Raw genomic sequence first — 142,846 nt, 5'->3', positions numbered from 1 at the left:
TGCTCTCTGTTTAGTTAAGCACATCTTCCTGAAAGAAATAGAAAGGTAATTCCTCAGCTATTTATAGAGCAATTTACAGCACGCGTCACCGCAAACAGCCCGCTTGCCCTTGCCGTGTCCTGCAGATGCCTGGGCTGTGTTTTCGCAGTCCACCTTGCTCAGCATGCGCAGGTGGCTCCTGCCAAGCAGTAGCCAGACACCCAAGCAGACACAGACAATTAGCAGTGTCCCTCGTCGGACGGCTGGACTTTCTGTGTGGTCCTGCTCTTCAAAGCACGGAGGCTCAAGCCCAAACCCATGCAGTGCGTAGGAAACCCTGGTAGGTGGCTTGTAGAGAAGACAAACCTCCCAGTCAGCCATCCCGCGAGGAGCTGGACCGCGCTTGAAAGCCGCTCTGTGCATTTTCTGCCTCAATTGGGAAAGGCTTGGGGAAGGGGTGCTGGCTCTCCCCGCCGTAACTCATCCTACCAGATGTGGGGTCAGGTATCCAAGTTGTCTCAGCCCCGTAACAAATGCTCCCTGTGGAGGACTGTGGAGGTGCCTGTGCCAGGCAAGCCGGCAGCTCCGGCAGATAAAGCCAAGGTTCAAAGCCATCCCTGTGATGAATCGATGGATGGCAGAGGCATTGGGGCTGGATGTGGGCTCTCACAGACCTGCCGGGGGGGGGGGGGGGGGGGCGGGGGGGGGTTTGAATCTGTCTTGCTGGGGCATCACTGAGAGCCTCATGGTCCTCTGTGGAGGCTGCTGGCCTCATCACCTCAGCACTACTGATGGGCAGTCATGGTGTGGATAAATCAGAGGCAGTCACGTTGGCCCCATTCCCCCAACGGGCGATGATGAGGTGAGAAAAGACTAGAGGAGGGGAAGGACAAACACAGTCAGGGTCGTTGGGATCCCTATTGTTGGGAAAGCTCTTTTGAGAAATCTGGGAGTTTCACTGCAATGTTTTAGGGATAACCACAGTTAAGAAAAGTAAATATTTCAAAGGAAGGTAGGAAAGGCAGATCCTAGACTGGAGTAGGCCAACAAACAGCTCTTCCTCCTGGGGATGGCCTGTGTCAGCCAAAGAGCCATCTGAAGAGCTGAGGGTTAATAATGGTGAAATAAACATCCTCACCTGGTGTGTCAGGGAAGAGGCAGTAATACACTGCTACACCTCCAGTTGCTAGTTATTCTGGGTGAGGAGATTCAAAGCCCTTCCTTGAATTAGCCACATCTGTTGGCATCCAGACCCCATCTTCTCTGAGCATCCAAAATCTGAATTCCTAAAAGGAAAGGCACTCAGAGGTAACATGGGGATTGAAGGCACAGTCTGGCCTGTCCTAGCTGGTTTTGTGAGGGGCTGACACAGTGCTCTCCAGTGATGGTGGCACCTAAAGCAACCCAATTTGTGGGCCACATGGTGCCAACACAGCTCTGACTGCATCTCTACCAATGACCCCATCCCCAGGGCAGCTCCCCGGCACCCGATGTCTGTTTTTTTTCTGTCTCTGCAAAGTGAAATGTGATTGCATGTTTGCGACTTCTGCACCCTCACTGGAGTCTCAACAGCTCCACTGGTGTCTGGGCTCCCGGGGGAATAAACAGTGAGGGGAGAAAGAGCCAAAACACCAGGGGAAACAAGAGAGGAGATGGGGAGCTGCCAAAAAAAGACTCCCTCCTGCTTGTTCAGACAAAGCTTGTCTCACAGCCAAAAGTGGCAGAAAAATGCTGCCCTATAAAAGCAGTCAGGGAGCAAGCAAAGCTAGAGATGCCCCTCACGGCCAGCTGGGCACCGGGGTTGGTGTGGCAGGGGCGCGGGGCTGGCTCTGCCAAATCAGGCGCCTGGGGAACCAGGGACCAGGTCCCTCCATGTGGCACCATGTTGTGAATGATGGAGGGGAGGAGCAGGGAGAGATACCCAGCCTTCCATCTTCTTGAAATGCCCCTCCTGACATTAAAGTGGAGAAGGAGCTTTAATAAACAGTCCTTTTTTAAAAGCTTCTGTCTCCATCTTTTCTGGATTAAACTGCACCGTCTGTCTCCAATCTAAATGTGAAGTCGAATCGGCTACAACCCGTCTGCAGAAGCCCCAAGTGGAGCCTGGGATACTGTCTGGGTTTGAAAATGCTCCATTTGAAAATCCCACAAGGTTCGAAGCTCTTAAAGCAGAGCCCACCAGAGTTGCCGATAGACATCCCTCTCCTTCCTGTGGGCTTTTGGCTCACTGCTGAGCTGGGACGCGGCAGAGCGTTTGACCATGGTCCAGTATTTTGGAGAAGACAGGGTGGCCAGCAGAGGAGGAGCGCAGCTGCAAGTCAGGAGACCCAGACAGAGCTACCAGCTCCACGACTCTGGACGTGTTGTGTCCTTTCTCCGTTTATTGCTGACAGCATGATAAAGTCTTTTGCAACATCAGTCATCTTAAAACAATAAAACCCATAAAACAGACCTAACATCTTGCTTCCAAACACATCAGCATTAGTGACTTCAGATCTCTATCGGCTGTAAGTGCGACTTTATTATGGTAAAGTAGGCTCTATCGGTCCAATACTCTTAGCGAAGGCTACTTTAATGAGCTGGAGTTTATTTTCCTGGACTACCACACACAGTCACCTCTGAAAAAAAAGAGAGAACTTGATGGGACTCAAGAGCACGCAGATAATTCTTTGCAACTTTAGAACTGATTTATATATCATGTGTATGTCTATGTGATGTATGTAACGCTCCAGGATGGTTTTAATTCCGAGAAATTGCTGAGAGGGTTGTGTTTAGGATGTCCAGAGGAAAGTTTTATGTGGGCAATTAAAGCACAGAGACAACCCATCCTGACCAGCACCGTAAGGCTGCTTTGCAAAGACTGAAGTATTACTCGGTCTTGGTGGCTGCTGTCCTTTTTGTACCTGGCGCTCCAGCATCCAAGCCCATAACAAAGTCATCTTCAACTCCAAGAGCCCAATTTTCCTGCCAGCTGTTATTAAACAATGACCTGAATATTTCCCATCACTTTTTTTTTTTCATTTCCATCTGCCTTTTTTTTTTTTCCTCCCTGCATGGGAATGTAAAATTCAATTTCTACAAGTACTCATGCCAATGACATCCTGGCGTCAACGCTTGCATGCTGCTGCCAGTAAAACCTGAGGGACTGAGTATCAGTGAAAAGTGGATACAAAGGGTGTGATCACAACTCAGGCAAATTCATGTAAAAATCTCTGTGAATATTCATGACATCTCCGTGGCATTCAGCCATCGCCAGCATTTTGGATTTCTCCTATCAGTATTGCAGCCAGCTGTGGGGAGGGAGAAAAGCTTTGCTCATCACACAGGGGTTATCAAGCCTTCTACTGCTAAATTAGGACCAACACAAATTTATTCCAAATGCTTTGCAACATTTTGCCCGTAAACATCCCAAACACATCCCTCAATCCAAGATGCGCCCGCCAGTCATCCTTGATGTGCTTCACCCTTGCGGTCTCAAAACACAGAGCAAACACCTGCCTCTCCAAATAATTTCAGATCCACTGATTCCTCTGCTAAAGACCAAATGGCAAGTGGGGCACTGCCTTCCTCACACAGATCTCACCGCTGCGAAACCAACTTGGGTTTGGAGAGCACCTGGCGCAGGGCAGAGAGCCTGAGCTTAGCCAGGACCTCTGGGTGCTGCTAAAATGCATGGCACTAATAACATTTTCTCTCATCAGCAAACGTTCTATCAAAATCTGGGGATATTTCTACTTTATTCATGGAAGCCTTGCTGACTCTGAAAGAGAAAGCCTGTTACAGAGGAGAAGAACAGCCACATTCCCTTCTGTCAGCTTCAGTCATCTGAAATGGCATGTCCAAAGAAACATTTGCATCAAGAAAGATAATATTTACTTTCTGCAGTGAACATGACAATTAAATATGTCTAAGCACACTGTAAAAATGAAATGGTATGTCCATTACACAACGGCTACGACACTGCCAGAGCACTTGGTTTGCTGGATCCACAAAGCTTTAGCAGGAAACCCTCTTAAAGTTCAGTCAGCTTGTGATACTGAAAGACGCCAGTCCATGTCCCTAAAATGTGTCACTTCTTTGTGAAAATTTGGCTTACACGATGTGAATAAACCAGCCACTGCTGCAAGAAAGTGCTGGTGTCTCTGGAAACAACCACCTCAATGTTCTGCTCTGTGGATGTGAGGACGATGTTTGGGGTTGGTCCCAAAGATGGTGCTTGGTTATAATTATCACATCTCTCATTTGGAGCTTGCTGGGGCTCAAACAGACCCAGAAAAGCTTTAGCATATTATTTCACAGAGACAAAAAGGCTGGCAGCAACACACTGAGCAGACTCAGTTTTGCTTGAGGACGAAGAGAAGAGAGGAGAACTTGAGCAGCCTCCGAAACACTCACTGGTCATCGGCTGGGTCAAAGCTGGGCACACTGAAAGAATCGATGACCCTTCCCAGGTAGTACAAGATGTCACCAGACATTTACATAGTCCTGACCTGGTCTTAGGGCAGCAGTGCCCAGCGAAGGATGTCAGTAGGAGCAGGGGTCTGAGCCCAAACACCTGTAGGCAGCTGGGAAGCACTGACACTTTTTTGGTCATAATCTGAGCTTTTTCCTGTCATCCATTGCTGACATTTTTATTAATTCCCTCCCACTTCACCAAGTGCTTTAGCTGACCTTAAATTCAGTCCAAAACCCACTGGAGCTTTTTTTCCAACCTCCTTTGTGTGACGTGATAAACTTGTGCTAGTAAAACCCAACGCAAATGGCTTCAGCCTGACCTGATGTAGCTCTTCTGGGATCAGTCTGCCTTGGCCAAAGAAAAGACAAATATTCACTGCACACACAAAACAAGACAAAGCTGCAAAAAGTTGTTCGACAGCTTTTTGTCATACAGAGGCACTTTCAGAGTTGTCAGGACATGAAAGAAAGCACTATTAAATAATATTTGACTTTAGTATTATGTCACATGAAGTAAACATCATCTGTTGCCCTGATGGCTTGCTTCGGGTTGGAAAACAACTGCCGCTGCCAAGGCACCCAGGCAACTTTCTAAAACAGGCTGTTGCCCAAGCGCTCAGAGCGGAGTTTTTCCAGCTCCGCGCCGCAGCCGAGCCCCTGGCAGAGCTAACCTCCCGGCTGCGGATGCACGGAGGGACACAGAGCTGAGCAGCCTCAAATCCCATCAGGCTCAGCTGGACGAACAAAGCTGCATCCCGCTCGGACCTTTTTTCGCAGCCAGAGATGTAGACATCCATGGGCAGCCTTTGACATGGGGCCCCAGTTTCCAGCTATGGGACAAGTCCAGCCAGTCACTTAGATGGAGACCACAGACCTACGGCCATGGGAAAGGTGGTACTGAGTATGGAGAGCCACAGGGAAAGGTAGAGGAGGTATGAGCAGATTTTTGGCTGTGGCAAAGGTCAGGTTTATTCCATGTTATTAGTAGAGGAGTGAAATCAGAAGAGGAACCACTGCAAAAATTCACCCTGGAAACAAAATTGCTTAAAGGGAGAAAAAAGATGCAGGAAGAAGAGTCAAAACCAGAAGGGAACATTTTGCTTGTGAGAGAGGTATAACCTGATGCATCAATGAGAATCCCAGCCCAGAAAAAAATCCAGAGGATTAAGAGCTGCTGTAAAGAGCAGTCTGGGGTATCAATGCACCAGAAAAGTGTTCTGTCTCCCTATAAGGACACCTTTGTCCAGGGGACATCGGGAGGTGCAGAGGGGCAGACATCAGCCCCCTCAGGCTGGCTCTTTCCTCTCGACAGCACAAAGAGGAGATGTGAGCATCAGGATGCAGTGATGCTACACAGAGAAGCCCTTGAGGAAATCAGCCCCTAGACAGTGTGGTGAACACCATGGTCACCCACAGAACACCTAAAACATTGCAAACAATGATCTCACGTTCAATTCAGGACATATGAAGAGCACCTGGGAAAATTCCAGCAAAATCCTGTTGAAGTTATTTCACCCCAGGGAGGTTTTGCACACATAGACTCACTCCTCCGTAGAGATGTTCCAGTCTTGGGACAGGCACAGTTCCCCCCAGAAATCCCTGCACCCCAGGAAACTCCCATTGCTCAGGGAAGCTGTCAAACAGTCTGAGCTGAGCCCAAGACAATGGGGTTGCTTTGGGAATTATTATGATTTTTATAGTGCTGAATTTGATAGATTTCCAAGACTTATTCTGTTTGTTTTTTTAAGGAAAATGTTTTATGGAACCCAAAAATATTTTGCTAACAAAAACTAAAAAGCCACTCACAGAAGGCTTTATGAGCCATTTCATAGACAAATGTCACTAAGCACAGTGTTTAAACTGGGATTAGAAACACGGACATGAAATACCAAGAGGAAACACAACCTCTAGTGTGGGAAGTCCCCAAGTCATCGATTGCCATGAATCAAACTGATCCTGAGGATCGTATCAGGGCATTCTTGCCTTTTCCTTAGACTTTTTCTCTCAAGATCTGCCTGGTCTCAAACACAAGACGGGGCTGAACTTTGGTCTGACCCATGGGGACGGTCCCAACCTACATGCAAACACCGGCCACATACAGGACTCCCCTCTGCGGTCGGATTGCAAACATCTCCTGGAGGTACTGGGGCTTTTGCCTTTGGATTCAGTACAAAGGCCTGGTGGAGGTTTACAAATAAATGCCTCAAAGATAAACGCATGAAGTTTTTGTGGGAAAAGATGTTCTTGCAGGAAGTGAAGGAAAAGCAAGTGTGAGCTAATCAGGGCAAAGGCAGAACAAACGAGTTCATGGCCAAAAACCTCCTAAATTCATTGCCATAAAAGATAAAAATTAAATGAGTAACGAGAGCACAGCTCTGTCACAGCAGGAGGAAAACTGGATAAAAATGTAGACATCTTTTCACCAAACAAATCTCTTCCACAGGCGGAAAAAGGGGAAAATATAAGAAATACAATTATCCATCAACTGCTTAGCCAATTTTCTCTTGGTGTCCTGCATAATAAATGCAATTTAACACGTTGGGAATACAAAAGGAGAATTGTGTATGGGACCTGACAAACACGTGATGGACATTAGTAATGGAAATTCAAGTCTTCCCAGCCAGGCAGACATGCTCCGGGAAGGAGCCACGCTGTTACTAACAGGGGAAGGGAAGAGAAGGAAAACAGAAAGATGAGCAGAGGAAGTGATCAGCAAAGTTGGAGGAACAACAATAAAAAAAGGAAATCTCTTAAATTAGGCCTGGTCACTCTCCTTGGTGCCTTTGCACTGGCCCAGAGGGGCCTGGAAAGTCTGAGTGTTTCTCCCAGGTGTACTTAAAGCAGGCCGGTCGGTATCAAACCACACTCCAGAGGGGCTGTCCCAGCTGGGCCCAGCTTCTGCCAGTACCCAGCCCACCCTTGCAGCGGACCCCATGCACAAACATCTTCACATCTGAGCTCTTGGATGATTTTCTGGGAAACGACGTTTTTAGGGGAGGTGGGGAGAAGCGAGCACTGCTAACCGCAGCAGAGACGGAGGAAACGGGCTGCTGGCCAAGCCAAGGCTGGGGCTGTACGTCATTGTCATCTCTGCTAATGCTTTCCTGGATAACAAGAGCATGGCTTGGTTGCAGTCGGGCTGCCCCAGTGGCCCCTAGCCCCATTGGCCAGTGGGAGACTCTTTGCAGTCTACAAGTAGGGAGAACCCACACAACTGAAGAAATCCTTCCCCATTCATTCATTTACACAGCCTCCTCTGCATGCTAAATTATTTCCCCAGGTTTATTTTACATAGCACTTTTCAATTGTTACAGTTGTCAGATGCTTTCCACAACAAGACACCAGTTTTTTCAGTTGCTGTTGCCAAAATTCAGTTATTGGGGCTTAAATTTTCCAAGTGAGCATCTGCTTCAGTCTGGATTTTTGGAGGGGGGGAAACGTATCTTGCAATATATCTCATGTTTCGTAGAATGAGCTCATGGAAAACAGGGTTGTTTTGTCTACATTTAGGGGAAAAAAAAAAAGAATCCTCACTGTTTCACAAACTCTAACATTTCTGTACAATAGAGTGAAACATTAAATTTTGCCAAAGGAGAGAGGAGTTTGCAAATTCAAAGCCGTAAGAAGGAGGGCATTGCTGCTGGGGAGGCTGAGTAGTGGCCATCGCTCCAAACAGACAACTGCCATCAGACAGACTCACTCCCAGGACAAACCCAGCATCCCACCGGGAGCCCAGAGCACATCCTCCTTGGAGCAATCACTAGATCCTTGGTGGATGGAGCAATTGCACATGTTCATATGTGCATCTGCGAAGCTCTCCCGTTGATGCTTGGCCTGAGCATGGGCTTTTTCGCAGGGCAAATGCAACATGGTCATGTCTGGAGAGCGCTGCAGAGGTATTTTCAAGCAGGCTAGCTCAAGATGCAGCTGTGATTACATCATTCATTAATTTGTTGTAGAGACGAGTATCCCATAGCTCAAGACCAAGAGAGATTTCTAGTGCTTTGACACTAGAGATTAAACAAAAATAAACACACAAGTATCAGTAAAAGTAACTGCAAAATACCAGAAATGGTAAGTGGTTAAGAACAGATAAAAATCAGGTGTGTTAGCCTATAATAAGGATTTAACTGGAGGGAGGAGAAGGGGATATAGAGACTGTGACAATTTGACAAGTCCTTCACAGTTTATGAATAAAGGATGTATTTAAAAGAATAAAGAGCATTTTTAGAGAGGGGAGGTGTGGGCAGGAGTATAGTTGTATGTAGTCCATTTAGCTAAGCGTGCTGCATTTTAGACTTGCCTGTCTTGAAACATGGCTCCAAGGTACCTCATGTATACCTCAGCATGTCTTGTTACACCCAACAGATCAGTTAATACCTCATGGTCCAACGCACTCCTTAAGAGACAGTGATGTTTCCACTAGACTCAGTAGCTGCCTCTGAGACACACATGTATCAGTAATGAAATCCTACTGCTTTCTAAATGTTTTGGGAAAAAGTACACAAAAAAGGCCCATAAACAGGGACGGTAGCATTAGATACATTCTTCTGAATCTTTATAGCCTGTGTGGGAAGCATTACATACGGGGTCTGCCATTCACTCCTATGCAAAACAAGGCCAAAACCCTCATTTGTTCCTTGGGACCCCAGCATCCAAGGTGTATTCTGCCCTGGCGACTGTGGCCCGCAGGATCTGCTGACTCCAGCCTCCCACTCTGCTCTGCCCTTCACCCACTTTTTTTGCCTTTTTAAGATCAGAATTTTCAGGTGCATTTGATAATGACCCAACTATTGTCTGTTTGTGCCAGTGTTGGGAGGGTACCACACTCTTGTGAATAACATCTCCATAAGCTAAGTATCAAACCAAGGATGCCACACCACTGTTTTAGTAACGGAGCCAAGAAAATCAAGAGTTCTTAAGTCAATGAGTAACTAAATAAAATAATTTTAAAATACCTATTAATCTTAAACCAAAATGAGTTTTTCAGGAAAACACTGACCTCTGCTCCCTGCCCTTTGAAAAACTCCAAATAAAGTCTTCAACATGTCAAAATAAAATAGCCTATTTCACTTTCGAGTTACTCAGAATTAAAATTTTAAAAACCTTTTCTGGTTTTGAAATTTCCTTTTAATGTTGGCCTAAAATACACTCAAATCTGAAGGATGATAAAATGAAGCATAACAATTTTTTATAAGTTTTAGTAGAAAAAGATTCAACATGTTCAGTCTCAGTTCACAAGAGCTCCAGACCTTCCAAAACCTTCTTTTAAAAATAAGTGATTCGTTCCCTTCAATGATTCACCTGCCCCTTTGCAGCACATGATACGTAACATGATGATAGCAAGACTCAGAGAAGATGCTTGGGCATATCAGTGTGGGCACTGTTCAGGTCTGTGTCTGCAGGACTACTTCTTGCTGAAGAACACTGGTGGCATGGGAGGATGGACAGCGGTGCCATGAGTGACTGCCAGCCTCGACACCCTGCAGCAACTTGCCCTAACCAAGAGAGCACTCACCTATAAGCTTAAAAAAACCTCCAGGATTATTCCAGAAACATAAATGCGCATTGACCTGAGGAGTTTCACTGAAGAAATTGGGCATATTTGCATGACTGAACTTCTGAAAATTTTTCCGTGAGTGTAAAAGAAGTATCTGATAGAAAAGACCTCTGTTGCCTGCAGTACAGTAGGGTTCACGTCCTGAAGAGCTTGGGAAGGATCAGGCAGGAGGGAGGACAGGGACGATTCCCTGAGCTGTTTTTAAAGGATATTTTTAAAATATGGCCAGCATGTGGAAAAAAGTTGGGAACAGCTTTCATAAAAAAGGTTTTGTTCTATCTGTTCGAGTGAAGATATTTATGGTGTCTGCTGTGTCATTCCAAATTTGTCATGGGCCATTAAATATCCACCTGGATATTGCATCATTTAACTACTGGAATGCGTAAGCATTTCTGCTGCTCATGAAAGAGCAACTATTAGCTGTATAGGGCATAAGTGCTCCGCTATACTTTAACAAATAAATCAGAAAGTGGAGCAGATAATACAACTGTGTTCAGTTGTGCTAGACTGACAGTTATGTGTATTTATTTTTTTTAACTGATCATGACAAGAATGTGAGTAGGGGCTGTATATATTATTTCTGGCCTTCCTTTGAGTTTGTTAATCTTCTCCGGGTGTCAGCAGCATTTTGGAGATCCCTTCTCAAACCAAACCCTGCACAAACACCGTCAGAAGGCAGTCGCTGCCCTGGCAGCCTCATGTAGAGGCAGGTGCCTGGTTTGGACAAAAAAAAAAAGCTGGTCTCGCTTCAAAAACATGCTCCAAGCTTTGTGCATCTGAAAGTGAAAAGCCATTGCTTGGTCAAGGCAACTTCAACCTGTCAAGATCTGGAACAGGATTCTGAAAACAGGTCTCAAATTCTGCTTTTGTGCATGAAACGCCCACACAGAAAAAAAAAAACAATCTTTTTGACAACCACAGAGCCTCAGAGATGTGTCCCTCCTTTAGTAGTGCTTTTTGGACTAGCCTCTCACATTGGCTAGTCCAGCTGCTTCACACATCTGTTCAAGAATCGTCCGCCTCTTCTAAGTGTGGCTGGTGATGCACATTTTCCTCCAAAGGGGACTTTCAGTGACAAGCAACATTACTACAAACACCAGCACAGAATTTGAAGTGGAAGATAAGACTCATGCTTACACAATGCACTGAAATGGATATTTCCTCAAGAGAAAACATCTGATGGTGTATCTCATGACTACAGCCCTCTTTGGTGGTCCTGGATCATCCAAGGTTAAAAAAAAGGTTTTAATGCCTCATACTGAACTGATGGAGACAAGGTGATACTGTAGGCGCACTGCAGTCGGATGTTGGCACATGATGTACCAGTCGAACAGGGGCCTGTTCTTTCCAGTCCTCAGTGCGAATGGTGGAAAGGAGCCTAACCCCTCTCCAAAATCAAAAAGTAGTTGTAGAGTGTTATTAGGAAAACAAAGTGGTTTCAGTGGGAGGGATTTAGGAGTTTAGGATTTAGGGGGGAACTGGGTTGCAGATTTAGGGGCTGGCTCTCCCGGGGAAGTCTGTGCACCCTGCTCAAGGGCCAGCAGCCCCACCACCTTTGGCCACAGCGCACGTCATCTCACAGAGTCCCCGGGGATGTGGATATTGGGAGTATGTCAGAAAGGTCAGAAAATCTGGCAGGTCTCAGCCCAGATGACATCAGTTTTGGAAGAACTTCGTAGGAATCAAAATCCTGCTGGGGAGAAAGCAGATGTCTGCAGATCAGCAACTGAAGGGGAAGAAGAAACTCTGTCTGCAGGACGGTTTTCTGGCTGCTCTGCAAGTTGCCCAGAGTGCCCAGACCCCATCAGACACCCATTTAGTGTCTCCTGCTTGTTACCAGAGAGCAGCTGCAGAGATGTAGGTTGGTTCCAGGTAGGATGTTCCACCATCCCAAAGTAGCAGGAAGTTTTCTTTTGTAATTCCAAGGGATCGGACTTTAAATCTGCCATGTTTCCTCTAATAAGCCACTCACCCCGGACACCCCCACCCTCCTTCTCCAATACCAGCAGCATGGACCGGTGAGCAGGTGGAGGAAGGAAACTAAGCAAGATCAAGAACAATTTTAGCAGCAATTTCAAAGCTGCTCTACCCATCCCAAGCCCAGAAGAGGCAGGTACTCACAGTTTACTGTAAACCACAAGAGAAGTGTGAAACAACTCTTACTGTACTGGGCCATATGGATAGAAAATCCCCCTCCAGGACAAACATATTTAAAATAAACCCATCCTCAGGACACACTCTAGGTTTAGGAGAAAGTAGGTCCTATAAAGTAAGCTCTGGGCACTGTTCTGTGGGGGGAGGGAAATTGTTTTTCTTGGCATTTCCCAATCCTTTTTGCCTTAACTGCAGAGAAGAGGAAAGCAAAACACACACGTGGTGCCCAGGATGGTGGCGGGGAGAGGAGAGGGAGAGTTTGCAGGCTGGGGTTGGTGTTAGGATGCCGTGGATCTCTGGAGAGGTTCCCCAGTGCCATCCAGCATCAAACTGGCAGCTCACTGCGCTCAACCACAGCAAGGGCACGGAGGTCATCCTTTAGAAACAGATACCGCAACGCACGGAAAAGGAAAGCCTTGGCAAAATGTGCAAGCAGCCTGTCAAGGCAAGGCAAAGAATGGGCAAACAAATCATGTCACCACATAGAAAAATGATATATCCAAAAATCCCATCGTAACAAAACTATTGTCTCACTACTGCTTTGCCCATGTAAAGTCTATTACCTGACCTCGTCCAACAACCACTAAAGCCCCCAGGGTGCTTAAAATTGGTTACTCCTTTAGTTTAAATACACATCACTCCACAGGGCTGGTCATCACAGAGAACGTAGCCCTGGCAGTGAGAGCCTCCATAGAGCAACCTGTCCCGAGAGCTAAACTTCAGCATAACCCAACAGGTAAAAGGCAGGCTGATATTTGCTTTGCTTCTTTCCCAGAGCAAGAGCTGACTAGTAACAGCTGAATACTTTAAGGCTGTCTTTTTTTATTACTTTATTCTCCCTTACACCCCCCAAAAAAAGGGAAAAAAAAAAAAAGAATGGCTAAAATTTATGGCTAGAAGAAACCGATTACTGTTGGCAAGTGAACTGAAGGGATCAATTGTTCCATACGGCAAAAGCCAAAGAACTCAGGGCTCTATTCACAAGAAAAGACTGATGTGCTAAAGGGCATGGAAATGCCACTTTTATTGTGTGGCGGAGAATTTTCACATTTGAATCCAAATTCCATAGGAAAGCGTGGTATGCAAGAGACTCAGCTACAAGGGCTGGCCAGACGGCGTGTGAGCAGAGAGCATGTGCGCGGGGAAAGCATAATACCCTGAGCACAAAGGTTCTGTGTTCGTGTCTTCCCGGCACAATGTCAGGCTTTCACACAGGCAAGGAATTATGTGCAAAATGCCTGGATGTCAGCACCAAGCGTGCTCTGAAACGGGCAAAGCCGGAGCAATGCTTTCCCTTTCCTCACACAAGCATGGACTGCTAGATCCGTTGCTAGTGGCGGTGCAAGAAAACTCATGAAAACTCATGAAAATCCCTGTTTTAAGGGTGGGAGAATAAACCCCTCATGTTTCTGTGCTTCAGGAGAAGAAGCCATGATTTCTGAGCAGAGCAGGCTAGGGCCAGGAGCCCACAGATGGGAGCAGGGATGTGGGGCAGGGTGAGTGCAGGCATCGGTTACGGCATGTCGGGAGAAGTCATTGGAGGTAGGACGTGAAGAAATACAAGACCCTTGGCTTCAGGACAGACACGCAAAATGTATTTGTACAGTGGGGCATGTTGATAGAGCAGTTAAGCACGATGGATCTGAAAAAGCCAATTCAAGCCGTATTTTTGGAAATACATCAAAGGCAGCTCCCGATGGGGAAGCGGAGAGTTCGAGGCACGGTGCTGCCCCGCCAGCACGCCTCGGCCATCTCCGCCCCACGTGTCACGCTTGCTGGGGTACTGTCCCCCAAGTCTCTTGGTGCTGGATGCCACACAGAAAGCAGGAACAGATGGCTCCTGCTCAACGCTGGGGACAGCTATTAATTACCAGACGATCCGGTGCTTTCCGATAGACAGCTGTACAACAGCAGAGAGCCAAATAGGAATTCTGCTTTGCAGCTTTTCAAGCAGAAAATGGGATCTGGGCCCAAATTTAATGAAACCTCCAATGACAACTAGGTACCTCACTCCCCAAAAGGAATCCCAAAGGAAATCTCAGCCCTTGTTCAATTAAGTGGAGGGAAAAAAAAAAAAGTTTTCAGAACAGCCAAATACAAATTCTTCTAAAGCAAACGCCAACATCGAGATTTTTGTTTTGGGATGCTCTGTCTGTGGGTATCTGAAATTCAGGACACACAAATGTTTGTGCCTTTAGAAGGAGGCTCGTGGCTAAATCTGGGCAAAGGTTTGTGAACTGGAGGAGGGGGAAAAGGCAATGGGAATGACTTCAGCCTGCGCTAGCGCAGACCCAAAGGCCAGCGTTAGCAGCACAACTCCCATCTGGGGCTGGCGCAGCGGGAGCGGGCGGTATCGATGGCTCTCTGGATGGCTGACAGCACAGATGTACTGCAGCTCAGCCTGTGCCTAATTTTAACAAGCTGCTTGCACGGTTACAAAAGGCAGATCTGTTGGCATTTTTACTTTCAACCACCTGGTCTTGACAAACATTTTCTGCAAATAACACATATGTCATGAGGCTGGACTTGGGAGACGTGCAAGGCAGGGAGGAGTTTAAATCCTGAGGATGGAGGCAGGGGCTGGAAGTGGTCACAGCTGGGATGTCCCACCAAACAACGCAGGTCAGCGTAACCAACAGCGGTCAATGGGCTGAAAGAAGGCAATGTTCGTAGGAAGAGGTGAAACTTTTATAAGACAAATGATGCAGTTGGACAGGTCTGTTGCTCATGATGGACACAGTGCCTTCTCCAGGCGTGGACTCGAGTAGGAAAACCTACAGCGCATTGACATAAGCCTGGCACCAATTCCTCTCCTTGCTGGGTCCATCACTATTAAATGCCAGAATGAGAGACACAGCTCAAGAGGGAAAAAGCCCAAAAGATGACACAGGTTTGACCCTTTGAGAAGAACATGTTGAACAGTTTTCGTAAATGGTTTCTACTTAAAATAGGTCCCTCTGTGTTAAAGCCAGCTACAGATACGTGGTGTTTTCAGGGATAATCCTAGATAGGTTCATACTCTCAAGTCGGATGACTTTGGGGTACTACTGGGCTCCCTCAGGCAAGGCTGCTCTTGTCCCATGAGAACCAGAGCATAAGCTGCTCTGAGGGACCTAAACATGAAGCAATGAACTCCACAGTTCCCCTGTTCTCATCCCACAGTAACATCCACCGCCAAAATTCAGGGAGGAAGGACTGGTTGTGAATTAGTGTTCAAAATGAACATAGCCAAATTCAAGCATCATGACTAAGCACAAAGATAACAAAGGAGCTACTAACGCAGTCTCCATCCCTTGACATCTTCACTGGCAGGCCATTTTGGAATAAGAGTTATTGGGCTCATTGCCAGGGTGACCGAGTAAATCCCATGATTCATGAAATGTAAACTTCCAGTTGTTGATCTTGTGCTACTCTCTGCCCTTAAAACTAACCCAGCTGTTCACAGAAGTTTCTTCTGGTTTCCTGGAGCCTGGCACAATGAGGGAGATGAAGTGCAGGAGAATACAAGACAATAATGTGAAACTGGTTGGCCCATATCTTGACTTGACTAATTCATAGGTCTGGTTTTGCAGATGGGGATGGTGAGGGAGCGCTGAAAAGCTGGTCTTTGATCAGAAGCGAGGAGGACACCAAGTGGTGCAGGAACTATCACAATGAAATCACCTTTGCTGCCTTTTAGGAGGATGAAGCTGGTTCTTCTCTCTGCATCTAGAATTAATTTACTTCAGGTTGGGCGAGGAGGAATGGTAAAGTGGGACAGCCCTGGAAATCTGCAGACCCATTCTCCTGTTAAAACGTGTCCTGGCTCGCAAAGCTGAACTGTTGTTCCAGCTCGTTTTTGGGCTACGCTAGAGCCATTTTCAAACTTCAGAATAAACGAAAAAGTAAAACAAGCAAACAACCATCCAAGAACTTATGTTCAGATCAACTGAAATGCTGGGTCTCTGCTCCCCAGAAAGTGTTTCATATTTTTACTGCAGTGTTACCAAAATGGGTCTCCACTGACCTATTACATAAAGCTCATACTCAAAACCAGACCATTACAGACTTTCTGCACACAGCATCACCCCCGAAAAAGGTCAGTCAGGAGTTTCGATAGTTGGTAAAACGCACACTTTCGGTTGCCTACACAACATACAGACTCTTCACAGCTTACTTTGAATTAGTCGTGGGACAGCAGAGAGGAATGAAAAGGATTTGAAAAGATGGAGATTTAGGAACAAATGATAATTTATGTCTTCCAGAAAATGCAAGTCAAACCTTGCCTGTTCTGGCCCTTCAGCACTCCTGATGGGAACAGGATATGTGTTTAGCATATCTCCAAGGTATTCTCATATGAACATGACAACTGGGTGCCTACTGTGAGGACAGCTATAACAAATCACCCACATTCTTTTCAAGCCAACACTGCAATTGTTCTTCTCGCCGGATCATCTGGCTTCAGTGTGGGCTCCCTTCAATTTCTAACACGGAAAGTATTTCCAATAGTTGACAGATGTCTTTCCTCGCTTTACACTCCTTTCTTACCCTCTTCAGCGTTAGCCTTACAGGAAATGCCGAGTTAATTGGAAAGATTAGGGAAGGTCTCCTACAGCTATCGGAGAAGAAAGTGGGAGCATACAGTGCAGTGAAGGGAGAATAATTCCTTTAACATTTTATTTTAGTATTAAACTTTAAATATTAACAGCCAGAGGAAGGAAGGGCTCTAAAATTATGTTGGATGTTTGTTATCACTCAGCACAAAGTACAGTGATCTCTCCCATAATGCTTTTAAACTAGTAGTTTAATTCCTTGCCCAAGTATAGAACACATTTTCCAAGAAGCAAACATTTGTAAACAGTTACTAGAAATATGATTTGATCGTGCAGTGCAATACTGCAGTGTATGGTCCAGCTCACTGCTTTATCCCACACACAGACCTCAGGGTTTTTGCCTATTAATTTCTCTCCTATGGAAGATGTAATATTCATTCTCAGCAGCAAAAAATACCAAAAGAAACACACAGAGGAATTTTTGGAGCACATAGATAATGAAAATTTCTATAGAAATTGTCTCTTATGAGCTCATTGGATTTGGAAGGAGGCAGGGTTTGATGCCAAGATTTCTAAAGGATGAGGAGTCTCCGAAAGGATGCAGGAGTGGGATCCAGGCTTTCACCTCCACCTTCTCTCCTTCATTTCATAGACAAAATGAACATCCTCACACCGGTACCAGTTTGATCTGGAGTCTGAACTGCTCTGATTTACAGGCTATAGTCAAGTGTGGGTTGGCAGTGGTTCCAAAGAGTTTTCTTCCTGAAAGGACACAAAACACACCCTGTCCTAATTATTTCCTAAATGTACGGGGGCCATCTAAGCTGTTTGGTCAGCAGGAGCCTACTGTCGTAACGGAGATATCTAGGCACCACTGAGCTAAATATATTGCTCCTTTGGTAGTGCTGCTCTTGCAGTAAGACAAGCACCGTCCTCCTCAAAAAGATATTTGTAATCAGAGGGAAAGGGGGCAAAATGGACACCTCTATCCTGCAGAGACCAGCTGCAAAAATCCCTGCATGAGGAAAGCGTACCAAAGGAAAAACCTCTGCATGAGCGATGCTGAACATACAGCACTTAGCTCCTTAGGTCCAGCGTGAGAGGACACAGAGACTGGACACAGCTGCAGCATGGATGTATGAACAGATAATAAATTAAAACCAAGAGTTTTGTGTTTAGACCTAGATGAGGAAGCATGGACAATTAGCAAAGGCATGGTAATTCAAGGAACAAGCCAGTGACAGTAACTGCAGGGCTCTACAGTGTCCTGGCAGGAAACCACTTCATTAAGGTGCAGGTCTCTGAGCTGTTACCACCATTACGACTGGTGGGGATAATTTGGGATAATTTTCGAGATCAGTATTATTTGTGTCATGCTAGTCAGCATTTATCCTGCAGGTCAAAACTCAGCACTCATTTAAAAGACATTTCAAAGCATTACCTGCTCAGGCATCTGGAAGTGCTTAGGTATGCGAACCTGTTTGCTATTTATGCTGCTTAACTGTTTCCATGTTAGAGTGTGGTGAGATAGCAAAGAAGACAGTAAAGTGCAAGACCCAGAGTCTTTCCCAAGGCAATGGGACATTAGAAGTCCACTGGGAGCTTTGTTTGCTCTTTAGTTTCTTCTTATCTCATGCCTCAAGAGTCCTGGGGAGCAAGTAACAGGGCAAGGGAAGGAAAATGAAGAGTAGCCATGACTTCAGATGAGGAGTTGCTCCGATGACATCAGGATCAAGACTGCCAAAGTCTGATGGAGAGCAGGAGCATCCAGAAGGGAATCTGCAAGGAACAAGACCTTAACAAAGGAATCCTCAGCTGAGGACACTGAACAGATGGGATCCAGTGAGGAAGGATCTTCTGCCAGGAGCCATAAAGCCTGAAGAAAGCCCGTGAGAATTGTGATGAAGGGCTGCAAGAATGCTTTGTGAGCACTACTGAACTGCCAAAAACAAGTCATAGGCCTGCAAGACATAGCAAAACTACCCCCGGCACATCCTGGGTAGCTCTGTTCAATGCAGTTTTGTGTAAATAGATCATACTTCCACATGCCACATGTGGTGGCTGGCAGAAGGAAAGAGGTAAATTACAGCAGAAGGCAGGCCGTGATGTGTAGAAGCTCACAAACAGCCACTCTCCAGAGGCAGGACTATCGCCTTACGCAAACAAAGCAATAGCAATCAAAGTTCAGGGCTTATAGAGGCAAAGCTGTACACGCTGGAAGGTGCTCACATTACTGCACAGGGCAGAGAGGGACCAACAGCAGTAAAGCAGAAGGGACAGGGAAGACCTCAGCTGAATGTATAGGCACAGTGAACGACACACTTCAGTGAAATCCCATCAGGGAGAGCGATACAGAGATAAGCAGGGATGTGCTCCTCTGCTGCAAGACACTGTATCCCTGGAGGATGCAGGGCAAGGAGGAGTTCAGAGAAGCTGAGCAAACACTGAGGCAAGAAAAAAGTTCTCTTCTGATGAGCCAGTACAAGTTACCCTAAAAGGAAACAAAAAGGAGGAGACAAAGGAATCCACTTTCCACTATTTGAAGAAAGCTGATGGAGGATTTCTCTTTTCCTTCTGTGACTCCAGAACTATCAGAGCAAGGCCAGTCCAATGGACACCAGAAGGTGGTTTCATACCACCTCGTCACTGGGACGTGGAGGCCACTACCATAAGACATCACTGAACTGAAGCCCTTACTAGCTTCAGGAGACAACTGCAAATAAGATGTGTCTGAATAACATGAATTATCGCTCAGGCCCCAGACTGGGCACACATGCTACATCTTGGAATTATTATCTAGAGAACTTTTAGAGATGCTGTGCACGGATCTGCCTGGTGCAAAGTTTTAGTGCCTTCCTCTAAAGCAGCTCCCCCTTGGGGAAAGTGTAATGTGCTAAAGAAAAAGTGTCAACTTCTTGTCCTGGCCCACAATTAACCCAGCAGCAGGATGGCAAGGCAAGGACAGGCAGCGCTCAGCGGCACAGTTTAACGTGGCCTCGGTGACACAATGTGCGGTTGTGCAGCAACGTGAGGACAGACACCTGCCAGATCCCAAAGCCAACAAATTCCTGAGCCAGCGGCAGGAAAACAAACAAATACAACAATGACTTGCCCCAACAGCAATTTGGGGCAGGAGTTCCAGCTTGTCTGAAGTATCAATAAATTGTTCTTTGGAAGAGCATGAGGTTTATCTTCTCTGAGAACACCCACACAAATATTCGGGGGCAAGTATTTCTCATTAACTTTAGAGTTCTTTTAAAACTTCACCCTGTCACCATCCCTAGACATGCAACCCATGGTGATGCTCCCCTGCCAGTCTGCACTGCCCTGCATCCCACAATGTCCCCATGGGATCTTCCAGCCAAGATGCCCATCATTCCCTATCTAGACCATTTTCCAGCCTGCAAATGTATGTAAAGTGCAGCCATAGCCCAGGAAATCTTGCAACTTCCAGCCTGACTTCCACATACCAACAGCAGGCTAAAAAAAACCCTTCCATTTTCACTCTTTAATGCACATAAATGTAATTCAAAATTCTAACGTGAAGTTCTCTGTTTTCCAGTTTTGCTCTCCTCAAGCACTCTACAGGATAGTTGTTCACCATTTTTCTTCACCAGGTCAGTTCTTTCGCTCTTGCTTTGCCAAGGCTTATACACAAATCTCAGTTTTCCTTTGAAACCCATCTTGTAATTACCATTGTTATCTAGTTCTTTCTCAAGAGAAAGGAATGTCCCTTGGTCTTTGAATCAGCTCAGATCTGTGACCTGACTTTAAATACATTCAGCTGAAAGCCATTAGCCATTATTCAACTGCCTGTGCTGTAAAATGGCTTAAATTACTCAACTTTAGTCCGTTATTTGAAAAAAAAAATCAATTAAACCTTTAGATTTAGAGAACTTACATTTATACATTAGAGGCATTTAACAGTATTTTTATTCTAAATTTTTCCACCAGCTTCAAGCAGAGACCTTATTCAGAGCACAGCTTTTCCACATGTGTCTCTCCATCCAAGATGATGCTGGGTCTGCAGCATGCATGGACCCAGCATCATCTCAAGGGGTGCGAAGCTTGCTCTTCAGCAACATGAAAAAGCTTGGCAAGCTTCACCCCCCCCAAGATGAGGTTTGGTCCAAGTGTGCCATGGGCCTGAGATGATGCTGGGTCCAACAGTGTGCTTGGGGCCATGGCTGGGCTGCCAGCTGCAGAGCACATAACCCCGGGTCTACGCTACGTGCAAAGAAAGAAGAAGGAAAAAAAAAAAGAAAGAGGGAGGAAAATAAAGAAGAAGAAAAAAAAAAGAAGGTGATAAAAAAAAAAAGAAGAAAGAGTCAAATGAACGGTTCAGTGGTGGCGCTGACAAGAACACCATTTCTGTGTACACCTTTCTTCCCTGCTGTCTTTTGGCAGTGAACAGGGCTCAATTTTCTCCCCTTCTGTTCTGAGTTTCACTCTTCTTCAGGGCTTGGGATGTTGAAATGCTCAGGTTCTGGCCATTAAAATAATCAGTTGTACACCGCACACCCATCTGGCACTGGTCACAAGAAAGGGTGGCTGTAAATTTAATGCAATCAATTTGATTTCAGGAATTCAGTTTTTAATATCCCTAAGAAACCCTGAGCTGCACTTCATCTCTATAATCCATAGGCACAGATATCAGAATTTGCCAAAAGAGGGAGCATTCCCTAAACACTCAGAATCAGACCGTCCCTCCCGGCGGAGCGTGCGTCGTTCTGCCGCCTCCATCCCACCCAAAGCCTGCAAGGTTTTAAAACAGGGGGAGCTGACAAAAGCCTACAGCCCGACACCATCATGACTTTATATTCCAGGTTGTTACTACTGCAGGGCACCAGGTCATCGCCCCACTCACAAGAAAATAAACGAAGTGCGGTCTGCCGGCTGAATTAGGTGTGAGGGGGCATGGACCCACCTGGGGACCATCACATGCGACCAGCACCCCGACAGAGACATCCAGGCACAAGTTCACCCTTAAGGGGCAGCTGGGGCTGGGTGCAACTGCTCAGCGAGCCAGGAGGCAACATGAGGTGGATCTGACTCCCTACATGAGGTTTTGGTCCACAAGCACCTTATTTTGAAGAGTGGCTCTGAGACCATGCTGCTTACATAGTAACTTTCCCCTGGATCCATCTTCAACGCAGTCTGAAGGCAGAAATAGTCAGTACCCCGATATGGGGCTGGTGTTAAATCTCTTTTGAAATGGAACAAGGAAACATCAGGTACAGTGCCACGAGTGATGACACTGCAGAGGAGCACTTGGCTCACAAGCATCCACCTTCAAACCTTGGGCCAAATTCAGATGTGGCTTCTAAGCGGCACTGATCAAAAGATGTGAAATGTTCGGAAAGGGGGAAGAAAACTTTGCAATGCGCAAATCTCCCAGCCCCTCCTGCCAGCTCCATCCAAGATATTTTCATAAAAGCATTTTCTGGGGCTGATAGTCAGTGCTGCAGAGGAGGCCAGCATGAACCCCTGCACCACAGTGGTAGTTTGGCAGCTTTATGACGTTTTACATCACTTTTGCAAAGAACACGATAGCTATAAAATTTGTAGTTTTCCTAAACCCCCAGAATCCATTTAATCAAAACAGTCCGGCGACCGCACCAGGGCATTATGCAAGTGCATGGCTGCTTCTCCTTTGGCTGCCGGAGGAGGAATTTGCTGACAAGTCAAGATTAAACTTTCAGTTCCTCCTGCTCTCCCCAGTCATCATGTGCCGTTAAGAAGAAATTTCAAGTTAATTAATTCAATCTCAGGAGAGGAAAATACATGCAGGATTTCTTTAACGTGGTGCAGCTATGGAAGGGAAGGGCTGAGCGTGTTTACTGCCGAGCGGAAAACAGCTCATGGTCTTTGAAACTCCCTTCTCATCTTCCACTGCACAGGGTGTTGCCATGGGGTAGCCTCGTTGGAAATCATTTCAGTTGAAATTAATTTTGCAGCCCCTAAATGGATTTGCGCTGTCGAAACCCTTGATTTCCAAGCTACTTTTTGTTATGCATTTTGTTTTCTTCCTAGGAACGGCCTGGATTCACGGCCCGTAATTTGGCACCAGCACCAGGAGCCGCACCTTGCCTCCTTCCAAGCCAGAATCTGGTAGGCGAGCAATACAGCCCTATAAAACACAATTAACCTTTTCATTAAACAACGGTCCTCGAAGTGAAAACCAGGCTGTATTGAAAGGAATGAGACTGCTTTATGTTAACGGCGTGTCTCGAACCTTAAAATAAAATATTTGTGCTTACATAAATAGTTGGAAAGGTAAAAGTGTCATAACACTGGGTGTTTGTTATTGGAGCCGGAGCTTGCCTCCTGCCTGCAACAAAATGTCATAACAAAGCCGGCGCTGGGCTCTCTGCGTTTACTCCTTGCTGCAGTGTTTAAAAGTCAAAGACAATCCCAAGCTATAAACAGATTGCGTGACAGCCCATGCAAAGGCTCCTGTCAACGCGGGGCTTATTTTAGCGTGATGCGGACCCAGCGTCGTCTCAGCGGTGCAAAGCTTGCACCTGAGATGGCGCTGGGTTCAAGCGTGCCACAGACCTGAGACAATGCTGGGTCCAGCCATGCCGTGGACCCAGCAGCTCTGCAAGCTTTGCATCACTTGAGACAATGCTGGGTCTGCAACACTTGGGACCTGGACCAGCATCATCCCAGGTCCACAGCATGCTTGGGACCATGGCCCAGCTTGAGACCTGGACCAGCACTGTCTGAGGTCCATGGTATGCTAGGGACCCGGACCAGCATTGTCTCAGGTCCCAGCATTGTCTCAGGTGGTGCAAAGCTTGCAGAGCTGCTGGGTCCACAGCATGCTTAGACCCAGCGTCATCTCAGGTGGCACAAAGCAAAGAGTAAGCTTTGCACCATCTGAGGCGATGCTGGGTCCATGGCATGCTTGGGACCATGGCTAAGCTGCCAGCTGCAGAGCACCTTGCTGCTCCCCAAAGCCTACCCTGAAACACCATCATCGACAGAAAGTTGACTGCAGACAAGCATACCCTAATATCTGCTTTTTGCAGAGAGCGTCTTCAGCCCCGGTGCAAGCTAAGCCAGGCTTTCCAACCCACCCGAGCCCAGGGGAAGCCGCAGGGAGACTTTTCTCACACTTGGCCAATGGCAGCAGCTTCCCAGCTGCTCACAGCACCCGAGGAGCCAGGGCTAAGAGCCCTGAGCGCTCGTTGCAGCTCCTCCCCGCCAGCGGGGCCCACCTGCTGCAGAGGGATGGTTTGGCAGCGTTTCAGCCTTGGAGTCTATCGATCCCATGGCTGGGAAAGGTTTTGGCTGCAGAGGGACTGACATAACTCAGGTGTGCTGCGGAGTGGGGCAGGGGGATCTGCGGGGTCTTTGTGGATGCTCAGTCCCCACACCTCTAAGGAAGAGGAACTGGGCAGTGATGGAGCCAAAGCCTGGATAAGAAATGAGGAGAGATTTCGCTTTCTGTGACCGAGGCAGGAAAACCCAGCGTGCATTCTGATATGGTGCGACTGGGCAGAGGGCAAGTAAATTAAAAGACATCCATATCCACAAAGTGCATTGGCATCCTTTTTCTTTAACAGTGCCTTAGGTATCCTACAACTTATGACCTGCTAGCAGCACTGGTAGGTACTGGTCGCTGTCTTGTGTAAGCTACATGCAAGTGGTCTTGGAAAGCAACTGGCATTTCCCATGAAACCCAAAGCTGGAACAGCAGAACCTGTCCTCAGGACTGGGCCTGACCAATACACTTCTGCAGCTGTGAGCAGCCAAGGATTAATGTCCAGCATAACGCAGCTTGGTTCCCCCAGAACAGCTGTAGAAATACTTAGCCTGAATTAAATAAGCATTACCATAGCAGCTAGGTGCTTATTTACAAATGAAGAGCTGGAGGCTGCAGCCAGACCTGCTCACCCCAGTCCCCACAGGCCCCCCCAGAGCCAGGGTAGAAGGCTTGTAGGTTTTGCATGGGGACAGGACCAGATGATGGATTGGAAGATCAGGATTCTAGGCGGTAGGTCTCTGGGGTCATTCAAGAGGTGGGGGATGATGACCAGGTCTCCAAAGGTTAGGGCATCTTTCCCTGAAGGGCTGAACCTGTGGCAGAAGCCACTCCTATGTCTGGTGGCCGAAGCTGTGAGTGGGGCTGATGTCTTTACATGAGCAGCCCCATGGAGAAGGAGATCTTCCCTGAGCTGAAGCATCTCTCCAGCAACCACCAGAGACCCTCTCTCCTGTCAAAGGAGGTCACCCTTGTACCTGCATCCAGGACTGTCCCCTCTCCAGCTTCATCTGACTCAGGGACCCCGCTCTGCCATGGCACACCCAGACCTACTGAACCTCACAGACACTTTCCCACATCCTTTCCCCACTGGTGCCCTTGGCATGTATTTTCAGAAGCAGGTGTCTATCCAGAGGCTTTTAAATCCACACAAAAACCTCTTAAATTGCCTGATTTCCAGAACTCCTGCCCACTCAGCAATCTGCTCAAGTCCCTGGAGAGGCATCAGTTGTGGGCGGCAAGGATCTGCAGTGGAGCGAGACCCCGTGGCTGCAATCCCTCCCTTCAGCAAAGTCCCTATTCGTTTATTTGCCCATCGAGGTCTGCAGCTGCCCCATGCAGACCCATTTGCCAGCCCCTCTGGCTCACATGGGGCTGGGGAGCAGCTGCAGGCTCATTTCTAGACAGGGTAAGGACGGGCAATGAGCAGAGCATGGTTGCAAGACATCGGGGGAACAGGCTGAGGTTTCTGTTGCCCTCTCCCACCCACTAGGAATTCAGGGTCACATCGTTCCCACCGGGAGAGGACTCCACAGCTGTCCTCCTGCGGGGCTTCCTTAGTCCCAAAAAAACAGCCTTGCTGCAGCAGCACTTCAAAGGGCTTCACTCTGCACCGCATGCCTGGTGAAGAGCAGGGGAGCTGGGAGCCAGCAATCCCAGGCTCCAGGTCTTTGTTAAATGTCCCAGAGGAACCGGAGGGAAACCCAGATGTTGATCGGTGAAGGACTTTCCTGTTTACTGAGCTTGGCTCCCACCTCCCCATCACATCACCTGGTGCCTTGAAGGTTTAGTCGGTGCAAGGCTTCTGGCACGGCATCCGAGGGGCTCTGGGGGAGCCCCGGGGCAAATACAGGCACAGGTGGGCAGCGCAGGTGGGGTCGGGGGGTGCCAGCAGCAACCAGCTCCAGCGGGCAGGGAGCCACCACCGCTATCACGCTAGAATCAAACCGTCTTCTGCAAAGCACCCTGGCTCCAGCGAGCTGGCACCCTCCTATGGAAAAATGTGCTTGGATGCTCTCCAGCCATCGCTGCTCCAGAGAGCAACTGATAACCCCGCTGCCAGCCAGATACCCCGGATCGTCCTTCTCCCTCCGCGCTGGGGAAGGGTGTTTCAGATTCCTTCCCCTCCTGGTCCAGCCTTTCAGTGCGTTCCATTTCTCAAAAGAAATTCCTGCACAGCCAGAAGATTTTACCACTTTGTTCTCAGAATATCATAATATTTTCTTTTTTAATTAAGTCGCGTTCCCCATCTGCCTTGCATACATGTTTTGGGTAGTCTAGTTTTGCCAAACATAAGGTCAACATCCATGCTACTAACTTTCTATAAAAGCCGACTAATGCTAGAACAGTGTTTTATCTAAAACCAATGTCTGTTCACAATTTTGACCGCACCCAGGCTAGGGCTATGTGACTTCACTGCCCCAGATTCCCATCAAGAGCCTTTTAACACGAGTACGCTCGTTTAGCACCATACATTGTCCTGCCTTCTTCAACAGCGAACGCGAACCTCACAGGAATGATTTCTAATATTTCCGTAACAATGATGAACTTGCGGAGAGGGGTTGCTGTATTTGATTTGGGCTGGAAGCAAACGAGCAGGGTTCTCCCACTCTCTAGTTGTAAAGCTCCAGAACTGACTGAAATCAAGGGAATTCATAGCAAAATGTTAAATTGCGGGCATTTTTAAGGGAGGCTGAAGGGGAGGCAGCCAGGAAAAGCAAATATCAACCTGCAGCACAAAAAAAAAAAAAACCCAAAAAAAAAGAAAGTCTATACAGTTGGTCTGAAAGACAAACCACGTAAATCTAGATACAGCAGGGCATTCAGTAGTGATAGGTGCACTAAAATAAAAAAACTCACAGTACTTCTACAGGCTTCTTGTCCAAAGTCTCCAGCCTTTTCCAAGGGAGGTTGTAGCCTCCAACTCTCTCATTTTACAGAACTGAAGCACAAAGATTAATAATTCATACCAGCTTCCATCTATATCCTGCAGTATGGGAAGGACAGAAATGAGCACGCACTCGCCAGCACATTACACAAGTCCAGAAGCTCTGTTTAATTCACAGGGGAAGGATTTTGGACAAGAGCTCACCCATTCGCATGCTGTTGGGAAGCACAGTGCTTTCCTTCCCCATCCCGAAGCTGAAGAAAAGACTGCACTCAGCTATAAATCTGGACTAAGATCTGCAAGGCCAAATCAAGATAAGCACAAAGCAGAATGCCTGCAAGTATAAACTCATCTTCTTCAAAGCATTTCAGGCCCCAGCTGCAAATTGGTTTATTCCGAGAACAAATTGTTGCTCAACTACTTGGAAGCAGTCTTCACAAAACTTCAGGCTAAGTATCTTTGATTGAAAAGAACGTAATATCAGTGATAAATAATATCATGTGAGAACACAGGAGGAGGCCTCAGCCTCCCCCAAAAGTGATCTACTTAAGTGCAAGACATGTTCTATCACTTGCTGCTCCATACCAGCCAATAAGTTGCCCAAGAGTCTTCCCACTGGTATTGTACAGAGTGTCCTTCTTCCTCTGTGCAACTCATAACAACCTTCCTCCACCAAGATAAACTCAGGCTAAAGAAGGACAAATAGTCTTTCTCTGTTAACAGAGGATTGGCTGGCCTAGGAATTTGGGGTGAGCTTCAAGGATGTCCAGAAAAAAAATAAATATCCTGTGAATATTAACTCCTGTCCTTGCCAAGGAGAGCACAGTCACATCTCAAGTACCTGACTCCCTTTGGGAATATTTTCCCTTCAATATTCTCAGTTTCTTAAGGTGAATAAACAAATGTCAAACCTGTTCCTAAAAAACAACCATCTCTTTCCTTCTCTTCCATTCCACATGGGGAAGGGTGCGTGAGAAGGAGGGACAGACAGAAAGAGGGAGGATCACGGAGGGTGAAGAAGGGCCAGAGGAAGACAGTGTGAGAAGGAAAAAAAAAATAAGTAGAAACACATGAGGTAAAACATCCCTCACTTCACCACTAGACAGCTCAGCGGGGTCACAGATGACATGAGGAACAAGTCTAGCAACCTCAACAAAATACCATCCAGGTTATGTTAAGACAAGAGATGTCCCCTGGAGCCTGTTGCAGTCTTGGGTTTGCCACCACATTGGGTTGGTCAGAGGTACCGCAGGCGCTCGCAGCAGGTCCATGCACCAGGGCTACGTGCACACAGCTTGACATCTGAGTCAACACAGCTGGGCTTGGTCCGGTGACTCCTGGGCAGCAGAAGATCATGCTCTGTGGGGATTCGCCTTTTGGCAGATGTGGAAGATAAGCAATTTGCAGGCAGGACTGCAGCTGAATGAACATCCCCAAAAGGCAAAGTCTTTCTTTGTATTTTGCTGGTTTAATCTTTTTAATTGAAGAAAATGCACATGAGGCCATCTCTTTAAGGATAGGGCTATGGGAGCTCTCTGGAGCAGCAGAGCATCTTCTCCCTGAAAATACTTCATTGTTCATCAGGGAAATGAGATGCACAACAGCTCTGCGTGGTCCACAGGCCCTCTCCCCTCGGTGTTTGGACGAGGCTGGGGGGCCACATCTAGGGAAGAGCATCCACTTGCACTGGATTACTCTTTTGCATGTTGACCTCATTCTGGCTCTCCTGCTCTGCGTTTGAAGTTCCTCTGCAGAATCAAGGTTAGCAAGGTCCATACCTGGGCTGAAAAATATATATCCCAGGGGCACTTCCTCAGCCGTGCTGGCTTTCATTAAGCAAGATTCTCCACTGTCCTTTTTTCACACCCATTAAACAGCACCAAAGGGAGCTGACAATACGTTTTCCTTTGCCCTTCTCTTTTGTGCTCCCCCTTGATGAATGGCTAAAGCAGATGCACAGTTGTCTTTGAAGGCTCTGGTGGATGAGCATGTTCAATCAATGATGGATTGGACCAAATGAATCACAGTGTGGGAGAAAGTGCAAGGCAATGATTTCTAAGTGGCCTTCACATCTTTACACTTCAGAACTTGCTTTAAAAGCCTGTTTTCTTCTTTTTATCTGGTTCCAGTTTCTGCAGTGCCTTTGCATATGTTGAGGGAGGTAGGGGGGAAGGAGGGGAACCTTTACATATAAACAGAAGATTCCACTTCTCCATCAGACAATAATGAAGCATTGTCATTTAGGGAGTTCAAATAGCTGAGAAACCACTTCAAGGCCATGCAAAACAACTGGGTAGCATCAGAAAGAACAGCAATTGGCAAACTGAGCAGCGGAGTTTAAAACTCCAGTATAGCAAGCTCGCAAAAAAACCCCACAGCTGGTTCGGTGGCCCAGCTCCCCTCGCTGGGACACAAGAGCTGCTTCAGAAAGCAGCTTTAATGAAACATTTTTAGGATACAGTGAACTGCCAGAGATTACCGGATATGTATCTGCTGCTGCTCGTTCCCAACTGAAACGCTGTGCGCTCAGCCAAGTCCCGCGTGCCCCTATCCACAGCGAGCGGGAGGTCTCCAGTACCCATTTACAGCATCAGTGGTTTCCAGCTTGGCTGCTCTTGGGCCCTCCCTGTGACAGATGACGTGGTTGGGCTCGTCAGACAGATGTGTTTTTCCTCACAGATACACAAGGGTGGATGTAGGAAATCAAAGCCACCCATTTTGTGGTGCTGCTGGAAGAGCGGTGCTGCCTTCCTGGGCACAGGAGAGAAGCAAAGTTTGTGTAAAATGAAATTGCCTTTTTTGGGCTGACAGTGCCTAGGAAGAACATGCACACAGACATACACTTTCAGGCTCAGACATCTGAAAATATCCCAGCGAAACTCATACCCCAGCCAGGCTGGGTATCGGCTTTTACGATTAAGCAACACACACGTTCACCTCCAGGTCTCTGCCACTCTGCTGCAAAGGTGCTTTGTGCCCAGATGACAATACCATGACGAGGACACTGATGGTTGATCTCTGCCTGGGCAGAGGTCTTCCCACACACGAGCCTCTGCTGGATCTGCTTTATCTTACAGCTTGGGACGATGCCGCGTATGGAAATAGAAGTGAAAGCTTGTTCAGAACACAGAATTTACAAAGCCTGGTTGCTCAACCAGAGCTTAGGCAGCTTGGTTTGACTTCCTTTATACTGCAAACTCCACTGCAGCTCCACGGAGAGGCTGCTGCAGTGGTGTCGGTGCTGGGCCATGAATGCTGGGATGAGCCTATCGGGAAGAGCTGTGCTTGGCACGGGCAAGAGAAGGTGTTCCCATGGCCTATCTCAGACACACAGTCTCAGCAGAAAGCAGAGAAGCAGCTCCCTGTGGCATATGAAGGGCTTATTCCTCAGGCATCCTCTTTCCAGCGCCACCACTCCTTGCTCAGTTGCATTTGCGCAGGAGCTGCCCATCCACCTACAGCACCAGCATCACCGTGCACCCTGCTGCCTGCCTCCTTGCCAGTGGTACCAGTGAGGGACAAAGCCTTCTCCTCCAGAGATAAGGGACTTGGATGCATAAACTCCTCTGAAAATCTCAGGCTTGCCCCGAGCAAGCCGCTGCCCTGACCCCTGCTCCCCAGCAAACAGCAACTGCTGGCACTGCAGGCGGGGACAGATCCAGCTGCAGCTTCCCAATAAATATCCAAAATCTCCATGGTCTGGCAAATGAGGCTATGGCAAATGCCTACTGCTCTCTATACAGGCAAGCAATATTTATGAAGTGCTACGAGGTTCGCAAGTATTATTTTATCCACGGACAATGGAAGTAGGCACAAGCTGAAACACGATTTGCTCGAGACTGTTTTCCAGGGTAACACCAAGTTTACAATGAAAACTGTGGAAGGGGTTGTATGAGCCTGTCTGCGGCCGGGGGACGGTCCTGCAGACTCCGCTGCGAAGGGAAATGTGTGAAACAGAGGTGCTTAGGACAAAGGGAACTCTGTTAAAGCAAGAAAAGCCTGAATAAACAGGGTTTTTTCACCAACACCACTTTCAACTTCATCCAGACAGAGCCTAAAGGAAAAAAAAGAACAAGCAGCTGGCGGTGTGCCGGCGATGGAAAGGCTGGTGGCTGCGGGGACGCGTTTACTGAGCATCACACTCGCAGGACTGATCCGATGGGGACTTGGGCCCCATGAGCCCAGTGCAGTCAGGTGCCCACGGAGGTTAAGTCGTCCTTGCTTTATGGACCCCTCAAACATTTCAAGAGAAATTAAAGCTCTCCAGTTGAAAAATCCTAGGAGCACACTTCCCCTGGTAGCACCACAGACACAGAGATCAGTGCCAGCACGAGCCAGGGATGCTACGCGCTGCACACTCTGGGTGAAGCCCTGTAAAACACAAAATCCCTGTCCCAAGGGAGCGTTTACAGCCACCCTCACCATGTTTGTCACCGGTTCTCGGTGCTTTCAGATGCACGTGCTGCAACCCAGCGGGATGCAGCCTCCGCTCGGCAACTCCCCGTGCATCTGCTGGGCTACGGGGCACCGCGCGCTTTGAAGTTTTGCTCCTCGAACAAGAGCGCTGGTTGGTATGTGAGCTCACATACTTATCAGGAGGTGAAGATGATTAATTGCCTCTCCCCCCTCTTCCCCTCCAAGGGGGTGCTCCTTGACGTTGTCTCACTGACAGTGATTTTTCAGGACCATATGGCACTTCCACATCCCATTAGTAACGCGCCTGCTGCACCCCGTCCGCTCCGCGCTGAGTTTCATCTTTCACTGGGTTGGGGAACATGGAATACCAAAGCTCCGGCCGAAAACTTCAAGGTCAGAAAGTTTAGGGAAATATGTTTTGTGAAAAACTCAACTTCTTTTCAGCCGCCAATGGTGCTGGTGTCACATGGCACCAGCATTGCTGTGGGGGGCCACAAACTTCACCCAGAGAAGGGTCTGATCTCCAAAAAGACCATCCATGGGTGCGATGCTGAGATGTCCTAGCAGAGACTCGGCTCTCCGTGGCCAAAGGGGCTGGGTTTTCTCTGTCATTACAATGTACTTTCATAAAAACAACTGAAACTCTGCTTTTGGCTCTCTTCCCTGTGCCCCCACATTATGGGGTTTCCTCTGGGGCACACAGGGATATTTTTTCTGTTTCTGGGACCAGCAGCAATCACAAGGAACGTGCCCTGAAGCCCACAGTCCCATGGAGCAGAGAAGCTGCAGGCTTCACGGCCAGACACGGCACGGTGAGGCAGCGTGGAGGCGCGCGATGCTGCAGACCTACAGCTCTATTAACAGATAGATTTAGATTAAAATGGCCTCAGGTTGTTCAGGTTGTTGCTTTTTGTTTGGTTTTTTGCTCCATGCAGTTCACCATTTCATGCCTCCGAGCCCCTCTAACACAGTATTCACACGTGCTTGGAAGGGGTGCTGAACATGGGACTGCTGTGCTGATTGTGGACACTACAGTGGGCACCCAGGAGAGCAAATCCACAGCAAAACCAGTTCCTGCTGCTCCTCGTCAGCGCCCAAGCGCACAACGAGGACGTCTCCCAGCTCGCTCACAGCAGAGCGAAGCACTTTTTGCAGCCGGACACCTGCCGAGCACTAACATGGGTACTCCGGTCCCGGCGGCCGGTGCGTGACAAAACCCAAATCCCCGGGAGAGCAGGCTGTGCTCCAGCGAGCGCCACAGCCCGGTGCGAGAAAACACGCACGCTCGCTAATCCGCGCCGTGCGGCCCCCCCTTGGCAGGCGGCGTGGAAAATGCCAGTGCTCGCAGATACGGTCTCCAAGGAGGACAGTTTCCAAAACCTAAAGCAAAGCAGGAGCGGCTGCCCCAGAGGCCGGGGCGGCTGGGGGCCAGCACCCACCTCCCAATCTGTGGGGAGCTGCCGGCGGCTGAGGGCTGTGACACCCGGGCCCAAACCCAGCAGGCAGTTGCCCTGCAAGCATTTTGCTCGCTTATCCCATTTCTGGTTGCTGTTTTTACAGGAGAAAGAGTCCAGCCAACTGAAAAATAAATAAATACAAAAGCCAAGCAGAGAGCAGCTTCCAAATGACATTATTTTACTCGGTCATTCAGTTCCCATCACAGAAGGGAGTTGGTTTTTTTCCCAGGAGGAAGCAGTTGTTCATCTCAGGCCCCTCCTCAGTACCCTCTGCCCAGGAGCTGGGCCCTGCCATGGCCAGAAAGAGCCATCAGCAGTGGCTGCCACCACCTCTGGGACCCAAGGCGGCTCAGAGCATCTCTGCAACCCCAGTAAGCCCCATGAGGACTGGAGACTGCTGTGCTGACGCTGCCCCAAGGACCCGAGCTGGGATCTGCACCGAGATCTCTGCCCCATGCTCGCTGGGAGAGCCCATGGCTTCCTGCTCTGGTGGACAAGGAGGTGCGGTCCTTCTCCTGCTGGGCACCTGTCAACGGGCAGAGACCCCTCTGCCATGATACTCCAGGTCCCTCTGTGGGAGAGGCTGGGAAAACCCTCCCTCAAAGACCTTCAGAGCCATGTAAGGGGAAAAAAAAAGAAAAAGAGAGAAAGAGGGTGAGGAGAAACCACATCCCCGCTGAACTGCAGAAGATCCCCGCTGCCGAGCCCCCGTGCCCACAGAACACATACCTTCCCCAGCCCCGCAAACATGCCAGCAGACCTTGCCGCTATCTAACGTATTCCATATGGAGCGTGCACCTCCGAAACATTACTTAAAATGGGAATAAATCCTTCACGAGACCTCTGCATGACAGATACCACTTGATTGAATTGCCAAGTGAGGAACTTTTATTTTAAGGAAAAATCTACAATTAACCTATTGTCACTCCGCAGCAGGGGGAAGCAATAAACTGTATATGTCTGCTTCCCAGCCAAGTCTGAAAGGTTTATCCACCAGCCCTTCTTAGCAAATCTCCTCCGCAAGTTCTTTTGATACTTTATGGATTTGTTAAACATTTATAACATTAAAGTGAGAATATTATACACACTGCCCTGGCATAAATCACAGGTCTGATCCTCTGTATACACTGGCAATGGAAAGGGGACCTGGAGGGAGTAACAGGGTTCTAGGCTGCAAGGTGAATAACTGGAGAGGTTTCCCTCATCCCTGCATCCAGCACCAAATGCACACAAAGGTTTTATGAGAAGCTGGTTCTCCCCCAGCCCCTCCAGTTTTTCAAGTTTTACACCTGGGGAAAGAAGAATGAACAATCGCTGTTAGACATCGGCGAGGTGAGTGCACGGGACATTTAAGAAGTGGAAAAACATCTGTTTAGTCCAGATAGAAACCAGATGGAGGTGGGGGGGAGGTGGAGGATGGAGAAACAGCCAAGAGGAAAAATAGAAACGCGGTCAGGAAGAAGGGTGCGGGAGAAGAGAGACGTTTCCAGGAGGCAAAAGCATCACCCCACGGAGACCTGCACCTCCTTCTCAGGGCAGTGGGTAAATGGCATGGACACCACTCTTGCTCACAGGATGAGAGGCTGGAGGCCACTTGAAGCAGCTGATTTTGGAAACTTGGATCCTGCCTGGTCGGCTGGGATACCACATGGGCACCAACACTGGGGATGGCACATCACAGGTCTCACTGGTGGGAAGAATGGCAGACGTGGACTCATTTGCAGCCACCAAAGAGCCACAGACCTCCCTGGGGGTCTCCACCTCCCCAGTTCTGCCCTCCAAAACACCTCAGTGGTGCCTGGACCAAAGACGCTTCCAATGAGGGATGCGCAAGATAAAATTCTACACTTGCAGTAGGAAGTAAAAAGGTCATTTGGCACTACTCTCCAATCCTCTTTACCCTCATGTTCACAACAGCAATCAGCTCATAACGCAGCTTACTGCAGGGCTTTCAGAGACACCAGTGTGGAGCTTCTATGGGTGTAATGGGGCAGTAAATGCAATTGATGCCTGGCAGAGAGGGTGCAGCAAACAAAATCTAAAAGAGTATGGCACAAGGGCAGGGCAAGGGCACACAGACATTTTGGGAGATGGCTGTAGTCCCTTCAGGCAGAGAACAGCAAGTAATATCAGCAAGAGGGCTGGAAATCCTCCGGAGCTGAACTCTCAGGATGCTGGCGAGAAGCATCATTGCAATGCCAGGGACACGTTATCTGCAGGTGCGTTTGTAATGCGGACAGCCAGGTTGGAAAGATCGCTAGAACAGGAGAGTGAAAGGCACTGAAAAAGTCACCCCCAGTCTAATAAGCTGTTTCCTCCTGGTTTTGTATCTGACTTTGCTCTCAGATTCCACTTTGGCTGGCAGACTGGATGCAAAACAAAAACCCAATATTTTTTTAAGCTGTAAAAGACCTCTCCAATAATATCAAATGCTAGAACTGATGAGCAGTTTCCTCACCATACAATATTTTCCCACATTAAAAAAAGTCATCAAAACAAACTTTTTTTTTGCAGGAAATGTTTAGTTTTGAGGCCATTTTGATCTATTTTTTTAAATCCAGCTAAAGTCTCCCATTTCAAGCAAGTGCCAAAACTGAAGGTCCTTTTTTTATGCTGCTGTTTCCATCAGTTTCCAAAGCTGCAAGTAGAAAAAGGATCAAAATAAACTCCCCCCTTATCCCCAAACAAAGCCCAAGAGTTTGAACTTGGTCACTATGCAATTTAAGAATTACATTGTTCAAAGGTCTCTGAAATATTCCCAGTTTAGGAAAACCCACTCTGTTTTAAAGAAATGCATTACAAATGGCCGCAAGCTACCTTTTAGCTTGATTAAATGCTTGGCATGAAAGGCGACCTCACGTGCTCAGAAATCATTTGCAAAGAGGTGAGAGTAAATGAGCCCTCTTCTGACCAGGTCCTGCAGAGAACAGGGTGAGGGTACAGGGCTGGAGCAGGGACAGGGAAGCAGAGGAGACTGAAGCGGCCGAAAATGAGAATGCAGGAAGAAGAATGTAAAGGTGCCCCAGAAGATGAGCAGACCATGCTCATGCAAAGCCCAATTCCAGCCTATTGCAGCTGCTGGTGCCCCTGCAGGCAGGGCACGCAGAGAGGTGGCATTTAGACCATGAGCTGGACAAATGAAATCTGAGTTCTCCAATTTTGCAGTCTCTAGCAGGAGCTTGCCCTGCCGTACGAAAGTGCGTCCTTGCTCTCGTGGAGTCCTTCATTGCAGACGCAATGCAGCTGTGCGTTTCTGCCTTCTTTACCACCGGCAGAGCACGGATGGTCTCTTCTCTTCCCTGCTGGCTATTTGCACAAAATCTATGGAAATCCAACTGTCCTGGAGCCCGGTACACATACAAAGCTGTTCTCCCGCCAGCTTCCTCTCCGGCCGGCTCCCAATTTGTCTGCAAACCACAAGTTTAATTGGAGTTGGCAAGTGTTTTGACTTCAAAAAAAAAAAAAAAAAAAAAGTCTGGAACACCTGGAAGACAATGCTCAGGTTTAAGAGGGGAGGAAACAGGACGATATCCAAACGCTATTGTCATGCTCTCGGCTGCTTGTGCTGAGCTGCCTGCGCAAGAAGGAATCAGTAGCTGCAGGGTCTGGTGCGTGTAGGTGATGCGCAGGCCACGCAGTGCTGCCTTCTTCCAGCCTCATACCAAAGCAAGCTTCTGAGGTAACTTTAAAACTAGTTAAAAAAGAAAAAAAAAGAAAAAAAAATAGATACACCCTATAATGTTTGTAGAAAATTAATTTCAAGAACTAGGAAGAGGTAGCGATGAGCCATTCCTAGCCAGAACCAGAGGCCACGAAGCAGACGAATGATCTAGCAGCTAAGGGCAGCAGATAGGAAAGACTGCGTTCTGCTGAAGGACGTCGTAGGGGGGACTCCCCCATGGGCTTTTTCAGTATCCTCACAAACTAGACAGTCGGTTTGGATCCAATCCATTGCAGTGCAAGTCTGCATGCTCCATCATCCCGCAAGACGCGGGTTCCAGCTGTCTAGACACCAGTTTTATGGCTCTCCCTGCTACGCTTTGCGATGCTTTAAGAGAAGAGGCGTGCAGAAGGGCCCATTGGCAGTCATGGTTGCAGCTGTGCCCTGGAAAGGCATGCCAAGGGTCTGCCCTCCTGGTTTTTGAAAACTTTCTCTGAAAGACTTCAGTGTCCGCAGCTTGTTTGGCCCATTGCGGGAAGAGAAGTAACGGAACCAGCTCCGTGCTGGTGTACCCATGAGTGTAGAGTTGAACATCTTCAACTTCATCTTCTATGAACTACTTCTTATGCAAAAAACATTGATGGCTAAGTCTTGCTGAGTCTTTTAAAGACTAGCTTAGGAGGAAAAAATTATTGCCAGTGGCTTTACCTTAACAGATGGTGGAGCAGATTTCCCCTCATTGGTATCTTCTTGGAATTCTAATCAGTGATGCTCTCCTAGTTACTGTGGCCCTTCTCACCAACAAGGGACAGCTGAAAACCCATTCCTCTCACACAGCTTTGGGGATGACAAATATTAACCCTTAGAAGATATCTAAATCAGGATAAAACTGCTATCATGCAGAAAAATTCTGCAGTGACACTGTGTTTCATCACCTTACGTAGACCTGAGAAGAACATAGCCCCTGTTTGTCAGCTTCCTCCACCAAGTTTCACCTTTTATTTTCAGATATTACATTGCTGAAAGCCCTACTTATTTTTTTCAGAAGGTCAGTTTATCTTTATTCAGCAAATATCTAGAGAAGGAGCACACAAAGTTTCAAAGTCTGATACCAGAGAGGTGAATTGGCCATTTCTGCAAGTCTTTCATTCAAGCCATTTATTAAACCTTTAACAACAGGCACTAACGTATGAGAAATGTTAACACAGAATGAATGTTAAAAAAAAGTAAATGGTTTGCAAGGTGCTCCAACTAGAGCCCCAGAGATCAGTCTGATTCATGTAACAGATTTCCTTCCCTTTCAGGGAACCAGTAACATTTGCATCCTTGCTGCTAAAAGATACAGAGGGCTACTGACATTTTCCTGGTAGAAAAGCAACACACGAGACAAGAAATCAAATAGCTGCCTTATTTTTACTTTTACCCCATACCTACACACATTGCATTGCATCCCATCCTTTTTTTTTTTTAATCCTTGTTGTGTACATACACTTTTTAAGCTGCTCGGCGTTACATTGAGCGACTTTCTTAAACCTGGGCAAATTCTTCTGAGCCAGACTTTGGAAAAAAACCCATCTGGAAAATCTGAGTGATGATTAAGATTGTGACACTGGCATGATTGCCATGTGAAAGGATAGACAGTTTTGTTCATTAAAAAAAAAAAGAAATATCTCAAGAACTTATGCAAGCAAGAGCAAGTATAACAAAAGCATGCACTGAGCTGTCTCCTATTAACAGCACAGATCAAATGAGCCAATGCAACTGCTTCTGCTTTGCCTAAATAAATGCCTGGATCAGTCATCAAAGTAGGATTGTTTTCCACAATACACTTCCTTGAGCAACCCAGATAGCCTTTGTGTTGGCCCCAGTAATGATGTAATGGGAAAAACTTACAGGCATTCTGTCAAAGCCATGCAGATTGCTCAAAATACGATTTCCCAAGGCTCCAGCCTCGCAGGTGCGGACTCAGCAGCCATCAAGACTTGCCATGATTAATGACTTTTTCCAACATGTTGCCTTACATTAATACAGCGAGGTAACTTTTATTAAATTAGGGATGATCTATTAGAGGATTCTAATCACCTGCAGGCTGCCATATGTAAGGAAGCTGTTGAGACCCATGCAATCTGGGTACCTCAGAGACAAGCCAGTCTGAACTTTGTGTTACCTATATGCATGGTGATCCCGATAGACCTCCTGTCTATATTGCCTTCTGCCTGTTTGCCTTCCGCCCAGCTGCTAAAGGAAGACATTTAGGAGAACTACTGCTCCAGTCTCAAAGCCATCAGCAAAAGAGCCAAGGGAAACCATCAGTCCTTACAGAAAGCATCTAAAAACGCCCTGGGCATCGGAACCAGCAACCCCTCCTGAGCGCATCCAAAACCAGGCAGCAGAGAAGGTATCTGAAGTCTCAAGGAAACACCTCGCACAGAGGCACCAGTTCAAACAGTGCAGTAGCTCACATAGAGTCAGCCAGCCATTACTAGTCACAACTGGAGGTGAACAAAACAAAACAGCACTTGATAAAATATCATTTTATAAGAGAAGCAATTCTCATTCACTTACCTCTCACGTTGCATCTGGAGACCACCACAGATCTCCCAAGTGTCACGAGGCTCCACCACGCATTCGAAAGCATCCAGCACGCCCCAGAGGCATTCCCTTCTGCCTGAAACAAGGACAAGTCCTAGGACCAGGAACAAGGAGTCATCTGAAGCACAGCCCTGGTATTTCTAGCAAAACAGCCAGCAAGGACAGCATGTGAAAAAACAGCATCCACTGCCTGCCATTTCACCCTGAAGGATCCCTTCAAGGACAAAAGCTTGAGGCAGTGTGAGTGGTGCCTAGGAGGTGCGATTGGCAGTTGATAACTTGCAGCTGATTTTCTGCCTGCAGGTGTAGCCCATCTGGAAAAGCCAGGGAGCCCCAGCATACAGATACCCCAGTAAATCCCATAAATGCTGGGGAGAGTAGGCTGTACTCTAGAGAGTAGAGACTGCAGGCAGCCCTGGTTCACAGGGAAGGGTTGTGTAGCCATGGTCTTGTGTATCCTTGGATAGTGCTGATGGAACAGAAGGGAAAGAGCTCACCAAAAACCTCTTTAAGAGAGTGCAGCAAGCAGGAGGTAAAAGTGTTTTTTTTTTTTCCTTTTTCTCCTCATCTGGGCTTTCTGTTGGATGCTGCCTGTTCTCTAAGCTGTCCTCAGCAACAACCCACTCTGTGTCCCAGAGTAGATAATCTTGTGTGTTGCCCTAGCAAGGTGAAGAGGCAAAGGTAGCTGGTTGAGATGGGCTTACCTTCAAGGTGCCTGGTTATAGATCTTCCAAAATGGAGCAGATGATGCTATAGCCCAGAATAACCAGAACAAAGAGGCTCTGGCCAATTGGGATGGAAGGGGAGTAATTTAGCCCTCTTGAAGAAAAATACAGAAGCTGAAGAGCAAAAAGAAATCCTAACTGAATTTAGCTTGCCCTGGAGCAGCACAGTTGTGAGGCTGAAAGCTCTATGTACTTTCCTTTAATCCAAGGGACAAATTACGTCATACTGGGCAGGGGTTATGGTTAGTTTTGGGTTTAGTGTTTTGTTTGGTTTTTTTTTTAAGTTAGGTAGCAGGGAGCATGAGGCATCTTGGGCCTCTTCACACAGTGCTGCCTCCAGATCACAAGCTGGTAACGGATGCAACCTCATTACTTCTGCATGAGCTCTTGCATTGCTGCGTGCCTTACTGCTGAGTTGATGGAAACCTCATCTCAGACACAAAAGGAATATAATCCTCCTGGGATACAACAGAAATGCTCATGCATCCCTGTGACTTCCCATGGTTGCTCACATCTTGTGGGAAGATGAAAGGCGGTGTGTGAGAAATGGGTGTCATGGGAGACACAGAGCTTATACAAATCCTAAGCATCCACCACTGCATCTGTGGACAAAGTTGCCCAAGTACTGCAATGCCAGTGTGATGATGCTACAGACTCATCCATGTGCCATGGCAAACTTGGAGAGAAGTTTGAGACAGTTCCCATCTACTTGTTTCCCCCCCTGTTTCTAATTAGTTATGGCATTGGCATAAAACAGGGTCTGTGTCTATTAAGTCTTCATCTGCTCCTCCTTATTCCCACATGAAGTCATAATCCTTCATGTCATCCCAACTGTGCACTATGGAAGTGATTTAGGATGTCTCGGAACGGAGGATAATGACCTCAGGTATTGAATAAATAGAATAACTGTGGAGGAAAACAACCCTTGTCACACACTGCTGGTAAGAAGCACATGTGCTAGCAGAGGGAGACAGGGAGAGAAGCAGAGGAGAGGCTGATGTATCCACAGAAGAATCTGAAGAACAATCATGAGATTTTACGCATGGCAGATGTCTAAGATATTTTGAGAGATTCTTCTCAGAGCCTCTAAGCCACAGCAGGGCCCTGCCACATATTTTGTTCTTAGCATAATGACACTGTGCCATTTGTATTGCACTATTGATGCACTCCTGGGTGGTACCAGCAGGACAAGAAGTGTGGTTAATAGTTGGCTTCAAGGGCCAAACAGAAATATCAGCCTGCAGTTCAGTCCCTAGCCAAGAACGAGGCATTCAAGAGCAAGGAAACATTTATTTTCTAAACAAGGGATCAAAGTATGATGAAGCAGCAGGCAAATCCTAATATCTTCCAGCCAGATGAAGCAATAAGAGGCAGTTTGGTACTATTAGCCCATGATAATCACAGAGGCAGTAACAGGGTACCCATAAAAGTTGTCACAAGGTATCTTGCCCCATTTCCAGTATGGATAAAGATCAAGTACAACAGCTGGAGAAAACTAGCTCTGACCTGCAAAGCCATGCTTGCTTGCCAGATCCTTCTGAAGTCTGGCTGCCATGGTCATTCTGCAGTCATCTTCCTTTAATCGTTACATGGGATCTGGACCTTTGAGAACAGCCGTAACTTGTGCAACTTTCAGCTAAACTTGCCTTGAAAATACTGCCAGGCAGAGGCCACCCTTGCTGATGGTGCCCTTCATCTGTAGTGTAAAGTCTTGACAGGGAGCTGTTAAATAAATACTCAGCTCGACAGCTTTGTGAGAGGGCACCCTGCGCTCACTCCCGTTGGGTCTTTCCTTATCGCCCTCCTGAGCCCACAGACAGGTGTGGGTTGTTTTAGGGGTGTGTGAGTTACCTGTCCGTGCTGTGAAAGTCACTGGAAGCCAACAGCCATCAGGAAGGAAGTACAAGCTTTACTCTGGCAATGCTTTGGAGATTTTTATGAAGCAAGCTGGTAGCTCCTTTTCCCGCTTACGCTGAGGGAACAGTTTGCAGTAAAATAAAGCATTTACTATTTTTCAGGTGCACCTATAAAGTCTCTTGCCCTTTCTAGAGGAGGCTTGTCCAGAGTGAAGAAGCAGTCTCGATTTAAAGCATCCCTATCTGAAAGAGAAGTCAAACTATTGCTTCTCTGATATTTCTAAATCTTTTCCTATTTTTGTCTGAGCAGGGGCAGGTGGCTCCTATTTTAGCTGTAGCTGGATTCCAGCTTCTCTGCTCTTCTTGCATAATTTCATCTAACATTCCTCTGGGGTTGCAAGAACTTCATGCTTCCATCTCAGCCTAGAGGTGAAAGCAACGAGAAGTTACACCATATAATTACGGTTATTATGCCAGTTAATCGAGCTCTTCGTAGCATCAATGCTATTTGCTCCAGTCACTGTCAGGAGCAGCTGTGTCTCCAGCTCTGTTCTTGCTGTCAGAGGCTTGGCACAGATGTGAGTCCAAGCCCAGATCTGAAGAGCAAACCCTGATACCTGCCAGCTTGTGCACAGGGCCAGATCTCTCCCTGGGCTTGGGGAAACTTCTGGATTTTGGATTTCAAGCACAATTAAGGGAGAGTAATGTCGTGCTGGGGTGCGTGATCCAAGCAGACAGTGTTCAGACTTCAGGTCTACCAGCTTTCTTCCTGCTCTTGGAGTCAGTCCATGGCCTTGGCTACAAAAACATGCTTTTAAGCAACTGAGGGTAAGCTCCATGTTCAAGTACCGTAAGTTTATATCCAAATGTTCTCTCTTATCGTGCATTTTGCCCATCCAAATGGCAGGCAATATTCTATGCTAACAGTCTGTTCTCTCTTCCCCTCCTGCCTTGACAGCAAATTGCTGTCACGCTTTTCTGGTAGCCTGCTTAAAAAAAAAAAAGAGATAAATACACATACATTTATTAGAAAAATATTTTTTATAAGGCCTTCAGGAGGGGGAAAAAAAAAAGGATCAGAGGTGGCAGCGTTGTGACAGAACATGGATTTATTTAATTGGATCTAGCTATTTGCACCATCTTTTGCTAACTGCCTGTGCCAGTCCCAGGCTGGGAAAGCAATTTAACTCATTGCCTGTGAAAAATGAAATGACAGCAGCTACTTGAGTGAACTTTCACATTAACGAAGCGTGATCTGGTCTTGATCAAAGACTTTATGTTCCTAGAGGACCAGAGTTCAAGCATGGGTCTCTAATTTTAAGAGTAGAAGAGGCTTATGTGTCATTGCAAAGCAAATTCTTCGGTGTTTGAGTCCAAGCTAAACTGTCATGTCAGCACTGCTAGTGACTCTGTACAGAAGCTAGGCTTGATCATCTCTTCCTTTAATTCTCACTGTCATATGCTGCCTCCTGCTAAGCTGAATCGGCTTCACCCATTATAGCAGTGAGCGGTGATGTTATCGTTAGTCATTGCTGCTAGGCACTCATGGATCACGTCATACGCCTCGCAGGTTGTTCCAACAAAATGAGCTCTGAGGAGAAGGGTTGGGATCTAAGAGAGACAGAGACCAGCTTTGGGTGGCAAGACGCCACAAAATTGTCCTTGCAGATCTGGTGTAACCAGATCAACTAATAACCCTCTGGAATGCTGATGCTTTGGTTGATCTGGTCATACCAGAGAAACCATCTCTTGCAACCTGGATGCCAGGAGTCAGACTATGTAGCTTGCCACGAGCAGCTGATACCAAAGGCCACTGTTAGCTCTGTATAAATGTGACTGTTGCTGTGCTGAGTAATCACTAAGATCTCGTATGCTTTCCCCACAACACACATCCTGTAACCTTTTTAAGTATTTGTCACCATAATAATGTTGATTGACACATCAGTGCACCAGGGTGACACTATAAGGGATTGTAGCCATGGGTATTGGATGTTTTACAAACCTCAGCACCGTCAGTGTTGAGTAGAAAGCCATCATGAGCATTATTAGAAGAAGATAGATGTTGTTATAGAAAGATTTGTGGCCCTGCGGATAGAAGCACCAAGCTGGAGTGAAGGAAAATTGTCAAATGCAAGGATGGGCAATGTGAGCTAAGGTCCATCCTTTTCTATTTCACTGCCTCCAATATTCACCCTGCCCTAGGAGAAGTCAAACATGTCCCTCGTGAAGCCTGACAGCATTGCTGTTGTCATCCATCCAGTGTGTCACATCTGCTGGGGTATTCTGCAGCCTCACCAGCGCTCTTGTCCAACACTGGGTCTTGCTCTGAAAGCCAAGGCATTCACGAAAAGTGACTGTAGAAGGCTAAAAGTTATTTAGAAGGTCTAGCTTGCAAATCAAATCAGAGATACACTTTTGCAGGAACCAGGAGACAGAAGATAAGTTTGTGTTAAAGATGAAGGGTGCCCTGTGTTCAGGGCTGGTGTGAGATCCTGGCTGCGCCCCAGGTGCGCGGGGTCGCCTCAGGTGAGTCATCTGGGGCTCCGGTTCCCCAGCTGTGAAGCAGGGATAATACTTCTGTTCTCACCTCAGTTTGTCTTCTCTGTTTAGATTTCAAGCTCCTCAGGGCTGTGTCTTGCTACATGTATGTACAGTTCCTAGCTTAATAGAGTCATGATCCAAACTGAAGCCTCCAGGCGCTCCTGAATGTTATATCATTACTAATTTCACAAGAGGTTGCAATCAAATTCCTTTATCGGGCAGAAAAAAAAAAATCCTAGAAAAGAATAAAGCAAGCTATTAAAACCTAAAGAACACTTTTGCTGAAGTGGAAATAATGGTACTTTGTCCCAAAATGTATAAAATATGTATTGCAATTAAATTCTCTATTGGCAAATTGCTGTACAATTAAAAAACACAGAAGCTTGAGTGAGGCAATTAGAATAATAGCAGAGTGTTAATTATAGCTTGATGGATTCTGCATGCTGTCAGCAATTACCTTCCAAGTGTGCACTTCTGAACCGACTCCAAATCCACAAAAAGACACCGGCAGAGTTAGAAATATCTTCCTTGTTGGCATGCCTTTGCTGTTTTAAAATTTGTTTTCATAAATACTTTTGTAAGCTATTTAATTAGATTTAATGAGGTTCGAGGAAGAAACATCCTCCATGCTGCACACAGACTGCTCTCGAGCGAAGGCACGGGCTGGGGTAGGAGGGAGAGCGCGGCTGCGAGAATAATCTTTTCCTACCAACTGCCCTCCCTGGTTTGTTTTCAGTGCACGGTGATCTTGTGCAAACGTGAGGTGATTCAGATGAATGGGTGAGATTAAATCAGCGGGGCTTGAGGTCAGGGGTTGCAAGGGTAATTTGAAAATATTAAAATTAATTTTTAAAATTAAGTAAAAAGTTTGGGTGTTGAATTTGAAACCACTGAAAAAGAACCAAACATTTTTTTCATGATGCCTTCCCCATCAGGCAAGAGAAATCTGCTCCATGAAAGTGCCTTTAACTTTGGGTTTCTCACCTTGAAGAACTAAAGACATAATTTTAGATCGGCTATATATTTGTATAAGACTGCACCACCTTCTGTAATACATCTACCCTTCCTGCCTCAGGTTCCCTCCCCAGGGGCAGGAGCTCTTGCTTTTAGTTTGCAAACAGCTTTCAAATAATGTAGGGGACTAAATAAGCCATTCTTCTCTTTTCTCCAGTTCTTGAAGGCTGAAATAAGAACCTAAGCCACAATAATGTGAATTTCTCCCCCTTGGTGTAACAAAAGCCTAAACCCTAAGTTTTACTTAGTGAAAGCCTCTGTCTATAAATAATGGCTATTGATTCTTCACAGAAAGATTGAGGGCTGGCCCACACAGTATCCGCAGTGTCCGTGCTGAAAGGTGTCATTGGAGACCCAGCGCAGCTGGGGGAGAGCAGCCGTCCCGGCCGCGCCGCCGAGGGTGCCGACACCGGTGAGCATCACCCAGGCTCAGGGCGTTTGGTCCCCGGGAAGGTGTGATTCTGTGGGACGGGATGCCTGTAAGTCCTGGTCACCCCAGTGCTGAGCGGGGAGACGCTTTTGCAGAGGTTGTGTTCTCCATGTATCACTAATCTCTGCAATCTGATATGGCCAAAGCTGTCCCAGAGGCCAAACAGTTGCTGCGCAGGTGGACTGTCAAGAGTAAATAGGGAAGAGAAGGGAAATGCTACACCAGCAATACCTAACGCTGCTTCTTGCGGTGCATGGTCGAGCTTTCAGGTGGGGATGCTGAAATCATAAACCCTTCATCCTGGAGCAAGATCTTGCCCCCATCAATAAACCTAGTTTCTCCATTTCATACCAGGTCATCTCCCAAAGCTAAACCTTCCTCCCTGAGGATTTCCAGGCTCTTCACCAGTGCACGTTGCACACACCTTCCCAGAAACCAAAGTAGCCAGGAGACACAGGGGCTGTGGTTCGGTCCTTCCGCATTGCTCTTGGGTCCAGCTGCTGTCTGTGGCAGGCAGCTGCCTATGTAACCTAGAAGATCCCTGTGCATTATGTCAGTGAAATTAATTGCTCCATTGCGGAGTCTGTAAGAAATCTAGAAGAAAAGGAGAATAGGCAGGAGAAGAGAAAATCCTCATTCAGAGCATTAGCTTCCAAAAACACGTCTCCTCTCACACCTTCCCTCACATAATCAAAGTAGCATTTCATAATTGTGATCACCAATGCTGCGGTTGAAGAGAAAGCCCTCGCGAGGTCTTGGCTCAGTTTTAGGATCACAGGCAGGAATACTGAAGCCCAGCCTTAAAAAGCCCCAACTCTTCATAGCTCTCAAAGGCTGGCCTGTCATCTCCATTCCTCTTCTCTCAGTTGATGATGCTTTGATGCGGTGCTTCTCTGTGTTGCAGGTTTGCAGGCGTGGGTATGGAGAGCAGACGTGACCTCCTGCTCCCTGTGAGACACGAGGGGATGCCAAACCTCCGCATCCTGCGTGGGGAAGAGACACTGCAGGCTTCTGCAGTTCCCTTCTCCCCAGGTCGCTCATGGTGCAAGGCTGGGCTGATGTCTGGGGTTAAACCCCACTCCCACCCACCCTGGGTGCACTGAGCCCACCAAGGGCTTCCTCCCCCTGAACTCTGTGCCAGCCACATCCAAACCTGCCCAAAGCCAGTTGGATGCTCTCCACTAGGCTCAGGAGCAGTCTCTGAATTCACTCTTCGGAGCGTGTCCATGCTCCAAGATTAATTTTGTCTGTAATGATCCTGCTGCAGCTGTCCAAAGAGTGGGGCTTCCACTCATTTGGGACTATATGCTCCCTTACACCTGGTGTGTGATGGGCTTTCAAAAACAGGGGTAAATTTGTGAAGCAGAGCAGCCACTTAGGTTTGACGAATCATTAATCGAATCCTGTGCCTGGCTCATGGCAGGACACGTGTGTCCCTCAGGAGTGTGGCCCCTCGGACACTTTATGTTGTCCAGGGAAGAGCACACCGGGCCGTGGGGGAGCCTCCAGGCCCTGGTATTGCAGCAGACTGTCCGCATCTACGCGAGGAAAAATTTTAAATCGCTTCCTCCGCGGCGGAGCGGGGAGCGCGGCCCCTTTAAGAGGGGCAGCGCGGGGGGGGGCGGCGGGGGCCCGCGTTCACACCTCAGGTGGGAAAGGGGGGCGGGCCCCGACGCCCCTGATTGACGGGCAGCCCGCAGCAATGGGGGGCCGCGGCTCTGCGCCGAGGGGGGGGCCTCCCGGCCAATGGCGTGGCGCGCGGGCCCGCCGGTGGACTCCCGCCAGCCAATGGGCGGGCGCGCGGTGGGCGGCGCGGCTACATGTTGCGGTGTAGCCAACGTGGGTCCGCGGCGAGCGGCGCTCGGGCTGGGCGGGGAGCGACGGGGCAGCTGCGGGAGCGGCGCGGCGGCGGCTCTCAGCCCCGAGGGAGCGCACCGAGGAGGGGAAGGCTTCAACGGCCGTCGGGTCGGAGCCGTGCGGCGTGAAGGAGGAGGCGCTTCCCGCAGACTCGACCCGCTCGGCAGCGCCTGCCCGCCCGTCGGCGGGTGGATGCCGGTGCCGTGACCGCCCCGCGGGGCAGCGCCGCGCCGCCGGCGGCGGAGGCGATGCTGCGGGCGGCGGAGCGGCGCTGAGCGCTCGGAGGAGCCCGCGGTGTTACAGCTGTGCTCCGCGCCGGGGCCGCTCCTGCCGCCTCCTCCCGCTTCGGAACTTCTCCGGTGCCGGATACAAAATGGCGGTGCCGTCACGGGCGGGCGGCGGGGCGGCGGCGCTGCTGTTGCTGCTGCTGCTGGGCTCGGCCGCCGCCGACTGCCCCGCCGGCTGTGCCTGCGGCGGGGAGCTGCTGAGCTGCGGCGGGCTGGGGCTGCCCGCCCTGCCCCAGGACCTGCCCCCCTGGCCGCGGCATGTGTGAGTACCGGGCTGGGGAGGGGGCGTGGGGCAGGAAGGGGCTTAAAAAACCTCAAGAACACCAGGTTATTTTTCACTTTTTTTTTTTTTTTTTTTTTTTTTTTAAAGTGAAGTGGTCTCTGCCGCCTCGTAGGCGCGGAGCTGCGCGGTGTGAAACTTCTCCGGTGATCCGGTGTCTCCCCTGGCTCCCACCCGAGGCGGCGGGCGCGATGCTGGTCCCGGGCGAGAGGAGCTCGGGGCTCCCTGCCCGGCCGGTCCCTCGCTGGGCCAGCCCTCCCCTTCCTCCGTACCGGTGTCTCGGAGCAAGGGGAGCCGGGAGCGGGTTTGGTATCAAGCGATGGGACCCGGCTGGAGGTAGCGGCCAGCCGGGCTCCCCGATCCTTATTAGGACACATCCATCCCACGCCCGGCCTGCTGCTCCATACCGGGGCGCGCCCCAGCCCAGCATCGCACCCTGCACCCAGGTGCCCAAATATGGACCCCAGTGCCGGGCCCGTGCTCTCCCTTCGGACCTTTCCAGCTGCCAGCTGGTGAGGTGTGAAAGCCGGCGAGGCAGCGAGCGTTGGGCTGAAACGGAGTCGCGGGCTCTTGCGGTGCTGTTGGAGTGTTTCAAGAAAAAAACAAACAAACAAAAAAAAACCCAAAAACCAAAACAGGTGACTTCCAGTAAAAGCTGCGTGGCTGGCTGCCGTTGCCTTGGTTCTTGTCCATCTATCGGAGTTACTAACCTGCAGTGTATCGTATGTCCTGGATGGCAGCTGAGCTTATAGCCCAGCACCTGGTGGTTAGAACGGCACTGTGACTTTCCTTTTTTTTTTTTTTTTTTTTTTTCTTTTTCTCCTCCTGCAAGGGTGTTTTAAAATGTTCAGGTGTATGCCCAAGCGCGGGACAGCGTGATTGCCATTTCCCGTAAAGTGCAGCGGCTCTGCTCCGGTTGTGTAACTGCCGAGCGCTGCTGCTGCTCCAACCTGATAAGGTCTGAAATACGACATCAGGCAGCGGAGATTTGGGGAGAAAGTGTGCTGGGCTTTGACAGCTCAATTAATTTGACAGTCCCATTGCAGGAATGTGTGTGTGTCGTAAACTTGTGAAAATAAGTGTCCTCGACAGTCAGCTAACCTTGGGGGAAAAAAAGGATCCAGAAAGGGAGAGGCAAAAGTGCCTCAGTGCTTCTGTTGCTGGGCCTTTTTGCTGTTTGAACAGACTTAATAGATTATTGAATCTATAAAACCCCTGGTTGTAATACATTCTCCTCAGCTCTGCCAGGAGAGAGAACGGCCACTGAAGTTTTGTTGGATGTCGTCCAGCTCTTCATTAAGAAGAATTATTAGAGGTTTGTCAGGTTCTCCTGGTATTATTCACTTTTGGCTGCAGAAATGCCATGTTTTACATGAAATTGTCTGATGTCGTACCGAGAGGAACGCGTGGCTTCTGCATTAAAACCCTGACTCATCCCATTCACCTGTTGCTGTGTGCTCTGAAGGATCCTTCCTTCAGCCTTGGGCATCTTTCAGAGCAAGTTTTTAGTATTCTCAGCATAATTCCAAAATCCCCGTGTGCCTCTTAAAATAGGACAGCGTATCTTTGCTCACGCAGAGAAATGCATTAATAGCCCAGTCTAAACAAATTTATTGTTGTGTTTTTTTGGGGGGAGCGCTAATACCCAGGAGTGTCTTTTTTTTTTTTTATGTGGAACGGATTTTTGAGTGTCTTGAGTTCAGTTTAAATTTTATTGGTGAAGTAATAGCATGTGTATAAATCTACTGCTGGAGATCTTTTAACCACTTAGACAGAATACGGTTTGTCATTTTGTAAATTCTAAACTAACCAAAGAATTGGCTAAAGTGGAAATTTGTGGTGGTTTTCATATCAGACAATGCAGAATTAAAGAGTTTTTTCCTTCTCTGTAACTAATATAAAAAGCAGATGTCCTTTTGTTTTTAAAGTAATAGTGTTTCTCATCACTAAAAATCACTTAAATCGCTAATTTCAGTTTAGGGACACAAAGCTGAAGCAAACTTTTTCATGCTTGGTAGGATCATAAATGGTAACTTCTAGTGCGGGAAATGGTGAACTAATTTTTTAGTTGTTTAATGTTTTCTATAAAAGCACCACCAGGTGCTGGAGAAAAGTTATCTCTGTGCAACTCTCTCTGCTTTTTTTTTTTTTTTTTTTTTTTTAAAGAAGCAGAAAGCGAACGTGAAGGCTTGCAGCAGCCCTGGGCTGATGCAGGAGCACGGTGTGAGGGTGCGAGTGCCCCGGCGTGAGACGGTCGGTGTCGGAGCTGTGCATCCCTCGTCTCCCATCACTTCTGGACAGGCTGTGTCTCTCACCGAGGTGTCTGCTTCCCCGGGGTGATAAGCTTGGGCATGTTCAATCGCTAATAGGAGACGAGATAAATCCTGTTCTCGGTGACTCTTACTGGCTGTGCTTTAACTTCGTTAAAGTACTATTGAAAAACCCCTCCTTAGCAGTTTGTCTTTTATTCCTGATGTGTGCCACAAGGCTGAAGCAGTGCTTGGAGTCTGTTTTCAAAGCTTTTGTTTGTAGGGTTGGAAATGTGGCTCTGCACACTGGGGAGGGTTCTGGAACAGACTTAATTGCACTGCGTATTTTGTCAACAGGACTATCAGTACTGAGGAAAAGCGCTGGGATCTTTTGAAACTATTGTTGTTTCTCTGTTGGCAGTACAGCTTGGAGTTGTAATTTTTTCTCCCTAGCTTTCAGAAGGCATAACTGATATGCAGAAGGGCTGGTGCACTGCAGTCACAGTTAATGCAGCGTGGCACAGATGGCTTTTTTTTTTTTTTTTTTTTCTCCCCTCTCTCTCTTAAAAGCAACAGGCAGCTCAGTACTGCATGCCACTTATGTAAGTGCTGAGCAGCGCTGCGTAGGGCATGTTGCAACACTCTGGTGTGACCCGTACCGTCCCCGCAGGAGCTCTGCAAAGCCCCTGGTCCGCGGGGGATGCCGGGAGAATCCCACTCTGCGCTACAGTGTCTGTGCAGCGCTCCTTTGCAGCTGCTGGAGATGCTTCAAACTTTAGACTTAAACACCAAAAGACATGTTTTTATGTTAGCGTAATATGTGGAATAAATTTTAAGGCGAAGCGTGAGTACAGGATGCTTCATGCCCAGAGAAGCCAGGTCAGGGCTCCAGCAGTGCTGATGACATGGCACATCCCCTGCACCGTCAGCTTCTGTCTCTCCATGCATCTTAATTTTTGAGGAGTGGTAGAAGAGATGTTTCTCCTAGGTGTCACGTATGAGAGAGGTGGTTTTTTTCCTTCCTTTTTAGTGATAGAGCAGTAGTATTTCGGATACACCGTTAAATGGTGAGAAGGCTTTGGGGCTACGGAAGAGCAGGTGGATAGCTAATTCATTGCTGGTACGGTCTGGAGGAACGAAAGTTTTTATTTTAAAGGGGTATGTTGTGTGTTTGTGACCCAGATGACTAGGGGAAGTTTTTGGGATACTGGGCATCCCTGCACAGACCCTCTGCCCCCTGGTTTGGTGTGTGCCTGGCACGTCTGGAAACAAGGCAGGGTCCTTGACAGTGCCTGGGAGAGCTGGACGAGGAGCTGCTCTTGGTTTCCCAGGGAGGCTCTGGGGTTTGGCTCTATGCGTGCGTTGCCCTGAGGCACCAGCTGTGTGGATGTAGGCTGTTTGTGTGCTGCTGCTGCTCTCTGGAGAGAGCTGGGCAAAGCATCTGGAGGCTTTTGAAAATCCTGTGCGTGCCTGTCGATGGTTTTAGGGCCTGGAAGTGCGTTTGAGCTAGGAGTCAGGAGCAGGCTCTTGCTGTGCTCAAGTGTGTACGCACAAAGAGATTTTGTTGAAGGCAACAAAACGGAATGTTTGTGCTCAAAATTAGCTGTTAACGTAAATTTCGTGCTAAACTGGGCTTTTAATGTGTTAGGTCTTGTTACTCTGCTCTCAGGGGAGCTTCTTTGCTTAGTTGGTAGAGCACAGCAGGGCTCTACAGAAAACTTGCTGTGCCACTGCCTGCGTGCATGGTGCTCCTTGGAGATGGGTGCTGGTGGCTCTCGTGCTCCTCTGCAGATGTTGGAAGAGAAGGCGGTGGGGGGGGACTCTCCTGCTGACGGTGCCAGGAGTGGGGAGTGCTGGCAGTTCCTCCTCTACATGTCCTACTTCCAGCCCTGCTGAAATAATGGAACAAAGATTAAGTAATCGTCACCCTGGGCGTGCAGCTGCGGAGCCCTTGCCGTGCGCTGGCTGCCCAGGCGGCCGCTGGGCTCGGGAGGTCGGCTTGGGAGAGGGGGATGCAGATTGATGCAGGTGGCCAATTCCCCCTCCTTCCTCTTGGAGAAAGGCAGTGGAAACCCAAAGAAATTCTGCAAAGCCAGCAGCTCCCTCCTAGGTGGTGGTCCAGGGGAAAGTTTCCTGCTCAAGTGGGACAGTGCTGGGAGCTGGTGATGCTTGTAAAATAAATCCTGCTGAGCTTGCAATGACACACAGGGGTTTGGTGCTTCCTGGAGCATTGTCCTCTGCGGTGGCCTCGCTGGAGGAAGATCTCCAGCCCTGAAGCTGTGAGGTGGCTCTGCACCCTGCAGCCTTGCAGTTGCTGCTCTGGAGCTTGGGACCGGTGGGGTAACAGCAAAGCCTCTCTTCGCAAAGCAATGCCTCTCCAGGCCTGCTGCTTATGCACAAATAAATACATGCACTTGCAAATAAATCCACCCTTCCTGTGTGAACATGTGTCAGTGGATTCGCTGACCACCCTCAGCATGCCGCGATGTTTATTGGCACTTACTGGAGAACAGCAGTTAACAGCAAGCCCTTTGCAACTGCTGTCTGATCTTCTCATCTTAATCCCTGACTGAGCCTCAGCTGGGGCAGAAATTATCTCAATCAGACTAGGATTAGAAGTACATGCAAGATTCATAATGAAGCCTGAATGGGATTAAATATCCACACCAAGAAGCCTTTCTGCCTCCTGCAGAAGCCCCTGGCTTCAAGTGAAAGGCTCTAGGACCCCCTCGGCCTCCTCTGCATATTCCTCTCTCCTTTTGAGAAACTTCATGGCATTTAATCACTTTGAGGTTTTTCCTCTCTACAGTGACTGCAATTTGAAACGCAGGGGTCCCATACAAAAGGAGCAAGTGCTCAATGGGCTGTGTTAATATTCAGTGTCATTTACAATGGGTGCCGTTTGAAAAGGGGAGAATGGATGGGCTGGGAGCTGGGGGAGGAGGAGCTGCGGAGGGAAAATTCCCAGGGCAGGGGAACGAGCATCTCAGTAGGCAGCCGAAAAAACGAACACGCCATCAATTGTTCTCTAGGAAAATCAACCTTTATTATGTGTTAGATATAGCTTAATTTTTTTTTTCTTTGCCTGTGTAAACTGCTCCTCAGTTCTGTGGATGTAGCGTTTGGGGGTGGCTGAGCCTTGTGGGAGTTCCTGCTTGGAGTTTAAAGGATGAAGGAGAAAATGTGAGGTTGCTTGCCTTCTCCCTTCACTTGCTGGCATCAAGAGGCTAGAGGTGGTAAACCGATATGTTTGGGAGGCCAGGCACTTCAACAAAGCTCTTCAGGTACTTCAGTGCTTCCTTGAGCATGGGTGAGATTTCACTTTCCTGCTTAACTTTAAGCTGGTGCTGGAGTCTTGTCTCAGATGGGGATTTAAGCAGATGCAGAGCACTTTGCTGAGACAGGGCTTTAGTCTGTGTGAGCCCCACCTGAGTTAAAGTCTTGAAGTTTGAGTGGCTGTGAAATGGGCTGATGGCTTTCATTCTTCAGTAGCCAGCTCTGCTGAGAACTTGTGTCTTGTCCCTGACTCAGCCGCCCCCAGAAACTCTCAGCGAGGGCTGCAGGGCTTTTAATTGATCTCGTTTACTGCCCTGTGAGACACCTTGGATTGAGTTAGCTCAGCTCATCAGCTTTTAACGTAATCATTTTGTGCTGCTAACCTAATCGCCTTGTTTCGCAATGTGGAGCTGGATGGGGTCATGTGGATGAATGGAGTGGAGATAATTTAGGCTAATGCTGCTGGGAAGAGCCATCTGCAGTAAAACCAGGCTCCAGGTTCATCAGCTCTGCAGGACCAGGGCTGGGCAAGAATTAGCACCTCATTCAGGGCGAGGGGAGTGGTTTAACATGGAGCATGGCTTTGGTCTGGGTTGTGGTTTCATGCAAGCCTGGGAGGTTGGTGCACCTACCAGCAGCTCTTCTCTGAGGTCCCTTGCTGGTTTTTAGTGGCACGTGAAGGAAGGAGCAGAGCTGCAGGGCGAAACAAAGGGTGAATAAACCATCTTTCTTATTTCCTGGTATGTCCAGTTATTAAATGATGTGCTAAGAAATGTTTTGCTTTTTTTTTTTTTTCCTATCATGCCCAGGGACCCGAGTCAAAGACTGGGATGCCATTGTGCTAGCACAGAACAGGGAATACGTATTATTATTATTGTGGCTGAGTCATCCATTAATAGTTAACCAAGTCCTGCACTGCAGCCCGAGTTCTTCAGCCCCAACCTTTTCCAGCTTCAGAGCAGGACCACAACATATGTAATATGTTATGCTCTCTCATTATACTTTCAGCACGCTGTTTCTCAAGCCGCAACCATATAATTTTTGAGAAGTCTAGAAGCAGGCCCTGCTATTTTGGGGGCACTTCTCAAGACCTGATGATGTGTCACATCCAATTCCAGGAGCATGGTTCACTTCTGTGTGGTTGCATTTTTAGATTTGAGTAAGAATTGGAAGACGGGTCTCAAACTGTAGCCATCTGCCTGGTTTTTGTTAATGTTAACCGCGCTGGCCATGCAGGTAGGATGGTTGGTTGTTTGCAGTTATCACAGCACTTGCATAGTTTGCTGCAATGGCTTTGCATGGATTTTGTCAGGAAAAGTACTGGAGACCTTTGCAGTTGAACAGCCTTACGCAGAGCTACGGATGTATAAAATGCATACCCCAGTGTCAAGCACAAGTTGCATTTAAAAATGCATTAGCTGGCTAAAGCTTTATTCTGGAGCTCAAGTTTTGTGTGCAAGAGAACTTGTCCTAAGTCACTAACTTTTATTTGTGAATTTTCTTTTGGTGTCTTTGTCCCAGGAGGTCCAAAAATCTCATTGATTTTGGAAATCTGCAGAGGTGTTGTCTTAAATATATTTATTGTAGAAGCTACTCCCCTGTACAGGGTGTGTATCACAAATGTTTCCTGTTTGTGGAAGGCACCTGTTTTTTAGATGAATCCTTTCAGATTAGAAAATGCATCCATTGAGTTCAGTGGAAATTTGGCTGTGAAATCTTGAAATAAGATGCTTTTTAGACCACCTCCTCCAGTTGGCAGGTTTTTGCTCACTGCTGAAAGACAGGACAAGCCCTCAGATGCACGGAGGAAATGAGAGATGCAAAGTCGGGGCTGTGCCGCTTCCCCACACGTAGGGACATGGGTCCCTCCTCACCACTGATGTGTCTCCCCCTGTTTGCCCAAAGCCTGTGCTTTTGGGGTGGGCACCTGGCAGGATGGGACCCGGTTGTCTTTCAGTGCTGTGGATACTCTGCCCTGGAGAGTTCACCATCAACACCAGCTGCTAACGAGCGTCTCTCCAAGTACTGCCCTGCAAGTTCAGAACACATTTTGCTTAGTTGGTGTAGACTGGGCTGTTTTATAACTGCACTTAAAGTCTGTTTTAGCCTGCTGTGTGCCAATATAAACAGAGGTTTTCTGTGTTATCTATCATCTAGAAAATACGTTTAAAAAGTGATGGCTGGCCAGTGGGCTGGTGCTCGCAGCGTGTGCGGCAGTGCTTGGCTGGTGCTGTTTGATTGCTGGCCTGCGTGCCTACTGGGATTGAAGGTGTTGAACTGGAGGTGCCCAGGACTTGGTGGAAGATATTCAGGTGGAGATGGCAGGCTTGCTGAGCATTGTCTTCTGGTTGCATTTAAGGATGCGATGCTGGAGGTGTCCTGGGTGTGTAGGTGTCCCGTTGGTGGGCCTTGCTGTGGGTGATGCCCCCGCAGGGGTGGGGTGGTGAGGGACCTCATGGATGGGGAGCTCCTGGTCTGTGTGTTGTATCGTGGGTAATAAAATGGCTATCGTAGGAAACCACTTGGCTGGAGGCCCTGTGAAAAATCGCCCCATAAATGTGTTCCAGTTGTCCAAACACTGGTGCCTCTCCTTCCTCTGCTGAGTGTGGGGGGAGGCTGGAGCTCCTCTCCTCCACCGCTGCCGGGGGCACAGCCCTGAGTAGCCTTTGCTCGCTTTGCTGCGGCTCGATCCCAGCAGTGCTTGGCTGGCTGCAGTCCACCCAGGCTCAAGAGCTGTGAAAAAGCACCAGTAGCTTTCCTTTAGGACAGACCTAAAGCATACCCTCCAGTGGTCTGGGCAGCGTGGGCTGTTCCTGCAGCAGCCTGGTCTGGGTGCAGGTAACTTGGCTCTTCCCCAGCACGGTGTCGTTGCTTTGAGTTGGAGCTGGAAGGTGTGTGGAGCCACGGGGTTGCCTCTTTTCTCACCAGCCTTCGCAGCCCAAAGGGGATGTGGGGACAGAGTATGGCAGGGATGCGTGTGTGGCCGGTGCCAGCAGTGACCCCTCTGTTGTTTGCAAAGGGTGAGGTGGTACCATGATCTGAGCGGCACCTGGAAGCTCCCCACCCTCTTCCCCTTCTCTTGTGCCCACTTACTCCATCCCTCCCGCACCTGTCTGGCGATGGCACGGGCAGTGCAGAAGTGCCAAGTGCTGCTGACACGAGGCGGATGGCCCGTGCTTGTTGCTCCAACATCTGTGGTCTGGCCTTGCTGGTGAGCCAGGAGAGCATTCCGTGCTCTGTTTGTCCATTAAACTCACCATAAACTTTTGTCTCCTTTTGAACCCGGGGGGCAGAGTCAGAGCCACGCTTGTATTTCATTTGTTTTGGCAAAATGGAGAGACTTGTCCTGTTCTAGGAGATTTAAACAAACCATATGATGTTTTATTTTGAAAGGTGTCATAATGCTTTCCACTTTTCCTTTGCTAAGCATATTTTTGTCCTGTTCCTATCAATGTTAGTCTATAAACAACTCTATTCCTCCCTTTTCTTCCTTAAACAAGTCAGAATTCTTGGCTTTCAAACACCTTTGGATTATTTTTGAAGTAAGGCACGTACGCTGCAGCAAACCAGTAAATAAGATGACGTGTATTTCCAAACCTCTCTGATTTGGAAGCATTTGTGAGAGTCGTGCTGTCTTTATAATTTCACAGGGTTTTACACCCCTTGCTTATCCTCCTTTCCACTTAACCTTTGTTACTGGGATGATCACCATCCAAAAGCTGCTGAGATTGATGAACTTAAGGGGTTCAGATGACTCTTTGTTCGTAAGAGCCCAGGAATGAACTTTTCCTGTTACAGTAGGTTAGCAGATAGTTTAAGTTAATAACATGGTGCCCACGCAGGCTCCACCTCTGCTGTGTGACTGGGAGAGGAGTTTTCTGGTTTGGGAGGAGGTCTGCAGAGCTGAGGCTTCACCCGTGGTTTCTGAGGACTTTTCATCTCGAGTGGTGTCACTTGGTTTGTTGCCTGTTGAACCAGGAGCCGGCAGCCTGCTTCTCCGGTCTGCAGGGATGCATGTGGGACTCGCTTCAGCTCCTGCAGTTTTAGTAAATCCGTCTGTTTATCTCTGTGGGGCCGAGTCCAGCTCCCCAGCAAAGTTGCTTGGCTTTTAACGACTTGGTGAGCTGAACGCCTTCCAGGAGCTCTGGTTTCATTCTTGCTGACCTTAGCAGCAGAGATGTGTACTGGCCTTTGAGTTAATCTCCTTGGACAGAAAGTCGTACAGATCTGACAGGATGCGTTTGGCTTATATTATCTGTTTAAAACAGCGGTTGGCTTTGTTTCTCCCTGGTTTAATAATCTCTGTGAGGCAGGTACTGCCCCTTACCCAGGTGTGCTGAGAAAGGAGACTGTGCGATGGTGTGTGCGTCTGTTCTCTCCACCAGAACTTGTAGTACCATTGGCCAACTTCAACTCCATTTGAGGAGAAAACTCACATTTTAAATTCCTGCCTCTCTCATAGGCAGCAGGCTGGGGAGAGTGGCCGTGCCAGTATCCCCGCTGAGGGAAGGGAAGCAGTGTGAGATTATCCTGTATGAGACATCAAAGACTCCCTGTAGGGGAGAGCGGTGCCATTAAACCATCTCTGCAGGAAAAGTGGATAATGGAGACCCAGCTGTGAGACACAGCCCCACCAAGCAGTGTGTTTGTCTGTGTTAGGAGGTTGTTGAAGGAGGGGTTCAGAGGCTCACTGGAATGTTGGTGGTATTAGCTAATGCCTGGAGGAGCAGAGGGTTTGGTGCTGGGTAACCCCACGCATTGTTCTCGTGAGCAGGGGATACCGTCGAGGCAGCACCTGAATCCTGGCCTCTTTGGGGACCAGTGTGGTCATTTCTCTCTGTATAAAGCCATGCCACCTGTATGGTGAGGGAGTATCTTGGCCAAAACAGCAAGCCCTTGTGACCATCATGACCACAGCTGAGTTGTTTTTGGCAACTTGCTGCTCCCTTCTTGGAGCAGAGCTTCCAGGAAGAAGATGCCTTCGTGGCCTGATGGGTGTTGAGCAGTCGGCTGCAGGTGGGAAGTGGTGACCCTTTGGAGTCTGCACATCTCCCTGCTCCCCGGCAGCACCGTGGCAGGGCAGGGACAGCTGCCTGGGGCTCCTGCCTGCTCCGGTTGCTCCTGGGATCTGAGCTTTATAGCAAGTGTGGGGAGAGGGCGGAGCTGGGCAGCATCCTCTGGAGATGCCAAGCAGCAGCCCGAGCTGTTCACTATAGCGTTTCTCCCTGCTGGTTCCTAGCACTTGTGTCTGAAGTGCTACCACTTGGTGGTCAGCTTAACAAGAGCTGGCCTTTCAGCTGGCAGGGACAGTGGGACTGTGCTGCATCCCTCTGCGTCTCCCAGGCTCACTCCAGCTCCCAGGCTTTCCTTTTATTCGGACTGCGCAAGCTTTTTTTCCAACACCTTCCCTGCATGCCCCTCTGTCCAGCCCGTCCTCAGGTGATGGTCCCTTTCAGCAGCCGGCGGTGCGTGCAGGCTCTGGTTGCTGCTGTTTACTTTGTTTGCTTCACCCTCCAGCTGTGAGTACTTGAGCCAGCTCGAAGGCGAGGTTTTCAGGCACCCTGTGTGCAAGTCGTAATGCCAGCGTGAGGCTTGCTGGGGAACAAGCTGTGTGTGATTAAGCCATGTAGGCCTCTCATAATTTTTTTTTTTTTTCAAGTCAAAACAACACAAATCCACCTTTTTTTTTTTTTTTTTTTTTTTTTTTTAGGGGGGAGGAGGAGGTGGCAGCTGAACATTTTTTGGGCTGTGTGCTAATTAATGTTGCTTTGTTTGTGAGAGATGTGGCCAAAGGAGGAGGAATTCGGTGCAGACTTACGGACCTGCACATTTGGAAGCAAAACAGAGAAGTTTCCCTGTCCAACAATTTCCAATTGCTTCCTCTATGGTTTCCTGAGCATTTCTGACCACCAGTTATAAAATCGTCTGCCTCGCCGTTGCAGGATGCATCATCCCTCAAATCTCCTTGCCCACCGTCTCCCCAGTCTGCTCCGTCCCCTCCCTTTGGGCTCCCCGTGCTGTTTGCAGCTGGCAGCAGGAAAATTTCCAACCCCCTGGGAAGCAGATTTCCTGATGCTGCTGTGTGATAGACAATAACAGCAACAGCCCTCGTGGGACTGGGGTGGGATTGGGAGTGGGTTGAAAATGTGCCTTGAAATGTTTTGGGGAGGTTATGGTCTGTTGCAGCTGAAATAACTTTTGATGGTTTTACTGCTTCTTCGGTTTCAAGTGCAGAGTCCCTCGGCTTGTTTGGATGGTTTTGGAGCCACCTGGGCATGCCTATCCCAGAGGAGCTGAGCTGGTCCTTCTCCTGGAACTCCTATGGTGTGGGAAGGAGTCCCAGGATTCCCATTTAGGTCTGAGTCCGCGGAGAGCAAAGGCAGAGGATGAGCTGGGGAGGAGCCCTCTGGGACTTCTCCCTCCACTGTGCCTTTCGTTGCTGCCTCCTTTCCTGTTCTCTGTGGCCACCTCCATTGAGGGCTTTCAAGCCAAGGTCAATCAACAGTATTTCTGTGTGTGTGTGTGTAGTACTTGCTTTTGGGGCAGTATGTGTCTCTTTGAGCTGTGCCCTGCCTGCTGCAGTGTTTGCTTTCCACCCTTGATTCAGCATCACAGTGCTGGGCCAAATGCAGGGTCCTCCAGCCTGGCAATCAGGAGTCGAAAGCATCTGTACAGCTCTTGTCTCATCATGTCTGTTGGGATTCGTCAGGGAGCAGGGCAGAAATAAATGCCACACTGATGCAGCACTGAAGAAGGAGCTGGGCCTTGTTTCTGCTGGCCTGGGCAAGACTCCTTGGCCTGAAAATGGTTCTGTAGTTGAAGCAGTGAAGATCCATCTGACCGAATATAAGCCTATAAATTTTAGACTTTACAGTCTAGAGGTCTAGTTTTCTCACTTCTTGGAATGCAGGGGGTATTTCCAGAGGACAACTCAATTATTGTCCCACGAGCTGTGTGAGCAGAAGACCAAGTGCACGCTTACCCTTTGGTGCTTGTGCACGGGGAGACATTGGGAAGTGGGTGGATCCTGTCTGGGGAGAAGAGACTCTCTGCCCAGAGCTCTTTCACAGCACGATCGTCTTCGTAAAGGCCAGGAAAACTCGATCTAAAAGTCTGTTTTATTTATTCATTCCTAACTCCAGCCCTGCTTTGAGGAGAGCAGATGGAGGCCACCAGCCTTGCTAGGCATGCGGACTGTCCTGGCACGACCGCGTTCCTGTACTGGAAAAGTGTATGTGGGGTGATACTTGAAATGCAGCAGAAAACCCACGCTTCCTTCAGTTTTGAGTCTTGCATTTTTTGTCCTGGGCAGACTTTAAAGTTTTCTGCAGTATTCAAGGGAACAGTTTGGTTTCCCTTTGCCCACATGTCAGCATTCCTGAACAAAGCAGCCTCAAGATTTGTGGAGCAGATTCTTGAAATTCTGCAAATGTTTTGAGCCAGAAGATGTTTCCAGAAACTGCCTGACCTAACAAAAAGAGTTTGGTAGGACTTGGGCAAGGCTTGGGGAAAACGAATAAGGCATTTTTATCCGTCTTCAAATGAACATCATTCCGATCAAAACCACCATCCCCGGTCTTGGGAGCTGTTGTGCTTTGCTACCTTCTTGCTGTTAAACCACAGCTGCACTTATTTGAACAAATCAGATAAAGAAGATATGCATTTTAAAAATGAGGTTTGTTTGCCCTGCTCTTCCGCTGATTGCCCAGTGAACTTAGCAATGTCATTTAAGGCTAGATCTGAAAAGGAGTTTAGCCACCTAAACACGGGCTTGGGTGAAAGGGAAATGTGGATGTAAAGCAGCTGCTGGACCTGCAGGCACTGCAAACCAGTGCTCAAACCCTGCTGAAGTCTCCTTGGGGATGTTCTCCTGAGCTCGTCCAGAGGTGGCTCAGTCTTGTGCTCACCAGCACTCCATATCCAACACCCCGCAGCACCCGTGTGCCGCTTTCCTGGTCTGTGGTAGATGCTCCAAATGAACATTCACAGTGAGTTTTTGTGGAAGAGCTGAGTGGGAGCTGCTGCTTTAGCCCAGAAGTATGAAAGTGGAAGGGCTGCCCTTTCCCTCAGGCTGGGTAGCCAGCAATTGCATTTTTGAATGGTAACAACAAGTTTTGCTCGTTGTCTTGCTGTTCTTATTCAACTGTGCTGTTGCTGGGATTGGGGTTTTGGTGTAGATGTCTCTTCCCATGAGCATTTCATTACAGGAGCATGAGTGACCAGGAAGGGGATGTGGAGTGTCACACCACCTGAGGCAGCTGTGGGGAGGTGTTGGGAGGCAGGGAGGCTCCTGTGTCTGGGACCATTGACCCGTGTATCTCAGCCTTGTCTCTGAAGGTGAAAGTGCAGACCCGTTGCTACTTCGAGCCAAATATGGGGTTTAGTTTGGGTTTTTTGTTTTTGGTAGCACGTTTCTGGTGTGCTGGCGGTTGTGATATTAACATTTTTCTCTTTAGAGAAGAGGTTTGACTTGGACTGAAATTGCTGATTGATTCCCTTTTTGCCCTCCCTCCTCTTCCTGTTGAAGTCAAGAACCACTTCAAAGGCTCAGATGTGTTGGTGCCAGACGCCACACAGTTATTGTTAGAAGAATCTGAAATATAATTGAAAACAAACCTCTGTTCAGTCAGGCATATCTGGCTGTAGGCTTTCACTCACAACAGAGATGGGTGCTCAGCCTCTTCTGCTAGGTTTGGTGTCTATGCACTTGTCATGGCAGATGGATTGTCTGTGAAATCTCATACAAACTGGTAAATGTTTGCAAAACCTGGAAAGTCTATATCTTAAGGAGCTTGTCCCTACCTAGGAAACAACACTGATGCTCAAAGGTTACCAGCATATTTGTGGAATTTCTTGCAGTAATAAAATGCATCAAATTGGTCTTGGCAGGCTGATTTCAATAGAGATGCTCCAAGTCTAGGTTGCTCTGCTTGGCAGAGTTGTCCTTCCTTTTAAGACTTGTCTTTTCTGTGGGATATAGGTTATTGTTTGATGTAATAATGAAAACATTTGTAAAAGCATGGATAAGATAGATGCCAGCACTCATTTTAGTTTTGCTTGGTGTGAAAGCAGAGGTTGATGTGGAAGGTTTGTAGTACATCTTGATTAGTTCTCTTGGTGAAGTCCGTGAGGCTGGAGGCTTCTGAAGGAGCCCAGCGAGACTTCAGGTGCTTCAGTAGCAACCCTCACCTGATGCTGAGTGTGACGTACTTGCAAAGGTAATCTCATGGGGTGTGAAAACACGGTATATGGTTGCAAGATGCACAGTGCAATTTGGGTTCCTGTTTCTCATAGTTATTTCCTATATATAATTTAGAAGAGTGCACCCAGGTCTCTCTTGAATCAGAATTTGAACTGCTCCTGTGCACGTTAATTAACCCAGGGTATCGCCCTGGGACTCGGATGCCCCCCCATGCTCTGTGTCGTGCACCTGCTTCGTGTGACCACGTGGACATCCATTTGTCCCTGTGTGCTGCAGGTACCTGGGTTGGTCCCTCCTTCGTGCTGGGGCCACGATCTAAGAGATGTTAAAACCATTGGTACATCTGAGAGCAGGGAAGCGCTGCAGGGAGATGGCTTCCTTCTGGAGGTTACTCTTGTACCCTAACTTGGAGAAACGGGTCCCTCTGAAATTTAGTAGGTCCTTCAGCTGCATGAGGGTTGCTGAATTTGGTGTTTATTTTCCTTTTAATTTGCCTCCCCTACCAAAAGCACTAGCCTCGTTGCATATGGCTGCCTGTCTGGTTTTTATTATCTCTGCTACACTGTGGTTAGTGCTCACACATGATATTTCTTTGGTTTCGGTACAGACTGAGCGGGTTGTCCGCCACTGCATCCAAAAAATGTGAACTATTTATAAATGAAAAATACTCTCCAGTTTTAAAGTGCCGTGTTGTCCCCTCTCCCTCCAGCATGTGCACATTTGGCTGATCTCCTGTAATCCCACTGATGTAAATCCAGATATCTACCAGTTATGGGACTGGGGGCCGCCTGGAGAAATTTTGATGGGACCTTGTGCTCATGGGGGAGAGAACATGAAGCAATAGTGATAAGAAAAGTAATGGAGAAATGTTATTTGGCTGTGTTGCATTCAGTGCAGATACAGGCTCAAACTCAGATAAACCTTCCTTCAGAGTTCAGGGATTCTTGATTTTTGGTTTCCAGTTGGGCTCATCTCCATTGTAAGCAACTCTTGAAAAATTGGGACAGAAACTTACTGATGTGGCTTAAAATGACCCAAAACAACTAAAGTGCTTTTTTTTAGTACTCCTTACAATTAAACTGTTTGTTCTATCTTTTAAGCTTGTACTTGGGCTGTTAGTTCAATATAAAATTATGTTTAGTCTCTCAGGAAAGAAAAATAAGACAGGATTTAATAATATGTTAAGGGAGGCTGGGGTAAGTTTTCTGAGCCTGTTTGGAAAGCAGGACAGGAGGTGATGCTGGGTGGGCCAGGATGGGACAGGCTGGACGAGAGGCTGAAATGGTCAAGCCCAGGGGCAGGAAAAGAGAAGGCTGTGAAATAAATAGTGTTTAATTGAGGAGCTTGTTAGCCAACAGCTGATGGCTTGTTTTTGTAGAGAGCAACGGGGGACTTAAGCTGAGTTCATTTCCTGGTTGGGATGAGTGGTGCGCAGTGATGGAGCATTGACGGAGCTGGTAGGAGCGAGGGGTGTGGGGGGCAGAGAAAGTGGTCCTGAAAGAGGAGAAATTGTTTTGATCTGTGGTGACAGTAAATGAGGCAGGGCTGTCCTGCTTGCTGCTCAAATCTGGAAGATGAGAGGATGGCTGGAAAAAACAGGTGGGTTTTTTTTCGTGAGACTGTACACAGCATCCAAGCTGTGGATCCAGTGGTGGAAACTTTCTCATCGCCAGTGCGTTCAAGCCGCCTTTGCCATAGAGCTGTGATTAGTCCAACTGTAAGTTGTGCAGGAATTTAGTCATGTAACTGGTGCGTAAAGGAGTAAAGCATAATGAGAGCAAATTCAGTATAGCTTCCAAGTCTTCTCTGGACGCTGTTTATGTTGATGGTGATAACCCCTTGTTCTGTAATACCCAGTTGGTAGGAATATAGGGTTTGCGGGTTTTTTTTTTGTTTGTTTTGAGTATTTAGAAGCACCTAAACACATTTACACTTCTGTCCCCCCTACAAGACAGCACTTGCTGGAAAAGGCTGTTCCAGCCTAGCTGGGATTGTGGAACCGAGCCTTTAATGTACTGATTGCGTATTAATGGACAGCCAAGCAGGCGGGATGGTGCCAAAAAGCAGCAAGTGAGAAAGCCAACGATATCAGCGTGAACTTTGCACTCTGGAAAGTGTGAAGTGATGTTGGTGAAAGGAGTTTATTGCACGAGTGGAACACTGCGGTCCTCTTTTGATGCCCAAATTTCTGTGCTAGTAAACTGAAGAAGAATAATTGGCCAGTGAAGCTCCATGGGTTCCCATTAACCCGTTCTGGCCCCCTTGAAATGCTCCCCACCCCGAGGCATCTCCTGTGCTCTCTCCGGAGCATTCGGTGTGCTGTGGCTGGCGTACGAAGCTGTAATACCTCTCGGAGCATGTGGAGTTATTGTCCACATCTGGTTTGTATCAGCTTCAGTGGGTTTTATTGCAAGCTGTAGTGCTCTGTCCGGACCCTTCTCCTTGCCTAGTTCTGTCCTGTAGCATTGGGCAGGCGAAATCCAAGCCTGGAAAATCCTACAAAATGAACTAGTGTGTGAATTAATGAATATAATGGTTACTGATAGCAGTGTACTTTTTCTGGTATTTGGCAGAAATTGGATTTCTTGGCTCTTGGCTGTTCATTAGCTGGATTTCTTAATCCCAAGCTCATTACCAAGTCCCTGGGATGTGTTTTTTAAGGGCTCCCGGCCAACCTCCCGCAGAGGCTTCACTGCGGAGCCCGAGACCTGCCGTGGGTGAGTGCCAGTGGTGGCACGTCCCCCGGGGCGCTCGGGGACAGACTGGCAGTCGTGTGCGGTGGCTTGTCAATCGCCTCGATTGTGTCTTTCTGCTCCACAGCTCTGTCCAGGAATGCGCAGTATTCGGCACGGGGGCTTGTGTCCGCTGCACAGCCGGGGACTTTTCCGTTGGGAACATTGCGAGTATTTAAGATGATCTCGCAAATATTTTCAATTTTTTCTTTTTTTTTTTTTAATTGGCCCTGGGCCAATTTTTGCTTGTCTCTGATGCATAAAGTGGGTTTGAAAAAATGTTGTTGTTTCTCCCTCTCCCCCCATTTAAACATTTCAGGAATGTCAAGTCTTGTCAGCCTTGGCTTTGCTGGAAAAAAATCCCGTGAGGAGCTTGGGGATGTGTTTTTAATGTGATCTCAAAACCCTGAGGGAGGGACGGGGAGGTAGGGAAGGAGCAGGTTGTTAACAAAAGCTTCCTTTATCCCAAATGTTAACGAGGCATTGCCATTAAATAGCAGCAACCACACAAATTCAGCCAACCTGACTTGGTTCTCCGATGTTCAGCCTCTCTGTTTATCTCATGCTCGCACTTTGCTGGTTCTCTGCTATGGCCCTTGCAGTGTTTTCCAAGGCAGATAAACCCCAAATTTGTAACATAAACCTGTTTGGAAATACAGACAGAGTAAGAGAAGACTTTTAATCAATTTTTTTTTTTTCCGCTGCAGTTACTTGTAATCACCAGTAATCTGCATGGACATGGGCTGATGAAGTCTGGTTTCCTGAGGATTTCTGTCTCTAGGGCTGGCTAATGTTTTAATTGACTTCTGCAGAGCGTTTGGGTATTGCCCTCTTTCCCCACCCCTGGCTGTTCAGATTTAGGGAGTGCGTCGGGCTGCCTGTTTACCGTAGCGGTGGGCCCAAGCCAGGGCAAGGGCTGTGCGTTGGCCCCGGCCGCTCTCCCGCTGCCACCGGTTCTGCATCCTGGCTGGAGCTCGCTCGCCCTTCCCACCCCTCTCGTCTCATCTCAGTTTTAGACTATTTGGAATGAGGGCACACATACATGGCCCTTGTTTGTAGCCTTTCTCCCAAGGAAGACAAGTTTTCCCCCTCTGTTGCTCATTTTTTTTACGTGATAAACAGAGTTTTGGTGGCTTTGGTGCATTTGTCCTTTCTTAGTAGAGCAGTGGGAGAAATGCTCGGGGTTTCACAGAGCCCCTCTCCTGTTTTGCAGGCTGTTTTTCAGGGAAAGCTGCAGTGGACACCTGTCCTTCAGCTTTCCTGTTGCAATGGGGTCAATGTACCCTGTCCCCACTGCCAGCCACCCTCATGGATGAATTTGGGGGGCTGTTGGAGGCGATGAGCGTGCCGAGCTCTCTAAGTTGGCAGTTACACCTTGACTCCATGCTGGCTGGACTTTGGAGCCGAGCTCTGGATGAGGAGAGGGGGGAGGAAACCCCAAAGAAGGAGAAGGAGGAAATGTTTGTTTAATTCCTGACGTAGTGGTAAGGTTCAGAGCGAGCAGATTGTGAAACAGTGTGGAGCGGGGAATCGCGTTGCCTGCGGTTTGCAGATAACGTGTGCAGAGCAGGCAGCCGATACGGGGCTGGGGGCAGGGCGGCGGGGTTTGTTTGTTTGTGCAGCTTGTTTTTAATTTAAATAACCTTTATAATTCCCCTCCCTCTCAATAGTAAGTGATTCCTTATTTGTAAAGGCCTCCCCTTATTATTTGGCCTGAAATACAGGCTGTGCTCCAGCTTTTATGATCGGGATTAATTTTTTTAATGGGGGCAGGCAGGGGGAGCGGGCAGCGCGAGCCCCCCGGGTTCGCGTTTCCTCTGCTGTCGTGGGGCTTTGCCTTCTCTCCACGCATCCCCTGGCCCTGGGGCCAGCTGCCTGCTGCCCTTGCAGTTCTGCTGCTATAAATTAAGCAGCAATGTGTTCCCAGCTGGAGCCGGGCTGGGTAATTGCTCTGGGCAGGTTTACGGTGGGGAGGTGCGAAGCGCCTGCTGTTTGTCTGCCCCCCGTGGAAGCGGGTCTGGAATCCGACTGGGAAGCGAGCGGTCAGGAGGGCAGCGTGGGAGAAGGGACATTTTCTCACTAAGGGGAGCTGGTTAGGGAGAAACCAGTGGCGCTATCCATCCTTGGAAGGATGCAGGTTATGAGGTGTGGGGCTCTGGTGCCCTTGTCCGTGCCGAGAGCGCTCAGTGGGTGCTTGGGGAAGCGCACTGGGATGTCAGAGTACATCTCTGGAGTTTCAGGAGGAATTTTCCTTATTAAGGAGAGGGGGAAAAAAAAGGTGACAAAGGAGCCATGGAGCCATTGGCAGACTTCTCATAAATATCACAGGGATTTCACAGCAAGATGTGGAGACTGAAGCTGGGCATACCAGAAACCTTATGGAATAAGTTGGGTTTGATCAACACTTAATCATTGGTTGCTTGCCTCAGTCTTGCTGACCCTCTCCTCTGTCTCAGAGGAGGCAGAGGCGTTCAGGAGTTGGCCTTATGCTCCTGCTGCTGACTGCATCTGTCTGTCAGGTGGCACATGATGGGGCAGTGAATGGAATGCTTTCTGCCCTGCTCCATGGAGATGTGTGGAACATGGCAGGAGGCTTGCTTTTGCAGGCAGCCTTGCAGAGCTTTTCCTAAGTGTCTCATTCAGGTGCTGTTTAACAGGCAAGGGTGCCTTGGGGTAAGGCTTCATTTCATGATACGGTCCCATCTGTTGCTGTTGTGTGTGTCAGGTGCAGGCAACCACCTCCTTACCTGTTGCTCACTTGGCCAGATTCACCTGTCAGAGCCCTGTGAGGTGGATGTAGGGCAGCAGCAGGTGAATGGCAGAGGATTAGATTCACTGAGAATAATGCCTTTAATTTTAATTGCCAACAAGAGTATTTTGGGTGTATGGTTTCCTAAAACCTCTCGCTAATGCTTCCAGTCCAAATAGCCTCCCTGCTCCTGGCTGTCCAGTCTTATGGGGTTTCCTGGAGGCCTTTTCTCCTTGGATTTAGAGGAGCTCTGTCTCTGCACACACAGCCGGGCACTTTTCTTTGTCCAAGTCCTTCCCAGCCCTGAGTTGCCCTACTCTTGCGTTACATCGTGGGCCAGCGTCCGATTTTGAGCATGGGAGAGATGTGCTTTCGGTTCTTTGTGCTGAAAGCCAGCTTGCTTTTTCCTTATGAGAACTAAGCAGAAAACTTCAGAAATAGATAAAGTTTCCAATTAATTTCATAAATATATTAGTAAACAGGAGCAGAACTCTTTCAGCAGCAGCAGCGGCGATGCTTTAAGAAAGCTTGCTTACAAGCAGTTTATTTATCTAAATATAGGTGGATAACTCAAGCCTGGAGGTGTATGATAGTTAATGTGTAACCATTAAATAGACTTATTTGGCCCCTTTTTATGTGTTCACATAGCAATTAAAGCCTATAAACCTGTGGAGAGTGTTTTTATGTGGAGTAAAATGAGAACCTTTATCCTGGAGAAGGTGTTCATGGAAAAGGCACAGTTTATGTAATTTATTCATGTGACTTGACATAAGCGTGGGGCTGCAGGAAAAAAAAAAAAAACCAACAGCTACTAGAGTTGATTCCTGAGGCTGATTGCAGTATTTCTGTGTACTGGCTTCCCTCCCAGTGGCCTATTTGATATCTTGAAATCAGTGTCATTTCCATGTGGGGCGTTTTTCTGCGAGCCTCCTGAACCGAGGGTTATGCCCTTGCTCTTAAAGGGATTATTTTTTTGGCTCTTGCCCCTGTATGTGTTGTGGGTTGTGTTTTTTTTTTTTTTTTTCCTTGGAGCAACTTTGGTTGTGTCAAATTTGCTGAAGAAAACATGAAATGTTTTCCCACTGGCTAATCTGATGAAGCAGTAAACATGTCTTGGAGCTCCTGGGAAGCTCTGTCCTGTTAAAGCACTTCTTTTAGCAGTTACTTAGGAACCCAAGCTTTGTGGGAATGTGGAAAAGCTTTGGTTTCGTTTTCTTGCCTTTTTCTTCCCCAGAAAGTGTATCTCATGGAAAATGAGGACTCAGTGGGATGTTGGGGATTCAGTAGATGCAGAACCTACATTTGCTTTTTTCAACTAGAAGAAATGAAGGCTCATTTCAGGTCTTTGCAGCAGTGCTTTCCCCACACTGGGGCACGTGGATGGCAGGGTGGAAAGGATGGAGAGCATCCTGGCTTAGTTTGTGTAATTGTGACACCAGATTTCTTGGCAGACGTGCCGTTCCTGAGATGCCCTGGGAGTAAAAGAGCCTTCAGTGGTGCCTGCTGTTGTGTGAAGCAGACCCACCTGGGTTGGTGGAGGTGGTGAGTAAAGGGGGGGAGGCTCAGTGTTAGGGGCGGAGCTGAGAAATGTGATGCTAAGGGGGGTTTTACCCAGAAATACTGTGGTGTGTTGCATTTTGAGATCTCTAACAAATGGATGGATGATGGGACAGATGGCAGGGACACCTCAGTATGTCCGCACTGCCAGTCTGGCACAGGCCTGACTGCAGGGGATGCACATAACCTGCTCTGCTCTTTGTACCACAGAACAGCTGTTATTTCTTCACATCTTTAAAATGCAAAATAAAAACCAACCGCGAGCCACAGAGAGGGTAAACTGTAAAATTCTCTTTTCCATCAGCAGTTGGCTGCCTGGGCTTTGCGCCATGGCCAAGGTGTTTTGCTGAGCATGTGTGAGATAACCTGCCTTCTCTGCTGCAGTTCTAGGGAATACACCAGAGGATTGTTAACATCACCAGATACCTCTGCAGTATGGCTTTGTGGCGTAGTCTGGACAAAAGGCTAAATCAGTCAGTCACTTCTGCGGTGTTATTTCCTATACAACACTCTGGAGAAAGTTCAGTATCACTTAGTTAACTTCTGCAGAGCCATTTCCTGTAGGTTTTGTTAGAGAAAAGCTAGATTATGTGTTTCCAGTTGCAGCAGAGTTATTTTCCCCTATAAAATGCACTACAATTTATTTTTACAGAATTTTCTTTGGTTTGCAGAAGACTTTGGGGGGAGCCTGTGTGTTTGAAAGATTTGGAAAGTTTTGGTTTTTTTATTTCATACCTCACTTGCTGTGACAAATTGAGGAAAATGTGTGTTTTTTATGTGGCGTTGCTGCAGTCGGGCCAGGCTGGGAATACAGTCTCCATTAGCGTGTGCTCCCACGCTGCTGCGAGTCAGCGACCTGTCTAGCCTGGAGTCCAGCTTCTAACAGTGCCCCGTTTTAAGAAAGACTGAAAAAAACTATGTAGCTGGCAGGCAGGTTGTGACCTGCCCAGAGCATCTGCCCTTGATGGCTTCAGAAATGTGGTAGTGAGCTGCATGGATGTTGCTTTTCTGTGGTTTTTCAACCACATGATGTGCTCGTATCCTCCAGTCTCCTCAGACTTGTCTGCTTTCATCATCTCTCCCATGACCCTGCTTGTGGAGAGCCTTGGGGTTCTCCATCATGGTTCATCTCAAGATTTCTTCATGTTTTGGATGTGGAGTGCTGCACTTCTTTTCCATTGCTGTCCATGCTTACAGCAGTACGTTCTGTGAGCCCTAAGAATTACCTCTTTCCAGTTCCCATGAAATGGTGACATTTCTTCTCCTTACTCTCTTCAGAGAGATTACCTTTCCTACTCGCCAAAGGACATGGTTTGAATTCTCCACACACCTGTGGCCCTTCCCATACAATAACAAACTTGCGGAACACCTTCTGCGTTCATGTTTCTCAAATAATTGCTTTTTGGAGTGCAAGGCGTTGGTGCGAAGCCAATGTGCCTTTTCCCACATGAGAGGTGCAGAGCAAGTAGTGAGTGCTGAGCTCCCTGGCACGGTGCCTGGGCTCGCGAGGACCACTCGGAAGAGCGAAAGGGTGTTTCTGTTCTTGGCCTAACTCTAGTGTTAGCTTTTCTATTTTCAGTGCAGCCAGGCAGCCACCCACATGGAGTTCTGTTACGGGACTTTTTTATTTTTTCAGAGGCCATCAGGCTGTTTTGAGATGGCATCTACTTTGAGTTATGCCTGAGTGGGATGGGTTTGAGGCAAGAGGGAAGGATCTGGCCATGTTCTAGCGTCTTCCTGCAGAATTTGTTGGATGCAGCCTTGGTTTAGATGGCGTTCCCTGTGCCTGAAGCTGGGTCTGGAGCCTTTGCTGGCATATGCATAACTTCTGGAGGGCACAAACTAAGGTAGTTAGAACAAAAATCTGATCTTAAATGTCAGATGGAGCAGTATGATTCCAGTAATAACAGTTAAAATGAAATGAGCTTAACCAAATGCCTTCTGAATCCAGCAGTTTTGCAAGAGCTGAGGTCCTTAATTGCCTTCTGGAGCAGAAGAATAGGGAAATGTTCCCCTTCCCATCCCTCTAACCCTCTAAAACATGGAAAGGATAAAAATCTATAGAATATAAAGTTCATTCCTTTGATAACAAAGATTTACAAGATTACAACCTTAATGTCTGCCCTCCCTTTGAATTAGCTGTGATGCTTTTAGCTGAGAAATTGCACAAATCCGAGCGAGTTCACTGAATAATAAATCAAGACATCCATCCAGCGAAGTACACCATAGCCCTTTGAAGTAGATGAAGAAATACCTTCCTGATCTGAAGGCGACACGTGTACTCAGCTTTGGCGCCTGACTGATGCTAATGTGGAGTTTGGGCTCAGCTCAGGTGCCCCAGCCAGGAGTATGGGGAGCAGGAGAAAGCGGGGTCGTTAACTGGGTGCGTCACCTTTGCTTTGCCCACAGCCCCGTTTGCCCAGGACTACTGAAAGGTTAAGAGACCCGAAGATCAAAAAGCTGCAGCCATTGGGAATAGGGGCTGTCTTTTAGTCCTGGGAAGTTCTGAGATACTGAACTTGAGGAAGAGCAAGCTTATTTGAAGAACTTTCTAAAATTCTATTTGCTAGAACTTTTCCTCTTTCTGAGTCTTTCTGCAGTCTGAGTTGCACTAATAAAGAAATCTGGCTTTGTAAGTGGAAGGAGTTGAAAAATAGCACCAATAAAAACTGTAAAGCTCTCAAACATTTTTTTTTTTTTTTTTTAAATAGTGCTTCTGTAAAAAAATGTGGCATTATATGCTGGGGCAGAGTGTAATAAAGATTTTTACTGGTGCTCTTCACAGCTCGGTCATAAGCTGTACAGCTGTCCCAGACTCTCCTGATAAAGCCTTTCTGCCCCTTCCTTCACACCGTTGCCTCTGTGATGAGCTTCCTAAGCCTCTTGCTAGCGAAGGTGGTAACGCAGCTGTCTGCCATCAAGTGCTACAGTTTGTGATAAGGTGAGAAGCCATCTCTGCTGTTTCCAGAGAAAGAAGCCGTCTCTGCTCTGCAGAGAAAGAAGCTTATCGAGGAAAATAGCTTTGCTTAGGACCTAAAATACGGAGTAAATTAACTTGAAAGTCTCTTCAAGCTTTTCATTGTCGAGTGAAAGGTAGTTTCATGGTAGATTTATTTGCTTTGTTTTGCAGCAAATGCATTATATATAGCTTGGCTGTTGTTTCCCTTGATCTAGGTGGAAATGGCTTCTTTTAAATGCAGCCTTTTCATCTTGAAGGTCAATTAAAACAGGTTGGAGGTCAGATAAAAGGGACAGAACATTTGCTTCTTGGTGTATCTATTTCTGTAATGTTATCAGCGCATGTGGTTTTATTTCTAGCATTTTGTTCCAGGGCTTCCTCTAAGACTGAACAAATTGAGTCAGTTGGATGCCGTACAGCTTCCAATTTGGGGTTAGAAATCCATTAAATTGCTCGGTGCTTTATTGGCAATGCAGAAGTGCTTGGAATGAAGTGCATTATGATTGGACATTGATTACTCGAGAGGAGAAAGGGTGGGTGCCTGTGTAAACCACACACCTCCAAGCCAGGATGGCCAGCTTAAGTTTTTTTTTTTAGCTTAAAATGTGCATGTTTTGCCCTTAATGCTGTTCGTTGTTATAAGGAAGGACTATTTTTGAACTGAAAATAGAGAGCTGTCTGCCGTGTGTCTTTCACACCTCCGGGGGATTAGGGCTGGCCCCGCATCGCGCGGCACTGCCAGCCGCTGGCGGCCCCGTAGGTACGTAGGCCTTCAGCTGATGCTTGCAGGCTGCACACATCATTCCTTTCCACGTGCAAGATCTTTTGGATTTAGTCAGCCTCTCCGTTTCAGCCCACAGCGTTGAAAAGTGCAGGGAATGCCCTTGCCTGGGTGGGTTTGAAACTGAATAAGCTTACGGTGGGCACAGCAAGGAGTTCAGTGTTGTAATTCTATTTGAACTGCTGCTGGGATCCGAAAGGGATTTGTTTCCGTTGCAGAAAGCTGCAGAGTGGTCTGGGTGTTTTGTGAGACCGGAGTTATTGCTACCATGTGGGAGGAGGGGAGCAGAGCAGGAGGGGTGACCACTGCCTCTGTCCTGGCAGGTACACATGAGTTGGCTGCCTCTTTGGTTTTGCACCATTCTGCTGGGAGGTGATGCAGGCCCTCTCTGCGGTGTTAAAAATCAGCATCAAGTGCAGGACAGGCAAGAGTAAGCTGGTGAGCCCCCATCCTTGAGCTGCAGGAAAAATCTGCGCGCTGTTTTTTGAAGACTTTTTCCCCACCCAACTCTTTGCTTGACTAGTTTTAACCAGTGCACAAATATTTTTTGTGCCACTTCCAAGCGAGCGTGTTTTTTGGGGAGAGATCGGTCCTTCCTGATTAACTATTAATAAGAACCACCACAGGAGAATGAAGCGCTGAGCAAACTCCATGGGAGCGGGTTGCCTGCCCTCTCCACACCATTAATGATTGACTGGGCTCAGCTCCGGTGCGACTGGGTGGTGCTGTGCCCCGTGCTGCCACTGGACCGGGCACGGTGGAGCCCTGCTTGCCACGGGCTCCGTAAGGAGCGATGCCGGATACGTGCTGGAACTTCAGGATCGGAGTTCGGTGCTCTCCCATCTTGGCGCGCAGTGTGTGCAAACACGGTGCTGCTGGTTAGTGGCACTGAGAGCTGTGCCTGGGGATGTATTTACTGAATTTATATTTCTGATAAACTGTGGCGTTGGAGTGGTGGAAAAATGTCTTCTTGGCTAGTTAAGCACTCCGAGCTTACCAGAAATGCTTGTGGACATGATTGAAACCACTTGCATCCCCAAAGAGAGCAGAGCCCGTTATAGTTCTGTGTTTTAGGAGGAAAATATATCTTAAAATACGAGTTATTGGATATTATTGAATGATTGTTGACCTTAGATGGTTTGTTTTTGGTTTTTTTTTTTTTTTTTCAATCATAGAAATCCCAATTACCTCTTTCCCATCTGCTCTCTACTTGTAACCCGCAGCTGGATTTTGCGAAGTCATGTGGTGCAAGGGGTGGGCTGCCAGCAGCTGAGCGTGTTGCCGTGGGTCTTTCCAAGCCTCTGAAAAAGCCAAAGGTTTAACGTGGTTTATCTGCTGTGAGTACTTGTGAAACATTGCACAACCTTCAGATGAAAATATTTGCTTTGCAGAAGTAGCAGTTTTTGCAACTGTAAATAGCACTTAATGCAGATTTATCAATGTAGCTCTTGTTATCAGCTGATGGGGCTTAGCAGTCGTTCTAAGGTAGACACGTATAGTAAATTATAGAGTTGTTAATCCCCAATAAATTGGTTTAGTATGTTGAATACACAGTGGGGAACCTTAATTGAAAATGTTAGTAAAGAAGTCATGGCCTTTATTGATTTACTGAAGAGAAGCAGTGGTGATGGAGGCAGGAGCAGTTTGTTTCATGAGTGTTTTCATGAGCTACCCCTCCAGCCCTGGCTGCGGCCGTTTCAGGCAGCGTGCTTTGCCTCATAGAAAGAAATTTGCCATCAAATTAGGAAAAGGTGAGTTGGCCCTTAGTGAAGCAAACAACTCGCAGGGTTTTGGTTTTAGGATATGTCTTTCTCATGACAGTAGGTTGTACTTTTAATTAAAACAGTAATCCCAGAACAAACCCTGTGGGTGTCTGGGCAGATGAAGGGTGGAGTTTTATTTGTGGGTTAAAAGAAACTTCCACATCCTGCTTTTCCTTCCAGCTTCTTATTTGTCACAAGTGGCAAACCCGGATTGCCTCATGTTAAATTTGATACAGTTACTGTTATTTAAATGTCCCTGCCCCCTTTGAAATGCGTTTTTGCTTTGAGGCAATCCTTACAGCTGATGGCTCAGTGTGTTTTGGAGAGGATTGGTCTCCTTCAGGCAGCGCAGCTTAATAGAAGCAGCAAATAAAGTGAAAAATTGCTGCAATTAAATACCGCCTGCTCTAAGCCTTGCAGCATCCCCTGTTCCCTGCGTACTGGGCTGCCTTTGACTGGGCTGTCTTGTGAGCAGCACAACAACATGCAATCCGAATGGCAGGGTTTGTAGCCTCAGTAACTGCGGGCTAGTTTTGTTTTGTTTGCAGAAGCAGAGAAAGTGCTGTTGAATACCTTGTCATTCATGCTTACTTTGTCCTGCCATCTTCTGTTGGTTCAGGTCCCTGCTGGCTGCCAGGAAAGGGAAAGGCTGTGCGTGTCTCCAGCCGTGAGCACTGCTGGGACCAGTGGGGCTCTGCAGAGACAGGGGCTCACGGTTCTCCCTCTGCCATTGAGGCCATTGGGTGACTTTCAAATTACTTCTTGAAATCTCACTCTACTTTTTTTTTTTTTTTTTTTTTGAAGTATGGAGCAGTTGAAATACTGAGAAAATTCTTGAGTGGACCAGGATCAAGCCCTGGTAAAATGAGTATCCTCATGTTCCTTCTGGTGCTGCAGAGGCCTAGCAAGAGGTCTGTAAGCACCTGAGTTGCCCAAGTGTTTTGCACATACATTGTGATGTGCTCGTGTATGTGTGTGGTTAGGTAGATTAAGTTGAAGCTAATCTTCTTTCTTTAAAAACAAACAAACAAAAAAGCTAAACAAACAAGACACAAAACACAACAAACATTTGGGGTGTTTGGAGAAGTTAGCCCTCCAAGCAAAATAATAATTAAAACAAAAAAAAAAGGCAGAAAAGAACTCAACTTGAGTTTTGCTAAGGTTATTAAAATAGGAGGAAATGGGATCCTAGGTTTTGTCAAAACACATTTGTGCAAACTGAACAGGGCCTAAACCAACCTGACACTGCCCTTTTTCAAGAGACAAATAAGCCTGTAAGAGTTCCTTATTGTAGATGTAGAAGCCCTAGCAGCAACGTGGCGTTACCCAGCGCTCCTGCAAAGGGTTTCTCTGCCTTTTCTCAGCCACCGAGAGCGCGGTCGCTCTCCCATGCTGCCTGCTAGAGCCAGGGAGCCGGCAGCGATTGTGTTCTCCACGTTGGCACGCTCACGCGAGCAGACCGGCTCTGGTGGTCGCTTACCAGGCTTGTATGCGTGGGCGTCTTTGTGTGCCAGATGTGTGATCTCTGCGTGCTGGGGAGCAGAAACGGTTGTAAGCGCAGAGTGGCGGAGCAGGAGGAAGGGCCAGGGCTGAAAACCTGTTCCTGAAAGTTACTTGAAGATGAGAAGATAGCTGCCTAATTCCTTGAGCCATATCAACCACATGCTAAATTAAATTGTAGTCCGGCACAATGCCGCTCAGTGATGCGGTTTTAATTAGTGTTCTTTGCATTAATGACTGCATGCATCTGCTGGAATCGGTGTGGTATTGATTCTTTGGTGATCATGCTACAGGAATTTCCTTTAGACAGTATTGTTGGTCGTGACCGAGAGTGATTCATGGTACAGTTCTCTTGGTGTCTGGATGACCTCTCAAAGTTTGTCTTCACTGTCAAATTAGCTCATATTATGGCTTGCGGGTTGCCCTTAAGTTGACTCCCTTCTGCACATAAAGCCCCTTATATGAGCAGGCTATTAACCCAAGCTAATATGATGCTGCTGCTAATTTGAGCTGGGGCATAAGTAAAGCCTGAGTGAGCACACTCACTTAACCGTGAACAGGACCTCTTGGTGGTGGGGCACAGCTTCATCCACGTGGGTGCTGCTTGTCCTTCCTGTGTCCCGCAGAATCCTCCTCTTCTCTGCAAAGCACACACTTGCAGCAGCAAGCGAGGACCCTAAGCATCTTTCTGATGCTCTGTCTTTTTATTGCTCTTGCCTCCTTTTAGGAGGTAACTCTTGCCGATGCTTAGTGTGGCATGTTCCTGTGCCCCAGCAGTGTCCCTTCTGGGTGCTTTGCACAGGCAGGCAGAGCTCCTCAGGGTACGCTGTGAAAAAAATCCTGAGGGGCTTGGCTTGTTGTGGCCATGGGTGCCCCAGAAATGTGAGCATCCCAGAGCCTGCGCAGCCCAGTCCGTCCAGCTGTTGGAGTGTCGCTCAGAAGTGTGGGAGCTCATGCTTGAGGCTGGCTGAACCGCGAGATGTAGCATGGGTGCAGGGTCCTTCAGCCAAGATGTATTTCTGTTCTGTTGAGTTTGGGAGCAGTGGAGTAGAGGTGAGCACGATGAGGGAGCCCAGGGGTGCAAGAATCTGTGGTTTTCCTATGATATTAGCAGGCAGATTCAAAGGGAACCCAGGAATGGTGGTGGTGGGTTGCGCTAGTCATCCCCAAGTCCAGGCTTCGGCTTCTGGCAGTGCATCAGCCACTTCAAAGGAACCTGCAAGAAATTCTCCAGAAGGATAAGGACTGCATGTCTATATGTGAAAGCTCCTTCTGATTCTCATCACTGTGGTGGCTCATGCAACTGCATTTAGTGGCCATTTGTTTTCGGGGGAGCTGAAAAAAATCCCATTTAAGGGAAGGAGTTGCTGTGCAGGGCAGCTGTGGGTAGCTGGCACTAGTAGCTGCTTGGCTGCCCTTCCCTTAAGGGAGTGGATTTGGGGCTTGTCTTGTGCGCAAGAAAAAAAGGACTAAAGCTGTTTCTGTCCATACAGCCCATACATTCACCTGAATCCTTGCAGTCTTTGATTGCTTTGTGCTTCAGCGTTACGCCCCGTGTGTCACTGCTTATGAGGACTCTGTCTCTCTGGGAGCTCAAAAGCTTGTTTAAAAGAAATTCAAGTGTGCTTTCTTCCCTGCACAGCTGTGTGCTTTTAGCATGGGCAATGTGTTCCCTCTCTTGTTCCCCCGGCCCCATCCCCAAGCTAATTCAGCTGGGGCCATGCTTTTCATACCCAATCAAGTGTGCATGGGGCCTCCATTCCAGCACTGTAAAGCCATCTACAAACATGTGGGAAGAGGATGGTGCCTATTCAGTAAGCTGTGGACTAGGCAGCTATCTTTCGACAGATTAGCCAGAGGAATTTCTATTGCAGGGCTCGATTGTTCTGAGCCCTCAGCTCCCTTTTGTGCAGGAGCAATGAAAAGTTGTGTTATGACAATGGTTGACAAAGTGTTCAATGAAAGCCGCGGTTGGCAGTGGCAGAATTTTGAGCTATCCTCCTCTTCTCCAGTGCCTGTCAGCAAAAGGTGGAGAAACGCTTTTGACATAATCTTCCACACTGACAGATAAATGGTTTTGACGTAAGGGTTGGAAACCACCTCGCTGAACAGAATTCAGCCATCATCACGGTGAACAGAGACCAGGAGTCACGTATGTCTCTGTTCCTTTGTCTGGCGAGCCAGCCAGACACCTCTGTGTTCAAAAGAGAGGTGGCTTTTCTCTGCGCTGGCCAAGTTCCCAGAGCAGAGCCAAAACTTCTACATGGATGCCTGGTCTACCCCTCACCTTGCCCAAGGAGGCAGGATTGGCATCTCATGGTTCAAAGAGCTGACAGATCCCTCCTCGCTGGCAAGCAGGACTCTTTATGTGACAGCTTTATTACTTTCGGGAGGTGGTTTCAAGGCAGGCTACATACCTGGTGGTTTCACAAGGCTTTCCTTTCAGTCGCTGCGATGTTCAGTGATCCACAGTGCCACTTTCACAATGCTAACTAAAGCCAAACACTGCTTGCTTATTTAGAAACTGGAATGGATGAATAGACAGAACAGGGTCCTTCTCACGTTGATTTAACATGTTCTCAGTTCCTGATCATGGGCATCTTAGTGACAGGAGGGAAAAACCCCTACATTGTTGGATTAAACAATACAAGGAAGACTTGAAGTATGTAATGGATAAATAACATGCAGGCACTTCTCATGCCATTAAGTCAAAGTTGTTTTTTTTTTTTAAAAAAAAACCAAACAAACATAAACCTCAGACCAGCTTCTGTTCAAAAGGGAAAAAACAATCTGAATGTTAGGGGCCACTCAAGTTGGTGGCTCTGCTGTCTTCTCTGCCATCTGTAGAAGCTTCTGACCTTTGTTGGATGCTTCCCTGAACTTACAGCCCAGGCTACTCTTGTCTGGGATTTATGTAGGTCTGTTGAATTCTATTTTCACAGTTGCCTTGAAGGAATCAAAATACCCTCCCATGAGTAATTCAACAGAAACATGTACTCATGCAGAGAAGCAGGCAGGACGCTGGGCAGTCTGCTTTCTGAGTGGGTGTGCCCACACTAAGGCTCAGCTAACCCCAGATGTGGATGCAGGTGCCGCATTTTGTGCTATGGCAGAGCAGAAATGTGACTGTTTCCGGTGCCGGGACAGCTGTGCCCCCAAGTTTGGCATCTCCAACCAGCCTGCGTCACTGGTCTGCTTGGAGAGGCCAAGCTGATGGGGACGTTGCAGCCCCAGCAGCACTTCGTGCGCTGCCGTACATTTGGGACCCATGCTTTGTGGCGGGGGAGCATCATATGCACCCATGACCTCAAGTTTTGAGTTCCCTTCTTTATTTGCATTACTGGAGCCCAACCAAGATTGAGGCCTCATTTCATCAGCATTGGGTAAACCGAGACAATACCTACCTCAATTTTATTTACAGTCTAAATAGACAAGGGAGACAAAGGGTGGCTGTGGAAACAAAAGCTATGGAGAGGTGATGTGACATGACCCGGTCACCCAGCAGGAGATTAAGAGATCCAGGAATAGATGGAGGCTTCCTGACTCCCGGTCCCAATGATCTATCTATTGGAGCACGTTAATTCTTTCTTCCATTTGCATGCTGTGACTAGCATCACAAACACTGTCTGAGTTCTGGGAAACCCATCCTGTGATTGCTAATGCTTCAGGCTAGAAATTCCTGGGCATTTTTAATATAAGTTAAAATAGAGCTAGTCTCAGAAATGGAGTAAACTGTTTATTTTGGTGTATCTATTTAATTTCAGTTCTCCTGCTTATTTTGCACTGACCCTGTATTTCTAACTTTCATTTCCCCACTGACTTCTGAGCAGTGTATTGTGCATTTGGTGAGGATAGATGGCTGTCGGAGTGGGTGGCGTGGGCGGGACTGAAGACTTTGACGTACAAGAAGGTGGGCTTCACCTGTATTTCTCCTGTAACCATTGGAAAGTCTTTCTGTTGCTGGAGTAGGCAAAATATGATTGTGCTATCTGAAGTGCCAGCTACTTGTGCAATGACTTTGATGTTCAGACTTCTCAGATGACAGCAACAGTGACCAGAAAGTTGCTTTGGATGATGTTAAACCATGGCCATGAAATCCTTTAATTTACAAAGACCTTTGTTTTTTCACTTGTGAACTTCAGGAGTTCACATCAGCGTTGCTGGGTGTTTGAGCGTTGGCTAAGCCAACAAGTGTAGGAACGATCAGTTTGGTGCCTGTGATTCTCAGTGTTCATAAAACAGCCTCTTAGCCTGTTGCAGAGGAATGTTTTGAGGATAAATACGTTACTTTAAGAAATGCAAAGATTTGCAGCGATGGAAGGCATAGAAATATATTAAATCGGGTGGATTCATGCACGGTCGTGACCGCGGTTGTATTTCCCCCTCACAGTTTGTCACTAGTGTTTCTGTGTCAGCTTTATCTTTATTGTGTTGAGCCTGTAAGACATTACCTGTTGTATTTTCTCATTTTGCCTGTACATCAGGCAGGGACAAGCTCCAACTTGATTTTGCTGTGTGGTTTAAAAAAAAAAAAGTAGTAATGTAATCTGTGGGCAAATTGCACTTTAATTCGTAATTGTGCTATGAATATGGACTTGGCTTTCAAACGCACTCTGAGTTTAAACTGCAGTTTGACTTTTATTTAGATGAATGCCTTTGAGTTCATAGTGAAATGGATATCTGCTGTAGGCTGGTATTGATTTAAAGGTCTCTTGAGTGTTTTAAGACAGTAGGGGCTTACAGAACAGCGTATTTTAAAACTAGATGCTTGGTTAGGTTTTACACTCCTGTGTAGCTTCAGGTCTAGGTTCTGTTAAGAGCCAGCTTAAGCTGTTGATTTGTAGAGCCTTCTTTCACAGCGGGTATTGGCAAAAGAATTGAACATTTCAGGCAAGATGCAAGGAGCCATCTTCAGAGCCTCTGAAGCGAAGGGGATCGGCGTGTGCGTGAGAATTATCGGATAGTTCCCATGTGCAGGGGAACGCTTTGAGGGCTTCCCATAAATGCATTATATGAGAGCAAGTGATCAATAATTGCTTTTTTAGCTCGAAAGAGGCTTTTATCGCTTCCTGCTAATCATGCAAAGTTGGTGAGCTTTGTAGTCTTTCAAGTCTTAGTGTTAGTGTTGCTGTGGGTCTAGATTTCTTTTTGGATTGCCTCAAAGTGCAGTGGCTTAGCAGTTCAAACAGGAGGTCTCTGTGCTCTTCTGTCAGCTGCCCATTTTTTTATGCCCTTCAGCTCCTGGGTCACATAGCGTGGGTAAAAGTTCAGTAGGTGCCTTGGTGACTTAGGACCTGTTTACCTGTTTGGGCTCTAGACCTGCTTGGGTTCTGTGGGCACAGCTTTAAAACAAAGAAAATATACAAAACAGGGAAGATTGGCCAATTTTCTAGTCAGACTGGCTTGGTGGTTTGAATAAGCAGCTGAATGTTTGCGGGCTTATCTAAAATCAGGCCAGGGATCTTTTGGGTCGTGTTCAGAGGTGCAGTAAGAGGGTGTAACCTCCCTGCAGAGGAGGCAGGAGGGTTGAATTTTACCCAGGATAATATCCCAGAGCTGGGTGTGGAGCAGCAATAGGTACCCCTCACAGTTTCCTTACAACTTCTTGCGGCTGCTTTTCTTGCTACCACACATCAATTTGCCTCCTCCCTCTTTAGATTACACACTCACAGGAACATGCCAACACTGCGTACATCATGTTAATTAGGCCATTTGTTAATTTCCACATCATTAGTCACTTGGTCTTAATTTATCTGTGCTCTCCTGATAAGTCCCTCGCTGCAGGTTTGACCTGTGCGGTGTGCTGATGGTGCGTACCTTGGAGGGGAGACTTGGCTGTCGCGCTGTGGGATGCTACAGCAGCGCATGGCAGAACTCTTGTTTGTGCCTGTCAGTCAGTGCTTGTTCTTCACATTATTTGTCTGTTTGCTGAGCCTAGCAATCCTCGCAGTGCCTTCCTTCCAGAAGCACATTAAGCAGCTACTCTGGCTGTATTTCCAAACAGGGATGTCCTGTGAGGCAGGTCCGCTCTCCTGGCAGGCTGTTTTCAAATAAGACACAGCACAATTTATTTGCCATCCTCTCCACTGGTGAAGTGCTATAAAACGATCTAGATTTGGGGTGTCAGGTAGCTGGAAAGCATTGGTTGGGACTGTTGAAGAGCAAAGTGTGTACTGCTGTGTGACCAGCTGAAAGCTGTGATCACAGTGATTTAAAAAAAAGTTTAAAATAAAAAAAAAACAGACCCCAACATTTAGTCATATACTAATAATATCATCTTGTTAGAAAAGATAGAATGTATTTTGTGTTTACACATAGCAGGTGTATGTACCTATGTATGTCTTTGTACGTAATACACAGTGGTATATAAAAAAATACACTGAATGTAGCTATAAAATATTTAGCAGAAGGTTTGTTGATGGTTTCAGTTCAGGCTTTAATTTGTCAGGAAATATCCTATTCATCTGTGATTAGTTTTGTGGTTCTGAATAACCAATAGAAGAATAATAAATGTAATTGTGTAGAGACAAATTAAGACCACACTAATGCAAAAGCAGGAAAAGCTTAGGGAGAGCTAGATAACCATTTGATCACAGAACTGAAGTAACTCACTCATGTATTCAGCAGAAGAGTGCTGCTCTGCCATGATTAAGTGCTCTTGTTAAAAACAAATGCACCCTTCCAGTGCAGTCCAGAATAATGAAGATGACTGTGTTTTGCTGAGCGCAGTAACTGCAGTGTGCTGATCCCGCTGTCTTTTATTTTAACAGAAACCTGAGCTACAACAAGTTGACGGAGATTGATCCTTCAGCCTTTGCAGAGCTGTCGAACCTGCAGGAAGTGTAAGTATTCTTTCAAAGGTATTAATTGTGTTTTGCCTGAGCGGGTTGTGGGCCAGGAGGAAATTGTATATAGTTTCCTAAGACAGTACTTTCCTTTAGCTAGTTTAAATGAGCGGATCTGACTTAGTGTGGAGAGGTTTTTTTTTCCTCCATATTGTACCTGTGCTGTTTATTTTAAACTAATCAATTAGCAGAACACAACATCCCAATTACAAGAGCGTAGCTGTTATTGGAAATCATTGGAGTTTGCCTCCCTCAGTCTTGTGCAGTGCTCTGAATGAACAGTTCAGCTAACACACCTGAGCATACACACAAAGCTCCTTGCTGAAAGGATAACCCTGAAGCAAGGCAGAACAGCCTGCATCGTGACACCTGATGCCAACCTAACCCAAATCTCCCAGGAAACAAAGGTGTAGTGTAGTGGATAACAAAGCACTTAACTGTCTCCTCTCTTAGACATTTGTGCTCCTTTTGGAACCAGCACAATTTCTGTTTGAAGTCTGCTAGGAGAGCCTAAAACAGCAGAACTGTCTTCTGCTTTGATGGGGGAAGAGAAGGAGCTGGTGAAGGTCTGAGGGGCTGTGCCAGACCTCCCTTGCCAGTAGAAAAAAACCTTATTTGGGGAATTGCAGGATTTCCTAGCTCCTGGCCTGTGTAAACGCTCAGCAGTTACACTTGCAGAGGAGCTGTGCTTGTCAGCTCTTCACAGTGATTGCTGGAGCTCTGATTTTGGGTTTTGAAAAACGAAAGTGACTAAAATTGCAAGCGGTGGGTTGAGGTAATGAGCTCGCGTTTGAATGTTGAATCGCTGGCATACTTGAGGTTTGGGCTCTGTTTGAAGAGCTACTGATGCCTCATGGGAAACTGAAAAAACATTTCCTTTCAGAAACAATACTGAGCTCTGTGTATATCTTGCATTTTCTCTTGTCCTCTGTCTGTTTTCATTAAGTCTTGGCTCTGGGGCTTGTGGAGGGGCCAGATCCTGCGATTCTTAAATAGGGGAAAGGGTTCCCATCAGTGAGAGTTCTGCCTGACTAACGCCTGCAGGATTGGACCGTGGGGATTAATGTAGCATCTCTCTCCTTACCTGATTGCCCCTGGCTCCCCCTGCTTACGCTACCAGTAGGGACTTGCTAGGGATCATGATTAAGTGAGGAGCATGCATCAGGAGTGACTGCAGTGCTCTGCAATCAGCTCATCGTGATCATCCTAGAGAGCAGTCAGGGAGGGGAGAGAAAGTGATGCAGGTGAGCAAAATGCTGCCTGCAGGATCTGTTTTCACAACTCTTCTTTAAACTGTGGCAAGCCTTAAATTGCTTTGTGCTTAGAGAAGAGAATTGCAGCCCTGATCCCCTGAGACTCTAGAGTTATCCTAACATGATTGTGGCTTAGCAATAGCTTTTATTTGTGGAAGTGCCTGAAGGCATGTAACTGCAGGGAGCGTGGGGCTGGGAAATGTGTGCGGCTTCTGATTCCTTAGGTAAGGAGCTCCCTTGTGCAAACCGCTGCACGCGTCAGGAGCAGGACAAGCCCTGCACTGAACAGTCAGCTGCTAAAAAAAGATACCAGGGTTTAGGGGAGGTAAGTAATGCAGCCCACGAAGTAATAGTGCAGATAAGAGCTGCTTGCTGTGTCAGAAAGGCAGGGTTAGGGAAACAGGAGGGAGCTGAACAGTGAGTAGGAGGGCAAGGGAGCAGTCAGAAATGGGAGACTGGAAGGGAGGCAGAGGTCTGGAGCAGAGCCTTGGAAGGCAGACTCTGGAAAGTGTGAGGGAGAAGCTCTATTAAAAGCCCTATCTACCAATCTCGGTTGCTTTTGAATAACAGCTAAACCACAGACCACTCAAATAAACTGCATTTCACAAAGAGAACCACATCTATACTGCCAGAGCATCTCCTTTCTGAGGGGTTTTGTTTTTTTTGTTTTTTTTTTTAAGCACTTTAAAAACTTTCATGAAATAAGCATCATGCTGTGGCACGTCTTGAGAGCAAGTCAGTGTTTTGCTGTGCGTGCTATGCTGGGCAAACCAAGTCACCCCCAGGGAAAGAGATTGGCCCAAATAATAGATACATTGATAAGTCCTGAAACCTCCCGTGATGCTTCAAACACAGTGCCTGTGGTTCCTGAGCATTACAGATGAGGTGCAAAGCTCTGTGTGTGTCTCTGTCAATAATTAGTGCGCTATGTTTTGAAAACCTTGTTTTTCCTTGATTTTAAGAAAATGTCTGGAAACTGAAAGATTTAAACTTTATAGCTTATCTTGGATGCTCTGTTTTGTTTTACTGAGATTGTAATAAAGTAATAGCTGTATTTACCTTACACTTTTCCCTGGGTGTAGGCAGTTGTTTGGAAGTTTGGGGTTTATTTTTTGTTGTTTGAGAAGCTTTTTTTTTTTTCCTTAAAAGTTTTAAGTGTTTGTGGGATGAAATTTAGTGGCTCAGTGATACAAAACCCTATGATCCCACATGCTCTGAAATAAGTAGCTTTGTGCTGATGGAGGCTTAGGTGGTACGGGCTGGAGTGGGATCTTACTTTCCTTCAGGACACCTATGCTTTCTCTCATCTGCTTTGATGGCTCCCCCTAATTACACTCCTCTGAAGTCCATCTATTTTCGTATCTTGATTGAAAGAGCAGGGCAGAGGGTGCTGCTGTGTGGGTTAGGCCCTGTGGTCCTTTCTGGGCTTTTCTCAGGTCATATGGATCATGGGATCCATGAAAGTGATGGTTGCGCAGTTCTCAGATTTTCCAAGCTCATTTGTAACAAAGAAGTAGTAAGTGTGCCAAAATCCGCCTCCAAACAACTCACCTTTTATTTTCTAAAGTGCCTTTCACTGAAAGCTCTGGAGAGCTGTGCTATTTTTGAGCAGGCTCCATTTCAGCTTGACACCAGCCTGGCAACCGAACCGTAAATATTTTATATGGGTGACCCCCTTCCTCCTCTGCCTCGGCATCCAGAGGCTGCAGGTTTGTGTTATCAAAGGTGAGGGCTGGGGAAGAGAAGGGAGACTGAAAGTTTAAATTTGTTGAGCCTGGCTTTTGGGTTTGTTTTTTTTTTACTTTTTTTTTTTGCTATTTTTTTGTTTCTTTACATGGGGGAGGGGGAAGATGAGAGGGAAATCCCAAACAAATACTGAGCTCAGCTATCTCCTCTGCATTGGCAACTGGTGCCTGCGAGCCAAGAGAGAAAATGAAGTGGGAGAACCACTTCTGCCTGACTGCTGACCTGACAGGAGGCTGATATATGAAAATCACACTTATGTCAGAGGAGGTTTGACCAGTTATGAGATGCGGATCCGTGTCAGAGCTGTTTAACCAGAGCTGACCCAGGCCAGCAAAGGGTGGGCCTAATTCTCCTTCTCCTGTGCCTTTCAAAAAGATGCTCAGTGGATGTTGATGAAAACATGGCACAAATATAAGCATTTTAATGCTCCTTTCCAGCTTGCTTTGTGCCCTTGAAAGCTCTAGACCTTGCTATAATATGAGCAGCAATGAGCTTTTGGTTGCAAAGTGGAGCTCCTTGCTGAATTGCAATGCATCTGGCTTTTTCCCTTTCATTTTAAGGTACGGGTATAATGTCAGAGGCAGAGCTGAGGCTGAGGAAAGCTTTTATCCCAGCAGTGCCTGGAACTCCTCGTGAAATCAAATATCTTGCCTACTCTCAGAGGAGTCAGAAGGAAGTTCTGGGATGGATGTACCGCTGCCCTCTCCCACCTGCCAAAAATAGCTTTAAAGGAAATAAAAATTAAAAAATAAAAAACCCGAACAAATCCAAGCCACTATAATTTAGGATTGCCCCAACCTGTGCCCAGGGCTTAGCACACCTTAGCTGTGCCACGCTCCCCTGCCTGCTACGGGATGCTCTGCTTCTTGCACCCCAATTTTGATCTTTTCGAGGTCCCGTTGCAGAGCCGCTGCAGCAGGGGAACAGATTAAAGGCAGGCAGCAGAGAGACCCAGCGAGGCTCTGCCGCAAGCAATGGCTGATCGGGGGCGGCTGGGGGGTCCTGGGGAGCCGCCGTGTGCTGCCCGGCCGGGGCTTGGCTTTAATTGCTTCAGCATGCGGTGGTGGGGGGTGGGCGAGCGGGCAAAATGGCTAAGAAATTAGGTAATTTTCAAGCAGCCAGACAAGCGACTGTTACAGTAATTAATTGACTAATTCACCATACAAACAAGGGCTCTTTAAACCAAGGAAGAGCTGGTCACATGGCGAGGATCTGTTTTCAGTCAGAAAAACACTTCAAACATTAGGCAATTCAGGGGGACACTTTTGAACTGGTGATTCCAGGAGCGGGCCCTGTCTGCAATTGCCATTAGCCCTGGGGGTCCACACAGTGCTCCCCAGCTGGCTGACTGCAGCAGGTCACCTGTTTTTGGTGGTATTATTGTGCCCAGTCTCGGGTTTTTTGTGTGTGTGTGTGTGTTGCTGGCTTTGTGGGGCTGCCCTTGGCCTGGTGTGGAGAGGAGGCCTGAGGCCGCCATGGCACCCTGCCGGGCCCTCGGGGCCTGGCTGAGTGGGGGCTGCTGCTTGGGGATGGAGTTAAATTCGTTGTCTTAAGGCAGCAGGACCCAGTTACCTCATGGCTGTGGGTGCAGACAGTCTCCTATCTCAGGCTTGGCTCCCTGACCACTGTGGAAACTCAAGCTGATGGAGGGCTGTCGCACAGTGTGTTCCTCAGTGGCACTTTACTGAAGGTAGTGGGTGGTAGGGGAAAAAAAGCCTTGCTTTTATAGAGGAAAAAACTATGGGACCAGTTATGGTGGCTTTTACTTATTAAAGGGTTGGGAGGATAAACTGAGACTGTCAGACACAGACAAACCCTTTGAGATGTAGGCCTCTGCCAGAATGTCGGTGTTTCCAAAGAGCTGAGGAAATGGATGAGGAAGCGCTGCGACTGGCCTCTGCTCTCGCATGCTTGGCCGTAGGCTGCTTGCTTCAACAATTAATTTCTGTTTGTTGCAGGCAACTGAACAACAACGAGCTGACTGCCATTCCCTCCCTGGGACCTGCTGCTTCCAGTGTCCGCTCCCTCCACCTGTAAGTCATTGCTCCCTCTTTCAGCTTTTTGATTTTGGGCTGTTTGTGGGGTAGGTGTAGCTGCTACTGACTGAGAGTTTTGTGTCACACCCACTTCTGCTGACTCTTCAGATTTCACAATTAGTCTTGTTGGCACCCTAATTAAGAAACATCTTCTGAAGTGTCATTTGCACAAGGTTGGGCTCAATTGATGTTATGCTTATGGTCAGTGTTAACTTAGGTTAGTAAACTCCACAGGTTAGTTGCATATTGAGTAAAATTATTTTTTCTCATCTGCCTTTGAGTTTCAATGATTATGTCCTACTTGTGCTATTAAAGGAGTACATAATTTTACCTTTTCTTTATTGTTCTCCTTTTTTTTTTTTGTTTTCTTCCCTGGCCTTGTTCTGATCATTTCTTCTTTTCTCTTAAAGCCAGACTATTCACATCTTAATCTTCCAGAGAACTCATTCCAGACCTGTTTTTATGGTCTCTTTCAACTTTTTTTTTTTTTCTTATTTCTTTTGAGAGAGTGATTTGTGATTGTAAGGCTAGATCTGCAGAAGCTTTGAAGTTCCTAACTTGGGTAGTTTAGATGCCTGCAGAAGTGTTAGACACCTGAGAGCCCTTGTCTCTGACACAGAGGGTCCCAGGTCTTGGATGCTGCTGAAGGGAAGAAAGACATTATAATATCAGACTTCTTAGTACCTTAAGAGTGTGGATTTCCAAAATCATTTTTGCATGTGTCTGCTTGTAATGCACACCAAGAAGGAATTTTGCTGAGGTATGCGTGATACCTCCCAAGTTCCTGGGAAGGGGAAGTGGTTATAGCTAATACGGACTCCTGCAAAGTGCTTGAGCAGTTCAAGCAATGGCTTCCAGCATGCATGGCCTTGCAGCGTACACCCGCAGGCAGGTGTCTGTATTTACCATGGATTCACTTTTCCTTGTAGTGGAAAATGCTCGTGTCCATACTACCAGGTGACTGGCCTCTCATGCTCGAAAAACTCTGACTTATTCTGAGACAAGCTTAATTGGTTGACTGGAAGTATATTCCTGTTACTTAAATCAAGGACAGGATTGAGTGAAATGAACTGGCAGCATTCCTGCTATTCCATTAGGCAGTGTTAAAATATGTAAAGCAGAACAACCCCCTCACTGTCTTAATTCAGTTTAAGGGTCTTTGTTTCAAATTGATGTCCATATCTCACTCCTAGTGTGAAGTGAATTTAGGTTTTGTTTGAGATACAGTGCCTTTGATCTGATTCTTGGGTATACCGTGTTCCTGCAGAGCTTACAAAGAGCCGAAGTGCTGCTCTGCTATCATCAGCGCTGGATCTAGCAAGTGTCTCTGTTGACTGCCTAAGTAACCACTTCACCTCCTGGGTGGAGGGGTGGCTTGTGTCTCAGCAGTTATCAGACCTGTCAAATGTGTCACATGCAGCTGGTGTGAAACCATCTTGTTTGATTTCTGCCTCCTGCCGCAGCCTCTCTCTGCTTGCGTGACCACATGTGAAGTCTGGATGCGTGATCAGGGGGCTGCTGGCTGCAGAGCAGGGCGGTAACTCGCTCCGAGCAGCGTCCCTTGTTGAAGGCACGATCCTCTGACATGAGAGGCCATCTGCCTGCCACTTGAACTGAGCTTGCCAAGCTGCGGCAGGACCCGCTAATATGCACTGGGATTCAAAAAAACTCCAGAAATCTGATTTATGGGTGGAAAGCTTGCATACCGTTTACCATCCAGGATATAGTTTTAGGCCCCCCAAATCGGCTTTTCTTTCTCACAAAGTCTGTAAATGATCTGAGTTTCACAAGCCCCTGTTGTTATTTTTGCTATTAATTTAGCCATTGGCAAAGGACCAAATTGCTAGAGCTTTGGTTGTGGGTTTTTTTTTTTTTTTTTTAATTCCTGAAATGAAATAAGCAGTTTGGAAAGGAGAAATAATGACTGGTGGAAGGCAGTAGATTTACAGCTCCTCTGAAATTTCAGAGTAGTGCAGAAGGAAAGGGAAGGTACAAAGCCAAATGATAAAAGGACGGTATTCTAAACAGACCTGCTTAGTATCACCTTCCAGAAATCTGTATTGCTTTCCTCAGCTGCTACACATAAATAACTCTGATAGTGGGATTTGTAATGCTGCTGTCATACTTCTGCAAGAAGGATCTCTTTGTTTAGTTTGTTTCGGAGAATGCCACTTTCTTCCCCCCTTGCATTTCCTTTTAATTTTTTGTTAGAGGTAAAAATAATCTGAAATATGTTTTGAAGTACCTGCTTTAATCGATGTTGCTGACTGACTCACGTTGGAATGATTTGCTGAGGAAGTGAAGCTTTCTCCATCCTTGGGAGTCTTTAAATCAATTGGATGGCTTCCTAAAAGATGGTCCTTTAGTTCAACTCTAGGTTAATGGGCTTGATACGCCAATTGTTGGGTAAAGTTCTCTGGCTTTGTGTGATGTCAGGAATCAGATTATATGGTCATACTGGTTTCTTCTGGCCTTCAAATTTGTGAAGTAATAACTGGGGAGGCTGCCAAACCAAACCCAGAGTGAAGACTCATAATGAAGACTGTGTACTGAGAAACTGGTTTATGTTTAAGTATATAGTGTTACAGTGTGTTCTTACTGCTAAAGAAAAATAAATACATTTCCTTTTTTTTTTCTTCAGTGTTTAGAAATGTGTGAAGTGTGTTTACCTCACAAACCTCTGAAGTAGGTTTTGTATATTGCATGTGGTTAAGTATTTCCAAAGGGCTGTGAATGTATTATAAAAGCAAGGATTATGTATTTGTCACTCGGAACAGCAATTTTGAATTAGTTTCTTCATTTCCAGCTCTTCCTAAACTGGGGAAGAGACGACTTCTCCTTTTGGTGCTGGGAGAAAGAAATCTGCCATACTGCCAAACTCAAATTTTCCATAAAGGTTTTTTTAATGAGCTTCATCACTTTGCACTCCCTGTTTTGGGTTTCCCATACCTGTCTCCACTCAAAACTTGCTTGACCCCACATGTGTGGACTGTGGGCCACTTATGTATTTATGTAAGCATGTGGGAATTTGTTGGAGAGAGAATTCTCAAGGCTTTCTGCAAATCTTTGGGTGTTTCAGACTGCAGTTGGATGCAGACATAACATGTATCAAACATGCTATGGCCTAATGTACTACCATGAAGTTTAGTTCAGTTTAATTATTTCTTGAAGAGTCAATTTGTTTGCCATGCATGTTGAAAATACTGCCGAAGTTGTTCATCTCAAAAAGAGCAAACATAAGGGACTTGATAAGGCTTTTAATAGAAAGGGAAAAATAATCTATGTACAGTTTACCAAATAAAGACAGATATTAAAGGCAAACATCTGTTAGTGCAAACAAAAGCCAGGAAATTCAGCTGGGAGGGGGAGAGACTGAATCTGGATTCATTCTGAAATTACATCGGAGTAGCTGAGAGGAGAATCTCGCCTAAAATTCCCACAGCACTTGTAATTTAGCTACAGTTCCTAGACTTGGACATTTGGGAGTTGATGGCAGGATGTTTTCACTGACATGCTCTTGGCTGAGGATTTCCCTTCCCGATGTTCTGCTGTAGCTCAAGTGTGTTAACTCTGTACGCTCTTGAGAAGACTGTTACCTGATCTGGTGGGGAAGGGGAAGATGGAAGAAACCATTTATTTGCAGCAGAACTGAGTCTGTTCATATCCAACTTCCTCACTAACTTGCATGGAGAGTCTCTTAGCCTTGCTAGCATGCCCAGCAAGAGGAGAACCTGAGTTGCAAGAAGCTCTGCATTGGTCTGTTACTACAGGTTTCCCACAAACCTCAGCCCTTACTCTGGGGACTGTCTGCCACTGCTTCATCTACCTGCCTGTGGGTAAAATGCATCCTGGAGGGCTTTTGGGATGTCTGCATGGGATGATGGATGTTGATCCTTGTGCTCTGCCCTGGCTCCAAGGTGGCCAGCCTGATTCAGTCAGCATCCACCGTCGCAGGCACGCCAGCACAGGCTGTTACGCAGCTGTGGAGCTCAGTGGAGAGCCTGCTAACCAGACCTCTGAAGCAAGCCTGGTAAACAGGCACACTCTGCCACATCCTTAGCTGGCTAGGAATTAAGGAAGTTAACAGATTAAACACTTAAAATAACTTTCGTTTCTTTCACTCTAAGTCTTTTAAGCCCCCAATCAGTTAGGAACAAAGGGGAAAGTGACCCACGGCAGTCAGCTGTATGTTAGCAGCAGTCAAAGCTGCTTGAGATGCTTTTGCCCCATGATCTTGCCCTGAATAAGTGCAGATAACAAGGAAGTCAGAATAGAGATCTTTGGAGCAAAGGAGTGTGAAATAGGATTAGCTGATTCACAGAGGATGCAATGACATTCTGCAGTGTATTTACTGGGGAAAGCGAAATCAATAGGACTACTCTGCTGCCAAACTGAGCATAAAAGTCTCTTGAAGAAAATCAATCTGCTTTACAGGCTCATTAATGTAAAGATCAATTCGCATTAAATTGTAATTAAACAGAGAAGGCTAACAGGAGAAGAGTAAGTGATCTACTGTGCCACAGGCAAAAATATATCATTTAAAATTTGAAAACTAAATACATGGAGAATTGGAAACTGGGAGTGGCAGAGAACATGCTAGGTGTGCTTGAAAGGACTGGTGAGCTCCGGTGCCGATTGGGGCAGCATGGTCCTCGTGAAAAGGAGGGTACTCTGCTGTTCCATCTGGATGTCAGGGGTGAGACAGGCCAAAGAGTGCAGCCAGTAATTTCTGCGTCAGGAGTAATGTTTGCATTTGAATTGCATGGTTTCTTGGAGAGCTCTTCCTCTAAGTGTTGGGGACTTCAGTATAGGTCTAGTTAAATTAGTCACATTGTTAGTACTGTGACCCTTGTTTCTTGTCTGACTTTGGCTTTAATTTTCACTGTATCTCATTAGACCTTTGTACTGGATTAGAGTTGTCTGGCCTTGGAGATCCCTAACGCGGCAGAATTGACATCGTACTATTGATCCTCCTCCTGGAGCCGTAGCCTCGTGCTTTCTTAGTGAAGGCTTGGGAAAGCAACTGTTATTTTAGTGCTGTTTGCACTGCTTCACTAGTGTTGTCAAATGGGGTTTGCAGAGCCCTTTCTACAGACCCGTGTGGTCCATTAGATTCTTTGAGCTGCTGTTTTGCTTTCGCCCAAGACAAACATGTCTTGCTATGTTAGCTGAAACAATGCTAGCAGTCACTGTGCTCTATTGATCCAAGTGTGATCTAGCAAATACACCTTCGTTTTAGCAAGCTTTTCCCAGGAGCTGAGGTGGTGATGTTGAGGTGTGTGATTCCAGTTCGTTTCTGCTTTTCACGTCAAGATGGTGAAGACTTGGCTGGGTATCAGGAGAACTGCAGCTTCAGTTCCTGCCCGTGGCAGCCTTTCTGGGTAACTGCTGTTAGAGGAAAGAGCTCAAAACTGCTGCATCTGCGCAGTTAAAAAGCACAACTCAAGCCTGAGCTGGTCTCTACATGAGGTGTGAGCTCACTTCATGTTCCTGACTAGGCCAGAGTATAAACCTCTGTGTAGGCGGTGTTGATAGTTGGGAAGTTTGGGCTTAAATGAAGAATTGAGGTTTGAGCTAACACGATAGTACAGATGGAGACTTGGAGGCCATTTGTGGCCTGGGATCCTGCTGTGCTAATTACTGTACAAACAAAACAACTGCCTTGACCCCCAAGAGACTTAATCTGCAAGTCATCTTTGCTGGAGTTAAAAAAGGATGATCTAACAATTAGAAATAAGGAGAATATTCTAATTCCATCTGGGTCACAGCAAGTGGTTTTGTACTCATAAGCACAAAATCCAGATGACTCAGATGCAGCCGTCTGCGGGGTCCAGTTGAAGTCAGCAGACTGCTTGTGTGCAGAGTGTGTGTTGGGCAGCTCAGAAAACTGCGCTGCCTGCCGTGCTGCGTAACTGCTCACACGAAGAAAACTTTCTCTGGTAAGTAAAGCAAAGTGGTATATGCAGGGGTAGATCCATCAGTGGGAGCGGATTCACCCTCAGCCTCTGCTCGCATCAGTTCTTACGTGGTGTAATGTGTACAGGGACCAGTTCTCCAGTGTTTACTCAGGCAATTCCCCTCAGGCTGGAGAGAGAGTTGCTTTCTGAGGATTTGGTCTATGCTACAGGCAACACTACTCAGTTTCTATTTTTGCATGTGAATATTGATGTGGAAAGGTGAATAGAAAGAATGCTGGCAGGCAGGCTGCTCAGTATGCAAGCAACGTACAGGCATAAGAGATTCTGAAACCCACCTCTCCCGTTTGTTTTGCTCAGAGTTCATAGTAAGGCTCTGGTGTATAAAGTCTGCTAGTTTTTGAGGCCAAAGACTGCAAGAGCCTTTCCCAGTGGAGGAAATTCTCATTAATCATGTGCTCCCAAGCACCAGAAGAGACGCTGTTTTGACTTCTCTTTTGGGCTGTTGGAACTGTTCTAATCGTTTGCATGTCCTCTTTGCACTTTCAGATATAATGTGAGTGCGTGGACATGGCAAAGGATCTGAGACTATTCCAGGGAAATTAATAATCTTTTCTTCTAGAAAAGCAACAGCAGTAAAGCACATAGTCCTCAAACTCAACAAAAGAGCATCAGAAAGCAATCTGGGCTGGTATAGAGCAGTGTAAAAATTGGCCAGAGGAAAAAAGATAGTGAAAGTTGGTGGCAGCTTGTGGAATACCAGTTACCCTTTGAGGCTCCTGTATTATGTATTTAGTAGTGAGGATAACTATTTTGTGTGGCCATGGCAGCTGCTTCTGCAAGTAGAGAATTGCTTCTCAGCTAGGTCTGCTCCAACATCTGTGTGCTGCTTAGCAGGGGATGCTAGGTTAGTATTTGTTCTGAAGGACATAAGGGGTCTTGGAGCACAAGATGAGGAGTTGGAATACTGAAGAAGTATCTTTGTGTGTCCCATATGTTCGTTACACCCCAAGATCAAGTAAATTGCTGCTTGGATAGACCTGCATTCTCCAGCCTGAGGTGCAGGTATTGCCCCAGGGCAGATGTAAGTCATGAATGTAAAGCATCTTCTGGTGCGTTTGGTGAGGGCAAGTGTCTGTCCTGTACAATGCACAAGATGGTTTCCAAGTTCTGTCCCTCTGCAGATAAAGCCTAGATTAGTTGTTCGAGGTCACTTGTGACCATGATCTTTTGTTAAGGTCAGTATGAAAAATAGCCTCATATTTGAGCCTTAGAATAGCCTAAACTTGCTACTATTAATATCTGTGGCAGATTGACTGTCTCATTTAATGGCATATGGTAAATAAAGCACATGTCTACAAAAGCAATTCCTTTGTTAGTCTTCACAGGCTGAGCAGATCTCTAACACGAATAACTTGCTGAGTTGAAAGTTTTTTTTAGCATATTGGAGTTTCCTGCCTAAAAACTGCTAGTAATGGCAATTTAGTTTGCTCAGGGGTGAGTAAAAGCAGAGTTACAGCTGCAATAAAAGCAAGTTAAATTATTTCTGGGTAGAATTCTCAACTCATTTTTCTCTCTGAAAGTTTGGCTGATTCAATTTTGTAACAGAATTGTACAAAATCAACCACCAGTACATGTTACTATTTCTGTGCTTTCTTCCTTGCTGAAGTTGCCCAGTTAGTCCTCATTATCAGTCAGCAGTTTATCCTGGTGGTTAGACGGGTGGTGCTTACTCAGAGCATCAAGTAGATGCTTAGTGAGAAGTAAGAACAGGGATGAGGGTAGAATTGTGATTCTTTGTTTGTTTTTGTTTTGTTTTTAAAGTATGGTGTCATAAAGCACTTTCAGAATCTCTCAATTTTGTTTACCTTCAGGCGTCCTGGAAGGCTTTGAGAACAGGCAGTATCTTATAGTTCCTCTACATATAACAAGGTTAAAACTATTTCAGCAGAGGTGTTAAAAAATGAATCCTGCCCATATGGTTCAAAGTCCAGTGAGTAAAACATCAGTTTTGCCATTTACCTTCTGCTCTGTATAATGCTTAGCACTTCCATCATTGCTTCTGCTGACACTGTTAGGACTGGTGTGTAATTCAGGGTAAAGAAACACCAGCGTAAACAGTGTTCACTAAAATGTGATCCTACCATGCTTAGGTAGTAAAAGATTAGGAAAAAAAAATCTCTAGAAAGCTAATTGTTAACTGAATAAAAGCTGGCTATGTGCTGGATTTTCTGTTATTTTTAATGCATGTTACATTCCCTAATTAATTGCAGAGACAAACTATAGAGATTGTGTCAAAAGTTACGATCTTACTCTTGCAAAAAAAGCCCTGCTGAAGGTATGTGGGCTGGAAAATCTGATTGCTGGTTAAGGTAGATGAGAAAGTGATCAGTCATATGTTTAGATGAAGTGATCACTTAAGAGGCCACTCTCCCTTCCAAGTGTGCGTAACTCTTGCTTGTTAACAGGAATTCCATGTGAATATTGATTGGGAATAAGTGGTTGGGTGAGTACACGTTCTGCCTGTCAAACAATTTAATGTTCAATTGCACATCAGGGAAAATAGCAAAGGCAACTGGACAATGAAACAGGAGTGCAGGGTGTACGAGTGAAAAGGCAACTGTTTTACTGGTCAGATCAGAACAGAGAAAAAAGTTGGGGAGAGGGGAAGAATTAAGAGTTGATAGAGAAGAAAAAACAGTGCACCATTTATAGATTCTTAGACTTAAAATATCTTCCTCTGTGCGATCCATATACTGCAGATCACACACTGCATGAAAGAAGTTGCAGGATGGAGAGGTGGTTAGCATAAACCAGGGAAAGGGATTGGACCTTTTGTAATTTTTCAAGTGCCCTGGAAAACAAGCACCTTTTGCTGGTCTTACTGAAGATGGTTTTTGGTTTTGGCTTTTTTTTTTTCCCCCCATACCAGATTATGTTATTGAGGCAGCTGTCTTTTTCAAAATAACAGGAACTAAAGTAGTAAATGGTCTTACTAAAGAAGCTTGAAGAGCTTATTGGATAAGTGGTGGTAAATGTTTACCACTAATTTTATAAGATCTGCTCTAGGAAAGCTGGAACAGGTAGTGTTTTATACCAGCCTGGCTTAGCACAATAGCAGTTCTACTTCAGAGCTCAAATTTTCTGTCCCCTGGATGTTTTGACACCTTATTCTGCAGCGTCCTGAAGCCATCCTTCCCACTTGACGTGCTTTATGAATAGCAGGGTGCCTAGACTTGTTAAGAGGAGCTGTTTTCTTTGCTAACTTGACCATTGCTTTTGCACATAAGAGCTATTCCTTCTTGCAGGCTGAACAGTCTGAGCTGAGCAGGGCTCCCCGTGAAGCCTGCCCAGAGGCTATCCCTGTTCTGCGACCTTGCTGACAAGACAGATAAGCCCTTTCAACAGAGCACAAGTGTGTGTCATGTTGGAACAGACTAACCAGCCAGCCTATCTACATCTCTGAAGTGTTAACAGGAGTTTGACTGGCTAGTCAAAAATGTGTTTCTCCACCTGCTGCCTTCTTCAAGAGGAAGGTCTTTTAGCAACTTCTGCTGCACATTCCATGAGACTTAGAGAGTTTGATCTGGACAGCAGACATATTCAAATGTGTTATTCTTTATTTACCTGCCTTAGATTCAGGGTCATGGAGATCTTATGTAGTTAAATCTGCCTTTTTTCATTGTGCTCCTGTCAAAGGTGGGAAAAACCTCTGTGTCACATCATGGCTACCAAGGCACAAACAGCACATGCTATCAAGAAATCTGCTTGTAATTACAATTTGGATTAATGTCCCAGCATCACAGGCAGAGTCATTACATTTGGTTTGCACTTAAATTGCTTCTCTGCTTGTGTATTTTCCCCTCCTCACTCCTGTGGAGAGACAAAAGCAAAACAAAGCCACCCACAAAACACATGCACTCACTAGGCTGTGGTGGATCTTCTTTACTTTGATCATTTATTACACAAAGAGAAACTAAAATCAGCATCAGGATTTAAGGATAGAAGTGCCTACATGCCCTGTGAGCGATCCTGGACCCTACTGGCTTTCAAATGAAAATGCTGCCCTTGTTGATTAGATGCACAAAAGCTGCCTGCGATGAAAATGAAAAGAGGCTGCTGTCTCTGCTTGTGAGCGGGACAGGGTAGCTGCTTCTGCCTCTATTCTGGGCTAGTTAAATTGGCATCTGGGCTGGGTCTGATTCTTAGCATCTGTTCCTCCTGGTCACAAACCTAACTCATCTTTAGTGATAAGGATGGGGGGGCTAGGCAGCAGCCCTGACATTGAGTGGCTCCTTGTGCTGGGTACTGTGCAAGTGGGGCTGTAGAGAGCAGGAACTCATCAGAGCAGCAAACCAGTGGGGGTGAAGCTGGGCTCTTTCTTGGCTTCAAGGACTGGCTTATGCATTTAATTTGTGATAGAAAATTCAATTTGGCTGGCGTGTGTCAGCAGCAGAAGAAAGCCCTCAAGGTAAAAATGGAAAAAGAAAAGCCAATGGTGGAGCAAGAGAGTAGCAGACCAAAGGCATAAGGTGTAGAACAAAGAAACGCTGACCTGACTGTCATCTGCCAACAACTGAATGACCCCTTTGAAACGCTGGTGCAGCCTTTCCTTCAAAGAGGCTCTGCTGAGCCGCACGACCCCATTCTGACAGCCAGTACAGAGCCATTCTTACACAGCAACTGCCATTTCCTTATATGATTCTCTTCCTTCTATTCCCGTTGGACAATTCTCTTCTTAGCAGAATTCAGCACTCAGCAGGGCCTCTCCTCTCCTTTGCAGCCTTTCTCAGTGCTTGCTCCAGACTGAGGCCAAAGGAATGTGAGAAGACGGAGGGTGACGAGCAGTGGTTTGGCCTGAGAGCTGGAGGAGGAGGAGGTGAAAGACTAGCACAGCTATGAGTGTTCACAAATGGGCTGTTTCGAACCAGCATTGATTATGCTTAGTAACTTAGAGGTGCTCTCTCTCCCGTGTGCCAGAGGACTGCCCAAACTGCATGACAAGTTGGGCAGCCTCTGCTGAAGGTCCCTGGCCCCAGCCCTAGCAGGTGCTGTGTCATCCTGTTGAGGGATGCACACAATGACTCTGAAGATAATTGCCGAGATGTTTTGAGGTAGAGCTGCATGCAGGGAGGCAGGGTTGTGCTCTGGTATTGAGTTCATACAGGTTCAGGAAAGCTGCTTACAGAGAGGTTATGACAGACAATGAAAGATGCTTTGCACAGCCTTTTTAATGGATCTGTGCCCTTTGTGAATACATCATTTAAAAAGCCTCTGTGGAGTACAATCTTCATTAAACACCCAGTGTAACCAGAAGAGAGCAGAAACTCTGGTCCTCTTGGAACCACCCTCTTGCTGATGAGGGGGATCATGCTTATAACAGAGGCTGTCTTGTCTTCAGGAATCTTAATTTGCTTTGATGTCATAACAGGTTGCGCAGTCTTCTGAAGAGATAAGACAGCCTCTGTTTTAAAGATTAGTAACTTCTAATCCTGTCTGTCCCACGCATTTTACTCTGCTAATGGGATTGAATGCCGAAGGCTTGGGAAGTGGCATATTGCAAAAAAAAAAGTAAATATCCAAAATCATATGGTGGAAAGTCAAAAAAGTCTAATGAGTGTAAATGCAGATCAAAGTGAGGGGGAGAGTTTTTAAAAATTACATCACTTACCTCAGTGGATCTAACACACAGCATAAGGTCCTCTAACAAGTCAAAGTTTACACAAACGTTGCTAGTGCAGAAATATCCTAACAGCATACATATCTCACTGGATGTGGTGATTTTGGTTACATTAGAAGAAAGGCTTTCGTTCATGCATTTCATATTGAACCCAACGAAAGCCTTCAATGAATGTTCATCAAATCCAGGCCCTTGGCTATGTTCAGCTGCTCTGAAAGCCAGCTTCTAAAGAGTGTGCTTGATCTCTTCCTCTTATCCATGTGGCTACCTCATGAAAGAGCTACGAGAGCATGGCTGTCAGGAGCATAACATCTGTCCATGTTCAGATATGCAGGGACTGCACCAGGATCAATGGTGGCAGCTCATCAATGTGAGAGGCAGAGCTTGGTCCTGTGAGTGGCCACAGAGTAGCCGGGGAAAACATAGCCCTTGAGTCACACTGGTCTCACATGAATAGTCCTGTTGACTGCAGTGGAACTATTTGCATGAGTAATAGTTTGCTTGTGGGAATAAAGAGTTCATAACCCAGCTCTTTGCAGTGTCACTGACTTGACTTGCAGGTGGCTGCTGCTCCCAGGTCCAAAGGGATGAATGAGCAAATCCTATCTCCCAGACTGCTTTCTGACTCCAAATATCCATGACCTGGGACAGAAATGCAGTCACTTCACCAGGAAAGGTTGCATTTCTTTTTCTCCCCTAACAAAAAAAAAAAAAAAAAAAAAAGGGAAAACACTTTAACACTTTTTCCTGAACCCTCTGTCTGTCCCAGCCTGTGTGTAACTGTGGATAGTTTGCTTCATGCTTGTCCAAACTAACCCACAAACACAAGGCAAGAATATAACCTGGTGAATGAAAGCCCCCTGAAATACATCAGTTTTGAAGCTGATGTACAGCAGATGGGGAAATGTCTTTAGACTTTCTGCTATAGTTTGCTACAGTTGGACTAGCTCTGTCAACCTGTTCTTGCTTTACACGTAACATATGACAGTTCTAGATGAAAACAGTGTAAAATGGTCACAGGTTCTGTTGTTTGCCTCTTAGAAAGGCTGAAGGGATACTAGGAAGATGCTCACATACAGACTCAGGCAGAGCATGTAAACCTTTAAGGAAAAGGTAGGATACCTTACACTATGGAGTTTTTTGGTGGAGTTTTGGGGGGTTTTTTTGTTGGCTTTTTTTTTTCTCTTCATGTGGGGTTGTTTTTTGTGGTGTTTCTTTTTTTAATTTTTTTTTTTTTTTTTTGTGGCTAACCCTCAAATGCAGTGGCTGCTTTGCCTGCCACTGCTCTGCTCTTGTGCGCGCAGCCAGCACCTGAACAAACAGAGCTGTATCTGTGGCAGCCTGGGAATCTGCCAGGATTCCTCAGGGAAAGAGTGATTCAGAGCATCTGAGAAAAGTGGGGGCTGCTTCCATGCATCCTTGCTTCCTGCCTGGACAATAACCCATGCAGCATTACTCTGAAAGGACAATGGGGCTGTGCCCATAAGCAAATACAGTGCATGTTGCGTTGGATAAAAATGTGCCTTCTTGTAATTTTACGAAATCTTGAGCCTCATGGATTATCCTGGCAAGGCTGACATGACAGCACCAAGTGTCAGACAGCTAGTGGGGCTTTCCAGAGCAGCTGGGAAGTATGGGGCCTTACGCATTTTGGGCAGTTCAGTCTTTCAGGAAAGGTCTCATGCATAGGATTGGTGTGCCACAGACTTCCAGGATGCCACCTGCATGTTCACTTCATCTTCTGCTCCACTACTCTGAAGTAGATCTTTAACAGGTTCTGGTACAGCACAGGAATCTTTCTGGAATAAAAGTCTTTAGAAGCAAAAATATTTTTGAATAACATGTTAGAATCATGCAAGAAGTTGGGCATTCATAAATGGTATGAATTTTGAGTCAAAGCTGATGTCCATGTTGCAATGACATTCTCCTCTTTCCTTCTTTCCATACATTAATAAGAAGTACTTGGGACAGATCTTCAGTTACTGATTGTAATAAAGTGACCAGAACAAACAGAAACCTTTTTGCTGTAAACACAAACACATCTTCCACATTATCAGTTCCCCTTCATCCCTGTTGTGGAAATCGCTCAAGTGTTGCATTCCACTCTGAAACGATAATTTATTTACTTATTTGTGTGTGTGTAGGGAGTGATGGGCTAAAATCAGATGGCAGATCATCTAAGGTGAGAGTGTAGGAACCCATGTCTTGAATCTTTTCTGGTGTTTCTGGGAGGATCAATATTAAATCTCCATCTTCTCTGAATGGAGGAGGTGGTGGAGGAGGAGGGCAGGTAACCAGGCACAGGTTAGTCACAGTGCATGTGATCCATCTCCTGTTATGGTGCCTTTGATCTTGTGCTTTTTGCATGGCCTGTCTCTGACACCAAACCTCACCTGTCCTTCAGTAGCAAACCCCATAACTCCTTCTGGCTCTAGCATTTGGTTTCTTCAGTACTTTTCCCAGTATGGAAATATCAACCAAACCCTGAACTTTTTAATCTCTCTAGTCCTATGATCTCCCTCGTATGCTAATTTTAAAAATGTGCTCGCATATTAATAGAACCCTACCCGAGGTGCGGAGCCTCTCTTTTGAAGTTTGATTTTATTTTTGATGCCTATAACAGGTGTTGGTTTAATAGGTTTGCTGTATTACAGCTTGCTTTTTTTTTTTTTTTTCTCGTGAGCCTAACCAGCTTTGTAAGCTGACACGACATGAAGGCCAAGCATGTGACTCTCCCTGCCTTTAGCTTCACTTCACACCAAACATTTGCGCTGCAGACTCCCAGCAGCCAAGGCAGCCTTTATTCAAGCTTTTTGTCTAAACCAGGAGGTTTTCTGCTGATTGTACTTAAATCAGTCCAACCAAAGCCCTTCGTACGTTCCCATCTGAGGGTCCGCTTGCTTTGATTTTCCACTGTCAGGTTTCTAACGGGCAGCTGCTGAGGGGAAGCAAATGTGGCTTGGACAACAAAGGAACGTGTTTGCGCTGCTCTCTGCATTGATTTCACACAAGTATTTCAAAGCCACGGTCTAAATTAAACTGATTAGTGTTCTCCAAAGGACAGGCTTGCTGCAAAAGGGAAGGTGAATTCTTCTCCTATTAGGTCTAGTGGAAAATGTTTCACAGTCTGTTTATCAAATAAATATTCACAAAGACGCTTCAAATGAGGAAACCCACCGGGATTAAAGTGTAACTTTACCTCTAAAATACAAGCTGAGATTCCTGGAAATGCTGCAAGCTTTTGACTTCTCGCCACCTGTTGTTTTCCTGCCACCCCCTTCGGCTCCCTCCCGACTCAGAGCAAACCCAAACATGCTTCGGCTTCTCTGGAACATTTTCCTTGTTTTTCTGTCTTGCAGCAGCCCAGAGGAGCGTAGAGAGTGTGTTTGCTTCCAGACATGGTCCTCACAGGCTTGGTTTAGCACATAGCTGGTTGAGGTGAATCCAAATGTCCTGTAATCCTGAGGGGTCTATTCAAGAGCGGTGCAAAGTGCAAGGGCTGAGAGGCTGCGGTACCTCGGGGTGTTGACCTGGGGTGCAGGCAAGTTACACAGTGGTGGCTGGAGGGTGGCTTCCCTCAGCTCTCCTCTCTTCTTTTGTAGCCGGTGCTGCCTGAGGGTGAAGCAGTTCCTGAACAGATGCCATACATATACAGCTCACAGTCAGAAAGTAACCCATTTCTGACTTTGAGTTACCTTAGTTTGGCACTAAGATGTTACAGTTCAAGATCTGCGTTAGCTGCAAATGGAGTGTCTCCGGGAATGAGGTTGGGTATGCGCTGGGAAGTTCAGCTGTTTTAGCCAGATCCTCCTGTATTCATGAGCAAACCCAAATGGACTTGGATGGGCTCCTATGGTGTCTATTTCAGTTAAGCTGCTTTCACCGCAAATTCTTAGTCCTCAGTGAAGGCGGTCCTGCGTCGTCCTAGTCTGGTAGTACGTTCCCATACGCATTGGTAAACCAGAGGTAGAGAGGGGTTAAGAAACTTGCCCAAGGCAGATGAGTCAGTGCCAGAGCTGGGAATAGAAACTAAGAGACTTGGCTTCTGCTCCAGGCTCAAATTGCTCAATCTCACGTTGAAGCCCTGTCATGGTACGCTCTTGAGGTAAGGCTGGCTGAAGTGAGACAGGGAAAGCTATTTCCAGGCTGTGATACCTAAGGAGTGGGGAGAGGAAAAGACACCTGGAGGCAAATCGGTTGTGGAAGCACTGATAATTTGTACTTTAAAGCCTGGATTCTGCAATTGGTACTAAAATCTGATCTGTCACCTTTGAAGCCAAGGAAGTGTAAACTAAGGAGCTAGTTGGGAAAAATCCAGCCCTTTTCCAGCCTCCGCTGAAGAGGAGAGGCAAAGTCATAACGTCACTGGTCTCTTTTCCTGTAAAACACCCTTGCGATGAGATCGGGAACAAAGGCAGATGAGCTGAAAGGGTCCAAGTAATAACAGGAAGGGTTAAATCATATTTCAGCTCTTACTGAAAGAATGAAAAATAAAATGTAATCAAGCTAGTAAAAGGTTTGGACATTGTTGTATAGGAAAAGTCAGCCGGGCTGGTTTTGTTTGAAGTGCAGTGCTTTGAGAGGATGCAGTGCTTTGCAGCAAACTGTCTGACGTTCCCCAGCTGGGACTGGCCGGGGATGGTGTTTGGAGCTGAGAGCTGCATTTGGAGTCAGCCCATATTTGAGGGAGACAGAGAGAGGGAGAGAAAGGAGCCTGTTTTTTTCCTGTGTGAAATAATGCACCCATCTAATCTGCCAGCTGTAGCACATGAAAAGCAAGAGGCAAACGGACAGAAGTCACCTGGAAACTGTGAACAGGACTCAAACGAAATTGTGCTTTCCTGTCCTTTTCTTTCCCTCTTAAAGTCTCTGCTCTGAGGCAAGCTGGGAGATCTGGCAGGCGGGCAGACTGGATATGCATCGAACAACTAAAGCACAAAAATATTAATACTCAAAAAAAAAACCAACCCAAAAACCAACCGTTGGCTTCTGAAAAGCAGTTCATGTCCAAACTCACTCTGTGCTCTCCCTCCCTTGCAGACTTAGCTACCCTGCGCAGGAATTGTCAGGCAATTTATAGAGTCTTCATGTTCATTTGTACAAGCCTTCATTTCCTGTTAATTTACAGCCAGATTCATCTCAGCCGACACAGCCGAGATGAAATCAGAGTTGAACTCGCAGCTCTTGCTACAGAAAACATACTTGGGGTTTGCTTTCACTTAGGTCTGTGTTGAGATACTTCCCTGAACCAGGGTCACACACACATTTAATGGACTCTCTTATTTTGAGGAGGAAGAAAGTTTGAATTTTTTTAACTTTCTGATTCTCATAATCAAGTCCTTGCAAAAAAAAAAAAACAAAACCCTAGTCCTTGAGGGAAAGAAATCCACCTCATCCACGTGTTCAGTTTGTGGAGGTCACAAAATTCTGGGTATAGTGATTTTTCCTGTATTTTAGTCACACTATTAGCATAAATTAAGTGGTGCTCTGTTCCACTGTGTGCCATGGATGTGAAAATTCAGTCTTTAATCCCAGCTGCAAATGAATATTGGTCGCTTAGTAGCCATATCATTGCCTTTTATACAGTTTGTGGTTGCAGAGACCTGTGTACCTGGAACCCATGGAACATGGTTACAGGAACATAGGTTAATGACTTTCCTTAGATTTTTCTGATGCTTTTTTGCACCACATTAGCAGTACATTGCTATAGCAGGGTGTAAAATTTATCTTTCATGATTTGTGAGCCTGCACTGAGTTAATTAAGTAGCATTTAAACTCTTTAGTCAAAGCAGCGTTTCTGTGAATGTTTCCTCAGCGTAAGGGAGGATCATGTGCTGGCTGTTTAAAGGGTGAGTCCAGAAAGCAAATTGTTCTGGGGATGCAGTTTTTACTCTCTTCCTGTATTACAGCCAGCAAGTGTGGTGGTGAAACAATCTGGTTTTAATAAACTGGAGGGTAAGGTAGCAGATCACAGTGTGGGGAGCAGGTCCCTTGCCACGTGCTATTGGTATTTTCTTTTGAGGGGAGAGGTTTTCTTTGAAAGGGGCTTGTGTGAACCCTTCGAGAGCCGAAAATGGAGGTGAGGCTGGAAAAGACGGGCTCTCAGACACCCATCGGCTTCTGTGCCTGGAAGGCTGTGGTCAGCTCACCCGTTATCCTTTTGCTTCAGAGAGCAGATGGGAGAGCTGGGACGTCTGGGTTTGCATTCGAGTGCTTTCACTGGCTGCTGTCTCCTCTTCTGGTTACTCCATGTGGGTAGCTGGCCGGATTAAGGCACAGTACTTGTCTGAACCCTCTCTACTATCTCTTATTATTCAGCAAGTTCTCAAGTGTCTGCTGAGCGTCTCTGAAGTGCCTCACTGGCAGCTTTGCCGGTAATATCAGTGACTGGTCTAAATTCACATCAGGCATGTGCTCTACTTCTTGTGACTAATGCACAATGTATTTTTTAAATTGGTTACCGTTCTTTCTACTGATTCAGGCCAGAAAGGAGTCAGAGGAAAGGACTCGGGGGATTTTCAGTTAGACTTTGTTGAGTACAGATGAGGTCTAGAGGTATTTAACTGTTTGATGGCTGCAGAAACCCTGAGTACAGCTTGTAGTACGTTCTCTAAAGAAAAGCATTATATTGCATTGTTCAGGCTGGCACTGGTAAGGCAGCAAACGCAGGTGGTCTTTACAGGCTGTGGTTCTGCAATCGGTGCTTGGCAGAGCGCTGGCACTGCAAAGTTGTCCTAGTTGCACAGTGGGACAAAGGTAGCAAAAGATGAGGAAACATTTGCAACAACATTTGCAAGCCCTCTTACAGTATTTCTCTGCATTACACATCATTGTAACATAGTCTAAAGCTGAGAGTTTTCAGAAGAATCCTTCCAAATTAAGGAAACAATGTTTTGTAGCTTTTGCTGAGATCTATTTACTTCTCTGTTTCCTACTCTGAAAATCCCATCTGTATAAAACATTGGCAGATTGCTTAAACCATTGATCAGCACTCCTTCCCTGCAAGATTAAAATCCAGCCCTGCAGCCCTTGCATGTTACAAATCCCTTCTGGAAGTGTAGGCTTGTAGAAGACCGAGCCCAAATTACTGGAAGAAAAACGGATGAATGGAGTCAAGAGTTCTGCAGAAGGGAAAAGTTTTGTACCATAGCAGAAAAAGTGTCTGGAAGTTGGCAGATATCTGTGAGCTAGTCTCTCGAGCCATTGGAACAGCATGGGGATTAGGGAAGATCTCTCTGGTGTGGGTTTCTCCTCTGACAACTGTTGAAGAAGCACCGTAGGCCTGAGTGTGTGAACTCAGGGGCCAGCCTGCGGGCCTGCTGCAGCCTCAGATATTCTTTCTGGTTTTTTAAGATAACTAACTTGTCTCCTTTTCTCCTCCTGACTTCTCAGGCATCACAACAAGATCCGCAGCATTGAAGCAAGTCAACTGAAGCCCTACGTTACCCTGGAAACGTTGGACCTGAGTTTCAATGACATCACGGAAATCCGAAACGGCTGCTTTCCACAGGGACTTCACATAAAGGAGCTGTGAGTTTTTCTTGTTGGGAACAGGTTTTGTTGAGTTACCACAGCAGAGAAAAGGGCCTCAAACCTTCTTTAAAAAAAAGGAGAGGGAATGAGCGTACAAAGTATGGGGTTATTCATCGGGATTTTAAGTGCAAAGGAGAATTACGAGGCAGCACGTTGACTCTATGATCAGTTGTTTGGGTTTTTTTTTTGAGCTCTGTCTTTTTGGTTTCTGATATATCTGTAAAGAATGCAGATTATTATTAATTGCATTGCATGGGAACGTTCCCACAGAGAAAAGGTATCCTGCGTCCCTCAGGTATGGGTGTCTTTAGAGCTGGAAACTTAGAAGCCAGAAGAACTGTCTGTGTCTTTTCCCCAGTGGGAAGAGTATGTGCTGTTTCCCAGATGAGCTCATTTGCATCTGGAAGAAGGGAGGGGGGAACGAATATCTCATCGTTAAAATGGGTACTGGATGTTAAGAACAGAAACCTCTCATTGTCCCTGCTCCTTGCAGGGGTGTTGGACTAGATGACCTTTGAAAGTCACTTCCAACCCTAACCATTCAATGATTCTATGATTATTTGAAGGAAACTGACAATTAAGCAGCATAACACCCTCCCAGTAGAGATGTTTGCCTTTCAGGAAAATGTAAAATAATCTGTATTTTAGGTACCTTTGAAGAGGTACAGGCAGATAATCTGCTTGCATTAAAGTTTGCACCAAAGTTTCTGCCCCTGGTTGTAAGAGGATATAAGAGAGTGTTGCTGTAACTAATGTTTGCCTGTTATCCTGTAAAATAGCCTCTGTAGCTAAGACTAGGGTCCAGATAAGAAAGAGCCCTGAGACAGATGCTGGAGGGAAAAATGGGGGATGAATAGAGTCGTCCTGCACTGGAATATTCTCCACTTTCTAGCTTCTGCTCCCGATTGCCTTGCTGAAGTAGGAGGGTGTCAAGGAGCTCTTGAGAAGCACGCAGCACTTCTCCACCTTTGTCACATGGCTCTGGGAAAGGCACTGTGCTCCTTGTGCAGCCAGAAATTCAACTGTTTTGAAGCCACCTCTGTAATTTCACCAGCCTGTCTGGACACTAAGTAAATGCTGATAAAAGGAGATTTCTGACAGAACTGTTCATTTTTTTTTTCTGTGATTTATTGCAGCTACCTGGGGAGCAACAGAATCAGCACCCTGGAGCCTGGTGCTTTTGATAGTCTGTCACGGTCCCTGCTAACACTTCGTCTGAGTAAAAACAGGATCACTCAGCTTCCTGTCAAGGCATTCAGGCTACCAAGGCTAACGCAACTGTAAGTAGAAATGTGCACTTTAATTAAGCTCAGCCACACTTTATGGAGACAAAATGTCCCTGAGGACAAACACAGCAAATGTCACCCTTACTCACCTGTTATCTATAAAACTTAGAATACGCTGTGCAGTAGTTCTGTGCCAGCACCTGGTAAAACGTGTTGGGAGAGGGTCCTTTTTGTCTTGTAGCTATTGGCTTTTCAGGCCATTCTTTTGATCAGGTGGGAAGGGAGGAATGCCGCAGCAGACATCAGCATCCCATGCACTTGACAGCATAAGACAAATCCGTTCCCTTAAGAGCTGTCAGTGTCTGTGACGCAAGGGAGGTTCGGAAGATATTTCTGTTGCGAATGACAGAGCTCAGCTGCCGTGTTGGTTTTTCAAGACCACACAGGTATCTTTATGTGGCAATAAAAAAGTAACGATGGAAGGTTGCTCAACTGTGTGGTGATACTTGGGCAGAGAAAACAGCACTCTAGACGAGCTAACAAACACGTTGTTGTTGTCCTGCCTGTGGTTCGTATGGCAGGAGCTGCATGGGGACACACAGACGTCTGCAGCTGTAAATATGCTTCATGTGGAAAAGAGCAGTACTAATAGTTTAGCTTTTCCCTTCACCGCTGTTGGAGAAATGGGCCCAGCCTAAGGCCAGTTGCAGTCTTCCCATCAAATTTGATAGGCAAAAGGTCAACCTCTGTCTGTTAACATAAAGTCCACAAAAGCTGTTGCAGCGCACGCTTCTAAATGGCGGCCCGTTGATTGAGAGACAGATCTTCAAGCCAAGGTGTGTATAAGGAATGGGTGTGCAGTTGTGCTTGCATGCATGTAGGATTTATAGCCAATTTGGGATTGAACAGTGTGACGCAACAGCATATGCATCTTAAAAGTCTGTTACCTCTCAGTTGGAAGTTACTGTCCATTGGCTGAGAGCTTGTAATCCACTGTTTGTCTGCATCATGTGCAAAACTGTGATAAAAACAAATGTCAGCTCAATCTGTTTAGGAACACAGTTTTCACTGAAAGTTGGAGTAATTGGTACTCTTAAAGACAGTCTCATAGCTGCTTGTTTAACCCTATAGATAAACATGTTACATGTTACATAGATAAACATGTTACAAGTTACACAGACTTGATGCGATGTAGAATTTGTGTACAGTTCTTTTTCTGGCAAAGCATGGTTCACAAATAGCCTAGGAAGTGCAGTAAGGCAAGAATCTTTAGGACTGTAAACTTTTTAATTGCTTACTTGACTTTAATTGCATTCAACTTGAGTGCAAATTCAACATTGGTTTTTTAGGCAGTTAAAAAGTAAGCTTAAAGTTTCTCTGGCTTCCTCATCTTTTCCAAAACAAGTTCTCGTGTTGTAACCTTCACCATATTCTTCACACAGATGCTGAACAGGGAACTACCCTTAGATTAGTCCTCTATTTGCAGAAAGGTACCCACTTTAAAAGTTCAGTCTTCAACTTTAGTCCATTGTATCGATTGATTTTTCCACTGACTTTATGGAACTAGGTTTTCACCTAGTATGTCTGGGTCTAGCAATCCATAAGGCTGTAAAGTATGCTGTGACGATGTTCATATTGCTATTCAGAAAAAAAGGTATTCCCAAAATTTTGGAGTCCCTCCCTACCTAGGGGAAGAAAAGAAGAAAAATTTAATGGACCAAGTAGGAGATCTTTGTATAGACAAAATACTAAGATTGCCTTGTTATTGGAAGCAACTTGTTTCACTCTTTATTAGTTTCTTATAATAGGATAACGTGAAATTTGTAGCTTTCCTTTCAAACTTAACCGTAAAATTTCCTCTTGGGCTCACAATTCTTATGGCACCTGCTTGTTTCAGAGCACGTTTTTAGTAGGGCGGTTACAAGTCCCGTAAAAACAAGAGGTTGTAAGGAAAATAATGCTGTTGTTCAACTGCATTGGTTCAAATGGTGTCTGCTTGAGAAAAGATGACGTGAAAATTGATTAAAAAGATAAAAGGCAAGAAAATGCAGAGAGAGGAAGGATGAAGAGGAATTGCTGCACTGTCTCTGTTATTTCTCTACTGAAAGTCTGTCCCAGGGTGAGTTTATTTAAGCGATCACACCCAGCTGACTTCCCTGGCTTGCTCTGGGATAGAAAGTTTCCGGTGAGCTTCTGCTCTTTCCTGGGAACCGTTGACAGAGGAGTTGTTGGCATTGCTGTCCCTATTGTATGCTGCACAGATGGTTTCGTGAGAAAGGACTGGGATTTAATAAACTTGTATGCCCTTGGTGGTTTTAGGGAGCTGAACCGGAATCGCATCCGCCTGATTGAAGGCCTGACGTTCCAGGGACTGGACAGCTTGGAAGTCCTGAAACTCCAGCGTAACAACATAAGCAAATTGACTGATGGGGCTTTCTGGGGTCTAGCCAAGATGCAAGTTCTGTAAGTGGGAGAGATGGGCTCTTTTCCCTTAAACTACCGAGACTTTGCCTGCTATCATGTCCTTCTCTGCATTTTAGCGAGGACTCCTGTCAGAGACTTGAGGCACCTGTGCCAGTCCTCCTGCTTCTTTCTATGTCCTGCACGTGCAGAGCTCTGCCGTGCCGCAGCAGCTTCTGTTTAGTTGACCCACAGTTTACTAAAGCTCATTGCTTTACCAGATGTTCAATTAAAAAAGTCCTGTTTTTCAAGCTGTGGCAGTATTCTTTTGTATGTTTTGACAATTTGAATGTTCACTAAGATCTCAATTGGTCTTTTAATAAAAGCTCATCTGTCTTCTGCAAATTTGTTTTTTTACTGATACGTGGAAACGCTGTGTTGCACACCTGATTATTCTGCCTCTTGGGATACCTAGAAACCAAGCTGGCCTGTCTCAATGTGTTCTTTCCATAAGAGAGAACAAACTGAGTGGTCATTGCAGAGAAATGCGTGAAACTTCCAACATGATTTGCTTTCAAGTGTGTTTGGAAGGTCACAGGTGATCAAGGCAGCGTGTTTCTGGACACTGCCATCACACAACTGAGATTCTGCAAATACGAACTTGAATGGGATGCTTTAAGCCCAGTTTACTGAGCGTACCTCTGCAGACACCGCTCATTCTGGGCATTTCCTTTGTGTTGTCCTTGAATTTCTATCCTTCACTTGCACAGGAAATGCCCATACATGCACGTTTCCACATGGGGTATGTAGAAGGGTGTGTAGGAATGGATAAAATACCAGTCCTTGTTCTTCAGCTTTTGACCAATGCTGCTTATCCATCAATTCCTTCTGATTTCTCTCCGCAGCCATCTAGAGTTTAACAGCCTGACAGAAGTAAACAGTGGCTCTCTCTATGGCCTTTCATCTCTGCACCAGCTTCACCTCAGTAACAACTCCATATCCCGCATCAACCCCGATGGCTGGAGCTTTTGTCAGAAGCTGCACGAGCTGTAAGTTGGTTTCTCTTGTGGATGATTGGGCAGGGTTTGATGCTAATGCAACGTTGGCAGGAAAGGGGAGTAAGGATTATTCCCAATCACATGGCTTACAGTTCGTGCTGTATCAACCTGTAGAAATGCAGGAACTGCAGCCTCCTAAATGATGCCCTTGTTATTCATGATGTTATGACCTGATTAAAATATGTTTGCACCAGAAACAAAGACTAGAAGCCACTAGAATTATACAGTGCCAAAAGACCTGGAGACTTTGTGATCTGCGGCTTACCAGTGCTTTTCAGCTAGCTAGTTACAACACAGGCCATATAATGGCTGTACAGCCTGAAGGAAGCCTTGCTTTATCCTCTGTATTTGCAAAGAACAATCATTTTTTGAACCAGGAGAGATTTGGCCCTTTAAAGGCAGTTCTCCTTGTTTCTCCTGTTTACACTTCACCCTTCCTGTAGGGCTCAGTTGTTTAAAAGTAAATACACTGACTTTGCTCTCCTCAGATTTCCAGCTGTGAATACATCGCTTTGATAAATGAAAGAAAGCCTTGCTGCTGAGGATAGCCCCACAAGGGTGTATTGGGTCTGTGGCACTGTTTAATGCCTTTTTGAGCAGACACACATGGATGCTTGCAGTATTTACAGAAGTAGCTGTCATCCCCTCGATGGGACTGTGGAAAGATTCGCTTTTTTCTTTGGAGAACCTGACACATGGTTAGTGGAACTGTAATTTATTCTGCTTGGTGCTTGGAAATCTCTTGTTAAATGTTGTTAGGGCTTCTCCAATCCACCAAAAAGCAGTACGGTAAAGCAGCTTCATGCTTTCAAAGGCCTCACTCTGGACTCAGATTGAAGGTTGGTATCTGCCTACTCAGCTGTGAGTCCTGAGTCTTTTGGGATGTGGATTCAGAGATGGGTGGAAATGACACATGCCAGTCCTTTAAGTTTAGAGCTGTAAAGTTAATATGTTAGACCAGTGTCCAGCTATGATCTTCTGTTGAACCCAAATTACTCATTCAGGTGTAGATTATTTTTTTGGAGCACAAAATTCAAATTGCTGTGAAAGTGCCCTTGCTTAAAGGGCTCCTTTGCTTGGCACACTGCTACAGTTCCTTCACGTGCAGATCCTCAAGTGATATTTTACTAGATTAAGGCAGTGTCAGAGGAGAAATCGGCAAGGCAACAGATCAGAATCAGCACCATGCTGCGCCTCCTGTTAAATCTGAAGCATCAAAAAAAGGGAGTCAGCCTTCCTAGCACTCACAGTTGGACCCGTAGAAAATTCAGATCGCTGCCCTGTGCTAGTAGCACAGCTCTGGGAGCTTTCTGCCCTCAGGCACCCAGTATCTGGTGCCTGTGTTGAGGCTTTATTTCAGCCTTGGTTCAGATGGATTGGGTAAGCCCCACCTGCATCTTGCAGAGCTAACATCAGAACTCTTTTAGGGAGAAGTATTGTCTTTTCCACCTGACACTGTCTTTGCAAACCGTCAAAGTTGAGATGGGAAGCTGCCTGTCATGCTGAGTCCTTTATTTGTCAGGTGTGGGTTGGGATCTCTTCCCAACAATTAGTGTAAGCAATGAGTTGTTCTGGCTTAGAGGTTGTCCTCTACAGTAACTACAGAAACCCAGTGCAGGACTTGCTTGCTCTCGTGCAGGATGGGGCAGATTTGGAAAATGCCTGGTGGTGCGAGGTCGTAGGAGCCACTGCGGCATGCTCGGCCTGACAAACAGGATTGTGCTAGAGTGTGAGGCCAGAGACGACACTAGCTGAGATTGAAAAGGCGATTATGTGGGTGTTAGCACACATCCCTGCAAAGTATTACACGCTCTTGCAGGTGTTCCCTTTAGGGTAAGGCTGCTGCAGGGAGCCATCAGATACTCCTAACTGAAACTCCCACAGCCAAAGAGTACTTGTAGGAGAGGTCTGCTCTGAAATTGAAGGGTGAGGAAAGGAAGCACCAGATAGATCTAAACTGCCTCAGTGCACTTCTTTGAATGTGTACTACATTTCATTCCTTATTAAAAGATCCTTGCTCCCCTCCCCTATTGCTAAATCTACTGGGTTTCATTTGTCAGAAAATGCTGTCTCTGGTTGTACAGGGAGTGAATTTCAAAGTCCTTGACCCAAGAAAGAGAGGTGGCTACTAGCCCCCTGCTTATCTGTGCTAAGGAAGGAGGTGGTCATCTGAAGGATGAGTTCTCTCTCAGTTGTTGGGAGAAAACGTGACCCCAGGGCTCTGGTCTGATATAAAAGCTAACAAGGAGAGAGCTCTTGCCTTGTTACGGATGTGACAAAGGGCTGATTGTATTCACAGTCAGGTGCTAGAGCATCAACATCATGGAAAAATCCACAGTGGCAGCATAGGATTTCATCAGAGGCAAATGATGACTTGGCTGCTGGATCTCTCTTTTCACTTTTTACCTACAGTTTGGTCAATGGGAATAAAAAGTGTTAGGTGTACCTGGTCTAGAGCTGGCTGGCAGCAGGAGCCCCAGCTGCACAACAGGTTTCTGGTTAACCCCTTTGTGTATCACTTTTGGCATGCTGCTCTGTGTGCTGCTCTCTTGTTTCCTTGCCAGACCAAATGGGCTGTGTAGACTTGTTCCTTCCAGTGATTTCTCACTGGTAGAGAGACGAGAAGGCAGGGGAAGCAGCAGAAACTCGCTGACTTCTCTCAACCCAGGTCATCCAAACTGCTGAGGAGGGGAAAACAGTCTTTTGCAAATTGGCCTGTCCCATTGGCAGCAAGCAGAGCCCTTACATGTTGAAGGAAGCCACAGCCAGGTGCGTTAGCTCCTGACACCTTCCATCTGGTTGCAGCTATTGAGAGAGCCCGCTAAAGACTGCTGCCGTCCATCCATCTTGAGGTGATGTCAGGACAAACAGAGGGGAACATGCCTTCACCGGTTGTGGCAGGAACTCTTCTGTGTGGAATCAAAAGGAAATATTTTTTTTCTCAGCCAGGTTTAGGATTACTTTTGAACACTTCTTTTTTTTTTTTTTTTTTTTTTTTAAAGCCAAATTCTTTAATCGCAGGTGAGGACATAATTTTGACTAAATGCCAGTTCTTCATAACTAACGCTACAGCTTCTTTAGGAGTGAAAGTATGTTGTCCCGTACCTTCTTCAAACTCATAAATCTTTGCTGATTTTTTTCCAAAGCTTGCCCTCTGCCTACTCACACAGCTAAAAGATAGACAGCTCATTTGCCAAGTAAATGACACTCTCAGTACTCCGGAGTATGCGTCTGTTTTGACTTAGGTTTTGGCTTTGCGGAGACTTTCATGCAAGCCCTAGACACATTTTTAAGCAGACTCATTAACAGGCGGTACTAGAAGAGGAATTTGGAGGTTTGGAACTTGGTGAGATTTTTTTGTGTCTGTGTGTTTTCTGTACAACGAAGGATTTCAGTGCTTATTCAAAGCTGCATAACTCCACTTTTTGAAAAGTTCAGCAGCCCAAACCCTTGCATCTTTTGAAGTGACTTATGTTCCCAAGTCACGAAGGTATTTTTGATAATTCTATGCAACTGCCTGTTGTAAAGAGACAAGCTTGAGAAAATGTGAGTAGTAATATGTAGCTGAGTGCCACTTTTTATACCCCACATGTCACTGTGCAGGCAACTTAAAGCTGAGGCTATTGCTAGTCACACTCACCTGCCAGTAGCCCTACAGGGCTTACCTAGCTGCAGTGACATCCAGAGGTCAGGAGGAATATACTCGCAGCGGGGGCTTGTGCTTGGATGCATCAGGCTGAAGGGTATCAGGAGGGCTGGAGCACCTCTCCTGTGAGCACAGGCTGAGAGAGCTGGTGCTGTTCAGCCTGGAGAAAAGAAGGCTCCAGGGAGACCTTATAGCGGCTACAAGGAGGCCTACAAGAAAGACCAAAGGGGGCCTACAAGAAAGACCAGGAGAAACTCTTTAGGAGGACTTGTGATATGCCAAGGGGTAATGGTTTTAAAATAGAAGGAGGCAGATTCAGACTCGATATAAGGAAAAAATTTTCTACAATGAGAGTGGTGGAGCACTGGCACAGGTTGCCCAGAGAGATGGTGGATGCCCCATCCCTGGAAACATTCCAGGCCAGGTTGGACAGGGCTCTGAGCAACCTGATCTGGTTGGAGATGTCCCTGCTCCTTGCAGGGGGGTTGGACTGGATGGCTTTTAAAGGTCCCTTCCAGCCCAAACCATTCTGTGATTATAAGAGCACTGACCAGTGACTCTGCTGCTACCTCAGGAGGTCCCTCATTTAATGAGACAAGCTGGCCTTCAGCATCAGCAACACTGTGGCTTTACTGCTTGTGTGGAAGGTGGTTGCATATTGTGTGAGGTGTCTGCCATGGCTTGCAGCTTCCCATGCCCTGCCCTTGCTGTCAAATCTCAGAAGCCTCATCTGCACCCTGGCTAGGAGAGAAAAACAGATTTCTTCTGACCAGCTTCCAAATTGCAACAGGAGTAGCACTTAAAAAAAAACCAACAAAACTTCAAAACTAGGGAGCATCCAGGCAAGGGGAAGAAATGGATGGAGAACTAGGATAAAAACAACCCTCCAATTTGAGTTACTTGTAAGTGGAGAAGATTTCAAGCAGACTGTACACTCCTTGACAAAGAGGAGCGGGAGGGTGGGAGGGGGAAAGGTGGCTGGTTTACAACAGATACCTCCTTCCTGTGCATGAAAGGAAGCATTCAATTGCCTTGTGGTGAAATGCTTTTGGCTCTCAACTGGGGTGGAGCAGGCTGTGAAGACACCCACACCCAGATGCCTGGGGCTTGCTGTGCACAAGTGCAGAACGATAAGACACCTCCTGAATACAGAAATCTGGACCCTGCCAAGAGCGCGTGTGAACTTCAAAATCCATCTGTTTAATGTCACTCTCCACCTCGCAGGGTGTGGGGAAGGAGGGGACTGCTTTTTCCTGTAAGCTGTGGAGGGAGTCCAAATGGGAGTGAGGACTGAACACGACCAGGGCTGATAGCTGATTGTTACCTATACATGTGGGGACTGAGGAGGGGTGGTGCTCCCAGACCCTAAAGTAGCCTTACAGGCCATGCAGAAACGTATTATTAACACCATAACTGGCAGCATGGCTGTTAGATTGTTGCTCTCATTCCTTTCTGGAGGAGCCTCTCTCTGTTGCCTATGCAGAAGACTTCCCTATAACGGGGTACCAAATGCCTCTTGCTCCCTTATGGTTGTCAGGGCTGCTCCATGGGTATCTTGTAGGAATATTTGCCGACTGCAGTCTTATTTCCTAATCATGCTGTTATCTACCCAATACACATTGCCTCTCGTAAGGTGGTTGTAGGAGGGGGGCACTGGTTGGCCCAGAGAAGTTTGGAAAATAGTGGTTGGGTTGACGAGGGCTGTTGTTTTTTTCTTTTTCTGTAGAATACTCTCTTACAACAACCTAAGCAGGCTGGATGAGGGAAGTTTGGCAGACCTTGGGGGACTCCACGTACTACGACTGAGCCACAATTCCATCAATCACATTGCAGAAGGTGCCTTCAAGGGACTCAAAAACCTGCGTGTCCTGTAAGTTGCCCCCAGCTTTTGTCAGCTAACAGCTGTCTTGCCTCCACAGTCTGTGTTCTGCCAAACTGTTCTGCTTTGCAGTTGCTTTGTGTACCTGCGTCCCCAGCGTCAAACTCCTCTACGTGCTGTTCAGTTGTCTTCAGCAGCTGTTGTGTTTACCCCATTATTCAACTGCAGTGAACTTGTATTTTTTAATTAAGAATAGTTAGGAGAGTTGCAGTTGGACTGCTCAGTGTTCTGTGGTGCTTTCAGAGTAGATGGCTCCCGAGTAAAATTATGGAACATAGGACAGGATCTTGAATCTATCCCAGCTGAGCAAAAATCCCTGAGGTTTCAGTCCTTCAGCTTATAGCATAATTTCTTTTGCCATCATGTTGACTTTAATTCAAATTCTTAGACAAGGACAGTTTCTCTTGGGTCGTTCTTTACCTTAAAAGGTCCCTTCCAAGCCAAATCATTCCATGATTCTGTACTCACTAGGAGTTGGAATGATTCCTTCCAGTACAAAGGTGGAAGTTTGAATATCCTCTTAAATGTGCTATCAAGCTTTTTGTGTGCTGTTACTTTAAAAAAAAAAAAAAAAAATTCTGGGCTAAGATGGTGTTGAGAAAAAAAAAAAAAGAATGACACAAACATTTAGAGGTTGGGCTTGAGATCTGATTCTACCAGAAGTGTAACAACACGTGAAGCTTCATGCAGTCTTGGGTCCAATCACAGGAGCAGGAAGCTGCTACAGGTACCGATGTGGCAAAGGCTTGCACAAGAAATCTGCTTCTACAGTGCAGAACTGGGCTCACTCGGGTCATGAAATATGCTGTTGCTCTGATTTTTGGGGTCACCCCTGAACGACAAAAAAAGTCGCGATGCTATCAGAAGAAAAGTTTCACCTGCCCTAATACTGAACTGCAAAATGATCCATCCAGTGTTCGCTATGGCCGTTTACCAGGGACTTTTATTTAGGCGTGATTCTTGGAAATGTGGCACTGGAAATGAGCTTGCTAGTCAGGATAGTAACTTCTAAGATTTTAGGACTAATAGAGACCGTCAGACAGATCAATCTGACCTGCTCTGGGATGCCAGCTATAGAATTGCACTGTTACACACTGTGAAGCCCAAGAGCTATGTTGAATTGAAGTACATCTGAGCTTGGAAGATGGGATCCCGTTCTTTTAAATGTCCGTTCCTGCAGCTGCGTTGCCTCTGTCTCCTGTATTTGTCCCTGCTGAGCTTCTGGCTGCTCTCCTTCTCTCTGCAGAGGCTGCAGGCTCAGCACCTTTATCTGGCACGCCACAAGGTTCTCAGAGCCCATGGTGTAGGACCATCCAAGCTCCCAGGCTGGTTGAGTTCAGCAGGCTGAACTGATTTAATTCTTCCTTCAAAAGAAAAAAAACCCACACTTTGATACTTTTATTCCTCTGCAGAAGCCCATTGTGGCCTCAGTAATTAAAAGGAAACGGGAACAGAAAGATCTCCCCCTTTTATAGTACTTTTTGCATCTTACTCTTTCTTTTATTGAAGTTCACAGTGAAGGAAGTGACTGGAAAGTGAGTTTGGGTTTTGTTTGCTTTTTTTTTTTTTTTTCCTTTTTTTTAAACTTAAGCCAAAGCTTTTCAGCTACTGGGCATTCAGAAAGGGACCTCTCTGAGGCAGCTGTCAAGACCGGAACTAAAGGTTTCCAAAGAAAAATGGAGGGGAAGGGGAGCTGGTAGTTCTCTTTGCTCTACAGTGAATGTGGAGCCTCTTTTATGTCTGGGGCAGAGGGGGGAGGCAGAGAGGGAGTGTGTGAGCAAGCTCTAATTTAATAAAGAGAAAGGCCTATTGGGTCCTGCACCTGGTGAAAAAGACCCGAGCATGCTTTAATTATGGCCTATTGTTGGGGAGCCTTTGGTGGGTGTGAAACTGCTGAAATGTGGAGCTATTCAAATAGAGGTCAGGCCCAGGGACCTCTGAGCACAATGATTAACAAGGCTGCGATCATTCAAGCTCAGCCAGCCAGAAAGAATAGGAAATTGGCAACAGGGGCTGGGAGAGGAGTTTGAATACAAAGAGAGCTAGGCCAAAATACCCCACTCTTTTTTTCTCTCTTTCTTATTTTCACTCATTTGTTAAAAAGGTTTTTATTCCTCCTTTCTAACACTAAACCTTTGAGTTGCCTCTGGATGAACAAGCAATACCGTTTTCTTTTCATTTTTCAAGAAAACACAATGTGTGGCAGTCAATTAATAAAAGTCTGTGTCAGAGAGCTCCTACAGACTGTTCCCACTTGTCTGTCCCTGCCATGGGAAAGGGTTTGCTGGTCCAAAGACCAGTAGCCTGTGGTGGAACTGAAGAGGAGAAATGTCTGAGAAGGGATTTGTCCTTAAAAAACAAACAGAACAACAGCCATTGGCTTGGCAACTGTAGGGGAAATGTAGAAACTTAGCTCCAGGAGGATGTATTTGCTTCTGCCCCACTCAGCGCTGAAAATGTCAGCACATCAAAGCATCTCTCCTGGACTTGTCTCATGTGCCACCACAGCGTTCTGTGCGCCCACACCCTGTGGGGATGTTGAGTTTTTATCCATCCCTTTGGCACAGACCGACCTACAGATTACCCTGACGTCCACAATGATGCTGGCTAAGGCCAGGGTTCCCCAGGGACACGAGATTCAGGTCTCACGCTGAAGTTAGCTGAGAAACAGGAATTGTGGCTTTTGGCCATCTCCACTCACATCTTGAGTTCACACAGCAAAGCCGAGAAACAAGCAAAGACTGCAGCCAGCTTAGGGACTGAGAGCAAAAGTCTCAGCCTCATCTCGGCTGAGGAAAACCATCCCAATATTGAAACTGTGCAATTTAAAAAAAAATTTCTGTTCTTGTGAGCTACTGTGTATTTGTGCTGTTTAGCTCGGAAGCTGGACTATGGTGCCCATGTCTGGAATATTGCAAAATGCAGAGGACTCTGTTTTTTCTTTTTTTGTTCTTAATATTTTTAAATTGGAAGTGTTCCGATAATAATCTCCAAAAGGTGCAAAAGGAGTACCTGAGGGTTCGGCGGGTTATCTGCATGGTTAAGTTTGCTTTGTTGTTGAATTTTGCTACGTTTTAAATCAGAGTGATGTAACAAAACCAACAAAGCCTATTTGTTTTTTCTTTCATTTTACTTAACATTAGAAATGATAAATTTCTGTCTGTGTTGCTGGGTATTCATTGCTAGCTGGAATTAAAGCTAGGAGGGAAGGATTTTTAAACAGACTGTTTAAACAGCTTTTGTGGATCTCTGTTTGTTCTGTGTGCTTGTTTTTCTTCAGATGTCTTTGACTCTTGTAATTGATGGTCAATTTGAAAGCCAAAAGAAGCTAACTCTGAAAAAGGAATTCTTACTCATTTTTTTTAAAAAAGTGGAGGGAGTTAGGCTTGTGCGGGGATGATGGTGCTTTCCTTTGAGCTTTGAAGTTCATTGCCAGAAAAAAAATGCAGCTTCAGAGAAAATACACCAAATCATCTTTCTAAGATATAGCTATTAGACAAATACATGTGTACATTGGAGTAGCCAAATTTGTCTTCATTCCTGATAGTAGCATTTAAGGACAGCTATTTCTTTCAGTTTACTTTTGGAACTTTATTTTCTTTTTCCTCCTCTTGTTTGGATGTGCAGAATTAGAAAAGGACTGAAACCTACTTGTTAAAAAATAGCTATCTGCTCCTACTGCTGTCTCAGAAACAGAGGGTTTCAGCTAGGAAAAAGCCAGGGCTCTTTTTGGAATGCACCATCTCGGCATGGGTCAGTGCAGGAAAAGTGGTTACTGCTGGTTTGCTGCAGGACTCTGCTTTTTCTGATATCTGTCAGGACAAAATGGGAAGCTCTTCATGTGGCATTCCTAAACTTCCTTCCATTTGTTTTTAACGATGAGCCTAGGACTAAGACACTGATTATGAGCTCTCTCTTGTCCTCTCCCCAGGGAACTGGACCACAACGACATCTCAGGCACAATAGAAGATACCAGTGGAGCCTTTACGGGTCTAGAGAACCTCAACAAGCTGTGAGTATCCCTGGGTCTGAAGTTCTGCAAAGCAATTGTGTTGTGTGCCTGTGTGGAGGTGGGTCTCTCCCCTCCGATGCACTCTTCCTCCCTTTGGAACAAGATAAAAATCAACAGAAGATCTGAGGTAGCAGTTTTTGCAGGCTCACTGCAGGAGTGCAAATGTGTTTATCAAGCACTTGTGTTTCTAAGCAGGTATGAGGTGATTTCAAGCGATGAGCAAACAGTGCCACAGAGACACAGGAGAAACTTAAGTTATTTTCATCTGTAAGATTCAGCACAACTGTTCCTCGCTTCTAAAAGCAAACAGCGACAAAAAAGACCCCTTGCAATCTTAATTGAAGCACTGATTGATGCAGCAAATAACAATAAACAGAAGAGAAAAATCACCCCATTTCCTGTTACAACAGAGGATTGAAACAGGATTCGTTTCTGTGGGATACTCAGTCTGAGAGTGATCTTTTGGGCTTGCTTCCATGTGCAGCGACAATAAAAGGCACCATGGGGCACAGTCTCTTAAAGAGATAAAAAGAAACCTAAGGCAAGCATGCGCCTTGCAAATGTTTATAGCTCGCTTGGCCTTCGCAAGTATTTTCACATTGCTCTGTGCTTGTTTGTATTCCATTTGAAATCGGCTGTATAAATCAGCCCTGTCAGAGGAGTCTCTGATGGCTTGTGACAAATCAAGAGTCTTTCTAATCATTACCTCTTGCCTTTGTTTAAGTTCTCAGCACCCCCCATCACGCTGTCTCTGATGCTGAGATGGCACAGCCAGAGGTGCAGTAAAAGTACCTCGATGGGTAGCAGATGGCTGGAATGAATCCTGGCAGGCGGTATATTGTCGCGCTCTCATTAGAGGCTCCTGGGGGAGTGGGAAGAGCTGTGGAGGGATTCGTGGGGATGTAATGGTTAGAGAAGAAAAATTTGAAGTCACAGATATAGACGGCATTTGATCATTATTGAGGGGAGTCACTGGATCCACGGAGAGGGAGAGCCAAGTTATAGCTGCATGTAAAGTGAGGCAGAAGGCAGAGAAGGACTTAAGGACCAGGGGAGTCAGGCAGGGAGGTAGAAGTCTTGGAGAGAGAGAGACACCAGTAGGAATCACAGTGCACATGGAGTTGGGAAATCTTCCCACGAGTTGCTAGGAAAAAGACAGAGGAGCAGATGTGGTGGGTGGGAGAGTCCTTGGCTGCTGTTAGTTTTTGGTTTCTCTGAAGAAACCAGTGAAACTCTGTGAGAGGCTAGAAGCGTAGCAGGAGCAGAGGTTTTGTCCAGAGGGATTTACGGACTGTAAGAGTTTGAGTCTGTAGTGCTGCTTTGACAAGGGAGAGAAGGTAGAGGAAAGGAGCAGAGAGAGCAAGCTCTCCTGGTGAGACATCCACCGTGGGACATCTGTCCAACATGACCACTGGCATGGGAGCAAAAGTGGCGGTCTCAGGTGATTGGAATATGTTGGATGCAGATAACAAGGGGGAGGTAAAAAAGCCAGAGAACACAGCATCGAGGGAAAGAGTTCAGCAAAAGGATTGACTCAGCAACCAGGAGAAATGAGCACTGATGAGTTGTGGGGGTCAGGCAGAGGCCAGGAGGTACAGCAAGGAGTGGGAGGAGGAAGGAAGGGAGCAGAGGCAGCCTGCGGGGCTGTACGGGTTGTGTGTTTGGAGCTCTGGGCAGAGCAGCTATCGCTCTCCTATGAAATAGCCGTGGCCTGATCTGATGTTTATCATCCAGCACAAGGACGGGCTTCAGAAGACGGCTGGTTCTATGTGCCAGTAGCAAAGGATGTGGCAAAGGCTTGCACAAGTCCAAAGAAGCTGGGTTTGCATCTTTTTTCATGTTACTGACCTCTGACTTACGTGGCAGAAGGACTTGAGCCAGTTCTGAGTCTGGTTGGATGCAAGGAAGGACATGTGCCCATGGTTTGTAGGGGGGCTGTGGTGAATTTCATAGCCTGGAAGAGCGTGTGGATCAGGTTGGTCTTGGGCAGACGGGAGAGGTTTCATTACCTAACAGAGCAAACCTGCTGTGGGACAGAGAGGTTGCTGGGATTGTTTATTGTCAGCCACAGTGTAAGGCTAGAAAAACCCTCAGAATATGAGATTATTTAATTATATTTCTTGAGGCGTTTTAGGGACACTTGGGAGTGGTCACTTTTAAAGAGATCTGCTCAGGTCTGTGTTTTAGCTCAGCAGCACACAAATCCCTAACTTGTAATTTCATCTAAAGCTGAAGTGAGTATCATTCTTGCTGGCAGGACATTTTTGTAAATAAAATAAAATATCAGCCTTTACAGCAAACATTTCACTGCGTGATTTAGAGCCTGTGTTTAAACTGTCAACCAGCTTTAAATGCATTAGCATACAAAAAATAAATGGGCACTTCAGAGGAGACCTTCCAATGAATTAATAATCACCTCAGCGCTGTGGAGATTGCCTTAAAAGCTGTTCCCCTTTGATCTGGCACAGATTAGCCTCTGAAAGGGTTTAGCGCAGAGAGGGTTGTTCGCTGCAATGAAGGTGTTAAACTGAGAGGTGGGGAGGCCAGTCACTTTAGCCTTCTCTGAATTATAGATGAAGCTCTCCAGGATGGAGAGCAGAGGCCTAAATTAAAATGTTGCTTCAAGAAAGAGGCAGTCGAGAAGCACCGAAGCGTAAAAAGCATCAGTGGAATCGCTGGGGAGCAACGAGTTTCCTAATTATTCAAGCTGCTAAACGTAACCGGTTTTTTGATGGCTCACTCAGTGACTGAGATCTTCCTGCAGGTGCAAAACTGGCTGGAGGAGAAAATGCCGCTTTCTAATGAATTGCGCGCCTGGCGTGTAATTACACTTACGCAATCGCCAGGAGAGCATGCTTGCGCCTAGCTCTGCCGAGAGTGGAGGAGCCTCTCCGGACCGCGGCGGGCAGGCTAATTGTGGAGCTGCATACCGCCACGTTTGCATTCCAGCGCCCCACGGCCCTTTGAAGGGGGCCGCTGGGTTAAAACCATTTCAGAATTGGAGAAGTGGTTAGTTGAAATTTGGAAAGTGTAGTGATTTTAATGAGTTTACTGGAGCACAGCTTTATTACCAGTGTGTTAGATATTCCCGTGTATTTAGCCATAAAATTGTATGCACCAAATGTATACAAGTGGTGTATACATTCTGTATTCATATCCCTAGACATATTGCTTATCTCTGCACAGATAAGTAAAAAGATATAATCAATATCTCCAATTTTCAAAGTCCAAGATCCACTGTAAGCAATAAATAGAAATCTCCAGTTATCAAACCCAAACTCAGCATAACAGCCTAACTTAGGAATATGACTCTAGAAATCGGTGTGTATGGATGCAGACATACGACCAGAGTTTACGTATAGTAAATTATTTACTATATTAATCATTCTAATGGATTTTTCAAAGCCTTCATTAATACAACATCCCTTTCACCAAATGGTGGTGCACATGATTGCACCCAGCTTTTGGTGCTCGGGGTGTTTCACCCAGAGCAAAAAGCCGCGCACGCTCTCACGCAGTAAACAGGATGTCTGGTTTTGGTGCTGTAACAGGGAGCTCAGTAAAGCTCACTGCAGATATTTAGAACAATACTCTCAATCAAGCAGGTTGCAGCTCTCTGGAGCCTTTAATCAGCCACTAGCATGCCTACAGTAGCTGTCTTTATTCTTGTCTCAAATCAAGTAGTTACCAAAGGGACACAGCTCTGAAAATTCAGCTGTGGTTTTGTACCAGGTTAACTCTGCCTGTAAGAAGGGGCTTAAAGTGCATGTCTTGCTGTGGAGGTTGGGAGGTGGCTTTGCCTGAAACCAGAGCTTTTGGTTGTGTTTTGCTCTAGAATGGTAAGATTTGCGATTCTGGGGCCACAGACCTTTTGTATGGAGCTAGGAGTAACCAGCCTTTCCTGTCTACTCAAGAGTTAGTGTGGTGGCTCATCCGGCAGTACCGCCATCTGGGTGATTGCTTTTGTGAGGACCTACTTGGGGTCCTAGTCTTGCCCAGTGGCAGACACTCAGGTTCTCTCTAAAGACAGCAGGCTGCAAGGACAGATTGTAATACGGTCTCAGTCCTCACTGTCGTAACAGTGTGATGAGCCCAATTTTCCTTTCTACCCGTTGTGCCTCGGCTGCTTCATCCACACAGAAACTGTACTTTCTAGGTGCCAGTGTCGGGAATAACAAATTATGCTGACATTTGAAGGGTGCTTTCTGGAAAGCCCTAACAAGCTCCTGCAAGTATATTTGCTCATGTAATGGCTGCATGTGCTCTGCCTTGTACCCTAGCCGGTAGCAAGCAGTGGCACCATCGTAGTTTTAGGGCCTTTTAGGGTGCAGATACAGGTTGCACCCTGTATTGAAGGAAAAATCTTGAAGGAAAGCTCAGTCAAATCCAGCACCAGATGTGCCAGTTTTTACCGGAGGCGTTAGTGCTGGCTTGCATTGGACACCACGTGAAGCAGGCGGTGACAGGAGATGCACCTGGAAGATAAGCCTTAGACAGAGAGAACCTGGGGAAGGAAAGCATTTCCTAATTAATGACTTTGGTTGATGTTTTATTGAAACAGGTGAGGAGACCAGCCATTTTGCATGAACCCTGCCCCTGCCCAGTCACCACTGGTCTGTATTTATAGAGGAGTGTTACTTTGCGGAGAGCAGCTGGGCTGTGATCTCTCCAGCTGGCTGCTGCCTGCTGCCAGTCCCGCTCTTGGTGCTGCAGAGCACTGTCTGCTGATTCGGAGGAATGCTCTCTGGTCACAGATGCAAGCAAGCACGTTCCTTGGCTCTGTGCATTACCTTTTCTCTTCTTCTTTTGCCCCTTGAAATTGCCACTTCGCTATTATTTATTGCTTTGTATTACTTTGCTGTTGTATTTATAATAAGCCGAGGAAGGAAGTCAGCAGTCGCTTCAGTGAGCTGCTGTGTAAACGTGCAGCCAAAAGACAGCCCTCAGCCCTTGTGTGTGGATGTCCGTTCAGGCCGAGCAGCAGTGAATAAATTGCCACTCTTTTACTGTCTGGGAAGATGTCAGAAATGAAAAGTGTTGCAAGGAGAGACCAAAATCTTGTTAAACTGTCATTGCACTTAAGCCTGTCTGCAGTCAGCCTGCAAAGAATAGAGGGGACCTTCTGTTACTCAGCAAGCTGGTTTCCAAGCACTGGAGCAAACCTGCCTTTTTACGTGATATGGCACATTCCCTTTTGTGCTGTCATCACTATTAAATTCAAATACAGATAAAAGGATTTAATTTCAGTTGCGGGAAAGCGAGTGTACTTCAGCCCTCTTAATCTCTGTGCGGTTCAGATTTCCCGGGACTTACACTGAGCGTGTAGATCAGATAAAACCGCACTAATTGTGTTCCTTCTTTTTCTGCCCCCCTCTCCCCATTTTCTTTCTGTTTATCTGGCACTGGATGTTTGGAAACTGCAGAACTCTGTTTGGAAACAAGATCAAGTCGGTGGCCAAGAAAGCCTTCTCAGGGTTGGAGGCCCTGGAGCACCTGTGAGTAACCCACCATGCCTCGGAGTTTGGGAAGGGGGGTCTGCCAAAAGTAGCTGCTTGAGAGATCTGCTAGCAATTTAATAGCGTCTTTGTAAACTGAGAAGCCAGTCCATTTGTGGGGGCCACCTGCTTCCTTCTCATTAGAAATCCGCCTCAACTTTGGCCTTTTTTTGTGCCAGGAACAAAGTTATAGAACATATGGCAAATCTGCATGCTCTTAATTTTTTGATTTGTTCTTGGATAAATATCGCCTTGACTTGCACATTGCTTCTTTGCAGGCTGTTGGCAATGAAAATGTGCTATTTCGGATACAGCCCCCCCCTCCTCCTCCCCTGCCCCAGCTTCCTCCTGAATCTAGGCTCTGGCAGTGACGCATGTTGCAAACGACTGCTTACGACGCAGGCACCGAACATCCCCATTCAGCACAACTGCCTCAGAGCGATTTGCAAGAAGTAAATTTTGGCTGCCACTATGTAATTTTTTTTTTCCTGTGTCCCAAGGCTGATGACTCCAGCAGTGATTCATGAATAACTTCCTTTCTGAATTAAGACCAGTTAAAGTATATGTGATTTTGCTCTAGATGTTTTACTGGCTGTTGGTCGTATGAAATGTTATGACTACTGAGAGCGTACTGAAAGGTTAGGGCTGCCTGGCTGGGGGGTGCGCTCCCAGATAAAGGTTTCCTTCTTAATGCTCTGCTGAGATTCCGCCTGCAAGGAGGGCTTGTCTGTGCTGCACTTCACTTAGGAAAGTTAAGCTCCAAATCTGACACTATCCTTTTTTAGAGGAGAAGTGAATTTTTTAATTAGCAGTAGTTGTGAGGGAAGCTTTTAAGAATACCTTCCTTTGGAAACATTGAGATGTTTTTTGAACACAATAGTATCCTCTCAAAGTCACTTTCTAATAACTTCTCAGATGCTGTTTAGTGCAAGTATTTGCTTTCTTTATGTTTGCTGAAGGTCTAGCCTGGGATACCACATTCCTGACTATCTTTGGTTATCAAGTGGGCTGAGGAATTTTTGAGCTATGGATGATGGAGGTAGCTGAGACTTAGAAAGTGTAGTGAGAAGATGGAGTACAGAATGACTTAGTGATTTATTCCTGTAATTTTTGTGGGTTACTATTGCTCAGCAATACTTAATATGAAAGTGTTTTGGAAAAAGCAGTTTCTATGAGCTGCAAATGCACAGTACCTTAATAAGGAGCTACCAAATCACCTGCTACTGGAATTATTGCTTAAATATGGAGAGACTTTGTCACAGCCATAGCGTTCCTTTTGTTCACGTTGTCTTCGGTTGTGTTCTGCAGGAACCTTGGGGATAACGCCATCCGCTCAATTCAAGCAGACGCTTTCGCTAAGATGAAGAGCCTGCGGCAGCTGTAAGTAATTGGACTGTGCACACCATTAAGGAGGCAGGGATCCTTCTTGCTCTGAATGTGAGAAGTAGCATATTGTTTCCAGTGGGGTGTTATTCGCATTACCACTCATTTATTTCCTCCTCCCCCCATCCTCCACAGGGTATTTTTACACATGAGTAGATGTCACGGGAACATCTTGCGTTTAATAGCGAGTGAAATTAGATCATCGGAACAGGTTCTTCCAGCAGGTTCGCATCTGTGCAATTATTCATCTCCGCTCAGGAAGTCCAGCCCTGGTCTTGTTAGCCATCCCTCCATCTCACGCTGCCACTGATTTAATTCCCAGTGGCCCCTCTGCTGTACCTGTGTTTAGGGTTCACATACAGTGCTGATGTTTTGGCGATAAGCACCATTTGAACTGGATCCACTTTTCATCCAGCCTTCTGGTGTAAAAATACAGCTGTGTTATCAGAGCTGCTGCTGGTGCTCCAGGCTGGGGCTCTGCGCTGTTATCAGACACCGTTTCCAGCCTTGCTGGGTTTCCTTTTCTCTTCTTCTCCATAAATATTTAATCCACTGTCAGTGCATTGTTACACTCTGGAGTAGTGCAGTGTCTGAGGAAGAAGAGATCACTTATTTGGTATTTGGGCAGGTTCAGAGTCTTCTTCCTGACTTTGGAAATGGGAATCGGATGGTTGATGCTAGCAATGACATTTAGTACCAGTGACTGAGGAATGAGTAAGATAAACGTTGCATGTCCATTGTTTGTTTAACCACCTTATATTTTGCACTGGCTCTTGAAACAAAATTGAGGTGAAAGATTTTTCTTATTAGAAAAGAGCTTGTGGGATCCCAGATGCTGTGAAGCAACCTTTATACCGTGGGGAAGGTGGCTTTCTGGTAGGGAACACATACATGCAGAACGCATTGTACTGGAGCCTTAAATACTAGGGTCCCTCTGACCTGTCCCAGCAAGCCAGCAGCATCTATGCTATCACGAGTATTAGGGGCTACACGTCTTTCTAGGACAGCAAAGTGGACAACTTTGGAAAATCAGATCCCTCATTCCCTTCTTCTCCTGTGTATTTATTTCTTTTCCCCTTTCCTGGCTAGATTCAGACTTCAGGATTTCCCAAGGTTATCAGGTAGAAAAATGGGAAGAGATTCACATCTCCCAACAACACAGTGCTGGAGCCGAGATTCTGCTGTGCTCTTCATAACCTGCTCTTGCACTTCTTGCAGTATTGCAGGACAGAACTTCTCTTTCCAGGGCCATTTTCCCAGTCTCCGAGGCATCCTCACATTCAAATTGAGGATCAGACTGGGTTTTGCTAGGATCTTGGACCAAACCAGATCAAAGTCTGACTTCCCTGTTGATATAAACTTGCAGTTCTTCACTGGCCTCAGAGCTATGCTGAGCCACAATTTGGCCCCGAATATTAAAAAAATAAATAAATCCCGAGGCTCCCCTTTTATTTGCCTCCTTTTCACAGCTCTGTTTTTAACAGAAGGGGCCGAGTTCCTGTTAGGATGCTCAGAAATGTTTTTGTGTTTTGCTCTCCAAACTAGTCACTGTTTATACTGGGTTTACACAAATGTCTGTGGTCATTTCTCATCCACTGCTTCTGTGAATCAGTAAACACAACATCAGCTGCACCTCTTGTCCCTGGTGGTAGTGGTGTGTGAACATGTCCCTTCCAGAAGGCAGGCAGAGGCCTCTCCACCTGCTCCTGTGGTGTTGGCCACTGAGGGAACAAAAGGTCTTACAGCGGGAACTTGGCATCCTCGCGCTCAGCAGTTGAGTCCTGAATTCAGTCCCCGCCAAAGATGCTCAAACCACAGAGGCAGAGAGAGAGCGTGCGTGGTAATTAGAGAGGAGAAGTGGGAGCAGGGCGGGCTGTACTGTTGACGTGTGCCTCCGCTGCGTGACGATCTGCCTCGGTTTCTCTCACGTAAGCCAGGGATGGCATTGCCATTCTGTTCCTGGGGGTCACTCTGGAAGCGTTAATAACTATAAGGCGCTGGGGAGTGTCACTGGAGTACAGGAGCGGGTTGCTCTGTGTGGAGACGAAATGGTGCTTAAATGTGTTATGTATTTAACATATCAGTGCCTCGAGGACAACCCTGCAGTCCTGTTGTTTTTCCTTCCACTCATGCTGGGGAGGGAGGGAGGAATGTGTCTAACATGAAAAGGCTGTGAGCTTTCCAGCCTTCTCTCCGTGCGGGATTCGCAGCAGGCTCATGTTGGTTTTGTTTCCCTGCAGCCACATAAACAGCGACAGCTTCCTCTGCGATTGCCAGCTGAAATGGTTGCCCCAGTGGTTAGTTGAGAAAGAGCTGCAATCATTTGTGGTGGCCACCTGCGCCCATCCTGAGTCATTAAAAAGCAAGAGCATTTTTGCTGTCCTGCCAGAAAGTTTTGTGTGTGGTAAGTCTTGCCTGTGTGTTTTGAGGTTGTATGAAGCGTAGGACTCACTTGGGAAACATTTTCCCTGACTACTAGCATGTTATTATGAGAGGGTTTCTGTTTTGTTTTCTTATTGAATGGGATCAAAGGAAGCCCAAGCCTGCATTTTAAAAATTTGTCATTGGCTACAATTTATTTCCCACCAAAACCACACAGTGCATTGCTTGCATCCAGTGTGTTCCTTACAGGGCTCCCTGGGTATTCAATCAGAAGGGACTAACGCGTATTCCATTTCCAAATGGGCTGCACAGAGACTTCTCCTGTCGTCTTGGTTTGATAACTGCCAAGAATGCAGCTATAATTTTTTTCACTCCGCAGTGTTCTGAGCTTCTTCTGTGTCTTTGTGTTCTTCACTGATCTTTTCTCCCTCTTGGAAATAACAAAGGGTTAAAAACAAAAAAACATAGGAGGATCTGTCCATCACAGCTCCTTTTTTTTTGGCCAGTAAGGCATTACACATGAAGCAAGCAATGGCTAACATTATAATCTTCCTCTTTTCTCCTGCAGTTGTTCTTGATTCTAAACAGCACCTACTGCTGTTCTCCCACCCAAACACTGCAGTTGACTCTGCACCTGAGCTGTGGTTGCAAGGCAGCTTTACCTTATACCCAGCACACACAGACATCTACCGCCTCTCTCGTAAAGAAACGAAACGTAAATGATCAGAGGAGACCAAAGCGTTGCTGCTCATGCATCCAGCTTTTGGGCCTGGTTTGGTGAGCCAAACCCTGTTCTGTGGAGCCAGCCAGCGTGGATCCTGGGTGGAGCTGCACATGGCTGTTTGATGAAGGAAAAATGAGCTTTTGAAAACACTGTTTAACTAAGTGGAATGCATGACTTGCATTGAACATGGAGCAAAAGCTTTGTTCTAGCTGCTGTCCCATGTCCCTCTTGATCCCAGAGTGGCAGGGCTCTGCCTAGGTGGCCTCTGTCTGAGCGAGTCTGGGAGGCTTGCTGTGTTCATCTGGAAGAAGAGATCATGAAGGCTCCATCCCCACAGCAACATCACAAAGCGAAGACAGCTTTGCTTCTCCAGTGCCTGCCAAGTCCTCCAGGCACTAGTACTCGTGGTTCCAGAGGCCTGGCTGTTTAATTAAACCTTAGTCAAATATTAAATTACACCATTTGTAGAAATCTAATAAATGAATCTACTTGGAACCTTGCTAAAACCAACAGTCTTCAGGGCAGAGAGAGAGTGTGCAAAACTTTCCACTCCAGACAAGTGACAGGCAAATAAAGCTGCTTCTCCTTTGACAGTGCATGCTGTGGTCACCTTGCTCACAAGCATTTATCCCTAGAGGTGACATGTGCAGCCCTTTCAGTGTCCTCCTGCTACTCTCCTCTCCTGCTTCATGCTAAGGCAGGCCTGCAGGTGAACTTTTAAGTTCAATTGCTCTTCATGCATGGGTTGTACAAGGAGGAATATTTTCTTCAGACTATAGTATCTTTCTGTCGTTCAGCTACATTGGTGAAGAGAGCTAGCCATCTTCTAGGTGTCACTAAGTGACCACCTCAGACCACTGATTACAGAGGGAACCAGAGGAATGAGTCCTTAGACTGGCTCCTCAGTGGAGTTATGCATGGTACATCTGCCCTATAGAGCCAGTCCCAAAGCTTTGCAAGAGGAAACTGCTGTCCTGGTGTGGACAACAGCAGATGTAAAAGCAGATGTGCAGTAATATCTTTCACTTATGTGCTACTTATTTCTTGTTGCATCTCTTTGCTTGCTCCAGTCTTTCCTCATAGTCCAGAACTAACAAGCCTGCTGTTTTTTCTTAGATGATTTCCCCAAGCCACAGATCATCATCCAGCCCGAGACGACGGTGGCTGTCCTTGGGAAGGACATCCGTTTCACTTGCTCGGCTGCCAGCAGTAGCAGCTCCCCCATGATGTTTGCATGGAAGAAAGACAACGAGATGCTGTACGATGCTGAGATCGAGAACTTTGCCCACGTGCGGGCAAAGGATGGCGAGGTGATGGAGTACACCACCATTCTGCACCTCCGGCACGTCACCTTCGCCCACGAAGGGCGTTACCAGTGTATCATCACCAACCACTTCGGCTCTACCTACTCCAACAAGGCCCGACTCACCGTTAATGGTGAGTAGGAAGCTGCTTTCTTATTCCTTTCCTCAGCCTAAGCCGGTACAATTCTCTGGGACCTACTTTTGGCAGGCAGTTACTCCTGAGGGTCCATTCCTGATGGTGAGGAGCTCCTAACCTCTTCACACCAGCTCCTTGCATCTCAGTGGAGGCTGAGAAATGCCATGTGTGGAGCACGTGCCAGGCTTGTGATGGCTGCCATCCAGTCAAGCACTTCAGTGCCTTCTTAACTGCTTTAGCTGCCTCTCTTTGTCTGTTCTGGTAGAGTCTTTGTCCAGTGAAATGGGCAAATGAAAGCAAAAATACAAAAGGATACAAAGAACAAGTATAGTGATTGAAAGTTCTCCGTAGGAGAGAGAATGGGTTTTGTTTTCAGGTTAATTGCAGAAGAAAATCAGCTATGATCCTGAGGAGGGGGGTGCTGGACACTGCAGCCGGGTATGTGCTGCAGGGGTACAGGGCTGCGCCCCAGCAGTTTGGATACATCCTGCAAAAGCAGCTTACCGTCCTGTTGCTTGTGGGTGATCACCAACCATACCCATCTCCTGCCCAGGAAGGAAAACAGTTAGAACTGCGCAGACAATGGTGTTTTCCCCATGAAATTGTTCATCCCTTTTTCTTGTTTTTTTCTTTATCAGTGTTGCCCTCATTTCTCAAAACTCCCCGTGACATCACCAGCCGGATAGGGACGACAGCACGGCTGGAATGTGCAGCTGAAGGACACCCCACCCCACAAATCGCCTGGCAGAAAGATGGGGGCACGGACTTCCCTGCGGCCCGAGAACGCCGCATGCACGTCATGCCTGACGACGACGTCTTCTTCATTACGGATGTGAAGATAGAGGACACGGGTGTCTACAGCTGCACGGCACAGAACTTTGCGGGATCTGTGCTTGCAAATGCCACTCTGACTGTAATGGGTAAGATGCGTTAGTGCCCCAGGAGACCAGGTGGTCTGGAAGTGGGAACTGGAAGGGGTTGCTGTTCAAGCTCTTGAGCAGTTGCAGATACAGAAGAGGGACAAAGAGCAGTAGCAGCTCTGCATTAGTCTTGTTTCGTTCTTCTATATTGTGGTTAAGTAATGAAAAATACTCTGCTAATTAAAAGGAGTGTGAGTCGCATTTCCTCTTGTGCCAAGGAAGCCCTTCGACCACCCTCTTTCCTGCCTGGGAATATTACTTCAAAAGGAAATTGCACTCCCTCTCTCTTGCCCTACGAAATAATTCATGTGTCAGCCATTGCCCCTTGTCCTTGGCAGTTTCTTTGTCGGGAAGACTAACACCAGTTCATTACGGGAAGGCCTTGGTTGTGATTATTACATCTGTTGGGTTTTGCAGCTGCTGTGCGCCTAGGCACGTGGCTGCCGAGTGCATTGCTGTGTATTTGTCTGCAGGAACATCAGTTACCTTCAATACTGTTAAAAAAAAAAAACCAAAAACTGTTGATACGCTGTCCCCAGTAATGATTTCTGTGTTTATTCCCCCGCAGAGACACCATCTTTGATTCATCCACTGGAAGACCACGTGGTGTCCGTAGGTGAGACTGTGGCTCTTCAGTGCAAAGCCACAGGGAGCCCAACGCCCCGCATTACCTGGCTGAAAGGTGACCAGCCCCTGGTCGTGACAGAAAGGCATCACTTTACCTCCGGCAACCAGCTGCTGATAGTTAGGAATGTTGTCTTGGAGGATGCTGGGAAATACACCTGTGAAATGTCCAACACTCTAGGGACAGAGCGCGCACACAGCCATGTGAGCATCTTGCAGTCTTTTGGCTGCAGGAAAGACCGCACCACCATGGGGATCATCACCATTGCCGTGGTGTGTAGCATCGTGCTGACGTCTCTGGTCTGGGTCTGCATCATCTACCAAACCAGGAAGAAGAGCGAAGAATACAGCGTCACCAACACAGGTAGCTCTAGTCTCCTTTCTCTAACCTGGTGTGCTGGCAGACTTCCCACGGCATGTCAGGTAGCCACACAATCACACTGGAAAAGCAGTTGGCTTGTCTCGGTGGTTCTCTTGGCTCACGCAGCTGGAACCAGCTTCCAGTTGCTGTTGCAGCATGTTCAGAGCTGCATTTCTCCCCTCGGCTGGCTCTTCAGAAAGGTTTTTTCTGCTTGGCAGTAGTTTCAGCCATTGCTTTGCTACTTTGATTTTCCATGACCATAAGTGATAGCTCTTGAGACAGTCTAGATTATGTTCATGATGCTGGGAATCTGTCTTACTTCTTGGGAACCTATTTTCAAAGACTTTGTACTCAAAACGTGAAAAATTAGACTTTGAAGCTGGAATCTCTTTTTCCATGTTGCCTGTAAGAGCTGTTGTACCCTGCTGATGAGGAGCATCCCTCACTTTTTAGGGATGTAGTAGTGTGTGTTGCTTCCTGCTGATCTTCAAAGGGGATAATTAGTTGCTGAAGTAAGTTTTTCAGTGAGAATAAACTCTCATGCCCCCAGTGTTAGACAGCCTCTGAACACAACTATGGAAGAAGCAGCCTAAGGCTTCCCCACCTTGGTGGGATTTGCAGCCTTCCTGTATTACCCTTGGCTTTGCATACAGTACAACGCAGGATTTTAAAGACATGGGCTAGATAGGAAGTCTTGGATATCATATGACCAGTGTGATGTGTCAGTGGGATTTCTTTCTTCCCTCTTTTTTTTTCAGTCCTGAAAATATAGGGCTTCATGCCTAGTATAATTGAGTTTCACTTGGTTTTGCGTGACAAGGGAAATGGAAATTGCCTGATGTAAAATGGAGAAAGCCAAGGATAGCCAAGGGGCTTAGAATTACTTGCCTGCTTAAGTGAATCGAAGATCTTGTTCTCCAGAAGTCTCTTACTCATGACTTTGGGAGATGGAGGACTTGAGTGAAACAAGGTGCTTTGAATTTCAGGGGAAAAGGAAGGATTTACTTGTTCTGAAAAGACAGTTCCACCTCCACTTACCTTGTACGGACTGTGCCAAATGCAAACATCCAAAATAACTTTATCAGCACTGTATCTCACAGCTTTAAGCTTTGAAAAACCAGGAGTGAGGCTTCTGAGGAGAATGGAGTATTTACACAGTTCAGTTTCCATTGCATCTACAGAAAATCCCAGCAATAGACCTCATCCCAAATCCCTCTTGAAAATGTGATTTTTACATGCCTCTGAAAACAGAAGCCTTTCTAGCCGATGAGGAACTGACATTGCTCTGCTCCCGTTGCTCTAGACGAGACCATTGTGCCTCCTGATGTGCCAAGCTACTTGTCGTCACAAGGGACTCTTTCTGAGCGGCAGGAAGCGGTCGTCCGAGTAGATAACCAACAGCCGAACGGGCACGTAGACAGCAATGGTGAGAACCACTTTAATTACTTTTTTCTGTAATGTTCTACCTGAACTTGAGATGAGAAGGGAGAAGGCACAGTACGAAGAACTTCTCTGCTTGCTGTGAGTTACCGGAAAGGTCTTCCTAAGGCCATTCTCTAGCCGCTGCATTTATGCAGAACAAGGATCTGTCTTTCTTTCACTTCACAGAGCTGTCCTCTCCCAGTGATAGCTGCGTCCATACAAGCAGCCTGCCTCAGAAACTGCTCGCTCAGCCCCTAAGGACTATTTTTTTGCTAATTTTAGATTAGTTCTTTGGCACCAGAGTTACCCACAGTTAAGCTGTAGTAGAAAATACATTAGCATTGCCTGTCGCTGCCTTCAGGCTTAGAAATGAAATGCTGGGATTTTACAGTATTTAAACACAGCGCGTCAGGAAGGAAAAGTTAAGGATTCTGAACTGAGATTCTCCTGAGATTGTACGACATTTATTCGGGTAAACATTAGCTTAAAATTATCTGTTATCTCCGCTGCTATTTTTTCTCCCTTTTGCAGCTTTTATGGTAGAAATAAGACTAACAAGTCATTCAGCGGAGAGCAGATGGCTGTAATCTTTAGCCAGCTGGTTCGTTTGTTACAGGTATGTGTCAGACTGATGCTGGAAGGTGTCCAGATGTTGAAGCTCCCACTGTAGGTTGCAGACAGCCAAAGCTGTGTATCGGCTATAATAAAGACACTTGGAAAACCGAAGACACGGCTGATGGAATGCTTGTTCCAGATAAGACAGGTACAAAACCCATTAATCTGGAAAGGTATTTCGTGTTTGTACAGATCAGAAAGCACTCCAACTCAGGCAGCATTAAGAAATTGTTACCTTCAGAAAAAAAAAAGCCTAGAATGATTCTCAGGTGTGAACACAGTAAATTTATTTTCTCCTGCTTGCTTTGATCCCCTGTCGAGCCTGGATAGTTAGAATTTGAGGAACTGTCAGAGAGAGGCAGACGAAAGCTCACGATAGCCATTGCTTGCAGCTGGCTGATCAGTGTTTTGGTTTCAGCTATTCCTAAAATATGAGAGGACTTCCAAACTGAAGGTGTTAAAATTTGTCATGCTCTTTTAAAGGGGCTGTCAATGTCAAAGCTTATTTTATTTTCAAAATGTAAAGGTTGTTTTGGGCACTACACCTGCCTCTGCTCTTTGTCAGTTTCTGGGGTGTTACACTCATACTTCTCTATTTTTAGGATGTGTTTTCTGTTCTCATGCTGTATTGTAACATCCACAGAAAAACAGCCAGTGAAACAAATGTTCTCTCCAGGACAAACTGTAAAGTTTAATAGTGGAAAGTTGTTGAGTGCACTAAGGAAATTAACTTTCAACATTTAGAAACTCCTTCCTGCTCGCTGCTTTGGCTTCTGCTCATCTGTTACTACCACTAACAGTAATAAAGTATCCTGAGATAGCAGTGTGAGCTGACAGGGATCCCTGCAAAGCAGCAGCACAAAAATAAGAAAGGTAACTTGGTATTTTAAAGCAGGTACAGGGCTGGGAAAGGAAATAAATGCAGAGTTTATTAAAAAAACAAAACAAAAACAACTAGTAAACCTATTCATTGGAGCTACCTTTAGTGATGGGTGGAGAGTTCTGAACAAAGGCAGGTATTTACCAGCCCTGTGTAAACCTGAGCAATGGCGGATGATTTAGTGAGAGATTCCCACACTGCTGAGGGACAGATGAACTAAACAGCTGCCTTTTCCTTCCGTGAGTTGTGTGCTTCAGTGCTGACAACTTCCAGCTGCTTAATCTTGGTTTTCCCTTCTCCCTTCAAGGCTACAGCCTGCCGGCGGTGTGCACGGACTGCAGCGGCAGCACGGACAGCATGAACGTCCACGTTTACCCCAAGGAGTCGGAGTACTACTCCGAGAGCCTTAAGACTCTGGATAATACCTACCCGAACACGCTGAGCAGCAAGGAACGAAACTGGAAGAGGGGTGCGGGCACCGGCCCTCTTTATCCCCAGCCATGCAACGGGATTGCCGGTGGCAAGAGGCTGGAAACAGACGGGACCCTCTACCCCAGCAACCATGACAGAATAAGGCCTGTGAGCGCGACCAGCCCGCTGCTAGCAGACAAACACAGTACGTGTCTCCTTGGGGATGTCTTTTTCTCCCCAGATGCAACAGAATACCACGTGGGTCATATCAGAGCCCTGCTTGCTCACATCGGCTTTTTTAACCAGCTCAAGGGCATGAATGATAGTGGCAGGGTTGGTTTTATAAGGAGCGCTGGCAGGCTGAGCATCAACTAACCGTGCTGCTGCTTTGGTTTTTTGCAGGCTCTTCACAAGCAGTAGCAAAGCCTTCAGAGCTTAACAACCTTAATGTGGTGAGAGCTTCACCAGCAGGAGGGTCATTAAAGCAACTGAACGTGCTTCCTGAAATTTCCCCAGCACTACTGGATTTGCAGAGCGAAGCAGAAGTGAAGCAGGCTCTCCTGTCCAACGGCTGCACGCCCAAGCCGCGCGACTCTGTTCACGAGCTGAAGCCACCGAACAGATCGCTGGACTGAGAGGACAGACTGCCATGTGCAAATTAACAAACACACTATTATTTTTTTAAATATTTTGCACAGAGTATATAGGCTACTTACTTCTACCTCAAATCTTGGACTGATGACCTGTCAAAGGCAAACAACTGAGGTATGAGAAACCAGCTTGTATGGGGAACAAACTCCTGTTCGAGCGTCATCTGTTTGTACATAGTTTAAAACTTCCCTGAGAAGTACGAAGCGTTCAAAAGTTGACTTGCATATGAAGCACATAAATGCAAGGGATTATGTGTAAAGAGAAAAAAGTATTTGATACAATTGTACATAAGAGTTTTCATATATAAATATATATATATAAATATATATATATCTTTTACAGAGGCTATTTTAATCTTTAGTGCATGGAAAACTGAGTGAAATTTTACAATTTTGGCAATATTGTTTTCAGTATCAGGTTGCTGTTAAACATTGTGAGAGAAATAATTCTGGTGCCTTAAATGCGTAAGCAGAACTTTAAAAAGCCAGACTGTTCCAAAGGGATTGTCCTCTTTTCAATGGAAGTTCCTTTAAATCAAGTATCAATTGGGTTACTTAGCACAAATTTCCTTCCCCTTTGAAAGTTACTGCACTTAACTCATTTAAACAGAGTTCTTCAACTGTTTCAAGTGAAGTTGACAGGGAAAAAACCATGCGGTGAGAAATTACATAGCAACCTGATTTTTCCTGTTGGTGGAAGAACTTAAATTCCATTACTTTTTAAAACTGCATTAAAATTAGGATTTGAACTGTGACTGTGTGATACACTAGAGTGGACCACACAAGAGGCACTAAATAATTCAACAACAGTGCAGAGCCCGAAACAACCAGACAAAAAGGCTGTCATGATTAGTGAGCAGTCATTACCGAAATTAACTCATGCGGGGTGGTCTCACACGTTGCACCGTTCAAAAACCATCACAGCAGAAGGCGTTACCTGCTCTTACGCGCTGTTACAGCACTGGGCACCTGCAGACCTCACTGCAGACCTTCCACCTCCCAGACAGATGCAGCTTTACCTGTGTTCTGCCTGTTCTGGAGAGGGTTTGGAGCTGGCCTGACAACAAATAAAATCACGCTCCTGAGCTGACAGCTGTACCGTTAATTCAGCTGAGACTTTAACTTCTTTTCCTGCAAGACAATATGAGCGCTTTCTGGTTGAACACCATTACCCCATCTGCAGCCAGACTCTGTATGAAAATGGCCGCTTCAGGTGCATTATCCTGCTTCGTGTAGCAGTTCTAGGCTATTCAGAAATACACTCATTTAGAAGGGAAACTCTGTATTTATGGCTGAAAGTACTCTGTTAAATGGAAATGGCCCAAATATTTTTATGTGGCCTTTTAAATTCATCCGTTGGGGGGGGGGGGGGGGGGAGAAATACTCACGTTGGTCAGATGCATCTTTGTTACTTCTAACTTCACTACAGCGCTTTTTATTTATAGAAAGGCTGCTTTCTGTTGGTACCTGTGGATGGAGGACTCCCTTCCAGTGACTTGTTGAGTTCTGCTAACATAAAGTTGCTGACTCTGGTGATGACTACTTTGGGGGAAGGTTTATTAGAGGGTTTTGTTACCTTTTTTTCCTTAGGAGCAACTCAAATGCCTGTTCCACCCAAGCAGAGTCTGGTGGAAATCCACCTTTGCTAATACTGTGGCTCAAAACAAGCATCAGAAATAAGGGCAGAAACATTTAATTTTCTGGTCAGATCCATCACTTGGAGATCTGCCAGAGCGCTGCCGCGTCCTGCCCAGCCTTACCTTGAGGAGCCACCGCTCCCTGTGCCTGTCGCCCCGGAGCCGATGGCGAGTTCCGCTGTAGACGAGCCGGCTGAACCTGGCCTTGATGAAGCAAAGCGTAATTGAGCCAGGTCCCTGTCTGTATCAGTTCCTGACTATTGACACATTTGCACTTTGAGACAGGTGGCTGGTTATGTGGAGTGCCAAGTTTATCCAAAGCAGAGGAAATGGATGTTAGAAAATTATAAACCGAGCGTGATTTTTCCCTTTACTCAAGGGAAAAGTATGCTTCAGAACCGACTCGCAAGGTGAGAACAGTGGAGCCAGGGACAGGGGGAGGATGGGAATGACTTAATCGACTCATTTTGCTGGCAGAAATGTCATCACCATTGCAGATACAAAGCATATTTGTCACATTAACACTAGACAATAATGTTTCTGAATAAAGTTAACTGCCTAATGTTATGACTTCCACTAAATATGTGAATTTGCTGCTTCTAAGAGGCAATGTGAAAGAGGAAGTATTACTTTTGTGTACAAAGTTATTTATTTATTAGAAAATTTGGTACAATGTTGTACATTGAAAAACATGTAAGATATTGAAGTGTCTAACAAACAGCATTGAAGTGTCTTTAATAAAGGTTCATTTATAATATTACAGCTGGTTTTGGTGAGAGTGACCTTTTGGGAGTTTCAGTTGAAAATTAAATAAAATTTTAATCCATTGCTATACTCTTTTCTGTCTTTCTCTGATGAAAACTCAAGACTAACTGCCAAAATATCCACTCATGAAATTAGACCCACGACTTTAACACCAGATACTGCAGATCAGCGTGAGACTCTGGCAGCCTGACTTGCGGATGAGGTGGAATTTGGGGGCTGTATTGAAAGATACAATAAAGAATTTGTAAGAAATACATTTCTAATATATCAGCGTGCTTAAGTATCTGGCAAGGCCCCTTATCTTGGCACTGGAAAGAGAACAGATGGGGGTGTGCATGTGTGTAAGAAGAATGGGGCCAGGATAGCACCAGACTCCGCTGCAGCTGTGAACATCTCTGGCTTTCTCGAACCCAGTCCCACCCTGTATGGAAATTCCACAGGCAGCTTTGGAGATAAACTGGAATTCTTGCTTTAACTAAAAATTTCAATTCAGTTTCTGGATATTTAAAAAAAAATAAAAAGTATTTCCTCCTCCAAATTACAACCTTGGGTATAAAGCAGATTTTCTGAGACTACTCTGATAACTCCCTTAACACATTGAGGAGATAAAACATTTTAAAATGGAGCCTTTTAAGAGGCTGAATTTCAAGTTTTGTTATTCTACGTTATCCTAGTAATGGAATAAAATTAATTTTTCAAGTTTTGGTAATCTTGAAATAAAGTGACACTAAAACTTGAGGCAAACAGGCAGTATGGGAAAAACAAACACACGGTCAGACCTTACCCGACCCCACAGTCCCATAACGGAAAGTGCCGTTTCCAGCAGGACTGGACAAACCAGTGCACGCAGAACAGCCCTGGCTGCCCGCCGGGGCCCTCACTTGCCTGGTGCCGTTCCTGGGTGACCTTGTCCTGTCTGCGGCGGGCTGGGGTGCGGAGCGTCCATCAGCACACGGGAAGGGGAAGGAAGCGCTTGGGGTGCATCGCTTCGCCTCAGTGGCTTGGCTAAAACATTTTGGCTAGTTGTTTTGTGGGGTTTTTGTTTTTTTTTTTTAATTTAAAAAAAAAGTGATGATAAAATTTGATTATGCAAATATTAACTAAAAAAACTAATTAAAAAAAACCTGGTGTTTAGACAACAATTTAGAAGGCATGATTATTTTCAGCTCAAGTAAATAAATGCACCA

At 46.4% G+C, this 142,846-nt stretch overlaps 1 protein-coding gene across 1 annotated transcript; it reads left to right on the top strand.

Annotated features, from left to right (window-relative positions):
* The first annotated feature begins 47,390 nt into the window (after window positions 1-47,390).
* Window positions 47,391-141,728, top strand: LRIG1 (leucine rich repeats and immunoglobulin like domains 1). The gene is made up of 19 exons (XM_086755339.1): window positions 47,391-47,935; window positions 83,492-83,563; window positions 88,524-88,598; window positions 107,589-107,726; window positions 108,866-109,009; window positions 111,275-111,418; window positions 112,261-112,404; window positions 117,786-117,929; window positions 121,870-121,950; window positions 127,374-127,445; window positions 128,754-128,825; window positions 131,069-131,232; window positions 133,051-133,371; window positions 134,013-134,294; window positions 134,863-135,282; window positions 136,583-136,705; window positions 137,318-137,464; window positions 138,504-138,812; window positions 139,010-141,728. The coding sequence occupies exons 1-19, from the start codon at window positions 47,760-47,762 to the stop codon at window positions 139,240-139,242; spliced, it is 3,261 nt and encodes a 1,086-aa protein (XP_086611465.1). The 5' UTR covers window positions 47,391-47,759; the 3' UTR covers window positions 139,243-141,728.
* The last annotated feature ends 1,118 nt before the right edge of the window (window positions 141,729-142,846 follow it).

Source organism: Chlamydotis macqueenii, chromosome 10, assembly GCF_036417535.1.
Source record: "Chlamydotis macqueenii isolate bChlMac1 chromosome 10, bChlMac1.mat, whole genome shotgun sequence".
Taxonomy (NCBI): domain Eukaryota; kingdom Metazoa; phylum Chordata; class Aves; order Otidiformes; family Otididae; genus Chlamydotis; species Chlamydotis macqueenii.
The sequence above is the reverse complement of the archived record's forward strand: the minus strand, read 5'-3'. Positions and strand labels throughout refer to the sequence as shown.

Excerpts from the sequence above, each read along its gene's own strand:
- LRIG1 (XM_086755339.1), top strand. The coding sequence starts at position 47,760 with ATGGCGGTGCCGTCACGGGCGGGCGGCGGGGCGGCGGCGCTGCTGTTG. Across the intron at positions 83,564-88,523 it reads CTGTCGAACCTGCAGGAAGT|GCAACTGAACAACAACGAGC; the intron begins GTAAGTATTCTT and ends TGTTTGTTGCAG. Across the intron at positions 111,419-112,260 it reads CTAGCCAAGATGCAAGTTCT|CCATCTAGAGTTTAACAGCC; the intron begins GTAAGTGGGAGA and ends TTCTCTCCGCAG.